At 36.1% G+C, this 132,378-nt stretch overlaps 4 protein-coding genes and 1 pseudogene across 8 annotated transcripts; 4 read left to right on the forward strand and 1 right to left on the reverse strand.

Moving 5' to 3' along the window:
• The first annotated feature begins 48,256 nt into the window (after positions 1 to 48,256).
• Positions 48,257 to 50,596, forward strand: LOC105647919 (ribonuclease H2 subunit C-like protein). Its single transcript, XM_012234134.4, has 4 exons — positions 48,257 to 48,532; positions 48,618 to 48,710; positions 49,145 to 49,326; positions 50,228 to 50,596. The coding sequence occupies exons 1-4, from the start codon at positions 48,364 to 48,366 to the stop codon at positions 50,291 to 50,293; spliced, it is 510 nt and encodes a 169-aa protein (XP_012089524.1). The 5' UTR covers positions 48,257 to 48,363; the 3' UTR covers positions 50,294 to 50,596.
• A 4,460-nt stretch (positions 50,597 to 55,056) lies between these two features.
• On the forward strand, positions 55,057 to 56,773 carry LOC105647920 (protein PHLOEM PROTEIN 2-LIKE A9). Its single transcript, XM_012234135.4, has 3 exons — positions 55,057 to 55,208; positions 55,509 to 55,579; positions 56,169 to 56,773. Exons 1-3 carry the CDS (start codon positions 55,155 to 55,157, stop codon positions 56,554 to 56,556), a joined length of 513 nt encoding a protein of 170 aa, XP_012089525.1. The 5' UTR covers positions 55,057 to 55,154; the 3' UTR covers positions 56,557 to 56,773.
• A 6,860-nt stretch (positions 56,774 to 63,633) lies between these two features.
• Positions 63,634 to 65,159, forward strand: LOC105647923 (dihydroorotase, mitochondrial-like; annotated as a pseudogene).
• Positions 65,160 to 78,475: 13,316 nt separating this feature from the next.
• On the forward strand, positions 78,476 to 80,449 carry LOC105647922 (lectin). Its single transcript, XM_012234140.3, has 3 exons — positions 78,476 to 78,761; positions 78,844 to 78,962; positions 79,958 to 80,449. Exons 1-3 carry the CDS (start codon positions 78,480 to 78,482, stop codon positions 80,325 to 80,327), a joined length of 771 nt encoding a protein of 256 aa, XP_012089530.1. The 5' UTR covers positions 78,476 to 78,479; the 3' UTR covers positions 80,328 to 80,449.
• Positions 80,450 to 80,736: 287 nt separating this feature from the next.
• On the reverse strand, positions 80,737 to 108,458 carry IMPL1 (myo-inositol monophosphatase like 1). 5 transcript variants are annotated; one of them, XM_012234137.4, is made up of 12 exons: positions 107,998 to 108,458; positions 107,192 to 107,259; positions 99,788 to 99,921; positions 97,657 to 97,745; positions 95,975 to 96,032; positions 95,830 to 95,882; positions 95,232 to 95,330; positions 94,985 to 95,098; positions 84,514 to 84,615; positions 81,997 to 82,145; positions 81,415 to 81,466; positions 80,737 to 81,065 (listed from the first exon to the last, which is right to left on the reverse strand). In XM_012234137.4, exons 1-10 carry the CDS (start codon positions 108,298 to 108,300, stop codon positions 82,047 to 82,049), a joined length of 1,119 nt encoding a protein of 372 aa, XP_012089527.1. In that variant the 5' UTR covers positions 108,301 to 108,458; the 3' UTR covers positions 80,737 to 81,065; positions 81,415 to 81,466; positions 81,997 to 82,046. The 5 variants fall into 5 exon arrangements, with proteins under 5 accessions (XP_012089527.1, XP_020540495.1, XP_012089529.1 ...); XM_020684836.3 differs by having other exon boundaries at positions 80,737 to 81,078; XM_012234139.4 differs by lacking the exon at positions 81,415 to 81,466 and having other exon boundaries at positions 80,737 to 81,078.
• Positions 108,459 to 132,378: the final 23,920 nt, after the last annotated feature.

Raw genomic sequence — 132,378 nt, forward strand, 5'->3', positions numbered from 1 at the left:
ATAGTATTATTGGGAGGAGCCCTTTTTGTTCAAATATTGTAATGATCAGCTATTCCGGCGATGCATACCGAAAACAGAGATGGAAAGTGTTCTTAAATTTTGCCATTCAATGGAATGTGGAGGACACTTTGGAGCAAACAAGACGGCAACGCGTATATTGGAAAGCGGTTTGTATTGGCCTAATCTATTTAAAGATGCTTTTAACTATGTTCGTCTTTGTGATCGTTGTCAAAGGTTAGGTAACATTTCAAAGCGACATGAGATGCCTTTGAATAGCATCCTTGAAGTCGAAATCTTCGATGTTTGGGGTCTGGACTTCATGGGACCTTTTCCACCATCATACTCCAACCAATATATTCTAGTGGCAGTGGACTATGTGTCAAAGTGGGCAGAGGCTGTTGCTCTTCCAAATAATGATGCCAAAAGTGTAGTGAATTTTATCAAGAAGTATATTTTCACACGTCATGGCACTCCTAGGGCAATAATCACGGATGGAGGTAAGCACTTTTGCAACAAATATTTAGATTCCCTTCTTGCAAAATATGGTGTTACTCATCGTGTAGGCACTCCATATTGTTGACGCGTGATTTTATGCCTCCACCTGACCCGATGATGATATGAGGACAAAGGATAAGGTTTCACAATAAACCGGAAGTGTTTGAACCAAAAATTGAATCAAACCGCCCAAAGGAGCCTGATCCGTGTTAGGGTTGCGTCACGCAGCTAGTACCTACGTGACGGCACTCTTAGCTGCGTCACGCAGCTCTAACAGGACTGACACCTCTGGCGCTGCCCATGCAACGGTCTGCACTGTTTGTATGGATACGCGGCAACTGTACAAAAGTAAGTCGCGTACGCAGGTTTACGGGTGCGTCACGCAGCTTATACCCGCGTGACGCGACTGCTCTGTTGCCCTAGCCATATAAATACAACATTTTACAGCAAAAACGGGACTTTTGGCACTTTTGACACTTTGCTCTCATTTTCCTCTAAGAAATACGACTTTCTAAGTTTAGGTATCTAAAAAACGACTAAAGCTCTTTCTCAAGAACTCCACTGAGCAAACTTGAGGTAGATCAAGTCATAAATATTTAGATTTAAGATCAAAGAAAGATAATACAAAAAGATAACAAAAGAGGAAAAGAGAGGAAAACAATTTTATTTTCGTGAAAGAACTTGGTGATTGCGCTCCTGGGATTGTGAAACATTATCTCTAAAATCAATATCAGCGTATGCAATCCTCGAATCTGAGGGCTAGGTAACGATTCTAACTTTTCTTTTTCCTTTTTTTTTAGTATTCTATCTCTTAAAATCTCATTTTCACATTGTTTGGTTGAATTGTTATTGATAAAACGCAAGTTTGCCCATTGTTGAACTATTTTGGGTTGATTTTAATCACTTTAAACAAAAAGAACACGTAAAAAAGGGAAGGTTTGAAAGGTAGTTGCGGACCAGAGCAGCCGCGTCACGCAGCTACTACCTGCGTGACGCGACTGTTCGTGTCCAAAATCCTTTATTTTGGGTTAGACCACCTGCGTGACGCAGCTGTTCGCGCATTCAGTTCTTATTTTGTTTTTATACTCTGTTTAGTGTTTCATTGTAAATAAATAATCAATATGTCTGAATGTTTTAAATAAACTATGAACAGCTCCGCCACGTAGCTAGAAGTTCCGTCATGCGACTGTTCTTCATAGAACAGCTGCGTGACGCGACTGTTCTAGTCTACAGGATCATAACTAGAGTTCCGTCACGTGACTGTTCTTCATAGAACAGCTGCGTGACACAACTGTTATAAGTTCCAGAATAAGAGACAAGAGTTGAGTCACGCGCCTATTCTTGGTAGGACAGCTGCGTGACGCAACTGTCTCCCAGTTTTAATTTACTTTGGTTATTTTGTTTTAACTCCACATCATTAAGTAGATTTTAATCCTAATCCAGGAAATGATCAATTATGGGCAAATTAAGTTTTAATCAAACAAAGTCAATTAATTATTGATGATTATGAGATTTTTAAGATTTTATTTCTTATCGTTTATTATTAATTACATTACTAAACTCGGTTTGTGGCCCGCCTTTAACCATAAGGCAAGAGCGGGTCTTTTACTTTATTTGATATGTATTATGGATGGATGATGGATGATATGATTTATCTGTGATGAATGCAATGAATGAATCTAATTGGGACGACTAATTAATTTTCCACATAGGAACTCGGTTCGATTTATTCGGGTTGGGTTTAAACAAATCGGTTTTGTTCTAAAATAAAATCAAATTAGAAATCGTAGGTTAAAAGAGGCCGATTTTCCGGCCGTCGGCTTCCAATGGACCGACGTACCCAATTCCCTTACCTAGAACCTCATTGGTTCGCCTGACCAGTTTTTCTAAATAAAAGGCCTTGAATAAAATGGGTTAAAAGGGAGTCACTTTTACGAAATAAAAAAAATGGAAATGGTCCCATTGCCGAAAAAATGGGTGGCGACTAAAAATGATTTATAAGACCGATTTATCGGCATCGCATATCCAAAGAGTCTTTTATCACCATGTTCCAAAATAAACACACAGCAATAGACCCATGATTTTCTCCGGGGGGGAAACAGTTTTGGCTACTCCGCTGGGGATTTTGCACCCACTAATCCCCGGTTGTTTTTAATAAATAATTTAGTGGTTGCAATTAGGAGTTGACTCTAAAAAGCCTACTATTTCTAAATAAAATTGGATAGAAAAGCCGATGGAAAATTATTAATCGTCTGTATATGTTTAATTGCTTTCAGTTTCTTTCTAGGATTTTGGCATTCATTCGCATTTCTCTCTTCTCACCTCATTCTACCCGTATCACCCTTCGGTACTGGTGTTAAGTTTGACGGTGGATCTAGCCTAGACCATGCGATTTAGGTGCATCCATCCGAGAATTAACATTACTACCAACCGCAAGCCTAGTACCTTAAAGGTGCGTCAAAAGGAGTAGGCCCAACAAAGCCCGAATCTTGTTTGCGGAACCCAGACTTTGTTAAGCCCAATAAAGACTAAAGCCAATGCACATAGTTAAAAACCTTAGTTACTTCCCCTAAGGTGCACCTGATTCTGTTTGCTGTTGATATGCCACATTCATTTCTGAGAGTTTATATCGTCAATCTCAAAACCCCTGTTGGTTGTCGAGATTAGACCAATTCCTAGGAAACAGATGTCGAAATTTATACCAACGGAATCCGTGTGTGGGAGGAATAAGGTTGGAAGGCATGCATTTCCCAACTCCCGTTCCCCTGTTTGATATAAACTGTACATATGTTGTGACATTCATGCACCATGTAACATTTTTCTTTTTCAGCCATGCATTAATAAGAGCTAATGTCCGGCATGGACATTTGACTTTGACTTTGAGACTGGATTTCAAATTCGTTTTGAATAATATTATGCAATCGCTTATTGTGAATTACTGCCCGAAAGAAAAGGGAGTTATAAGGGGGTTATAAGGGGGTTACAATTCCTTTGTATTTTAACATTTCTCGCATTATCTAAAAATAAGTGAGAGATTACGACAGTTGTAATAAAATAAAAATGAAATCCTGCTTGGGACCATATGTTCCAAGGCAAAAAGTAAGGATACAAAAAATACGCAATAACAAGAATAATCAAATCCCGCTCGAAAATTCTTCCATTCCGAGGCAAAAGTTAGGGATTTGAGAGAAAATAGTCAATCGTAAATCCAAAAGGAACGATCGACGACAGATAATGCCCGAAAGGTTTAAGTACAAAATAAGTTATTGATGTATTATTCATACCGAATTTTTAGTCCAGTCGTCGAAATCGAGATCTTATTTCCATATTGGTTTTAGCACATTAGAAATGCATTTCTCATCCTATGTGTTTTCATTCTCGCATGTATACATGCAGAGCCCTCTTTAACTCAGAATTTTTTTTATCAGAATTGATCCTTCCCGAGAAATTGCTTCGAGAGCTTGGAACCGACATCCTGGTCAGCGTCTCGTCAGAACCTCCCCAATCCCCGAGTTTACTCTAATTAGTTCAGTGAATCATTCAAGTTCATCAGATTCAGAGCCTGACTCAGATTCAATAGAAATGGTGGATAACACAGAAAATGAGACCGGATTTTCTGAGACTCAGATAAGAACCATTGCTCAGATTGTGGCTGCGGCTCTTGCCCAAGATAGGGCCCAAAATCAAACTACTCCCCCTTCTAGCAGTCAGCCTGTGGTGGAAGAAAGGCCAATTCCAGAACCTGTATCAGAAAACCAAGCTTCTGTGGGAAACACTGTCCAAGTCGAGAATGATGTGCTCAAACAACTTGCCGATCTGAAAGAAAGATTCGACAAAATGGCGGCAGTGAAACAGAAAGATCCAGTCACTAATTTTCACATCACTGAGTACGTTTTGCACCCGACCAGTTCGGCTTCATTTAAAACATTCAAGCATACCATATTTGAAGGAGACAATGATCCTCGCTCTCACTTGTCTGAATTCCTCTGAGTATCACAGATGAACCGGTATAACGAGGAAGATGTCTTGCGTGCATTTCCGCAAACACTGCATAAAGACTATCGGAGGTGGTACGATGGTCTAGATGAGTAGGTTCAGAAGAATTGGATCAAGCTACAGACCGCTTTTCTTAAGCACTTCAAGACCGACGAGAGTGATGAATTCAGCTTGCGCGATCTGGAGAGTTTAAGACAGGGGAAGGACGAGAGCTTTTCTGATTACTACAGGAGATGGAGAACTAAGTTGTATAGAGTTCAGACAAGGCCAGAAGATAAAGAATTGATCCGCATCTTCAGTAGGAGTCTGTTGCCCTTTTTCAAGGAAAGAATGTTGACCCAACCTCTCACAGACTTTTCTTTAGTTCAAAGCACTGGATTGAACATTGAGGAGCTATATAAGGAAGAAAAGAAGAAGAATAGAGGGTTTGGTAACTACCAGACTTCTTATGGTGACAAAGGTGCCGGAAGCAGTAATCAGAATCAGTCGGGGAATAACAATGCTATAGTGGGATCAGTTAATGAAAGGCGTAGGAGAGAGTTCACTGATTTGGGGAGACCCTTGAGCACAGTACTGAGATCTTGTATCAAGAATGGGGTGTTGTTGAAGCTATCGGTCGACCCGACTAAACCAGTTCGAGGGAGATATATAGACAGAAATTGCGATTATCATCAGTGCAAGGGACATTCAACTGATGAATGTTTCAAATTAAGGCACGATATTCAAGATTTGATCAACAGTGGGAAGATTACTAAGCCTTCGGACAAGAGCAAACCAAGCACCAAGAACAATCTGCTTCCCCAATATCAGTACAATTATCCGCCTCATAAGTCTCAGTCGGGCGGATCGGTCAATGCGATTGGGAGCGGATTACCAGAAGAGGTAGTATTAGCTAAAGCAGAATGGGAAGAGCAGATGTGCGCTATGTTAAACATATGGGATGACTGTAGTAGTGATGAGGAAGAAAAGGTGCCAGTGAAGATTGAAATCGAGAAAAGTATCACTGTGAAAGTAGGTGATGTACCAGAGGATGAAGATGAACAGCTCCAACTGGCCATTCAAAAGAGCTTAGCCGACCAAGAGGAACAATGGTACTACAGCAGTGAAGAAGAAGTGAATGAAGTAGGTGTTCAGAGCTTGACCCGCAGTGGGCGAGTGTACAATCCCGAGAGCAGTATGCAGGCTAAGGGAAAAGAGATTGCTGTCGATGGAGCAAAGAAGAGAATGACAGAGAAAGGCGAAGAGGAGTCGAAAGAAAAGAAGAATGAGGAAGAGGTAGTGAAAGGGCAAAAGAAGGCTATCGAAGTTGGAGAAAGCAATCAGAACAAGACACCTAGTGGGATGACCGCCAGTTCGGTGCTGAGTCAATTACAGAGAACCAGAGCAGACATTTCAATATGGGATTTGCTGATAGCATCTAAAGAACATAGAGAGGCCTTGCTTGAAGCCATGACCTTTGTCAGAGTGCCGGCTCGGATCCAGAGTGTTGATATGATCAACGTGCTACAGCGTAGAATCGGTGAAGTTACCTTCTTTGACTTAGACCTTCCACCAAAAGGAAGAAACCACTGTAAGCCGTTGTACATTTAGGTCACCGTTAATGGAAGAGATACTCGGAATGTAATGATTGATAACGGATCGGCACTGTTTGTATGTCTGCTAAAGATGCTGTCCAAATTTAAAATTGAAGAATCAGAGCTTGAGCCATCAAACATGGTGGTCAAGGCTTATGATAACACTATGCAGAATGCAAAAGGGACTTTCAAAGCGAAGATATCCACAGGGGCAGTGGAAAGTTGGGTAGACGTAGTTGTGCTAGACATCTTAGCCAACTATGCTCTTTTGTTAGGAAGACCATGGCTCCATCCCTTAGGCGCAGTCCCGTCCACTTTGCACAGAAAAGTGAAAATTCTGTGGGGTACAGATGTGGTGACAGTCAATGCACAGGAAGATCTGAGTGTGGCTACAGTGGAAGGACTAGAGCTGGCAGTGCCCTTATCAGGATTTCAGGTGGCAGTAATTGATGCGCCCACCACCGAGAGCAAGAGTGCAGTGAATCAGATGAGTCCTTTCTCGAGGAAGATGATGAAGAGAATGCAATGGCAGTATGGTCGAGGTTTGGGCCGGGAGCTACAAGGAAGGTTTGAGCCTCTCTCATCGGCATTTGGACAACAAGACAAGCGTGGATTGGGCTATTCCGAAGATAGAAAGAAGGAGAAGTATGAGATCCGGTCTCCAGTTAGAGGGTCAAATTTGAATCACATCTTCTTTGTTCCACAAGCCGAGGGAGAATTTCGAAGTAGGGGGAAGACCTATCCCGGTTTGGAGATATTTATGACTTGATTATAAGGAGAAGCTGATCAAGTCGTCCTGAACCTTCCTTGGAACAGCTGATGGATGGAACTGAGTTTATGGTGGGTATGACTAGAAGCAAACACTGGATCTGATTGGTTGAAGAAGATATCCGAGTTTGAAGACTTTTCGGGGATTAGGGATGAAGCTTCCAAGTTAGTACAAGAGCAAAAAGCCAAGGCGAGGATCCTCCTAGTCTGTTCTAGCTGCTGAAGATGCCGAAGAGGCAGAGAGGAAGGCGGAGAAGATGATAGAGCATGGAGAGTCTGAGAAAGAAGCTACCCCGGAAGATGAAGGAGATGCAGATCCAGATGAAGTAATCTCGGCAATAAAAGATACTTGTAATGAATGTATTGAACAGGCAATTAATCCTGTGTTTTGCTTTTCTGATGCTTGTTTTAAGAACTAATATGGATGGTTTCCCTCTTTTATTTCAATCAATGGAAGTGAACTTTGACTATTTGTTTTCTTGTTTTCCTGATTGTCATGTTCATGGCATTGATTATACCACTCGCATATTTGACATAAATGCATTGCATCATTTTGCATTTAATTTAAGCACCACTGAAGATCCTAAAATAATTGAAATCGGATCAGACTTCAAACCTGAGCTCAGACAGAATCTTCAAGAATGCATTAAAAGAAATTCGGAGGTATTTGCTTGGAGTTATGCGGACATGCCAGGGATCGACAGATCAATAGCAGAGCACTTCATCCCTACTGATCCGAATATCAAGCCAGTGAAACAGAAAAGGAGAAGGGTCAGACCAGAATGGCAGGACAAGATCAAAGCTGAAGTCCAGAAGCAGTTGGATGCAGGATTCTTAGAAGTAGTACATTATCCGGAATGGTTGGCAAATATAGTCCCGGTGCTCAAAAAGGATGGAAGGATAAGGACTGTGTCGACTACAGGGACCTGAACAAAGCCTCGCCTAAGGACGACTTTCCACTTCCACACATAGATGTTTTGATAGACAGTGCCGCTGGAATGGGATGTTATTCTATCATGGACGGATTCTCAGGGTATAATCAGATATTGATGGCCTTAGTGGATAAGCATAAGACCGCCTTCACCACAGACTTTGGAACATTTTGCTATAGAGTGATGCCATTCGGACTGAAGAATGCCGGGGCAACATATCAGAGGATGGCTACTACGTTATTTCATGATATGATCCATAAGGGACTGGAAGTGTATGTAGATGACATGGTGATCATGACAAAAACACAGGAGGAACACGCAGAGATGCTGGAGATGTTCTTTGCACAGGGTCAAGCAGTACAACTTAAGACTCAATCCCAAGAAGTGTGTATTTGGAGTGACGAAAGGAAAATTGTTAGGTTTTGTGGTAGGACCTAACGGGATTGAGGTTGACCCAGACAAAATAAAAGCCATTCAAGATATGGAACCGCCAAGAACAGAACGTCAGGTGAGAAGCTTCCTGGGTAAAATTCAGTATATCAGCAGATTTATTTTAAGGTTATCCATCACTTGTGCTCCAATTTTCAAGCTACTGAAAAAGAATCAGCCAGTCAAGTGGAATGAGGACTGCCAGAAGGCCTTTGACCACATAAAGAAATATCTGATGAATCCACCGGTGCTCAGTTCACCAAGACCAGGAGAACCTCTAATCTTGTATCTATCTATAGAAGATGCAGGAGTTGGAGCAATGTTGGTACAGCCGGACTCCGCTGGAGTAGAAAAAGCTATCTACTACATCAGCAAGAAACTACTGCCCATCGAAGAGAAATACAATCTGATAGAGAAAACGTGCATGGCAGTAGTATGGTCGATAAAGAAGTTGAGGCCGTATTTTGATTCCTTCAGGGTCACTTTCGTCTCCAAAATTGATCCGTTGAAGTATTTGCAGAAAACACCTACTCTAGAGGGACAGCTGTCTAAGTGGTTGATTCAGATGTCTAGTGTGGATGCGGAGTTCGTAACGAAGAAGACAGTCAAAGGCCGAGCCGTGGCAGAATTCTTAGCAGAAAACCCTGTGACAGACGACGAATCATGGGAATTAGAGTTTCCTGATGAACACTTGCTGTGCGTTGAAACAAGAGCTTGGAAGTTATACTTTGATGGATCAGCTAACAGAAACGGAGCTGGGGCTGGTATTGTTATAGAAGCACCTAACGGCGAAGTCACAACCATGTGCAAGAGACTACTGTTCCCGGTCACTAACAACATGGCAGAATATGAAGCGTGCATCATGGGAATGGAAGCCCTTCTTGCATCCGGTGCTAAGGAAGTTGAGGTGATAGGAGATTCTTTATTGGTTATTGAGCACGCCAACGAGAGATGGAAGGTAGAAGAAGACCGATTGAAGCCTTATGTCGAGTATTTGTTGAAGAAAGCAGCACTATTTGACAAGATCACTTTCACTCACATAGGAAGAACCTATAACAGGATTCCAGACGCCTTGGCAAACTTAGCATCGGCTTGGCAGGATTTGACTAAAGTTTCGAAGAAGCCATTTATCATTACCGCAGCCAATATCCCGTGTTATAAAGATCATTTTGTGAACCAAATAGAATCGGAGGAAGAACCATGGTTCACGGATATTCTGAGGTATATGAAAGATGGTACTTTTTCTGAAGATGCTACGAAGGAAGACCGTGCAGTCCTCAGGAAAATGGCTCTGAATTATGTTATAGTCGATGATGAACTTTACAGGAGAGCTTGGGATGGGGTGTTGCTACGATGTGTGAGTAAGAAAGAAGGAGAGGACATTATAAGAAAAGTTCATGAAGGAGTTTGCGATACTCATCTTAGCGGCATGAGCTTAGCAAGGAAAATCATGAGGCAAGGTCATTTTTGGATGCAGATGGAAGGCGACTGTGTTCAGTATGTGCGTCGTTGCAAAGCTTGCCAATACCATGATAATAAAAACCACTTACCTGCAGTTGAACTCCATCCGACAACTCCTTCGTGGCCTTTTCCTGCATGGGGCATAGACATTATCGGCAAAATCTCACCTGCAGCATCCAACAGCCATCAGTATATATTGGTTGCAGTTGACTACTTCTCTAGATGGATCGAGGCTCAATCTTATAGAATCTTAACTGCCAAGCACGTGGCAAGATTTATTGAACAGAACATTTTCTGTCGCTATGGTGTTCCCCATCACATAGTCACAGATAATGGTTCTCATTTTCAAGCAGAGGTTGGCCAATTGCTTTATAAATATAAGGTTGAGCATCACCATTCCTCTCCTTATCGCCCTCAGGCTAATGTGGCAGTAGAAGCAGCAAATAAGGAGATAAAAAGAATCCTGTCAAAGATGTGCGAAAGGTATAGAAGCTGGGCTGAGAAACTTCCTTTCGCGCTCTGGGGGCATCGCACTACCTTCAAGGCAGTAAATGGAGCTTCTCCCTTCGAATTGGTATACGGGATGGAGGCAGTGTTACCGGTAGAGCTCGAAAAGAAGTCTCTCAGAGTGATAGTAGAAGCTGGTCTGACCGAAGAAGAATGGGTCAAGAAAAGGTATGAAGATCTGGCACTCTTAGACGGAAGGAGACTGAATGCTTGATTCCAGGATCAGATGAGAAAAAGGAGGATTGCTCGTTTCTACAACATGCGGGTACATCCAAGGGCTTTAAAGAATGGAGATTTAGTGTTGATCAGGTTATTGGATCATGAAGCCCAACATCATCCTGGTGGGAAATTCAAACCCAACTGGCATGCGCCGTTCAGAATTCAGAAGCTGCTACCTAAAGGCGTCGTCGAATTAGTCACTATGGAAGGAGAGCCTGTCAATCGGATTGTCAATAGGATCAAATGAAAGGTTCTATGTCTGAAATGATGATTTCAAAAAAAAAAAAAAGAGCTAAGTTGAAAACCCGAAAGGGCGGCTTAGGCAAGAAATGAGCTCGCTAGGTTGAAAACCCGCAAGGGCGGCCTAGGCAAAAGTTAGAGCACGTAAAAAAAATGCAAAATAATGACAATAAAATAAAATCTTGGGATTAACGCGTGGTGCTTAGCTTAAATGCAGAATTCATGCCATGCATTCGTGACAGATTAGTGATCGGTTGCTCAACGCCATCAACTTGACTCAAAGGAGAATAGGAAATCAAGTAGTTAGAACGAATGACCATTGTACTAGAATAAACTTTCTTTACCTCTGTATAGTGTTGAAAAGAAGTAAGATTAATAAAAGATTTGAATTTCAAAATTTGGTTTCTTGTTTTGGGGTTGTGGTCGAAGAATGCAAAACCTTCCTCTCTGCTTATTTAAACAAAGATCGACTCATTCGGTGTGAAATGTCTTGGCTGTTGGCCCCTGCCTAAACAAGGAATTCTTGTAAGACGTTGATCAAAGGAACGAACGCCATTTTCTCAGTGATTTCCCGGGAAGGATCAATAAAACCATGAATAAACCTTGACACTTGCATAAGTTCATGCATACATAAAAGGAGTTACATTTGTTATTTTTATTTGATTTGTGCAGGTAATAAAACAGTCACTCCATTCTTTGTTGTTTCCAAGCATAAGCTTTTGTTTTTATAGAATAATTTTTACTTTATGAGTTTTTATTTATTGACCCAAGGACAGGAGGCCCAAATAACTAACAAATAATTTCGAAAGAAAAGTTTTGTTGTCTCTCGTTGTTCATATGTGCAGGAATTAACAAAGACAGAATCATCAAGGTCATTGATTAAAAGGAAAGCAGATACATGTAGATAAAAGCTCATGGCTTGAGTGCAAAAGAAAAGCAACAAACAACAGTTTATTCCGATGAGGCCTACCAGCAAAGGTCAACCTCCACAGAACGTGACATCATTGTGGGGTAAAGAACCAGTTGGCATATGCAGGTGTCACAGAATCTTGCATTGCTCCTTCATCTAAATACATGGTGTTTCGATTTTGCCAACGATCGGCCAAATTAGTCAACAGATGGGGTGTTATGAGACCACTTTCAAAGTTGTGGGCTCGGGGAACATGCTGTATCATCCCATACTGACGACTGATCCTATCTGGGAAATAGGCCATGGAACGGTCTAGACTGGCATACAACACATAGTTGAGATTCATACTTCCAGTCGTGACCAGTCTAATCCTCCACCAAGGACAAGTCTACCGAATAGTAGGGTTACCACCAAAATCGAAGCGTCTCCGAGACCGAGATTGAAAAACGGCAGGTCCATAAGTTGGAATCAAGCGAGCCGGAACCGGAGGAATCAGGCTTAATTTGTCCAGAGCCTAGGCTTGCAATAGCAATGGACAACCACGATGATGAACATTGAAGTCAGTGATGTGAAGGGCAATATCCCTGACCCAACACATCGTTTCTCCCATGATCATCATGAAGACAGTACGATGGTACAATTGCATGTCACGAACAACGGTCAGAAGTCGGAAATCTCCAATTCCGGGTTGACGATTCTTCACGGCATACACATTCAACAGCAAGAAGCAGCAAGCTCGGATCCAAGGAAGATCTAGATCAGCGGACAAAACCTTGTTCAAGAAAGGTTCCAAGGGAAGACCTTGATCCACGTTTATGCCATCAGGAAGGTAAACTGGGCACAAGGCCACGATCTCAGTTAGATCATACCTAGGACCTGGAGGCAAGGCTGGAGTTTCATCTTGTTCAGGATGATGGTCCATTACAGCACACATTTCCTCATAAGTCGGAGTTACTTCAGAATCTTCAAACCGGAAAACCATGGTGCTAGGATTAAAATGAGCAACGAGCCAAGAAAGGAAACCATAATCAGGCTTCAAATCTTTAAAGTATTTCAACCAGGTGAGTTGGTTCATAGGAGAAATTCCCCATAGATCATCAGGAATGGACTGGACGAAAGTTGAGACTTGGTGTCGGAAAGCCAAGAAAAAGGTTATTTAAGAAACGGGTCTGCTTTGGATCCTGGATGTGAAAGAAAGGTGGAAAGAAACCCCATTTGTAGAAGGATAAAGCGACCAATGAACGAACCATTGTCAATATCCGACATAATAACCACTGTCAGAGGTAGTTGGAAGAACAGTTAAGTATGGACCGCTCGGGTTGGTAAACATTTAAACTCGCATCAATAAGAAGGACGGCCTGTACAATAAGGAAGTAGAGTCTTTATGATCGTATTAATCGAGAAAGGATGGTTGAGCCATTGCGTCCGCATTCACTGAGTGGACCGCCCTATCAGGTAGGTACTACAGTACGCTTCCTGTTTGGAAATTGATTTTTGGTCATATTCCGTATTAAGTTCATTATTTTATTCTTTATTCATTTCATTTCGTTTATTCATTTACAATAAATCGATTCACTGACTGCTAATAAGGTGAACCATTTTTATGAACAAATGGGACATCGTTATTTTGTGTTTGGTGTTGTGTTCGTGTTTTGTTTTTGCAGGAATAAGACTTCACAGTTATAAAACATAAACACTTGCGATAAAGTAATAAAAATAAAAGTTGTGAAAATATAAATAATATCATAAAAATAATGATATAACTGTACAACTGTTCAAAAATAAATAGATAAATAATAAAACACCACTAAATGTTCAAAATGTTCAAAAAATGTTCGAAAAATGGAGGAGACGTGCAGCAAGACGACCGCCGCCTACGGCTAGGACCAGCAACAGTCGGAGGGGGTGGAGATGGTGGTGCACCATCCAAAGAAGAGCCATCCTCATCCTCATCAGAAGAGTCGAGTGGGATGCCCTCGACCTCTAATCTCGTCCGAAGCCGCTCCACCTCTGCCTGAAGCCGGCTCACGGCACTAGACTGATGGGACTGATGCCTCCGCAACCTCCCGTTCTCCAGCTCCTGTAAAGGCAAGCATGTGTAAGAAAATTTACCAACATAATAAGAAGCCAAAAGGTAAATATGTGTAAAGTTCATACCAGCTCGTGCCGCTCGGAGTAAAGCCGGCCGATGTAGGATCGGGCAAACCCGAACCGCTGGCATATCTCCTGATACCTCTGGGCCGGCACCTGCAAATGAGGAATATCCGTTAAAAGATTACTCAGGTACAATACTCTTAACTTTGTAAATTCGGTTTATGACTTACGTGTGTAGCGTGCTCAAGGTCCAACTGCACCGGAGGAGGAGCCTGTCGAAGATCAGCAGGAATGGCAACGCCAGATCCCAAACCTAGACTAGGTTCCAATACCACCTCCATATCCGGTGGGAGCGGGACGTCACCCAGCACTGCACCGGCCGGTCCAACCGGAGCCGCCGCGCCACGCGCCTCAGCCGCTGCCTCAGCTCGGTAGTGAGCCGCAGTCTTGTGCGTCTTCCGCTCCTACATTAAGTTACAGAGAGTAATGGCATCAGTGGTTTGAAACAGCGAGAATAGTAATAACAGTAAATAAGCAGAAAATCAAATGAGTTACCTGGGTGTACTCGAGAACCTCGGGAAGCCGCGCCTGCATCCGAGAGGCAAAGTAAGAGGGGAAGTCGCCGGCGGACAGGAAGTCATTCGCCGAGAAGCCTCTGTACTCTACCTCCAGGTCCTCCCGGGTCAAGCCCTCCAGCAGATACATATGCCGAGGAGGGGCATGAGGTACCCTCCGCTGTGATGGAGCTATCGGAGTGTCAAAAACTCTCTCTCCAAGAAAATAGCGGTCAGCCCAGTATCCTCGCATCAGCAGCCACGACCGGGTATGCAACTCAACCACCTCCCGGCCCGGGTAGGTCCTCCAGGCCTCGCAATCCCATGGAGTCAGGGACAACTACAAAAGAATAAGAAATCAGTATTTGTTGTATATTGAAAAAGAAGATAAGCTGAAGATTCAGAGGTTCTTTCTATACTCACATCAGACAGCTCCCGGTCATTAAGGAAGCTCCGCCAGTACTCGGGATCCTCGCCACTGGCGTAAGTGTGATGGCAGTGGGCCAGATAGCGGGGAATCCTCCTGGACTCAATGGGAGAGTCACCGCTCGGACTGCCCGGATAGATGCAGTACTCGTAGGACCACACCTGTAACAGAGACAGAAAATAACATCAGTTAGTTGAACAGTTGAGAATGGCGGATGAAAGAAGAAGAGAAAAAAGTTAAGAGTGAAAGTGTGTTACCTCCAAAGGCCGGATGAACAGCCAGTTCGACTCACCGCTACCACGGGTCCAGACGTCCAGACCGTGATAGAGATGAGCCAAACCGAGTGTGGTCCAGTCGAAGGACCCAACCTGGCTCAGATCCCGAAGACATGCCAACACCGCAGGGTCTCCCTTATTCTGGGAGGTGCATAGTAGCTGGGAGGAAATGATATAGAACAAGAAGGACCGAGCAGCCTGGTCCCTCTCCTCCCTAGTATATGCAGGAGCAGCAGGTCGGGCCTCCTCCGGCAACTCCCTCGAAGCCTCCAAGCGGGTCCTGATCCTCTCGGCCCAGAACCTGAAGACCATCTCATAAGACATGCACCTCTGCACGGTGTATCGGGTTTGTGTCGTAACACCGAGTAGGGAACGGACTAGCTGAGCTCCGATAGCAGCCGTCTGATACCGAGCGTCTAGTGGAGGAACCGAGCCAGTGAAGCGAAGAACGGTGATGGCAGCATAGTCCACAGGTGTGAGGGTCATCTCTCCAAACCCGAACACGAAAGTGTGCGTGCAGTCGTTCCACCGCTCCATCAATGCATATCGCATAGCGGGCGGGAAACGAGGCTGCGTGCGGCGCAGTCCGGCGGCGTAATCTCCGAATCCTGCAGCGACGACCCGAGCTCGCATAGGAGGGTCCAATAAGTCCCAGAAGGCAGAAGCATCAGTGGCTGATCCGCCCGAACGGGCCTTGCCCAGATTCACCTGTAAGAAAATTTCAATTTCAATAAATATAAGACTAACAACTGTTCATTTTCTTTTATTGAAGGAAAAATAAAGACCAAATTTCGGTTTGGACCATAGCTGTGTCACGCAGCTACAAAGCCGCGTCACGCATCTACACAGCTGCGTCACGCGGCCCTGCCCAAGTTGCGCACCTAGAAGCATAGCTGCGTAGCGCATCTCTGCACTTGAGCCACGCTACTCCACAGCTGCGCCACGCAACTGTTTGAGATACGTTGCCCTAAGAACAGATGCGCCACGCAGCCGCGAAGTTGTGCCACGCATCTCGCTAGCAGCATCACGCAACTGTTCGAGATTCTTATTCGATTGACGAACAGTCGCGTCACGCAACTGTTCTTCCAAAGAACAGCTGCGTGACGCAACTGTCGAAGGTACGCAGTGTTTCAATTTCGATCTAATTTCACTACGTTTGTGTTGTTCTCATGCAATTTTCAGGGCAAAATCAAGTCGCTTACAAGTACTAACAAGAAAGTATCATCAAATCAAGGCCTAACACAGTTAAAAGGGGTCAATTCTAAGATTCAAGGCAAGCTAAGGTTTCTGGAGCCTCGAACAGTTGCGTCACGCAACTGTTAACACAAGAACAGATGCGTCACGCAACTGTTCATTCAAGGACAGCCGCGCCACGCAACTCCTATCTGCGTGACGCGACTGTTGACGCAGGCGCAAACACAAAAAAAGCAGTTTATCTACTACAGCTACAGATCTAAAGCAGTAAAAACAACAAAGTTAAGGAAATTTTTACTTACCTCGGATCGGAAGCCGCGCATCCGACTCATCTCATACCGGACTGGAAACTCCATACCCGGCAACGGAAGAAGCTGCAACGGCCGCGTTCCGGGGGTCAGCGGATTTCGGCTCACCGGCATCGGCTCACCGTCGAACGTAGGGATATCGGGTAAGGCCCCGAGAGTCTCCATCTCCCGAGTGTAGGCGGAGGCAGGGATTTCAGGAAGCTGAGACATCTTTTTCAGTTGAAAGTTCAGAGAATTTCCAATCGCTTAGGGTTTGTGAATAAGTGAAACTGAATCGGTTATGTAAGAAAATTACTTATAGTAAATACCTGGGCCCAAGCCCATTTCTTCAAGCAAAGGGTCCAAGCCCATTCTTCCGAGCCTAAAAGGACCGATGGACCCATCACCTTCTTTCAACGCCCAATAAGCCCGTGCGGCCCGTTACCTCTTTCCGAGACCAGCAGGTCCACACGGCCCATTTCAACGGCCTACAATGGTCCGCTTCGGCAATTTAACGTCGATGCGCGGCACGTACACTTCAGCGATTTTTATCTACTCACCACACAGGGGGCAGAAACATCAAATTGCTAGATTACCCTCAGGTAAGTTTTCTTTCGACCACTATATCATAAAAAGGTGTACTTGACAATGCAGATAACAAATCCTCTGTTAAATCATTTATGCCAAAATTTCTGCATGGGAACATGTGATGTTCCAATATGTTTCTAACAGAAGGCAAGGTCTGTTCGTACACGGACATGGCTATTTTTCTTGTGAACAAATTTTTCAGGCCAACCGGTGATGGTTTTTCGAAGCTGATAGGTCTTACTGATTAGTGATGGTGCATTGCGAAGCTAGTCAGAACAATTTCAAAATAGTGATGATGTATTGCGAAGCTATTTGAAATTTCTTCCCCAGTCAATGATGTTGAGTTGCGAAGTTGACCAGGGTAAAATCCACATCTTTTGGGCCGATCAAACCGAGCCTCGAGGATGCCTTTTCAAAACCGATTGGAGCCGATAAAGCCGACCAAACCGAGCTGAGGAGGTGGCCAGATCAAAGCCTTTCGAGCCGATCAAACCGAGCTTCGAAGACTTTGTTACCAAATCAACATCTTCGAGCCGATCAAACCGAGCTTCGAAGATGTCTCTTCAGATTCTGTGGAAACTGACTAAGCCGATCAAACCGAGCTGAGAAGGTGACCAAATCTTCAAAACCCTTCAGGCCGATTGTGAATACTCAAATTTTGAGGCTCTAAAAGCCAGTTTTCCCGGCCGCGGCGATGGTGGCTGCCCTTAAAGGCGGCGGTAGCCGCTATCGCCGGCGACAGCGGGTGCAATCGCCTGTGAATACCCAAATTTTAAGGCTCGAAGAGCCACTTTTCCCGGACTGCAAACAGTCCGACCGGACCAAAGGCCATTTTGGAAGTTCACCGAAAGTATGCCAATATGGTACTTGCAACGTCCGGGACGTCGTGAGGATCGCGGAACTGGTCCCGGAATTTTTTTCGGAGGTCCGGAGCTCCCGAAAAAGCCTCCAGAGCGAGAATTAGCAAAACCACCAGGCACGGCGGCCCAACCCGCCGGCCGCTGAACCCAGCCGCCGAACCCGGCCGCCGAAACAGTCCATTTCGCCTATAAAAAGAGGCCCCGGCACTCCGTTTTCCTCACTCAGTCTGTATTGACGGACGCTCCTTCTCCCCTACGCTCCTTGCGATTCTTTACTGCTTTTCTACATTCCCGGAAAAGCCTCCGGAGCGAGAATTAGCAAAACCACCAGGCACGGCGGCTCCGGCCGCCGAGCCCCGGCGGCCCCGCCGCCGAACCCGGCCGCCGGCAGCCCCGCCGCCGAAACAGTCCATTTCGCCTATAAAAAGAGGCCCCGGCACTCCGTTTTCCTCACTCAGTCTGTATTGACGGACGCTCCTTCTCCCCTACGCTCCTTGCGATTCTTTACTGCTTTTCTGCATTTTAGTTTAGCTTTATTGCTTTCTTATTTTGTTAATTGGTCATTAAAATTGAACTAATTAATATTCCCCTAACGAGGAGCTTAATCTGGAGTTAAGAAGTGGCCGTCGATTAAATCAGGTACATAAACTAAACTCTGCCTTTTAATTTTAGCACTTCATGCATGCTTCTCTCCTACTCCTAATAATTCTACAACTGCATAAATGCATTCATGTCATCTTTAGGCAAATAAACTGCCTCCATTAAAAGATTTTAGGCTAAATGCCCGATTAATTAATAATCGTTGTATTAAAGCCTAAATCCGGCAATATTGGCTAAAGCCTAGTTAATCAATAACTACGGTTAATTGCCTCAATTAATTAAGTTCAGGCTAAGATACCCGGTTAATTAATAATCGTGGTATTAAAGCCTAAATCCGACAATAATGGCTAAAAAGCCTAGTTAATCAATAACTATGGTTTAATCGCTTTTATTTCGAATAATCCGGCTTAAGTCCAATTAATCAATAATTGTGGCTAAAAAGCCTTAATCAATCACATTTTGGCAACAAATTGCCTACAATTGAATCAATCACATTTTCGCAATAAATTGCCTACGGTTCAATCGATTTTTGGCAAATAAATTGCTTATAAATTAGATTAACCACTTTTTAGCGACAAATCGCTTAAATCAAAAGCTTTGGCAAAATGCCTTAAAATTAAACACTCTTTTTGGCTAAAAGCCTCAAAATCAATCATTTTGGCGACAATCGCCTAAAATCAATCATTTTGGCAATCAAATTGCCTAAATCACTCTTTTTGGCTAAAAGCCTTAAAATCAATCATTTTGGCGACAATCGCCTAAAATCAATCATTTTGGCAATCAAATTGCCTAATCATTTCGGCGACAATCGCCCAATCAATCTTTTGGCTAAAAGCCTTAAATCAACATTTTTGGCAACAAACGCCTAAATCAAATCAATCAATTTTTGGCGAAATGCCTAAACAAAATGCACAAAGCATACACACACTCATGCATTAAGCATACCCATTCAAAGGCCTTCAAAGAAGGCCTATCGAACTATGTTGACTTTGATCTTCCATTCAAACGGAAGTACGTAGGCACGTTAGGGATTTAACCCCGAGCGGCAAGTCGAAATCACTATTGGTCCAATTACCTTGCAAAGCATTCATTCTTTAGTTAGTTTATCAGCATGACATAGTCTCGGGATCCACCTCGGGTTCGCAGACCATGCTTTAACCATTGGGTTAATTAATCTAATAATTAGGTTAATTAAAAATTGGAGTCACTTAGGGTTTTTTCCTAGTTTACCCTAAAATAATTAAACAAGGTGGCGACTCACACACTCACGTGCATTTCTGCCCTTAGTCACATGCATTCATATGCTATGATGTTTTGGGGAGGGGTTCACAGTTTGGCGACTCCGCTGGGGAATACTTATGTAATCTTTTTGCATAAAAGTGGACTACAATTGTTGAGTAAACTAACCTGCCCTTCTTTAGGGCATTATTTTACTATGCTTTGTTTTGCAGGATACCCCAACAAAAAAAAATCTAGTATTCTTTCTTTAAGAATACGGGATAAGGAGAATTTGGACTCAATATGTACAATTTAATTAAAACATTTTAACTTGTTGATTTATTTGCACGATTGAGATTCTTTTTCTCCATTGCATAAAAAATGAATTTCAAATGAATTTCTTCTCTCTCTGTTCAAACTTCTGAGTCTGGATAGCAAGTAGCGCTGATCGGCAGGTCTCTTTGATTATGTCGACGGACAGCCAAAGCGTCCTCCCTATTACCGCAAACCATCCCTAATCCTTTTGGGGATGGCCCATGAGTATGCATAACGTTGGACCCACGCGAAACTCTTTGTTTCACATGTGGTTAGGTATATCCATACTCAAGGTTCAAGGGTCCCTTAATAAGCCAATTCTCTATTTGTGTCATAGCCTATAGAACCTATCCTTTAGGACTGTATGCACCCAATGATGCTGAATCATTCCATTAAAAATGAATTATGTTGTGATGTTGTGCGCATTCACGCATTCATCCCATACTTCACAAAAAAAAAACATTACATTTCAAAGCTGGAAAATCACATTTTGGTACCTGAGACTTGAAAAATTACATTTTGGTCCCTGAGACCTGGAAAATTACATTTTGGCCACAAAGGCCCAAAAATTCTTAATTTGGTCCCAATGGCCCAAAAATGCCCAATTTGGCCACAGAGGCCCAAAAATTCCCAATTTGGCCCCTGAGGCCCAAAAATTCTCAATTTGGCCCCTGAGGCCCAAAAATTCCCAATTTGGCCCCTGAGGCCCAAAAAATTCCCAATTTGGCCACAGAGGCCCAAAAATTCTCAATTTGGCCCCAAAGGCCCAAAAATGCCCAATTTGGCCACAAAGGCCCAAAAATTCACATTTTGGCCCCTAAGGCCCAAAAAAAAAATCTTCTTTGAGAACTTAGGTCCTTTCGAAAGTCGAGGTGTCCAGCCCTAAGCACTCTACCTCACATATCACATCCCATTGGGTCCTATCCTAGGTGTCCTAGCATACCAACATTACCCTACCACACAGGGTCAAATCGTCCCATCTCACAGGGTCAAGTCATTCTTCCCTATACCCGTACACTACCCTGCCTCACACTATCTCACATACCTTATATAGGATAGTCTAATCGTTTTGACTATGTCCTTTCACAGGTACCCCTCCAAAGACCACCTGTACCTGAAACACCAACTGAGCTCTCACCCACAAGTCCAATAACCCTGACTGCACCAATGGCATCACTGTCTGACATTCAAAGCCTTATGGAACAACTGGAGGCCAGGATGGAGGCCAGAATGCATGAAGCCTTAGCTGCACAGAGGACTGCCCTAATAGCTGAACTAGCTGGTGGTAATGGAAATGGAGCTTCAGCCGAGGGAAGCGGACCTGCTGCCTCCAATCAGGGACCCGGTGCTGCACCGACGTCCTCAAACCCTGCCCTGGATGACATGCCCTCTGGAACTGCTTTTGAGCTGGAAGCTCAGAAAATGAGAGAGAAGCTGGAACTGTTGGAAAGGTCTATTCCTGCCCTTAAGACACACAAGGAAGTGGTGGACATGGACTCCTTGTCCTTGTTCCCCGAAGCAAGACTGCCGACCAAGTTCAAGATGCCTAATATGGACAAGTTTGACGGAACCACTTGTCCCAAAACGCACCTGAAAATGTATGTGGGTGCCCTTAACCCGTTTGGCCTGAACAGCGAGCTCCTTGCTCAGTTGTTTCAGCAATCTTTGACTGGTGCTGCATTAAGATGGTTTGTAAGCTTGGATCGTTCCAAAATGAAGAATTGGGAGGACATATGCAATGCTTTCAACACGCAGTACCATTATAATATCGAAGTGGATGTTACCCGGAGGGAGCTGGAAACCACTAAACAAAAGAACAATGAGCCCTTCTCCTCGTTCCTTTCGAGGTGGAGAGCCAAAGCTGCTCAAATGATCAACCGACCCTTTGAACAGGAACAAGTTGACATAATAATCAAGAATTTACTGCCTGTCTACCAGTCACAACTTCAAACACAGTACTTGCCTACGTTCCAATCGCTCATTGCGACTGCAACTAAGGTGGAAGACTTAATCCAGTTGGGTCAACTCAAAGAAGACTCATACAAGAAGCAGAATCATGCTGGACTTTGAAAAACTGTCTACAAGACCTGGTTGACAATGGGTCCATCATCCCCAAGAGCAAGCTGAACATCAACCAATCCCTTGCCTAACCATGGGATTAATGCAAAAAAAATTGCTGAACAAGAATCGTTCGATCCTTTCGAACTTTTCTTAGAAATGAATGAAGTTTGTGTCTGAGAAGGTTGAGATCAAACCTCCAAAAGAACAAAGGAATTGTTCAAGACCAACAACAACCTGTCTGATCGATTTAAGCATCGAGAAGAACAAAGTCACTACAGTCAATCCAATCCTAGTCCATCACAGTCCACCTAAAGTCTATCTTTTAGGGTCTAGTTTTTTTTTTCTTTTCATTTTTATTCCCATTCAAGTTCTCATTCAATTCAAATTTGTAAATCTAAGTGTCTTTTGTACACAAATTTTTGTCTTATCAATAAAAAGGGATCAGTTTACGTTCCAATCATGTTTATACTCTTTCCTTATCCTTTCCTGTGAAAGCACAAAAAAAAAATCAAAGAAAGATAATAAAAAATTAAAAAAAAAATGATGACAAAAAAGATAATAAAAATTGGCAAAGAAAAATGCATTCATCCTTTCATTTGCTCTGCATCAGTCAAAACTGGGGGCATCCTAAGAAGCACCATTAAAGGGGAAGTTTTGAAGGATAATCATGGAAAGGATCCAGCAAAGGGTGCGCAAGACTTCAAACAGTACCGAGGCAAAGCCGATTGAAGGGGTTAGGACCAGAATGGTTTCTCCGAAAACCCAGGAATGGAAGATGCTCCGACAGAGAGGTGTCTGAATTTTGAGCTTAAAAGCGACAGAATAAAGAAGTTATTGGGTTGGGTCTGCACGAAGTCGCAATGCTATCCATATACTACTCAAGTCATCTCAGAATCAAGTTGCCTCGAAATTCTTTATGGAGAGGCTGCTTTTAAGCAAGCAAAAGGAAAAATGGGACAAAAGGAACCCCTGGTCAAAAGGAAGCAAACAAAGCAAAAGAAAAAAATGGGTCAAAAGGAACTTCTGCATAAAAGAAAGAAATCAAGGACAAAGCTACAGGAAATCAAGTTGTCAAAAACGAGTCAACTGCAAGCTCTCCGTTAAATTCAAGCCCATCAAGGGTAGATGACAAATCATTTCAGCCATAAGGACAAAGACCAAGCGGCTGCTCACATTTTGGAAAAGCAAGTTAAGAGAAGCAGTCATTTCCACAAATTGGATGACAACAAACACCTTGAAAATCAAGCGCCAAGCATGGCACAAGTACAAGTGTCCTTATAAACAAGGACCATTTCTCAAAACAAGGAAAAGGAAGAGCCTCCTCAAAATTCCTTATGGAGAGGAGAACCATTGAGGAAATAAGTTTAAAATTCAGAGGAAGATAAAGTTCAAGAAAAGGAATCAAATTAATCTCAAGAATTCAAACATGGCGAAGCCACAAACTCAAAGCATAAAAGCTTCTTCAACACTCAAGCCACTCAAGTTACCACCACAATGTGGGTATTCAAAACTCTTTTTGATGAATACAAGTCATATTTCAGTCAACCAGTGGTAAAACCACTACAACAACAAAGTCAGATTCGCCTAGGGTCATCACTATCATACGAGCTCGAGTCAATAAGTTGATTCAACATCATCAAGCCAGGAAGGAATCCCGCATCAACATCAAGTCGGGAAGGAATCCCACATCAACATCAAGTCGGGAATGAATCCCTCAAAAACATCCAGCCGGGAAGGAATCCTGCGAAGAAATCAAAACAGAAATGAATTCTGCATCAACATCCAGCCGGGAAGGAATCCCGCAAAGACATCAAGCCGGGAAGGAATCCTGCGAAGAAATCAAAACAGAAATGAATTCTGCAAAGACGTCCAGCTAGGAAGGAATCCCGCAAAGACATCAAGCCGGGAAGAAATCCCGCGAAGAAATCAAGCCGGAGATGAATTTCGCACTAGTCGAGCACGAAGTTCGCATCCCGAAAGGAACTACGAAAGACTTGATTCTCCCTATCCCCCGAAGAGTTCTTGGAGATACGTAGGCAGCCACAAAGGCGCGGTCACAAACATAAGTTTGCATCATAAATAGCATTTTCTCTTTGCCAATAAAAAACAATAATAAAAAATAATAAAAAAGAGAAGAAAAGAAAAATAAAAGCTGGAGTTGAAAACCCGAAAGGGTGGCTTCAGGCAAGAATTGAGCCCGCTAGGCTGAAAACCCGAAAGGGCGGTCTAGGCAAAAGTTAGGGCCAAGAGCCTGCTAGAGTCGAAAACCCCAAAGGGCGGCTACTAGGCAAAAGTTAAGGCAAAAAGAAAAAAAAAGTGCTTTCAAAGGTCTCCTTGGGAGTATATAAATCATTTTTTCCAGGAATCACTGAGTTCCTTCGAGTCAAAATTCACTACAAGAAAAATTTGAGTCTCTAAATCGAGTCTCCAAAATCAAGTCTCCATCACCAGTGGTCATTCCACAACGGGTCACAAAGATCGAGTCATTCTCAAAAGTTCGTTTTGAAAGTGTCACTCTTTGAGTCATTCCTCGAAAAAAAAAGAGAGAGAGGAAAATGTCAATTCAATACCCGGGGTTTCCAAAACAACCCTAAAAAAAAATGTCAAACATAATCATTGAGAGCTAATTCTTTAATACCTCGTCTCCACTCGGACCATCGTTTCTTCGATCCTTTCAGACGAGCGATGTCATCCACATTGTTCGTTTCCTCGAGTCATATAAGTGGCTTTGTTCTCTTTGATTCCTCAATCGATTGGACAAGTACAACACCAATGTCTTGAAGTATTCCATGGTCAGCACCATTCTGGGGGCAAGAAGTGATAAGAACCTTCACCATTCTCCCATCACAGAAGTAATCACGGAATTTTTAGTCTTTCATTAAGAAGAAATTCTACTTCAGCTAATAAGGGCATCAATTCTCTCAAGCAGGGGGCAAAATCCTCCAAGTCTGATTCAGGGGCAAGTGTTATAAAAAAAAACATACACAACCCAGGGTGGAACCCAACCATCATCAATCTCTTTTACACAAACCCAAGGTAGAACCCGGTTAATGGTTAACCTTTTCTTTCACAATAAAACCTAGGGTAACCCTAACCAATAACCAACCATTTTTCATCCAAAACCAAGCCATTGGATCATCTCGACTTTAGGTAGACCCTTGGTTCTCAAAGAAAAAAAAAACAAAAATAAAACAAATCTCTTTTCAAGCCCTCATTAAGAGGCAAAACATCTTTTGAAGCCCTCATTAAGAGGCAAAACATCTTTTCAAGTCCTCTAAGAGGCAAAATCTCTTTTTCAAGCCCTCATTAAGAGGCAAAATCTCTTTTCAAGCCCTCATTAAGAGGCAAAACATCTTTTCAAGTCCTCTAAGAGGCAAAATCTCTTTTCAAGCCCTCATTAAGAGGCAAAACATCTTTTCAAGTCCTCTAAGAGGCAAAAACATCTTTAAGTTACAAACATAAATCCATGCATTTGATCATTTCAAAGAAAAAAAACCACGGCGGGGTTTCCTCCTCTGTCCATCCTCAAAATTTGCTCCTTCAGATAGCCACTGGCTCTCATAAATCATTTTTATGATAGCCAGTGGGGGGCAACTTTGAATACTCAAATTTTGAGGCTCTAAAAGCCAGTTTTCCCGGCCGCGGCGGTGGTGGCCGCCCTTAAAGGCGGCTGCAGCCGCTGGCGACAGCGGCTGCAGCCACTGGCGACAGCGGCTGCAGTCGCCTGTGAATACCCAAATTTTAAGGCTCGAAGAGCCACTTTTCCCGGACTGCAAACAGTCCGACCGAACCAAAGGCCATTTTGGAAGTTCACCGAAAGTATGCCAATATGGTTCTTGAAACGTCCGGGACGTCGTGACGATCGCGGAACTGGTCCCGGAATTTTTTTCGAAGGTCCGGAGCTCCCGGAAAAGCCTCCGGAGTGAGAATTAGCAAAACCACCAGGCACGACGGCTTCGGCCGCCGGCCGCGGCAGCCCTGGCCACCGACCGTCGGCGGCCCGGCCGCCGAACCCGGCCGCTGAACCCGGCCACCGAAACAGTCCATTTCGCCTATAAAAAGAGGCCCCGGCACTCCGTTTTCCTCACTCAGTCTGTATTGATGGACGCTCCTTCTCCCCTACGCTCCTTGCGATTCTTTACTGCTTTTCTACATTCCCGGAAAAGCCTCCGGAGCGAGAATTATCAAAACCACCAGGCACGGCGGCTCCGGCCGCCGGCCGCCTGCAGCTCGGCCCCCGAACCCAGCCGCCGAGCCCCGGCGGCCCCGCAGCCGAACCCAGCCGTTGAACCCGGCCGCCGAAACAGTCCATTTCGCCTATAAAAAGAGGCCCCGGCACTCCGTTTTCCTCACTCAGTCTGTATTGACGGACGCTCCTTCTCCCTTACGCTCCTTGCGATTCTTTACTGCTTTTCTGCATTTTAGTTTAGCTTTATTGCTTTCTTGTTTTGTTAATTGGTCATTAAAATTGAACTAATTAATATTCCCCTAACGAGGAGCTTAATCTGGAGTTAAGAAGTGGCCGCCGATTAAATCAGGTACATAAACTAAACTCTGCCTTTTTAATTTTAGCACTTCATGCATGCTTCTCTCCTACTCCTAATAATTCTACAACTGCATAAATGCATTCATGTCATCTTTAGGGAAATAAACTGCCTCCATTAAAAGATTTTAGGCTAAATGCCCGATTAATTAATAATCGTTGTATTAAAGTCTAAATCCGGCAATATTGGCTAAAGCCTAGTTAATTAATAACTACGGTTAATTGCCTCAATTAATTAAGTTCAGGCTAAGATACCCGGTTAATTAATAATCGTGGTATTAAAGCCTAAATCCGACAATAATGGCTAAAAAGCCTAGTTAATCAATAACTATGGTTTAATCGCTTTTATTTCGAACAATCCGGCTTAAGTCCAATTAATCAATAATTGTGGCTAAAAAGCCTTAATCAATCACATTTTGGCAACAAATTGCCTACAATTGAATCAATCACATTTTCGCAATAAATTGCCTACGGTTCAATCGATTTTTGGCAAATAAATTGCTTATAAATTAGATTAACCACTTTTTAGCGACAAATCGCTTAAATCAAAAGCTTTGGCAAAATGCCTTAAAATTAAACACTCTTTTTGGCTAAAAGCCTCAAAATCAATCATTTTGGCGACAATCGCCTAAAATCAATCATTTTGGCAATCAAATTGCCTAAATCACTCTTTTTGGCTAAAAGCCTTAAAATCAATCATTTTGGCGACAATCGCCTAAAATCAATCATTTTGGCAATCAAATTGCTTAATCATTTCGGCGACAATCGCCCAATCAATCTTTTGGCTAAAAGCCTTAAATCAACATTTTTGGCAACAAACGCCTAAATCAAATCAATCAATTTTTGGCGAAATGCCTAAACAAAATGCACAAAGCATACACACACTCATGCATTAAGCATACCCATTCAAAGCCCTTCAAAGAAGGCCTATCGAACTACGTTGACTTTGATCTTCCATTCAAACGGAAGTACGTAGGCACGTTAGGGATTTAACCCCGAGCGGCAAGTCGAAATCACTATTGGTCCAATTACCTTGCAAAGCATTCATTCTTTGGTTAGTTTATCAGCATGACATAGTCTCGGGATCCACCTCGGGTTCGCAGACCATGCTTTAACCATTGGGTTAATTAATCTAATAATTAGGTTAATTAAAAATTGGAGTCACTTAGGGTTTTTTCCTAGTTTACCCTAAAATAATTAAACAAGGTGGCGACTCACACACTCACGTGCATTTCTGCCCTTAGTCACATGCATTCATATGCTATGATGTTTTGGGGAGGGGTTCACACCGGTCAAGCCGAGCCCCGAAGGTGTCTTCCAAGCCGATCAAACCGAGCTTTGAAGTCATTCACATATTGGATGGAAACCGACGAAGCCAATCAAACCGAGCTTAGGAGGTGACCAGTTGATTGATTCAGCATCTTTCCAAGCCGATCAAACCGAGCTTCGAGAGGATTGCCTGATAGAAGGCGCGTCAATGGACCACTTTAACATTAATCGTTTATACAATTAATGATAAAATGGGGGGGCAAACTGTTGACGCGTGATTTTATGCCTCCACCTGACCCGATGATGATATGAGGACAAAGGATAAGATTTCACAATAAACCGGAAGTGTTTGAACCAAAAATTGAATCAAACCGCCCAAAGGAGCCTGACCCGTGTTAGGGCTGCGTCACGCAGCTAATACCTGCGTGACGGCACTCTTAGCTGCGTCACGCAGCTCTAACAGGACTGACACCTCTGGCCCGCCCGTGCAACGGCCTGCACTGTTTGTATGGATACGCGGCAACTGTACGAAAAGTAAGTCGCGTTACGCAGGTTTACGGGTGCGTCACGCAGCTTATACCCACGTGACGTGACTGCTCTGTTGCCCTAGCCATATAAATACAACATTTTACAGTAAAAACGGGACTTTTGGCACTTTTGACACTTTGCTCTCATTTTCCTCTAAGAAATACGACTTTCTAAGTTTAGGTATCTAAAAAAACGACTAAAGCTCTTTCTCAAGAACTCCACTGAGCAAACTTGAGGTAGATCAAGTCATAGATATTTAGATTTAAGATCAAAGAAAGATAATACAAAAAGATAAAAAAGAGGAAAAGAGAGGAAAACAATTTTATTTTCGAGAAAGAACTTGGTGATTGCGCTCCTGGGATTGTGAAACATTATCCCTAAAATCAATATCAGCGTATGCAATCCTCAAATCTGAGGGCTAGGTAACGATTCTAACTTTTCTTTTTCGTTTTTTTAGTATTCTATCTCTTAAAATCTCATTTTCACATTGTTTGGTTGAATTGTTATTGATAAAACGCAAGTTTGCCCATTGTTCAACTCTTTTGGGTTGATTTTAATCACTTTAAACAAAAAGAACACGTAAAAAAAGGGAAGGTTTTAAAGGTAGTTGCGGACCAGAGCAGCCGCGTCACGCAGCTACTACCTGCGTGACGCGACTGTTCGTGTCCAAAATCCTTTATTTTGGGTTAGACCGCCTGCGTGACGCAGCTGTTCGCGCATTCAGTTCTTATTTTATTTTTATACTCTGTTTAGTGTTTCATTGTAAATAAATAATCAATATGTCTGAACGTTTTAAATAAACTATGAACAGCTTCGCCACGTAGCTAGAAGTTCCGTCACGCGACTGTTCTTCATAGAACAGCTGCGTGACGCGACTGTTCTAGTCTACAGGATCATAACTAGAGTTCCGTCACGCGACTGTTCTTCATAGAACAGCTGCGTGACGCAACTGTTATAAGTTCCAGAATAAGAGACAAGAGTTGCGTCACGCGCCTATTCTTCGTAGGACAGCTGCGTGACGCAACTGTCTCCCAGTTTTAATTTACTTTTGTTATTTTGTTTTAACTCCACGTCATTAAGTAGATTTTAATCCTAATCCAGGAAATGATCAATTATGGGCAAATTAAGTTTTAATCAAACAAAGTCAATTAATTATTGATGATTGTGAGATTTTTAAGATTTTATTTCTTATCGTTTATTATTAATTACATTACTAAACTCGGTTTGTGGCCCGCCTTTAACCATAAGGCAAGAGCGGGTCTTTTACTTTATTTGATATGTATTATGGATGGATGATGGATGATATGATTTATCTGTGATGAATGCAATGAATGAATCTAATTGGGACGACTAATTAATTTTCCACATAGGAACTCGGTTCGATTTATTCGGGTTGGGTTTAAACAAATCGGTTTTGTTCTAAAATAAAATCAAATTAGAAATCGTAGGTTAAAAGAGGCCGGTTTTCCGGGCGTCGGCTTCCAACGGGCCGACGTACCCAATTCCCTTACCTAGAACCTTATTGGTTCGCCTGACCAGTTTTTCTAAATAAAAGGCCTTGAATAAAATGGGTTAAAATGGAGTCACTTTTACGAAATAAAAAAAAAAAATGGAAACGGTCCCATTGCCAAAAAAATGGGTGGCGACTAAAAATGATTTATAAGACCGATTTATCAGCATCGCATATCCAAAGAGACTTTTATCACCATTTTCCAAAATAAACACACAACAATAGACCCATGATTTTCTCCGGGGGGAAAACACATATCATCCTCAAACAAGTGGACAAGTAGAGGTCACCAACAGAGAAATCAAAAATATCTTGGAAACCACTGTTGGACAATTAAGGAAGGACTGGTCCAAGAAGCTAGACGATGCTCAATGGGCTTACAAAACTGCGTTCAAGACACCAATCGGTATGTCTCCATATCGCATGGTTTACGATAAGGCTTGTCATCTTCCTATTGAGTTAGAGCATAAGGCGTTTTGGGCAATTCAATTTCTTAACTTCAATGCAAAAGAAGCTGGTAAAAAACGATTGCTACAATTGCATATGATGGATGAAATGCGCCTCCATGCTTATGAGAATGTCAAAATATATAAGGATTGCACCAAACAATGGCACGATAAGCATATTATCATGAGGAATCTAAAAGTAGGCCAACAGGTATTGCTCTATAACTCTTGACTCCGCCTATTCCCTGGTAAGTTGCGCTCAAGATGTGATTCGGATCCACTACCACCAACCACCTATGAAGCTCAAGAGAACAAGGGCCACAACAATGGCAATCCATTAGCACTTCCTAGTGGACCAATTACAAGGAGCCGTGCAAAGAGGTATGGAGCAACCATGTCCTTATACATTCAAGGGCAAATCACACAAGAGCTCCATGACCTTGCTTTCAACAAGTGCTATGAAGAACTTGAAGAAACACCTAAGTTTCTCACATTAATAGAAGCACATGTTGAGTTGGTAAGCACGCCCGTGCAAGGTGGCACGCCCTAGACCGTGCAAGCTACTGCCTTTCAAGGAACAACACATGATTCGGAGCACGCCCGTGCCAATCAGCACGCCCCAGGCCGTGCACTTCTCTGCCTCTCGCAAGGGACACACATACATGCCCGCACGCCCGTGCCAGTCAGCACGCCCCAGGCCGTGCACTCTTCTGCCTCTCGCGAGGGACACACATACATGCGTGCATGCCCGTGCCAATCAGCACGCCCCAGGCCGTGCACTTCTCTGCCTCTCACGAGGGACACTCATGCATGCGCGCACGCCCGTGCGCCTTGACACGCCCTGGACCGTGCAACTGTCTGCCTCTCATTAAACTAGTTAGCTTATTTTGTGTTTTTACAATGGTAATGGGTTGGGCCTCCAATATTTCGGCCACCCTTGAATAATTAGCCTTATTTTGATTAGATTTAGTCAATCTTTAGTGGATTTGAATTAGATCTCCAAATCCTTAAGTTGTTATGATTTTGTTAGTCAACTCCTTAGTTGGTTTAGATTTGCTAAATCCTACTCCTTAGCTAACTCTAAATCCTCTAAGGATCTGGACCTCTTAGATTAGTATAAATAGCTTGTTATTTTGTAATTATTCATACATTATTCAATCAATTAAAGAGATATTTTCTTCTTCCATGCCTTTGGCGTGTTCATGTTTTTAGAGGGTGTGAGATTGCATTCTTCTAATTGCATCAAGAATCAAGGTAAACTTATCAATTCTTTGTGGCATTTATCTTATTCTTTTTCTCTATTATTGGTGTTCTTGCTTCTTTAAGCTTTGGGTGCCATAGAGAGGGGTTTAGTTTGATCATGGATCTCTTCCAAAAAAACTTATCATTGAGTTCATGAAATTTTATTTTCATTGGGTTCCGCGTCAGTTTGGTATCAGAGCCAAAGATTAAGGTAAATTCTTATTTATCTTAGCTCTAGGATTTGTGTTTATTTGTTTTCTTATTCTTCTTGCTTTTGTGTTTGTTTTCTTTTTGTTTAGTTTCAATTCGTTTTGCTTCAATTAAATTTCATAAATTTCGTGCTTGTTTCAATTCTGGAAGTTTAGATCTTAGATCTTGTTGACTAAAAAAAAAAAAAAAAAAAAGAGTATAGAAAAATTTCGTCCACCATTGAAATTTGTTTGTGTGGATCTTGATTTTGTTCCTGAATCCAAGGGATTTGATCCTAATTCAAAGGGGATTTTACCTTATTTTGTGGGATTTGACCATATTTTGTGGGATTATTCCTAATCCTTATAAGATTTGACCATATTTTGTGGGATTATTCCTAATCCTTAGAAGATTTGACCATATATTGTGGGATTGTTCCTAATCCTAAGGGATTTGACCATAGTTTATGGGATTTAGTTTATCCACTATAATCTTGTGATAAAATCCAACCTTAACTACTTGTGGATAAGATAACAAAAATTAGTTGACCATATCTTTTGAGATTAAGCAAATCTACTACAATCCTTGTCAAATCTAAGAATCCTACTCAAATTGGGTTGCATTGAAAAGGGACACAAGGCAACACGCCCGTGCTTCACCTCAAGCACAACCGTGCACTTTTCTGACTTTCACTTGTTGGACTAAGATCTTACACGCACGCCTGTGCTCCATCTAGCACGCCCGTGCACAGTTCTGAACCTATTAAACAAATTGTTTTCTTTTGTTTTTCTTTGATTGCTTACTTTGTTTTGGGTAGAATTAATTAGGTCTATATTTGGTTTGCTTTGTAGTAAGCTAAATTCATACAACATATCCTAATATTGTCTTTTAAATTCTAGTTTCTTTGTTTTTGTGTGAGCTTTCTATTGCTGCTATTACATTGTTAGGGTGTGTTTGCTTGTTTACTACACTCTAATTGATCATTAAAGTAGTGCATTGTTTATGTTCTTGTGCTACTGTCCATATCGTTTTGAGTCTTCTTTCTAGAATTTGTGCTTGCTTTTCATTGTTAAGTTTTATTCCTTGATTCTAAACGTGCATTTGAGTTGATTGGTTGAACTAAGATTCTGAAGTTCAATTGGAAGAATTGCAAGGAGTGATTAAAGAGTGTAAACACGTGAGGGAGTGAATTACCAAATTCTTTTGTGTTTTCTCTTTGAATACTAACCATGAGTTCAGGCATATCTGGAGATGAGAGTCCAATTAATGATCCTCAAATGAAAGTTTTCATGGAAGCAATTCAAGGACAGTTTAGAACCTTCAATAATCTTTTCCTAAACATGAAGGAGGAATTGCAAGAGATAAGAGCTCCACAAAATTCTAATACAACAAGAGCTCGTCCACAAACTAGATTTCAAGCTCATGATGATGAAGATACTGCAGAAACCAATTTCAATAAAATTGATGGAGACTTGGGATCAATTAAGATGAGGATTCCAGAATTCAAAGGCAACAACAATGCTGAAGAATTCCTTCAATGGGAGAGAAAGGTAGAACAAATCTTTGAATGCCATAACTATTCTCAAGAAAAGAAATCCCATCTTACTGCTGTTGAATTCAAAGGTTATGCCATGTTTTGGTGGGAACAATTGCTATTGAAAAGAAGAAGAAAGGGATTGCGACCTGTACCACCATGGGAGATCATGAAAGAATTAATGCACCAAAAATTTATCCCTACTCATTACTTTAGGGATTTACATAATAAATTAGCAAGGATGGTGCAAGGAGGAAGAAGTGTTGAAGAATACTACAAGGAGATGGAGATTTGCATGGCAAGAGCCAAGATTGAGGAGGAAGAGCAAATCACCATGTCACGATTCCTTGGGGGTCTCAATAAAGACATTGCTGATGCTTTAGAGATGTATAGGTATGAAAGCTTAGAGGAGATGGTAAATATGGCCATGAAACTTGAAAGACAGAAAAAGGGGAGATCCAACACCAATAAGTATTCCAACAACACATGGGGATCTAAATGGCCTAAAGAAGGTGAGAAGAAGGAATTTAGAGGTTCTAATTCTCAAAGGACAGATTCAACTTCAAAAGGTAAAGAAACTGTCCAAACTCCATTCAAAAGCAACAAAGGTACTTCTAACTCTACAACCCCTTCTAGAGAAATTAAATGTTTTAAATGTTTGGGGAAAGGGCATTATGCATCTCAATGTCCTAATAAAAGGGTTATGATTATTAAAGATGATGGGAATGTTAGTTCTGAATCTGAATGTAGTGATTATGATGATATGCCTAAATTACTTGATGATAATGATGATGATGATTCAGAAAATTTGATACTTCCTGAACATGGAGAAGCTTTGGTTGCTAGGCGAGCTTTGAACATGCATGTTAAAGAAGAAAGCCTTGAGCAACGTGAGAATATATTTCACACTAGATGTTTGATTAGTGAGAAAGTGTGTACTCTTATTATTGATGGGGGTAGTTGCACTAATGTTGCTAGTGTGAACATGGTAAACAAACTGAACTTGACTTGTCTCAAGCATCCTAAACCTTATAGGTTGCAATGGTTGAATGATTGTGGGGAAGTGAAAGTGACTAAACAGGTACTTGTGCCATTTTCTATTGGATGGTATGAAGATGAAATCTTGTGTGATATAGTACCTATGCAAGCTGGACATCTATTGTTGGGAAGACCATGGCAATATGATAGAAGAGCACTTCATGATGGATTCCACAATTGGTACTCATTGGTTCATAAAGGGAAAAAGGTGGTTCTTGTGCCTTTGTCACCTCAAGAGGTTTATGAGGACCAAAGAAAGATACTTGAGAGAGAGAGAGAGGTTTCGGCCTTGAGAAAACATGAGAGTGAGAATTTGAGATTGAGAGAACAAAAGAGAGAAAAGAGTAAGGATGAGGGAAAAGAGGCCATAAAAATAACAAAACAAATTAATGGCCCAATTGTGAGAGAAAAAGAAAGAGAGGAGAAAAAGAAACAGACTTTTTATGCAAGAGCTAGAGAGGTTAAGTGTGCCATTGCCTTGGAGAAGCCCATATTGCTTCTTAGGTATAAGGAAATTTTATTTGCTGAAACTAATGCTAACCTTGATAGTTTGCCTTCTATGTTTGTTTCTATGTTGCAGGAATTTGATGATGTCTTTCCTAGTGAATTACCAAATGGTTTACCACCTTTAAGAGGAATAGAACATCAAATTGATTTCATTCCTGGATCCACCATTCCTAACAGGCCTGCCTATAGAAGCAATCCAATGGAGACAAAGGAGTTGCAAAGGCAAGTTGATGAACTTATGGAGAAAGGTTTGGTGAGAGAAAGCATGAGCCCGTGTGCCGTTCCCGTGCTTCTAGTACCTAAAAAGGATGGAACATGGCGCATGTGTGTTGATTGTAGAGCGGTCAACAAAATCACTGTAAAGTATAGACACCCTATCCCTAGACTTGATGATATGTTAGATGAATTGCATGGGGCAACTTACTTTACTAAAATTGATTTAATGAGTGGTTACCATCAAATTAGAATGCAACCAGGTGATGAATGGAAAACTGCTTTTAAAACTAAGTATGGTTTGTATGAATGGTTAGTTATGCCTTTTGGACTATCTAATGCACCTAGTACTTTTATGAGGCTTATGAACCATGTATTGCGTGCCTTCTTAGGAAAATTTGTGGTTGTATACTTTGATGATATACTCATCTATAGCAAGTCTCTTAATGATCATATTAAGCATGTTAGGATAGTGTTACAAACTTTGAGGACTGAAAAGTTGTATGCTAAACTTAACAAGTGCACATTTTGTATAGATAGACTTGTATTTCTTGGTTTTATTGTGAGTGCACAGGGTATTGAAGTAGATGAAGAGAAAGTTAAAGCTATCAAAGAATGGCCAACTCCCAAATCAGTTTCTGAAGTTAGGAGTTTTCATGGTTTGGCAAGCTTCTATAGAAGGTTTGTTAAAGATTTCTCTTCAATTGCAGCACCACTAACAGAAATAATCAAAAAGGAAGTTGGGTTCAAGTGGGAAGAAGAGCAACAAAAGGCGTTTGACACGCTTAAAGGGAAGTTAACTTCTGCACCTATACTTTCTTTGCCTAATTTTGAGAATACTTTTGAGATTAAGTGTGATGCTTCTGGAGTGGGAATTGGGGCTGTCCTAATGCAAGAAAAGAAGCCAATTGCCTACTTTAGTGAGAAGTTGAATGGAGCACAACTCAACTATTCAACCTATGACAAAGAGCTTTATGCCTTGGTAAGAACTTTACATGTTTGGCAACACTACTTATTACCTAAAGAGTTTGTCATCCATACTGACCATGAGGCCCTAAAACACTTGAAGGGTCAAGGTAAGCTCAATAAAAGACATGGTAAGTGGGTTGAATTTATTGAACAATTTCCATATGTGATTAAATACAAGCATGGAAAAGACAATGTTGTTGCTGATGCATTATCAAGAAGATATACTCTAATTACTGCTCTTAGTTCTAAATTGCTTGGATTTGAGTATGTTAAAGAATTATATGTGAATGATTCTGATTTTGGCAACATATATGTAGCATGTGAGCATGGAGCATTTGATAAGTTCTATAGACATGATGGTTATTTGTTTAAGGGCAGCAAACTTTGTGTGCCTAAATGTTCTATGCGTGAATTGCTTGTGCTTGAATCTCATAGTGGGGGATTGATGGGACACTTTGGGGTACATAAGACTTATGACATGTTGAATGAACACTTTTATTGGCCTCACATGATTAAAGATGTAGAGAGGGTTTGTAACTCTTGTATTACTTGTAAACAGGCCAAATCTAAGTCTATGCCTCATGGATTATACATGCCTTTACCTGTTCCTAGTTCTCCTTGGATTGATATATCTATGGACTTTGTACTTGGATTACCTAGGACTAAACGTGGTAAAGATAGCATATTTGTTGTTGTTGATAGATTTAGCAAGATGGCTCATTTCATTCCTTGACATAAAACTGATGATGCCAACAATATTGCTGAATTATTCTTTAAAGAAGTGGTAAGATTGCATGGGGCACCAAGAACTATAGTTTCTGATAGGGATGCAAAGTTCCTTTCACACTTTTGGAGAGTTTTTTGGGGTAAGCTTGGAACTAAATTGCTTTATTCTACAACTTGTCATCCACAAACAGATGGACAAACTGAAGTTGTGAATAGAACCTTAGGAACATTGCTTCGTGCCATTGTGGGTAAGAACTTGAAAACTTGGGAAGATTGTTTACCATTTATTGAGTTTGCATATAATCGTAGCATACATTCTACCTCAGGTTTTAGTCCATTTGAACTTGTTTATGGCTTTAATCCACTAACTGTATTAGATCTTGTTCCTTTACCTTTGAATGAACTTTCTAATCTAGATGGTGAGAAAAAGGCAGAATTGGTGAAGTCTTTACATGAGAAGGCTAGAGCCAACATAGAAAAGAGGAACAAACAATATGCTGATAAAGCCAACAAGGGCAGGAAGAAATTAGTGCTTATGCCAGGTGATTGGGTTTGGGTACACTTTCGCAAGGAAAGATTTCCCAACCAAAGGAAAAGTAAGCTAGATGCACGTGGAGATGGTCCATTCCAAGTCTTAGAGCGCATCAATGACAATGCCTACAAAACAGGTGAGTATGGTGTTTCTGCAACTTTCAATATTAGTGATTTGTCTCCCTTTGACATGGATGCAGATTTGAGGACAAATCTTTTTAAAGAAGGGGGGATGATACGGATCCACTACCACCAACCACCTATGAAGCTCAAGAGAACAAGGGCCACAACAATGGCAATCCATTAGCACTTCCTAGTGGACCAATTACAAGGAGCCGTGCAAAGAAGTATGGAGCAACCATGTCCTTATACATTCAAGGGCAAATCACACAAGAGCTCCATGACCTTGCTTTCAACAAGTGCTATGAAGAACTTGAAGAAACACCTAAGTTTCTCACATTAATAGAAGCACATGTTGAGTTGGTAAGCACGCCCGTGCAAGGTGGCACGCCCCAGACCGTGCAAGCTACTGCCTTTCAAGGAACAACACATGATTCTAAGCACGCCCGTGCCAATCAGCACGCCCCAGGCCGTGCACTTCTCTGCCTCTCGCAAGGGACACACATACATGCGTGCACGCCCGTGCCAGTCAGCAAGCCCCAGGCCGTGCACTCTTTTGCCTCTTGCGAGGGACACACATACATGCGCGCATGCCCGTGCCAATCAGCACGCCCCAGGCCGTGCACTTCTCTGCCTCTCACGAGGGACACTCATGCATGCGCACACGCCCATGCGCCTTGACACGCCCTAGACCGTGCAACTGTCTGCCTCTCATTAAACTAGTTAGCTTATTTTGTGTTTTTACAATGCTAATGGGTTGGGCCTCCAATATTTCGACCACCCTTGAACAATTAGCCTTATTTTGATTAGATTTAGTCAATCTTTAGTGGATTTGAATTAGATCTCCAAATCCTTAAGTTGTTATGATTTTGTTAGTCAACTCCTTAGTTGGTTTAGATTTGATAAATCCTACTCCTTAGCTAACTCTAAATCCTCTAAGGATCTGGACCTCTTAGATTAGTATAAATAGCTTGTTATTTTGTAATTATTCATACATTATTCAATCAATTAAAGAGATATTTTCTTCTTCCATGCCTTTGGCGTGTTCATGTTTTTAGAGGGTGTGAGATTGCATTCTTCTAATTGCATCAAGAATCAAGGTAAACTTATCAATTCTTTGTGGCGTTTATCTTATTCTTTTTCTCTATTATTGGTGTTCTTGCTTCTTTAAGCTTTGGGTGCCATAGAGAGGGGTTTAGTTTGATCTTGGATCTCTTCCAAAAAAACTTATCATTGAGTTCATGAAATTTTATTTTCATTGGGTTCCGCGTCAAGATGGTCTGGCCCATTCACAATTAAAGAGATTTTTCCACATGGGGCCATCGAAATAGTAGATGATAAGTCTAATCTAAGTTCCAAAGTTAATGCTCAACGTTTGAAAGTTTATCAAAATGACAACTTTGATCCTATCAAGAGTGCCCTCAATCTCATTTAACCTGAACTAAGTTGAATGCATCGAGCTTAAACGACGTTAAACAAAAGCGCTTGTGGGAAACAACCCATGTTATCTTATTTTTATTTTTCTTCCATTTATTTCTCTTATTTCTTTTGCAAAATTTCCCAATTTTTCTCCATGATTGTTTTTTTGTTTTAGTCAAAATTTCAGGATCAAGTGAAAATCCACGGGTCAGCACGCCCAGGCCGTGCTAATAAGCACGCCCGTGCCATAATATGCAACTCAGCACGCCCAGACCATGACCCAGGACACGCCCGTGTACCTTAGAAGACAAATTTTGCTTAAGAGCCAGAGGAAAGCATGCCCGGACCGTGCATCTCAGCACGCCCGTGTGTGTTGGACAGAACTGAGTGAGAAGAAGATTTTGGGTCCAGATTTGGTTAGAGAAATAGAAGAGCAAGTGGAAATCATCAGAAAACGGCTGAAAGAAGCAAGTGATCGACAGAAGTCTTATGCTAATTTAAAGAGAAAGGATATTGAGTACTCGGTTGGTGATAAAGTATTTCTGAAAGTTTCACCATGGAAAAAGATCCTAAGGTTTGGACGAAAGGGTAAGCTTAGCCCTAGGTTCATTGGTCCATACGAGATTGTTGAACGTGTAGGACCATTAGCCTATCGCCTAGCGTTACCTTCGACCTTAGATCGAATTCATAATGTCTTTCACGTATCCATGTTAAGGAGATACAGATCAGACCCATCACACGTATTATCAGCAGAAGAGATTGAAATTCAGCCGGATCTCACTTATGAAGAAGAACCAGTTCAGATCCTAGCAAGAGAAATAAAAGAATTACGGAACAAGAAAATAGCATTGGTAAAAGTTCTTTGGAGGAATCATAAGACAGAAGAAGCAACTTGGGAATCTGAAGAAACCATGCGACAACAGTATCCACAATTGTTCACAACAGGTAAACTTCGGGACGAAGTTTTTATTTAGGAGGGGAGAATTGTGACATCCTATCGAGTCGAGTTGAGTCGAGTTGAACCAAACCCGGTTGGGGTAGAATGGGTTTATAAGTGGAGTTACTTGATTGAGAGAAAAGATCAAAGTATAAGGGTTAGGATTTAGTTGCATTAAAAGATCAAGCTTGGGTATTAAGTTGTAGCCTTTTCACAATTGAGGTACCATTTAGGAAGTTTCATATAACAATTCATCGATATTTTGATGGCCTACCCGTAATAACCATTTCACTTTCCCATTTTCATCTTTATCTTCATCTTCTTCATTTTCTTCCTTTCCTCTTTAAATCCTTCCTTTCAATTTTAATGGTAGTTAAGCCTTAACTTCAACTTCTCTTCTATCCAAGTAAGTAAACCCTCTTGAAGTTCATAATTGAATCATTTGGTGCTATTTTTTTTAGAATATTCATAAGAATTCTTATTTATAGGTGAAGTGAGTTCAAAGGTAGTAGAAAAAAGAAGCTAAAGAAGAACTCAAGCTTTTTGGAGTAAAGGTTTGATATCTCTTGTCATTTTCCATTTTCTTTGCATGAGAATTTGTGTGGTGTGTTGCTAGTGAGACAATATATTGCTTCATGTTGAGTGGGAGGACTGGTAATGGTGAGAAAACAGGGGAGGAAGTGAATAAATGAAGTAAATATTGAGTTTATGTTGAAACAGGGTTTGCTGGAAATTTTACCAGTAACTTCATCTTAATTTTGACCCCATTTAATGATGGAATTAGGAAGTGTCATAGAAGAGTTATTTGTTCCTCTATGTGTTAGCTTTACATGGGTTTTTGAATCATCCAAATCGGAGTTGTATATTGAGAGATATGATCAAAAGAGTACAGACTGTGCAGGGTGGAAGACGCGACGCGCGCGCACGAATTGCATGACGAGCTCGCGTTGCACTTCTCGCGCTCGCGACTTTCAAGTGCGCGCTCGCGACTTTCACCTGAAACTCTCTGACTCTCATTTGGCACTTCTCGCGCTCGCGACTTTGCACTGCGCGCTCGCGACTTGTGCCCGATAACTCACTGTCTCTCATTTTACACTCTACGCGCTCGCGACTTTCAAGTGCGCGCTCGCGACTTTCACCTGAAACTCACTGACTCTCATCTGGTGCTTTATGCGCTCGCGACTTGGCAAGGCGCGCTCGTGACTTGTGTTTTCCTGCACTTTTGGACTTCATTTTCAATGCAATTGTATTCCTTTGCTTCACTTATATGCCTCCAATCATTTTAACACCAAAATACAACATGAGAACATGTATCAAAACAACATTCAAGCATGCAAATGATGTGAAATCAAATAAACATTATGATTTATGAAGTTATGAACTATTAATATGATGTTGTGTTATATTATTTACAATACCAACATTATGCTCCATTGAGGTTAGGTAGAAACCATGTAGATAAGGCTATGTCGCGACATAGGATAGCAGATCTGCACCCCATACAGTTTGATACTCCGGCTATAGGCCGTTGAGTGGATATGATTATATATGGGCCATAGCAGCCAAGCATACAGTATTCATTCAGTTTCATACAGTTTTTCTTATCACTTCGGTTTCACTATAACCTTATGGAGCCATACAAACATCTTGACATAACATTGCATGAATCATACAGTATTATAAACAGTACGAAAGATAATCAAGGTATAATGAAAGGATCATGTTATATGTACTTATATGTTTGAGTATCCATATGCATTTACATGCTTATTTCTATCTATGTATGTGCTTAATTGTTTCTTTTTATGTTGAGATATCCACTGAGCTTTATTTGCTCAGCGAGTTACCTGTTTAACTCGCAGGTTTTGAGATTGGACCGTAGAGAGTCAGCTTACAACTGCTGCAGTTCATCTGTAGAAGACTCAGTCTTCAGGGTAGCTACTCATTTTAATGTGTATCTTTTGTCTAGCCTTTTCATGGCATGTACAGGGCACATAGTTGGGCCCATTTCATTTTGTCAACTAGTGACATGTCTTGTAAATATTAAGTACATTATTATTGTAAACACCATCAGCATGCTATTATATTCAATATACATTATGATTTCAGCATGTCAGGCCATACAGTCAACCAGTTTGTAGCGTCTCGGTTCGGTTTATTCGGGTTTACGGGTGGACCAGGAAGGGATGTTACATCCTGCCCTAAGGTACATTCACAAATTCTTGTCTAACACTATTTTTGAAAGGAGTGAAAGTGATGGAGATTTAGGCTTGAATGAATTATACTTTATATGGGCGATTAAACAGGGAGTTTTGCTAAATGTTGGGTATTGGCTGTGCCAAAAATTTGCAAGGGTGCCTAGAGCAGATAAAGGGGCTATCATGATGGGGTGTTTTGTGACCCGCATTGTGTTTTTCCCCCGAAAACGCGAAATCTATATTTTTGGTGTTATTATTTTGTTTTGGAAAGAGAGGTGATAAAACCTTTTTGGATACGCGATGCCGATAAATCGGTCTTATAAATCATTTTAGTCGCCACCCATTATTTCGGCAATGGGACCGTTTCCAATTTTTATTTTAAGAGTGACTCCTTTTAACTCGTTTTATTTAAGGCCGAATTATTTAAAAAGAAAACTGGTCAGGCGTACCAAGTACGATTCTAGGTAAGAGAATTAGGTACGTCAGCCCGTTGGAAGCCGACGCCTGGAAAACCGGCCTCTTTTAACCTACGATTTCTAATTGATTTTATTTTAGAAAAGCCAATTATTTAAACCCAACCCGAACGAACCGAACCGAGTTCCTATGTAGAAAATTATTTAATCGTCCCAAATAAGTTCATCCATTGCATCCATTCATAAATTAAGCATCACATCCATCATTCATCCACCATACATATCAAATGAAATTAAAAGACCCGCTCTTGCCTTATGGTTAAAGGCGGGCCACAAACCGAGTTTAATAATAACACCAATAATGAACAATAAGAAATAAATCCTAAAAAAAGAAAATCTCATAATCACCAATAATTAATTGATTTGGTTTGATTAAGACTCCATTTGCCCATTATTGATCATTTTCCGGATTGAGATTAAAAATCTACTTAATGAAACAAAATTAATAGAAAATAATAAAAATAAACTGAGACTAGGAGACAGTCGCGTCACGCAGCTGTTCTATGGAAGAACAGTTGCGTGGCGCGACTCTTGTCTTTTGTTCTGGGACTTATAACAGTTGCGTCACGCAGCTGTTCTATGAAGAACAGTCGCGTGATGGAACTCTATCATTTGCTCTGGAACTTAGAACAGTTGCGTCACGCGGGTGTTCTATAAAGAACAGTCGCTTGACGGAACTCCTACCTACGTGACGGAACTGTTTGTGACTTATTCCAAATCCTCAGGTTTATTGATTATTTATTCAAAATATCACGTTAAATACAAATATGAGAATAAAAATACATACTGAGTATATAAACAGCTGCGTCACGCAGGTGGTCCAGTCCGAATCAAGGGTTTTTGGACGTGAACAGCCGCGTCACGCAGGTAGTAGCTGCGTGACGCGACTGCTCTGGTCCGCAACTACCTTTCAAACTACCCCTTTTTTATGTTTCTTTTTTGTCCAAAGTGATTAGAACAAACCTAGAAAGGTTCAACAATAGGCAAACTTACGTTTTATCAATGGCAAATCAATTCAACAATATGAAAATGAGATTTTTAAGAGATAAAATGCTAGAAATGAAAAAGAAAAGTTAGAATCATTACCTAGCCCTCAGATTTGAGGATTGCATACACTGAGATTGATTTAGAGACGTTGTTTCACGATTCCAGAAGTGTGGTTGTCGAACTTTTCACAGAACCAAGTGTTTTCTCTCTTTTTCTCTTTTTCTTTTCTTATATTTTTATATTTCTTGATTTCAAAACTAAATGGTTAATGGTTTGATCTTCCTCAAGTTTACTCACTTAAGTTCTTGGGGAAGAAAACCTAGCCGTTTTAGTCGAAAACTTAGTTTTTTTTTAGCTTTAGGATTTTTAGAGAAAAAAAATGAGATAAAGTGCAAAAAGTCTCGTTTTTAGTGTAAAATGTTGTATTTATATGGCTAGGGCAACAGAGCAGTCGCGTCACGCGGATAGAAGCTGCGTGACGCACCCGTAAGTTGCGTGACGCGACTTACTTTTCATACAGTTGCCGCGTATCCATACAAACAGTGCAGGCCGTTGCACGGGCACGCGCCAGAGGTGTCAGTCCTGTTAGAGCTGCGTGATGCAGCTAAGAGTGCCGTCACGCAGGTATAAGCTGCGTGACGCAGCCCTAACATGGGTCAGGCTCCTTTGGGCGGTTTGGTTCAATTTTTGGTTCAAACACTTCTGGTTTATCGTGATACCTTATCCCTTGTCCTCATATCATCATCGGGTCAGGTGGAGGCATAAAATTACGCGTCAACACATTGCTAGATATTTACAAGTCTGGAACTCGGCTAAACCAATCTATGATAGCGTTGGAGGGGGAAAGGGTACCAGATTAGATTTGGATGTCATGATCCACATGAAATTGATTGAAAAGGTCGGAGATGCTTATCGGGTAGTAGGTGATCGAGAGGACAGTTCTGACCATGAGGAAGCTGAGGCCGCAGGTGGTGCTGACATGGAGGAGGATAATCCGCCTCCTTTTGGTTCTTCTTTTGATGCAGGTACTTTCGGTGCTGGACCATCCTTTCAACGAGCGTCAAACATGTCCAATGACGAAGTCCTTGCAAGGATGATGTCTCGAATGGACATATTTGACCCACGCCTTAACGGGATGGAATCTATGATTGCAGACCGATTCCAATCCATCGAGATTATGCACGGGAGCCTCGATTCTCACATGGAGACACTGCAGGGCCAACTCCAAACTGTTATCCAGCTTTTACAGCCGCATCCACCTCCACCACCGAAGCCCTGATGGATTTTTGACTTTGTATTTGTTTTCTTATTTTGATTTTGTTCTCATACACTGATCATTTTGTGTTGAATTTTTATTTTTCTCTTTTATTTGACTATTATATCTTTTAGTAGTTTCTTTTCTCTTAATGTTTATTTTGGTCTTTTAGCTATGACATGTTCCAGCACCCAGCTCTATTGTATTTTTCAATACAATTTTGGTAATGTTTACCCCCACTTTCTTAATGCTTTTCTTCTGTTAATGCAATAATTTTGGGGAAATCAGTTTATTTTATATACATTGGGGACAATGTGTTTGATTAAATTGGGGGAAGGAAATTTTAGCTAAAATTTTATTTTTGCTTAACATGGTTGGAATGATTATAAGCAAGCTTGAAGTTTGTCACGATTTAGTAATATGTGATGAATTTAGTTGATTCTCTATTCTAGTGTACTTAAGCTCTGAATTTGAAATTTTTGACTTAACATAATTCATTGATTTAACTATTTATTTCTAAGATTATAAATACTAATTTTTGTGAAATTTATGATATATAGACATATTTTAATCTAAAGTTATTTAAACCTTGGCATTCCTAGAATAAATTAGAAATCCCTTTGAGGCAAAATTTTAAATGCTTACATTTAAGAAGAAATGATTTAGGCATTCTTTGTTGAACTTCATATTTAGTATAGGCCACCTAAGTTAAAAATATGACTTTTACAACTAATTTTGAAGCCTATAAACCATAAAATTTTCTTGTTCACCCTCATTAAACCTAGCCATTAAACCAATTTCAAATTCCTACCCTAAGTATAAAAATGTATGATTGAAAGATTCGACTTTTAATTAAAACATAGCAACAAGAATGGAGAATTTTTCATTGATACTAGCAAGTGTACCAAATAAGAAAAATCAAAAGAGACACACAAAAAAGCAATCAATCAAAAGAATTCAAGTTTGGGGAATTCAAAAGGTAAGGAAGAAATTATCAAAATATTATGGAAAGACCTTGCCAAAATGTCTCTAGCTAGTGAAGAATTTCAAGACAGAAACTCCCTTCAAACAATTAAGTTTTGATTACAATGGAAGTCTGGATATTATACATTCTTTTGTACTCTTTGTCTACCTTTTATCCTTTTTCTTTGACTAAGCTAAATTTATACCCCCAAAACCCCATTACAACCCAAAATAAAGACCTTTTGATCTTTTAAAAATCGTATGCATTTCAATTGTGGAGAAGGGATGACTAATTTTGCATATGAGAATGCTGAATTTGTACTATCAATTATCTTATTTTGAAAGGTTGAAAATTTCTTTGGATGATTCATACCCTATTTATCGTAAGTTGAATAATTATTAGTGTTGAAAATCTCTTTAACTTATATTTAATTCATTGAATGTGCTTTATTCAAAAATTGAATTCTAGCTTAAATATGAGTAGCATGGAAAACAATTGATTTATTCACATATTTACTGATTGTGATATCTTATGAGTTTATGATTAATTATCTCCAACCATGGTAAGCTAGTTTGTCAAATTATTTTTCTCATTTTTAGTTTTGTTGCTTGAGGACAAGCAATGGTTTAAGTTTGGGGAATTTTGATAGGTGTCAGTTTTATAGTATTTTTAGTATAGTTTTTAATTAGAATTTTAGTAAATTTTATCACTTTGATTTGTTTTTAATTCATTTTAAGTATAATTTTGTTCAAAGCTTCCTTGAATCATAACCCACTTGATCTGAAAGAAATTTGCAAGGTTTTGGCACAGAAAAGAGCATTACAAAGCAAAATACTCAGTCTCAAGCACGCCCAGCCCGTGCTAAAAGGCACTCCCGTGCTAAAAACTAAGGAAAATCAAGTGGAGAGTCAGGAGCGAGCACGGCTATCCCGTGCTAAATGGCACGTCCGTGCCCAAAAGAAACTCATGGCATGCTTGCCTAGCACGCCCATGACAAAAATCTATCTTGGAAGGACAGAGACAAGCACGCCTTACCCGTGCTAATGCGCACGCCCGTGCCACAAAGACTCACCTGAGTGTATTGCATAGCACGACCCGTGCTCAATCATCCAGAGTTCTAGACTTGAGCACGCCCAAGCCGTGCTATATGGCACGCCCATGCTATAAAGGCAGAGCTGACTTGAGCTAAAAAAGCAAGCAAATCTTTTTCTTACATGGGCCCGCCTCGGATATTTTCCCAAACGTGCTAAACAAGATCTAAACCTATTTAGGAAGAGAAAAGAGTCCTAACTAAGAAGAAATCCAAAGCCTAAACAGTCATGATCTCCTAAAGAAGATTTTGTATCTAAATAGGATTCTGTTTCCTAAATAGAGTCAGATTCTACTGCAGGAAGTCTATATAAAGAGAGGAGCTATTCATTGTGAGGTATCTCGAAATTTAGTATTCTTTCTACATAATTCTCTCTCTCTCAAGGATTTCAAGCATCCAAGATCTGTGCCAAGATTCAAGGAAGCCATTCCACATAGCTGTTACCTAGTTTTTATCTCTAAACTCTTAATCTTGTTTTTCTCTTTATTGTTCATCACTGATTATGAAGATTTATTCAAGTATTACTGAGTTTTATTTAATTACTATGTCTAGCTAAACTCTTATACTAGGGATTTGATGTAACTTAATTCGATTCCAATTTATAATATTATATCTGTTTTTCATTGTTCTTGTTATAATTTGTTATTGAACTTAAAGCTTCCAGGCAGAGTTTCTCCCCTGGATTGAATTATTTCATTAATCACTATCGGGAGAAGGATTTTTGATATGAAAAAGGTAATGAATTACTTGAGAATAATAATTTGATGCGGAAGCTATATGGTTTGACTCAAGGGGGGTTTTCATAAGTTAATGACCTTAGGTTATGAATTCACAAAACAACCATAAAATTTAGTGATTTAATTTATGTTTGATTGCACTATTGGAAGATAGGTAATTAGACTAGATTAGAATAGCTAACAATACATCGGGAGAGCTTGTTAGTGATTTTAGGGTTGTTTCTCCTACTTGAATAATTAAAATCGATTAACAGACAAATAAAATAAATTGGATAGAATTAAGTGAAATCAAATTCCCTAGTAGTTTAAATCATTGATTTCTTTTCGAATTTACTTTCCTTATAACAAATCTCTCTTATTGTCGTTTAAATAATAATAACAAATCTCTCTTATTGTCGTTTAAATAATAATAGGTTAACATAATTTTTCGTACAATTGCGAAAATCACTGTCAAGTTTTTGGCGCCGTTGCCAGGGATCGAACCCGGGTCGCCCGCGTGACAGGCGGGAATACTCACCACTATACTCCCAAAAACTTGATAGTGAGTTGGGTATAGTTATTTCCAATTGTATTTTGTTATTAGCCTCTATACCACTAATCAAAGTTCGTAGGATTAGAAGACACAATAATATAGGTGCTCATTGTCTAGCTAGAGCGTCCTATCGTTTTAATCGCGTCCATATTTATGACTCAGTGCCAGACTGTTTGATGAATTATTTTTCCTTGAAATAATATATAATAATTCTTCTCCTTAAAAAAAAAAAAAAAAAACCCTACCTATTGCTATTCCCGATGGTAGAGTCTAAAATGCGCGGGAAATGTAAGATACTAGAAATGGGGTTAGACGATTAGGGTTTACAGCAACTGGTTATCTAAAGAGGGGAAAATACTAGAAAGAAAGCCAAAAAAAAAAAAAAAAAAAAAAAGAAAATTAATGGATAGAGAGGGAAATTTGGAGGCAGGAACCATAGGAATGATAAGTCAAAGTAAAAACAACAATGCAGAAGTCCCAAATCTCACCGGTCAGCTCCACCACCTCCCTTGCTGTGTCAAATACGACGGCCCTTGTGCCGTTTCTCACTATTTCAAATCCAAGCTCACCGGTAATTCTTCTCTCTTCTCTTTCAATATTTTTAATGTTCTATTTATCTTAATTTTTTTTTTCCCATTAACTGGGTATTTATATAGGAATGGAGACTGAAGGATTGATGGTGGAGGAAGCCTATTTTAGAGGCAGGAAATTGCAGGGTGCTACCATTCCTATTCCACCTGGCTATTCCGGTATGTATTTGGATTTTTAAATGAATTTTGATAGAAGATAATTAGAATTATGTGTTTAATATAAATGTTTAAAATAATATAGTTCAAATGAATTCTATAATTTGGAACAGTTGATAAATGAAATGAACTTAATTTCTCTATTTTACCCTCATTTATGAAGAGACAGCTTTACTTGAAATGAGAGTATATTGAATTGAATTCTTGCAAATTTTCGGGTTTCAGGATGCCAAGATAGAGTTTTGAAAATTTTTCATAATGACTTCATAATTTTAAATTCATTTGATTTTATTTCATATTCATTATGTTTACAAATACAATTAAATTGTCTTCATTTTTTTAGGCTTGGTTTTTGGTGTAAAGGATAGTGAAGAAGATAATACATATTATGTGACTGGTTAATGTATGATGACTCTTGTTGAATTGTTGTTCTGCAGGCTTTGTCCTTGGGAAGAAGGGTATAAAGAAAAGAAAAGCTTGTGACTCCTCAGAAAAAAGTTCTGACTGTTGGGAGATGAATGCGACATTTGAAAATATAACATATTGGAATCATGACAGCCTACCTTCACATAATGATACTTTTTTGCGTTCCTTTCATTGGTTATCTGTTGCAGAAGCAGTAAGTTTTCTTCTCACACTTTCTCTGCAGTGATGATATATGGAATTTGATACCTGTGTTAACCTTTTGCAAAGTAGAAGAGCGAGTAGTAGTAATGCTTACATTGAAAGTTACAGTGGTAATCTCTTTCAAATAATTGCATGGTTCCAGATAGAGTAAGGTTACGTTCCTAGTGGCATCTATTTATATTTCTTGCATTAGCTAATCTGGAACCGGATGTAGCTGATTACCTGCTGTTTCCATGAATATGATCTCTATCTGTGTTTACTATATTATCAAAGAAGTTATTTTCTTTTTTTAATTGAACAAAAGTAAGGAGCAAAACATGCTTATGGAGGTTACATGGCAAGGGAGTGGCTGAGTCAAATTAAAAACCGGGACATAGTTGCTACATCCTTATGGAAGCTCTTCCTATGATTGTTATTCTTTCTTAAGTACGCCAACTAAATTTTTTTGGCTAGAAAACTGGCTCTATAACGTAACTAACTCCAACCCTCGCAAAAAAAAAAAAAAAAAAAAGACTATCTGAGTCGGAAGAGTTAATGTTATGGTGAGACTTTTTTTAATTAATGTATATCTAGGCATATTTTTTTGGACTTTGCATAAGTGAGTTGTTGAGTTCAAAATAATATTTGTCTTGTAATTATCTAAGTTGGAAAATGGATTGGGTGAGTGCTTGGCTCAGGTATTGATAATAGCTAAGCCATTTGGTCTCCAGAAATTAGACCAACCCCCATAGGTAATCTATTGGTATTGCTTAATTAGGACCATCAGTATCTTAAGTTATTGGTGACCTATCTATCTACTTGTCTGCTATAATTGATTTGTGGATAAATGTGCACTAACAGGATGTTCTTAGGTTTACACCGTCTTACTTTCTATCTGTGAATTGTAACTGCAGCTGCACAAGCCAGTGACAGCTGACGATATGGCTTCTGCATCTATCACTCTGGAGAAGAAGTGCTGAAGACTTAACAAGTTTGGGTAGTTTCTTGTCAGATATCTTGCTACTTCAGCCTTCCTATCCCAGTATAGGTTAATTATATTTTACTTTTAAATAGCAAAATTCTCTCTCCGGTTACACAAACATGGAGACATGTGCATATGTATTTATGTTGTCTACAGTCTATCCAAACTGGGCTGTCTGTAAGGTTAGCCTCTGAACTGAAAATGGATTGTTAATTAATGTAACTGTAGGTTTTGATGATAATGTAGCACGACAATCACTAAGCCCTCTTAGTTACCAAATTACCATCTGTTTTAGTTTTAAGAGTATTATGTTCACATTTTTGTATTCTTTTTACAAAATTTTCTTTATGCTAGTAAAGGAAATTAAATCTATTCGTATACTAAGTACAAGTTCAGACTTTTAGGTTTAGAAGCTTTTTAATTATAATGTGAAGGATATTGTGGTTGAGTACATTAATGGAGATTAGATTTATGAGTCTGGATGAATATGAATTGTTATCATCATCATCATTGTTAATATTATTATTGTTAATGAAAATAATAATAATATTATTATTATTATTTATTATTGTTAAAAGAGTCGGTGTTAATTTAGTTTTAAATGGAGACAACTAATGGGTTTGGTTTCAGTTTTATATACTGCTCAACTGAATTTATTTTACATTCAAAATAGTTAAACTAAGTTGAAATAACCAAACCAGTTCAGTTTAGATCTTATTTAGTGGGTTTTTGGTTAACTATATTCCACCTTTTTTCAGTTATCGGTTAGTGCGGTTTAGAACCGAACTGACCGATGCACAGCCCTAGTGAAAAGGGACTTTATTAAGGAAAAGTGGAAAAAAGGGAGAGTCAAATGGTTTCGTTATGTGCATCATAGACACAATGTGCTAGAATGGAAGGTTAAGAGCATTGAAATTATAGCATAAAAGGAAGTGACGGATAGATCAAGAGTGATGTAGGGAAAAGTGATGGCAAATGATTTAGCAGCTTTGAAACTTTTAAAAGATATAGTTCTAATTGAGTGGAATGGAGTCTATACTAGCATTCTTACTAGGTTGGAACGAAGACTTAGTTGAGTTGGATAGATGAGTATATCCTCAAGTATAAATGGTATACCTGCTACAATCATGCCATTTCAAATATGCCTCCTGAAATTCTGTTGAGCCGCAGCTGTAAGTTTGAATCCTTAGGTTTTATCCTTGCAATTGGGATTTCAAATGACATGTTCTGAATTTGAATGACCTTTATAATGTATAATATTTTCATTTTTCCAATTGGGTTTAGCAATTGAGAATAGATATATGATTCTAGATGAATATTTGTTTAAGGATTAATTTGACATGTTCTGAATTTGAATGACCTTTATAATGTATAATATTTTCTTTTTTCCAATTGGGTTTAGCAATTGAGAATAGATATATGATTCTAGATGAATATTTGTTTAAGGATTAATTTGACATGTTCTGAATTTGAATGACCTTTATAATGTATAATATTTTCTTTTTTCCAATTGGGTTTAGCAATTGAGAATAGATATATGATTCTAGATGAATATTTGTTTAAGGATTAATTTGACATATCTACAAGTTATTTCAAGTAAACCTCTAAAACGTTACTTTTATTATATATGAATGCTCTTATTGTGGGTGCCAATTCCTCGGGCTATAAAAGAAAAGGCGTGTATTGTTTTTGTAGGGTATCTTCAATTCTTGATGAGGGTGACTAGTCCTTAATGGTGTCTGATGATGTTGGATTCTCTTTTACTATCATTTTGTTTACTTCTGATACATTGTATTGAGAACATATGCATGGAATATTCTTATTGAATTATAATTGTTAATGGATTTCTACTGCTTACATATGAAATGAATTGATTTCCTTTTTAGTGGAAGAACTGTAGGAATTAAAATGCGGCGCACACTGGAAATTTATGAATGGGAAAGGAATGTCAAATTTCGGACTTTTGATCTCTTAGGTAAGGAGATATGTATTATTCCTGGGCTGATTGCTTTTCAATAACTGGTAGATGTCCCTTTGGAATTCATATTGTAAAAGTAGTGGTCATACTAGATTGAAGCAAGTATCTTATTCAAGTTGAGCATGGGTTGGCAGTTCCTTAAAAGTATGATACAATTTTGCTGCTCTTTCTTTTCCCTGTTCGAGTGGAGAAGATGGAATATTTCATTCTTGCATAAATAATTCGTTTCTGTCCTTTTCTTTTCACCAAATATATAAAAAGCTTCCCAATTTTACAATTTTAACCTTGTTTGTTTGCAAATTATCAATTTTGGGACACAATAGGTCCTGCAAAATTTAGTGCCACAGACATTTTATATATTTACCCTTTTTTTTTCTTAGAAAGCAATCATTTTCTTTGTAACTGTTAATGTCTTCTCTTCCACATTATTTTTGTTACTCTTTGTTACGTGTATAATTGGGTATACGTATTCCATGCTAAATTTGATTTTCTATCTATTATCTATACTATATATAAATGTGAGAATAGGGAGAATAAAGAGATTTTTGACAGCGCCCTCGATGAAATTTAGAATATCTTCAAATAGCTTTAACTATAGCCAATTCGAATATTACATTTTATGTCAATGAGTGTTTGGATAAGTGGTTCGACACTCTTCTTCCTTATGTGAGGTCAAGGGTTTTACTCATCATGGATGGAGCAAATACTTGTTATGAGCGCTTTATCCCTTCTAGGCTGACCCAATGTTTCTTTTATATAATCTTTTTTAAATAAATTAATTAAATTAATTAACTTATTTATTTATTTTAAATTTGCAACTTAAAACAATAGAGAAACAAAATATTTGAATAAATTCATTAACTGATCAGTATTGGATCCTAGCATGATTTGATTTGTAATTTTCATTCATTGACTTGATTTTGTTTGGTCCATTAAAATCAAATTTAATTAAATTATAGCATTTTCAGAGTTTTTTTTGAAATTCAAATTAGTAATCTTTTTAATATAATTTATTTCTTATTATATATTGAGTTTTTAAAAGAGTTTTATTATTAATAAAATTTGCTATTTTTTTATTTTCTTTTTCGTTATTGAATTAATTTATAACCACTGTCACTTTAATTTAATAAGAGATTTATATGTCCTTTGCAATGAATAGATGGCTTAAGCATTTTTAATTTTCTTGATATTTTTTCTTTTATATCATAAATATATTTGACTTAAAAGAAAATAATGTTTATAAAATTGAAAAAAACTAGAACTATACATTTCTGTTTTGAGCCATTTTTTGGGTTTCAAGAGTTTATGTGTATGTCTATACATTCCTTTCTTTAATTTATTATTGAACTTCTAAGAGTTAAAAACACAAGACGTATGAATAATATTTTAATTTTTAATAATTATAAATTATAATATTATTCAATTAGGAATCTTATTAAAATACCAATTTATTATAGACCACTGATATAAATATTTAATACTTATAGAAAAAATCACCATAACAATTTTGTTTTTCTTTAGCTATAGGGTTTATTATTACATGTCAAAAATTTTTCTTCTTATCATTTTACTTCTTAATTTTAAAGATATTATTTTACTTGAGTTATGATTATTTTTGCTTTCCATATCTTTTCAATCATAAAGTTTTATTTTTTCATTCAATTTTGATTCTTTTTACAATATTTATTCATTTCGTCTACATACATATTATAAATATTTATAGTAAAATATTGACTAAAAAACACCTAATTAATATACTTATTTTTTTATTCAATAATGTATTATCATTTTTATTATATTATAGAAAAATCAATAAACTATATTTAGAAAAAAAAAATAAAAAAAAAGGTAAGTATAACAAGTTTTAACGTGCTTTTGCACGTTCTTAATACTAGTTTTAGAAAAATTTGGATTATTTATTTATAGTTTTTGGACATTTTATTTTTTTATGAAATTTTTTTACTAGTTTTAGAAAAATTTAGATTATTTATTTATAATTTTTGGACATTTTATTTTTTTATGAAATTTTTTTAAGAAAAAGAAGTTAGTGAATTTCAATATCAAGTTTTTTAAGAAAAAAATATATAGTTTTTGATATGTGAACCCATAACCTTTAGAGAAAAATTTTATATCTTAACCACATACTAAATTTAGTCTATATAATAAAACTTTATTTTAAAAAAAAAAATTAAAACTGTCCGGTTTGCAGTAGAAAATCATATCAATCATTAGTTCTCGAGTTAATCGGTTTGATTAGCCGGTCAATCTCTTTTTTAAAACTCTGATAAAAATATTGCTTATAATGCTAAGCTTCTACTAATTACTAGATCTTATTTGGCAATAGCTCATGAGTTAGCTTTCCGCATTTTAATGAAATCAATACTATGTATTCACTAATTGTAATGTTTGATAACATAGCTTTTATAATAGATAAATATAGCTTTTATAATAATTTTTAAAATTTGATGAAGCTTTTTCGAATTGTCACTATGTGATAAATTCGAAGCGAATTCAAAATGAAATGGTATCGATCCTTTTCTTGGTAGTAAACTAAATAACTACTATATAGACCAAACAGGTAAAGTATATATTCTTTGGAAAAGCTTTTGATATATAGTATTCACTTTAAAGTGAAAAAGGTTGATGCTATTCTTTTTATGACCCATTTGCTTGATTCTTTCTCCGTCCAAATTTTATCCCATCTCCTTTTTTTTTTTTTTTTTTTTTTTTTTTTTTTTAAATTTTATTTTCTTTTAAATTAAATGGTACTTTTTTGAGCAAAACAGAACATATATAAAGCGCTAAGGCAATTCAATTATCATCTCATTCCTTCCTCCAAACCTATTAAACATTAAACATTTCTGTTTTTTGACCTCTCAAGATGGCATCAAAGCCACATCGCGAGGCTAACTTGAATGCAGTGGAAAAGAAAGAGGTTAGAATTAGATTTTATATACACATTTCTATATATTCATATTTATGCTTTTTATGAATAAATATACTTTTTAAAAATAATTTTACTTGAAATATCGAAGCAAGTATATTAAAAATCCATTTATATTTGAAAACAAATGTGTTCTGTGTATATTTTGGAAACTTTATTGTAATATTTTGATTATGCTTTAATATAAAAATAAATGGAAAATGATATTATATGTTTTGAAGATAAGAGATAGGAAAATAAAATGTGGTTTTGGTGAAAAATAATTGAATTAATTAATCGTCATAATTGCAGAATAAGTGGATTCTTGGACCTCCGGCGCTTAACATCGTATGGGGTAATGACGAGCGCTATTGGAAATTATCGTAAGACTATATTTTCTTACAGTTTTTTTTTTTTTTTTAATTTTATATATTCATATTTTTTTTTAATTATTTTGGTTTTTCTTTCTTTATTTTCAATGAAACACAATAATATTATTTTAAAATATTTCGTGATGAAAATTTCTTACCTACACTTGCAAATGGATTGGCACATCAAGCCAATCAAAAACCCAGTTTCTAAAAACAAGTTTCTTAAAAAAAATTACTGTTTTGTCCTTTTTTTCTGGATGTATAATTAGAAATACCCTTATTTGATTTAAAATACTGTTTGTAATTAATTTGATATACATATGAGTTCATATATTATATACATATAAGTTCATATGCCGGGTATAGATAAATCTTTATTATGCATAATAAAGAGATCTGCAATATACTTTGTCTTAATTGAATACACATTAATTAAAGGATAATTTAATCAATTATTCTCCTTTTTCTACAATGTGATTCAATATATATTTTTAATTTCTTATCAAAAAGTAAAAAATTGTCAAATTTAACTGATGGAGGGAGAAACATAAAAAATTTGACTTAGCCTGGACCTAACTAATTTTGAAAACTGGAATTACAGGCGAGACCAAGCTTCAGCAGAGTTATTACAGGTATGTTGGCTGGAAGTAACAGGTTCAACTAGTGAGAATCTACAAAAAGGGAAGTCGTACGAAATCAAGTTCAAGGTTGAAATGAAAGAAGGAGCCTTTGGATGGAACGGATGTCCTGTTTTCATAATGGCTAAGATAGGAAAGAAGGGCAAATACAAATGGGAAAAGATTGACTTAATTAATTTAGCTAAGGACAAAAAAGGTCAATTTGAAATTCCGGTAAATGGATTGACCGTTGAAGTTCCGGCAACCTACTCCGGCGAAGACACCAAGCTCTATTTTGGTTTGTATGAAGTATGGACCGGTAGATGGAAGGGTGGTTTGGTAATTCATCAAGCTGAAGTTACAATGAATTAACTTTGGTTTCAAACAATTTATAATGCTTAAATTGCAATCTAATAATGTGGGAATAAGTTTATATTTCGACTAAACAGAGAGCGAAAGGTTTCTTTTTTTTGTTTTTTTTTATTAAGGAAATGTGAGTGGGAGTTTAATATCCAATAACAACGAATCGGAATTGGTATTGTTGTACTTTTATAATTATAAATGAATGCTCAAAGCATCATTTTTGCTATTTTTCAACTCTGCTATAAGTTTATAACAACATGTACATTGAACATAATAAAAGTAAAATTATTATCGTTTTTTGAAAAGTATATAAGCAACGTTAGAGTTTCATCTAAAGGAATAAATATATATTTGATCTCTGAACTTGTTTAGTAAGATTAAAAATGTCGGATTTGATCTTTTGGACCAATTTAACCCTTGAACTTGTATAAAATCATTAAAAAGATTCATTTTCACTTTTTAATCTGATTTAACCAGTGAATTTATATAAAATGATTAAAAAAATCATGTTTAACATTTTAACTCAACTTAACCTTTAAATTCTTCGGTGTACTTACAATGAAGAATAATATATGAAGTATATCATATAGAAAAATGATATATAAAAATATACTGTATCTCTCTTTACCTTGATTGATGGTTTTAAGATTAGAAGATCAAGCTTTAAGTTTTTTTTTTTTTTTTTATCAAGCTTGAAACATGAACTCCAAATGCCTATAAAGATGTTCAGACTCCAAACACTTTTAGAAGCCTATTCCTTAGCCAAATTACAATAATTGACAGTATCAGCAATTCATCAGAAACCTTAACCAACAAGTACCCCTTTATCAAACCTTACTTCCAATAACTACTCACTCCAACTTCAATCACAATAGTTCCGGCTTATTTTCATCTGTTGTCTCTAAAATATATTTATATTTTTTAATTGTTCTTATATTTTAATTTATCACTTAAAAATATATAAACTTTTATTAGAGTAACACAAAAATTTATTTTCCGATTTTGAGGTTGACAAACGGTAAATTTGCTAACGTGAAAAAGTTTTTACCGTGATAAATGTTTTTAACATAATAAATGAAAAAAAAAAAAGTAAATGTCAAACTACGGAAAATTGAGTCATTTTTTCTCTCTCATCTCATTCGTTTGTCCTTTTGTTCTTTCTTCTTCTACTGTCCACAATGTCTTTTTCTTTTTTTTTTTTTTTTTTTTTTTTTTTTTTTTGTCATTTTCTTCTTGATATGCTTTTATCCATGATTTAACAAATAAACCTCAACTCCTCATCACTTGCCTTTGATTTTTCTTCAACCATTCTATCTTTCTTACTATCAATTTTTTCCAGAAAATAGAGATAATATTGCAAAAGTTAAAAGACTTATCAATGGCAGTGTTAGATTGTATTAGTATTTTATACATAATTTATTTGGTTAACCTTATTTAGATTAAAATAAATTTATGTGATTTTATTTAAAATCTTTATGATTTTTTGAAAAATCAATTCAAATTTAAATTAAGGTTAAAAATTAAATTAGTTTTTCTAATTTGTATAATTACTAATTAAAAATTATCATATATTTAAAGGCGTAAAAACTTTTTAATTGAGATACTTAATGGATGAAATGTCAACTTTTAACTTAAAGAGAGTACTTCATAAAAGTTTAAATTTTTAATTAAATATATATGACCTTTTTATTAGAATTATTTTAAATTTCTAATCTCTACTTAGCTATATAAAATAAAGAAATTCTTAAAAGTATTTAACTTAAGATATTTATTAAAAGCCAGCAAATCACTGCCCATCCTCTCTTTTCTTTATGATAGAATGGGCAAGAGAGACGGTGTGACCTTTTGTGGGCAGGAGAGAGAGCACATGAGAGAGACAAATTTTTCTCGTGTAATTTTTTAATTTACTCATCAAGTGATAAAGTAATGCAACATCAGTATTTAACCGGGCTGTGACCAAGAAACGGGTTAATAATCTTTTTTGTTATTCCAATAGTAATTTGTGTAATTTTATGTGACGAATTAAAGCATATGGACAATTAAGCAATAGCCCTATAATTTACGTACCACAAGCGAAAATAAATCCAATAATTCCAATTATACTAATACATATAAGCCTATTATCTAAAATCAATATCCCAATACCATTTCAAGACCAAATCAAACCTTATCAAAAACCAACATGGGTTGTTACCTATACCTAACTTGCCTAGATCGACCCAACCTTCAAAATTTCCAACAACCTTAACCAGTAAAGAAATGGACAAGAAAGAGCCAAGAAACTTTGCTTTTGGTGTGATGAGAAATTTCAATCGGGCATAGATGCAAGAAAAAGCAGCTATATGCACTGCAAATGAAAGAAGTGATTAATGCAGATGAAAGTGAATTCACATATTGTATTGAGGAGTTAGAAGATCCAATATTGGATAATAAGATAATATAAGGTCAATTATCTCTCAATGCCTTTTGGGGAACAGACAGCAACCAAACAATGATGTTGAAAGTAATATAGGAAAATGAAGCTACATACGCTCATTGACACATGAAATACACACAACTTCCTCAATGAGAAAACATCATAGAAATTATATTAGCTTATTACTAAAATTACAGGACTACGGGTGGAGGTGGCTAATGGCCAAGAGTTCCAATGCAATTCCATATGCAAGCAATTCAAAGGGAAATGCAATAACAAAGTTCTACAACAAATGTGTATGTGCTGCCTCTAGAGGGTTATGACTTAATTTTAGGAATTCAATGGTTGAAAACACTTGGAGATATCAATTGCAATTTCAATGATCTTACCATGAAGTTCAATTTACATGGGAAATCATACTTCTTACAAGGGGAACAATTTTTCAAGTCATTCTAATCCCTCAATGTACTTATAATAAAACAACCAAAGTTTGTCTTAACTCATAAAGTCCTATAGTCTGCTATGCTCTCTATATGTTAAATCTTTCATTAATCGAGGAATGGGTTGACCATCAAAAATTACTTAAAGAGTTTGAAGATATGTTTCAGGAACCTAAAGGGCTACCATCACAGAGGCTACATGACCATAAGTTCCCCCTCAAACCCGGTTCACAACCAGTTAACATTAGACCATATAGGTATGTTGTTGAACAGAAAACTGCCATTAAAGAAATAATTAAGGATATGTTAGCTAATGGATCATTAGAAATAATAGTAGCCCTTATGCGAATCTAATTGTTTTGGTTAAGAAGAAAGACAATACTTGGAGGACGTGCATTGATTATAAAGCACTCAATAACATCACCCTTAAAGATAAATTCCACATACCCTTGATTGATGAGCTTTTAGAGGATTTTTTTTAGGGGGGGTGGTGTGGTATTTTTCAAAATTGATTTGAGATCAAGTGATTGGTAAGTAAGGATGTATGAAGAAGATATACGCAAAAATGCCTTTAAAACTCATGACGGGCATTATGATTTTTTGGTTATGCCCTTTGGCTTAACCAATGCTCCAACAACTTTTCAGTCCTTAATGAATTTAGTTTTTAAAACCTTTCTAAGGAAATTTGTATTGGTTTTATTTGATGATATACTGATTTACAGTAAAAGAAAGAGCTCTACTTACAAGAGTTGCAATTGGTGTTGCATACTATACGATAACATTAGTTATGTGCTAAGCTTACCAAGTGTCAATTTGGAGAACAACAAGTGGAGTACTTAGAGCACATAATAGTTGCTGATGGTGCTCATACAAATCCAAAAAAAAGGTTAAGGTAGTGCAAAATTGGCCTTTACCTTAGAATATAAAACGTTTGAGAAGCTTTTTGGGCCTCACTTAGTACTATAGGAGATTTATGAAAAATTATGAAAAACTTGCCAAGCCTTTAACTAAGCTATTGATACAGAGATCCTTTATATGGAATTCAACTGCCGAGAGTTCCTTTCAAACTTTGAACTAAGCAATGGTTCAAGCCCTAGTGTAATCTCTTCTAGATTTCATAAAAACATTTGTTGTAGAAACTGATGCATCAGGGGAAGACATTGAACCAGTGTTTATGCAAGAAAAGGCATCCTTTAGCCTATATCAGTAAGGTTTTATCTCCTAAAAACCAAGTATTCTCTACCAATAAAAAAGAATTGTTAGCTATATTTTTGCTACAAAGCATTGGAGTCACTACTTACTTCATAGGCATTTTATGATCAAAACCAATCATAAGAGTCTAAAGTATGCATTAGAACAAAAAATTGTAACTCCAGCCTAACATACTTGGTTATTGAAGCATCAATCTTTTGATTACAAGATACAATATAAGAGGGGCCAAGAAAATCAGGTTGCAGATGCTTTATCAAGAATTCCCTTTACTAGCATTCTCGCTTTAACTACACACATGCTTTCTATTGAGATATTTACTATTATTTAGGATATTTGGACCATAAGTCCTATGCCACAAAAACTTATTTCTGAGTTACAACTTAACCTAGGTTCTCATTCTAAATATAAGTGGCAAGATGGGGTATTAAGAAGGAATGGGAAACTAGTTATGGACAATGATAATGATTTAAACCTGAAACTTTAGCACCTCTATCATGATTCAGCGATTGGGGTCATTCAGGAGTTTTTACAACTTATAGGAGGTTGGCCCTAGTTGTTTAATGGGAAGGGTTATGAAGGTTTATAAAAAATTATGTCAAAAATTGTCAAATATGTTAGCAGGTTCAGTCTGAAACAATTGTTGTGTTAGGAACCTTGCAACCTTTACCCTTACCACATGGATTCTTTGCTTATATAACCATAGATTTATAGAAGCATTAACAAAGTCTCAAGGCAAGATTTCCATTTGGTTGTAGATAGATTAAGCAAATATGCCCAGTTCATAAGACTTGTGAATTCTTTTTATGCTAAAACTGTGGCACAAACATTCTTAGACAATGTTTACAATCTACATGGCCTACCTCTCACAATAGTTACTAATAGGGATGCAATCTTCACAAGCACCTTTTAGCAAGAGTTTTCAAACTTTAGGGGGTTGGATTACACTTGTCAACAGCTTACCATCCTCAAACGGATGGGCAAATTGAAGTTATAAATATGTGTTTGGAATAGTATTTGATGTGTGTTAGGATAGCAATATTTCTATCGCAGATTTGTGAAGATTCACAATCTGATTTAAATTTTATTCAAATATTTCAAGTTCAAATGTACCTAGAGTTATAGCAGTTATAGTTTGTATTTTCTGTATAAATATACTCTGTAATTCATATATAAGCAATACAACATACAAAGATATTACAAAGAATTTACTTAGTATCCGAGCCTTCTCTTTTTCTTAATTCTTTAATTATGGCTTCTCCAAGTGATATTTCCTCTCTTTCTTCATTATCTACTTCTACCCATCTTACTTTCTCCATTAAGTTGAATATCAAAAACTACCTTGCATGGAAAATGCAATTTACCCCATTACTTAACTACCAAAAGCTTCAAGGATTTATTGATGGTAGTACCCCTTCACCACCAAAAATCATTATCAATTCTAAAACTTCCACCCCAACTACCAATTCGGAGTATGAGTCATGGTTCCAAAAGGATCAAATGTTAATGTCATGGCTTCTCTCATCCCTAATCGAAGAAATCTTTCCATACATCTCCGGTTTAACTTCTTCATATGATGTTTGGAAAGCCTTATCCCAAGCCTTTGGCTCTATGTTCCAAAACAGACAATTGCAAATTCACATTGAATTACAAGAGTTGAAAAAGAACTAACTTATTGTGGTTGAATATCTTCATTGAGCCAAATCTTTGGCTGATCAGCTACAAGCTGCTGCCTGTCCTATATCCTCCGCGTGTGATTATTTATCTCAATATTGGCACAGATTATCATCCAATCATTATAATTCTTAATATGCGGACTGAACCAGTCTCATTCTATGAATTATATGGGCAGCTTGTTGCTCATGAGATTCTTATCAAGAGTACACAAGAACCCCTGTTGCTAATAGGGCTTTACGACCTACCAATTCTTTACCATCGCTTCTACCTACACCACCTAGACCTGCCAACTGTAACTTCACCCAAAGAAGAAAATTTCTGGTGTATCCAATATTGTGTTTTATCCAAAAGGACCTTGTCAAATATATGGCCTTCAAAATCATACTGCAGACCGATGTCGCTGTAGATATAATTCTAATTTTTCTGGTCCATGTCCTATAAATTATCCAAAGCCAATTATAATTCATATGGATGTTCACCATCTTTCTCTTTAGAAAAATCCTTTGGTTCAACTTCTAATCCTTGGTTTCCAGATATTCCAGCCAACTACCACATTACACCAGATCTTTCCACCTTGAGCATTGCAGATGAATACAAAGGGATTAATCAACTCCATATAGGTAATGGCAAAGGTGTGCAAATATTGCATACTGGTATAACATCTGTCCCTTCTTCAATTGGTTCCTTAAAATTAAATGATGTTTTTTGTGTTCCTTCCATTATTAAAAATTTACTTGTTATCTAAAAATTCACTACTGATAACTCCTGCTTTTTTGAATTTCGGCCATCTTATTTTGTTGTTAACTGAGTCATTTTCTTTTCTGTACGCTTTAATAAGAGCATGATGGATTTGACAATTCTTTGCAGGTAAATTTTCCGAATTATTTGGGCTAAACCATTGTGGAATTTTTGATGAAACTATAAATTTATAATCTGAATAGTTCTTGTACTTAATAGTTTAGTAGTGGTAAATGGATTATTAAAACTTGAATAGTAAACGATGAAGTAGCAAATTGTATTGATGAATTTAGTATTTAATTATATTATTTCATTAAAAATAGTTAATGATGAAGGGCGTACGATAATGGATGTAGTGGTGATGTAGATAAATGTTAGTATTTAATTTACTATTGGCATTGTTGCTCAACAATTGAAATGCTTCATTACCTTACTCATTTTTGGAAAGAAATGCTTCATTACTTAAAAATATATTTCTAGAACCCAAAACAAATTCACTCTTAAATTTCCATTTAGCTAATAAGCCATAGGTAGCCTAACATGGTCTTTTGGTAGAATATTACTTGTTGTGTTCACCCATAACTTTCATATATACACGAAATTTTGCTACGGGTACACGGGGAGGTTACAGATCCAAATGATGACATATTTGATTGTGAGAAGGTCTTCAGTTACACTGTTTTGCAACCCTTTAATCCAAGGGCTTCCACAACTAAAGGTTGTGATGGAGTATATCACTACAATGGATGCTTTTAGGTTTATCGAGTCTTGTGATAACGGTATTGTTAATGTCTTTCAAGGAGAAGTGTTGCCATTTTCCTTCCTAGTATTAAATTCATATCTAACTTATTTTAATCTTTTAGGATCTGTGGCAGCAATTGTTACTCCTCAACACATTGTTCTGAATAGAAATGCTTTATTCCAAGGAGGACTGCGACCATATAGTTTTTGTTTTCCAGTACTTAAGAAAGAAACCCATAGTATGTCATACTACCATCTTTTAGCAAATGAGTTGCCCTTTACAATGCCAAGACCCTATAGTTAATCACTTTCTTTATCATCAAAAAATAAATCACTATGATGATTTAAAGTTGACAGTTTTGTAAATATTTAGCAATTAGCACTCAGAAAGCATGCATTCATTAACTTTTTTGAATTAAAAAACCTAAGAACGATTCTTCCTAAAAAATTATTTTTAATTTATTTTGATATAGGAGTATACACTTCATTTAATTATTGTTATTAAATAATACACTGTGGAGTCCATAAGGAGTTATTGCTATTATGTTTACTCTATATTGTGAGCTTATTTATTTGTCTTTTTTGGGACAAGCAATTGTTTCAGCTGTTACTAGTGGGAGTAGAAGGTTTTTTCTTGGGACCGATAGTGCTCCTCATGAAAGAAAGAGAAAGGAGTGCCCTTGTGGGTATGCTGGAATATATAATGTCACTGTTGCCTTGTTACTATATACCAAGGTTTTTGAAGAGGTAACTTCTTTTATTATTCATATGCTTACCAACTCCCGATTATTAATGGTACCTTCTTTCTCTCTTAGCTACATCAGCTTATGCATTGTAAGCTATTAAACCTCAACTTTTTATGGATGCATCTAATATAAAACCAACATTTGATTTCTTTTAATTCTCATTTTTGGTGAAGGAAACAATGGATGTTCTAACAGCGTTGAGAAGAATCGTCTAATATTTAGACCTAACCAGGGCATTAACTTGGCTATTGTTATTGGCGAAAAATTTTATTTTTTGTTTGGTTTGTTATTATTATATCTTGTCATGTCATGTACCAAATATTTTACTACTTCCTTGCCTTTTGTATGCCATATCACAGACATGCTACAATTATTTGCATGTCCATATCAATAAGTTTTGTCCTAAACCTTTTTCTTCACAGTACCTTATATGGTAGTTTGCTCGTTCTAGTCTGGCCCACTTGATAAGTTAGAGGCATTTACAAGATTTAATGGACCAAACTTCTACGGACTTCCAAGGAACATATCAAAGATCAAGTTGACCAAGACCCAATGGAAGTGCTAGAGTCTTTCTCATTTTTGTTCAGAGATATCGTTCCAATGTCTGTAGGAGAAACACTAGAGTTGCAACCAGAATCTATTTGATTTACATTGTTTACAGTAAGAAAACTTAGTCTTTGTTTTTGTTCCTTGTCAATCTTATTGCATAAATTGATGGATTTCATGAATGTTCCATTCAACATAAATTTTCTTTTCATATAAAATCCATCTATTTTCATTAATGTTGACTGGTGAAGTCTCGTAGCCGCACCAATTTTATTAGTTCTATGTATGACTTGAAGTTTTATAACATGTTCCAAGAATAGCATTAACGGTTTTTTGGTGAATAATGCATCTCCAGTTTCTAGTAATAGTTCATTATGGATTAACAGAAGTTCACATTTTAATAACAAAATACAATCATGTTAGACCATGACGATGATGATATGTCATTTGTATGTTTGCCGGGATTCTTTCATATTGCTTTTATTTGAGACTAATTTTATTTCGGAATTCGTTCCTCAAATCAAACCTACTGACAATTATCTATTGAATTCAATCATGTCCTATCATTTGAGCCACTCTTTACAACTAAAAGAGCAATCCTTTAGTTTTAGGTAGTAATACTAATGATGTTTGTTGGCCTGTCAAGGGCCTTGTGCTCAAGAGCAAGAATTGCCGGCTTTATGTTCATGATCATCATGGATATGTTAGGCCAAGTTGGACAGTTATTAGAGTCAATAATGTGGTATGAGTTTATTAATGGTTCCATACATAAATATATAAGAGATGTATTAGCCATTAAGCAATAGAAATAGAACAAATAAATCTTTTTCTTCTTACTTTCTCTCTATAATTCAACTCATTTTGTCTCCTTTCTCACTTAACAAACACCATGCTAGGCAAAGAGTCCTAACATAATACTTTTGGTATTCAGTTTGAATTTTTTTTTTTTTTTTAAATTGAGTAATGCATTAATCTTAGGCATATAATTGTGGAAGAAAAAAAATGAAAAATCAATATTATCTTATAAATTAATAAGAATTAATACAATAAATAAACAAAGGCTAAATCATTAAAAAAATTTCAAACTTTGTGCATAGTTTTAATTGTAATTTAAATCCAACTTTCTTCCCTTAATATTTTGAACTTTAACTTTAGTTATAATAGTTGAATTAATTGTGAGCAAACTTGAAAATTATCGTAATCTAATAACTTGAGATAAATTGAGTTGTTTTTGAAAGCTATTTGCTTTTAAGTTTTGATTTTGATTTCTAAGTTAATATAATTGTTTGATTTAAGCTTTTGTTGTTAAGGTCATAAAACACCAATTTTTGAGATTTTTATGGTAAATATACATATGCTTTGATTTAACCTTGACATTCCTAAAATAAGTTAGAATTTTCTTTAAGGCAAAATTTTAAATGCTCACATTTAGGAAGAGATGATCTAGGCATTCTTTATTTTAAACACATATTTTAACTTAGGCCACCCCGAGTTAAATTATGACTTTTCCAACCCTTTGAAGCCTGTATCAAAAAATTTTCTTGTTTACCCTTTATTAAACCTAGGCACTAAACCAAATTACAAAACTTTTCCCCTAAGTGCAATAATGTGCAATAAATAATTATTAAATTATATTAAGATATAGGAAGAAAAATCAAAAGAAAGAGGGTATCTAGCAAGTGGAGTACAAAAGAAAAACACCTCATGAAGAGAAAAAAATGAAAATAATGAAAAATTCAAGTTTGGGGAATTCAAGCAAGGAAGAAAAAGTTGTCAAAGTGCTACTATAAAGAAACCTTGCCAAAGTATCTCCAATATTAGGCTAGTCAAAAAATTTTCAAAGTTAAGACTCTCTTCACAATAAGAATATATGTTTTAGTATAATTAAATCTTGTTATTATATATTATTTGTACTCTTTGTTTCTCCTTCTTATCCCTTTTCTTTGTTAAACCAATTTATACTCCTAAACCCCATTACAACCTTGATGCAAGACTTTTTTATCTTTGTAATTGTGTGCATTTTAATTGCAGAGAATGCATAACTAACTTTGCCTATGTGAATGATAAGATTTTATCATTTTGTTTAAAGGTTAATATTTTTGTGAAAATTTATATTTTATTTTTCATAGTTTGATCAAATGTTGGTGTTGTAGACCTTAATAACTCATGTTTAGATCGAAGAATGCATTTTCTTGAAATTAAATCTTTGCAAAGAAATAAGCATTTAGTTTATACTCAAGTTAGGAGATTATTGATATTTTTAAGATTGTGAATAATTATTTTCAACCATATTAAGCTAGCTGTATTAGAGTATTTAGTTTATATTTATGTTCTTGCTTTGTTTTTACTTTTATTGCTTGAGGACAAGCAATGGTTTAAGTTTGGAAAATTTTGATAGGTCTTATTTTTATAATATTTTTAGTTTAGTTTTTATTAGGATTTTTAGTACTTTTAATTATTTTGATTAATTTTTTGTTTAGATTTATTCATGTTTTTAATTAAGTTTCTTTGATCCTAGCTAAGCTTGATATGAAGGGTTTTTAGCAGAAAAATAACTAAAATTTGCATCAAAAAAGGTTGGAGCTGAAAAATGAAGATAAAAGCTTAACCAGGCCAAGTCAGTAAAGTTCAAAACCTGACTATGTCAGACGCCACGGTCGTTTCTCCAAGAAAATTGAAAATTCAAGTTGATCGAATTTAATTATTTAGCCTGTGTAGATTTGAAGACTGGGCATATCTTGTGCATGGAGCTGTATGAGAACAATAGAAGACTTACATTGTTTGAGTTCCAGCCCTATTTGGTCAAAGAAGACTCCTAAGTAGGAAGAAATATAATATTAAATCAGTTTCCTATTCAAATAATATTTCTTTCTACTTAGGCTAGCTAGTTTCCTACTCGGATTCAAAGACGCTCTACGAAAGTCTATATAAATACATCAATTAGATCTCTGGGATCTTGGATCTTAGATCTTTATTCTATTCTTTTTTTAGTTTTCTTTCTTTTAAGACTTCAAGCATTTAAGTTTGTGTAAAGAATCAAGAAAGTCGCTCACGCTACTCGTTTACTAGTTTTTATCTCTAAAGTCTTAATCTTGTTTCTATTTTTCATTATTCATATTGACTATGTAATTAGTTTTAAATTTAATTGAGTTTTATTTAATTATTATGTCGAACTAAATTCTTATACTAGAGATTTGATGTAACTTAATTTCTATTTCAATTTATAATATTAGATTTGCTTTTTTTTTTTTTTTTGTTAAAGGTATAATTTATTATTGAACTTAATGCTTTCAGACAGAGTTTCTCTCCTAGATTGATTTATTTCATTAATCACAATCGGGAGAAGAATTTTTAATATGAAAAATGTAATAAATTACATGGGAATAATAACTTGATGCGGAGCTATATAGTTTGACTCATGGAGGTTTTCAAAAGTTAACGAGCTTAGGTATGAATTTATAAACAAACTATAAAACTTAATGATTAATTCATGTTTGATTTTGCTATATTGGAAGATAGGTAATTAGATCGGGTTAAAATAACTAATAATACACCGGGAGAGAGCTTGTTAGCGATTTTAAGATTGTTTTCCATACTTGAACAATTAAAATTGATTATTAAACTAATAAAATAAATTTGATAGAATTAAGTGAAGTTAAAAAATCCCTTGTAACTTTTAATCCTTGATTTTTTTCCTCAAATTATCTTGTTTGCTTTCTTATTGCTTTCATTTATTTCTTTTATTTTTTTAATCTATTCTTCTTACCGTCGTTTAAATAATAGTAAATTAACACAATTTTGTCATTAAAATTTGTAAAATTTAATATCCGTTATAAAATTCATCTTTGACGTACGTATTTTATATTACAAATCTAAATTTAAGTATGTCGATGGATAGTCGTACACTTTCACCATATATATAATTAATTGGTTGCAAATTAAGTTTTCCAATTAAAATTGAACTTAGGTATTTGATAAATAATAATTCAAGAATTCAATAATTGAAATAAAAGTTAAAGTGAGTACATGTTTTTATTTTTTGATCTGTTTTTCACTTTTTCTAGTATAATAATATGAGTAAAAATTGTAGTCCAACACTTTCTGATGTAAAAGAAGAAGAGAGAGGGAGCGATTGGTGGCAAAAAACAAATCAACTTCTTTTTTCTTTCCATTTTTGGGATTTAACCAAAAGAAAAAGAAAGAATATAATCTTTTAAAAGCTTGCATGGAAAGAAAAGAAAAATAAAAATAATGTGTTCTTCCTTATGCTATATAATATTTATATATTTCAGGTTTGAGTACTGCATTACAAGTTTAAATTCAGTAAATTATAATCCTCATTGGATAAGTGTAAGTGAATTTTTATTTTTAATTTGATAATTTATTTATTAAATTAATTAAATTAATATGTTATGCAGGCAGACCCAGATGGAGCATACATCGTGCCTGTGAAGGCTCTAAATATCATATGGGGAAACGGATCATACTTTCAGAGGAGGAGATTAGGTAATCATGGATTTTACATATATTTATTAGATGTATAGTTAATTTATTACTCCCTTCTCTCGGTTGCAAAATATAAACCGTTTTTCGATGATTATTTTGAACCAAAAAATATAATTCATTTTGCGTATTTTAAGAAATAATAAAAGATGTTTTTCCAATGTTACTGTTATTTACATTAGATACAATCACTACCTCATTAGATACAATAAATACCTCACTAGATACTCATTTTGAGATAAAGAATAATTTAGTCAAATTACCCTTGATTTTATTATAATTTAGGAAAATTAATTATTTTCTTAATCTTCATGCAAAAACCTTAAACGAGTTATATTTTGGGACATAAGGGTAGTTAACTGTTTGCTGAAAAATAAAATCTACGTGATTGAATGATATTTTTAAAATAAAATTAAGTAATATAAATTTTACCATTAGGTAAAATATATTGTACTTGAATCATACAAAGAGAAAAATCAAGATTGGCATGAGATTAGCGATGGCGAATTTACCGTTCTGGTTAAGGACTCGGCCGGAGTTGTGGAGTTCGGTATGTCTGAAGTTGAAAGTGACTGGTGGAATGGTTCTTGCTGGTATCAAAATTAAGCCTAAATAACTAATACCAGTAGCTAGGGTCAATTAGTTGAAAGAGTTTCTATTCAAGGAAAAAAAAGATTAGTTAAAGGAGTTGAAGATGTTAATTGAGCAATTTAGCTATATAATTCTTTTTTGTGTGCGCAAAAAAAGCAGTTTATAACAATAAATATAATAAAGTCGTTTGTTTTTGTAATTTGAATTATCATTTATGAAATCATAATTTAAATACAACCAAATTTAATTTAAAGTTTTGGTAAAGTTTTAGATATGTCTAATCAGTAAGTATTTTAAGTAATTTAATTTGTCTCGTTGACTAAAATGTAAACAACAAATTTGTATCTTAGACGAAAGATAAAATTATAAAGAATAGCTTTATGAAGAGAATCATGAAATTCTATAATTATATAGTACTCCATAAATATATATATATATATATATATATAGTTGTGTCTATCAATATGTAATATGTAATATGCAAGCCTTTTGAGAATTTTCTTATTTGAATTTTCATGTTATAAGGGGTTAAAACTATTAAAATACTCTTACAGTCCGTTTAGAACAAATGAATAATAGTTGTAGAATTCATTTGCAAACGAATTTGTCATGTTTGATATACTACAATTTAAAATAAGGAATTCAATTGAATTCTACAAAATTATATTTAGAATAAATTCTTAAATGAAAATTTATTTGTCTTTATTTTTTTTAACACCCTTGACATGATAATTTAATAAAAATAGTAAACACCAATTATATTTATTATGTACAATATAATAACTTGTCATTTTTTATTAAAATATAAATAATAAATTTCATATAAATAAATACACTAATATCCACGCTAATTAATTAATTATATAGACAATAAAATTCATCATAATAATTATTTTTAATTAATGTAAAAAATTTTGTTGATTTAAGTAATTAATTTGGAAACTAAAAAAAATATTAAGAATGTTATTATTTTTTTTAATTGCATTTGAAAACAATTGTTGATACTTACTTTTCATAGTAATAATAACTAATGTTATTACTAGACTTTAAAAGAAAAAAAAAAAACCGATATTACCAGTTTGAAACTTTCCAAAAAAAAATAAAAAGGAAAAAAAATAAACATATAAACTAATGTTATTATTAGATTAAAAAAATAATTATGTTATAGTCTGGAATTTTTCAAAGAAAATAAACAAGAAGGAAAAAAAAGTAAAAATAGTTGAGTTTATAGTGGAGGGTAATTTTGTCAATAAACATTTCAATTGTCAATTTTATAGAATTCATTTATAAATTCCATCAATTTTAGTAGAATTTGAATTTGTTATATCCAATTCCATGGAATTCAATTCATACAATTCAAATCTATATATATATATTTTTTTTTCATTCCCAAACGGGCTCTTAACTTTAACTTTTATTATAATTTTACTCAATCTTGGCATTTAGTCGAGTGACATCTAATTTTGACTTTTTATTATAATATAATGAGGATCCACTAGCCACACCTAAACCTCCATACACTAAATGCATCAATATTTTTAGAAAAAAATACAGTACGATCCCTATAGTTTGTGAAATAAAATTAGTCTGTTCTTTTTTTTTTTTAAATACACTAAAACATCTTTATAGTTTACTGTTAGACTATAAGGTCATTCTGTCCAATTTTTGCATTTTTTCTTATTAAGTACTTTATGAAATGATAAAAATATCCCTTCTATTTGTAAAAACACAAGGCCAAACTAGCTATATTTTTCAAACTATATCGACCGTACTAATTTTTTTGGTATAATATTTTTTGTATCTCTCATTTGACCTCTGTGTTTTCTTATTGACTTAACAAAAAATATACAAAAATTAGACAAAAGGACTTAATAGTAAAATGGAAGCAAAACATAGAAAAAATTAGTATATTTTAAAAAAGACAAAGATAGATTAGTTGTATTTCACAAACCACATAGATCGTACCATATTTTTCTCTTTTTTATTCATTTGAAGGCTGGATGAGCCGAAATAATACTGCGGGCTACACAATAAGAGTTTGTGCTCTCTTGGACTCATCAAATTGGTGAAAACATTTATGGTTTTTGAGGACTTGAACTATTCACATATGTGAAAAGACCAAATTATTCCATACCTAATTGGCTAAGACCAAATGCAGCATCTTGATGAAAAGGAAAAGAAGCCTAAAATCAATTACCCTAAATGCGCTTGCGCTCTCTTATCCTGTCTTCCTCTTCAAGCCATTTCTCTCATGTCTCTCAAGTACCATGTAATAATATCTTTACAATCTTGGTAATTTTAATAATATTATTATTAATCAAGGATAGTGATGATCATGTATAATTTGAGTCACATTTGCTTAAAGCAAATCATTCTAAAAAATTTTTTAGAAAAGACAACCATTGAGTTCCTTTTCTCGGAAGAGATATGAAGAATATGGTCGAGGCCATTTCCAAACACCACACAAAGCTCTTCATGCTCTCCATTAGCATGATATCGGGGTCAATAATTAAAAAAGGGAAAATAATTATATTTGTCCTTGAGATTTTACAAAATTAACTAACTCATCTTCATATTTTTGTATATTAAGTATCTACTCTCTAAGATTTGATTCCGTCTCATCAAAGGATTCTTCCGTCCAAAATTAGAGATTTCTTTCGTTAAATGGTAATGAAAATACTAAAATGCCCTTTAATAAAATAAATATTCACCAATAATGCCTTTTTGTCTCTGCCTTTATCCCTCTCCCATCTTATGTTGCCTACTGTCAGCAGATATCAACAATAGAAAGGAAGACACCAATCTAGGCACAATAATTTTCTTAGCCCAATCAGTTACTTAATTATATTCAATGTCAAATTGACACTCAGAGGATTCGTAGCCATGGCAGTCAAGAACATGGAAAATACTGGTGTTTGGAAACAAGTTAACATTAACCCTTCCTCTGATGAACTTTTTAACGATGGTGTCCTTCCTCTCCACTTACTCCATCTCCATAACCACCGCTCTCATCCACCGGATCTCCAACTGGGCAATTCTCTACCTAACTTTGAATCCGAACCCAAATCTTAATCCAAACACAATTCAAACCCCAAATATTATATAAATAACATCATAGCAGCAGAGTTAAAGAAAAGTAGTTCGACAACGACGATAGGAAGAGAGAGAAAATAAATTTAAAACGGACCAACCTCAAGAGCCAAGTTGAAAATCGATATATGGCCACGCCAACGCAGTAGATTGCACGGAACAGGTGTAACCCGACTATGATATTCCCGAAACTCTAACACAGAGAGTAACCCGGATGGTCACTTTGCAGCTTGGGCAATGAGATTAAGGCGTTCTGCCAGCTATAATGGAAGAGAACAAGACTGGTGGTATGGAGCTGATAAGGAATCGCGTGAAAGAGAGGAATGAAGGTTTCCTCTAGTTTGACTCAGTTACATCTCATTAAGGGCGGTAGTTTATCATTTTAAAATATTTCTCTCTCCTCTCTCTTGGTTTTTAGTTTATTTAACGGAAAAAACCTTTGATTTTGCACGGAATAATCATTTGATGTGACGAAACCAAACTTCAGGGATTAGATACTTAATATACAAAAATGCGAGAATGAGTTAATTAATTTTATAAAATTTTAAGGATGAAATAATTATTTTCTCTATTATTAATTTAATTAATTATCAAGAAAAAGTTAAAGAATATATGACCAATATTATTCGTGATATTAATTTCAACTCAATTAATATTTAATTTCCAAAAATAAAAAAAATCAAATAATTATAAAGAAATATGATGTCACAACAGCATTTTGTAAAAGGCTTAATTATAAATTTAGTGTCTCAACTTCCGAAAATTTTCTATTTCAGTGTCTCAATAGAAAACGTTTACAATCAAGTACCGAAATTGATTAATTTTTTTCAATTAGGTGTCTCTGTCTTACGTGGCTTGCCGAAAATATGAATAGAACGCGTGAGACCCACTAATTGTTAAAAATAAAGCTGAGTAGGACTCCAAATAGCTTGACACGTCGGATTTGACGTGTCAAGCAGTAAAGTGTAAAGATCAAGCGACAAAATTGCCCTTAACCTTACTCAGAACCCAACTTTCAATCGATCAATTGAAAAATCAACGTTGTCCCAAAATAGAGAGAAACAAACCCTAGCGCAGTCGCACTCTAACACCAAACGAATCGAAGCCTTGTCTTTATAGAACCAAAGCACAATACTAAACGATTCGCAGAGAAGAAGGACGAATCATATTTGCTCTACAGCCAATCTTTCTCTGCTATTTGGCGCTATTGTTGCTTCTATAGAGTCGAATATTGCTATGTAGTAATCTAAAGCTTCCAAAAATATCTGGAAAAAGCATGGATGGTTATGGTTAGGTTCTCTTTCTGCTACTGTAATCACTTTAGGGTTTAAAGCTTTGATTTTATGCAAAAATATTTGAAGATTTCTTGAATCTTCTTTTAGAAACATGTCAAGGTAAAAGACGCAGTTTACTACTAAAGCTTCGTTTGGAAGGATAGTAATGGCAGCTGGTTTTTCATTTCTATCAATAATTTACTTGAAGCAGTGAATTTGAATTTTGAAGAGTTGAAATATAGATGGCAATATTATCCATCTTGTTTGATGCCCGCATCTTTAATTGAAAAGGTAAATATATTATCTTCTCTAATAAATATATTTGCCAACTAAGTTTTGAACTTTTAATGGTGATGATGGATAAGTGATTATTTTATTTATATAATATTATCACAAAAATAATTAGTACATGTATTAAATTTATCTATTTAAGACTAATGAAATTGAAAAACTACATATCTAAAGTATTTTGAAATCTTTTTAATGGGAGGGTTGAAGCATATATAATATGTTTTTTTGTTTGTTATGGCTAAATCTTATAAATGGAGTGATTTGGTTTAGAGATAAATAACAAGATTGAAGAGATTCTTCATATTCTCTGCTGGTAGTATGGCTACTGCTTTCAGCTTCACCTCTACCGCGGTGGCTGAGATGGAAAGATAGGGCTTTAACGAACTGGTAAAGCAATCTTTCTCCAGAATCACCATAGGGAGAAGAGTAGGGGTGGCCAGGGTTCCAGAACCGAACCAGAAATTAACTGTTCCAGTTACGATTCCGGCTTCGGTTCTTTAACAGTTTAAAAACCGACGGTTCCAGACGATTTTCTGACCGGTTCTCCGGCGAATCGCATAATTATAAAATAAAAAATTAGAGAATATTTTTTCTTGAAAATTTAAAATTTAAAAATTTGTTAAATATTTCTAAAAAAAGCTTTTAAGAAAAAAATTAAAAAATGGTTGAACTTCATTTACTTTTTTTTAAAAAAAGGCTTGAACTTAATTTTTTTTTTTAAAAAAAAAAAGTCTTCAACTTAATTTATTTCTTTTTAAAAAAAAGCTGAAACTTATTATTATTTAAAAAAAAAAAGGTTTGAACTTAATTTTTTTTTTTCAAAAATTAAGTTCCCTACGTATCCTCTTGGGGTTTAGAGGAATCAAAGCTCACGTAGTTCTTACTTACCTTAGACCAATTGCGCCCATTTTACCTTACTTAGTCGCTATTTTCACCGGTTGATGTTCCCATTGAGGACCCATTGTAAAGATTATATAAATCTTCATTTTCTTTGATATTCTCTTGTGCTCTTAGTTCGGTCTTACTCCAATCATCCATGTATGATTGTGCTTCTAGTAAATCAGGTGTCATCCTAGATCGTGTTTCATTAAGTATGTTTCTTCATTGACTAAAAGTTTATTCAACCGCAACAGTCGAGATCGGAGCTACTAAAACTTATTTTGCAATTAGTGTAAGGGTTGGAAATGCATTGACGTGACGACTCCACTAATCTAGAATTGAGAAATTGTTATCTGCAAAACTATCACCAAACTCGAAAACAGTGGTAAAGATAATTATCAAGTTCGGAAAAAGAACCGGATCCCCTAGGTCTTTTTTGTCTTTGTAATAATATACATTCAGCAACACCAACACTTACCTTTTCAGTTGGGAATGATTAACTATCAAATTGAGAACAATTAGAAGAAGTAGATGAACTAGAATATTCAACAAATTCAGTATATAATTCTATAATATTTTTTTCTAACTTCATGCAATACTATATTTATATTAATACTATCTTCTACATCAAGATTTAATATTTCATAATAAAAAGTCAAATATTCAGATAAAATTTTAAATTTACGTCTAGGACCAAATACACAAGTAACAAGAAAAAGAAGTGATATATTTTTAAAGTAAGATAACCATTTTTTTTCATTGTAAAACACAATTTTGTAATAAAGTATCATTTTCAAATTCTTAAAGCGCACTAACAATATTAATGCATACAGGCAAAAATAAATGAGATGTGGGATAATAAATCCCACTAAATTTATATGTAGCATCATTAAATATTTTTAAAACATCCAAAATTTTTGCACAAATCTCCAAGTAGAGGGAATAAAGATAATTTTGTGTGAGGAGGTTGTAAATGGAAAGAGGTATTTATAATAAATCAAAAAAATCAATTTTCCAAAATACATTTAAAATTAGCCGTTATATAGCCATTTATAGTTGTTAGGAGGGTTAATTTGGAGATTTCACAAAATTATTTTGAAAAATAAAACAAAGCTGCTGGAACCGGATGGAACCGCTTGTTCTAGCCGTTTGACAGAAAATTCAAGTTTTCTTATAACCACCAGTTCTAACCGGCTGAAAAAGCCGTCGGTTCCGAACCGTTACGATCGGTTCTTTGAACTACCGGTTCATGGTTCCAAAAATGGCGAAACCAAAATCGGACCGTAGGCTACCGATTCTAGTTCTGGTTTCGGTTCCCATTGTTTTGAACCGACGGCCCTGGTTCCGAAAACTGAAAAATGGCTATCCCTAAAGAAGAGACAAAAGATAAGACTAAGAGAAGGCAATGAGCGGTAGAGAAGTCGAACTGAGAAATAAGCTCGACGCAACTTATAAGTAATTGATGCATATGTGTAGATGAAGACAGCAGCGGCAGTGGCAGTAACGGTGGTAGCGGCAGCGGCGGTGGTGCATTTGAAGGTGATCGATTGAAAGTTGGGTTCTGAGTAGGGTTAAGGGCAATTTTATCCTTTGATCTTTACACTTTACTACTCAGCTTTACACTTTACTACTTTACCAAGCTCCATGCCAACACTTTAATTTTGTAAAAGAAACAAAGCCCAAGTAGTTCACAAGCTCCTTAAATGGTGTAAAGTAACTCCAAAGAATCAAAACTGCTACCTATCTCCTCCTAAAGCTGAAACAGCAATTGCTCTAAGGAATAAATAGCTTTCATAGATGCTTTATTATCAAAGAATAAATGCTCTAAGGAATATATACGTGTGTGTGGAATATAGTATACATATTTTTTGTCCCTTAGCGAGTCTCCAAATCCAACCGTGATTATGTTATTTTTAACCCAAAAAAAAAAAAAAAAAAAAAAAAAAAAAAAAAAAACATCAAATGAGGATAATTTTTCTTCATATAGTTGCACAAGGTATTCAAGTCCGTGTCCGTTTTAATAGTGCAAAATAAACCTGACTAATCCCTACCCTTGGAGGCAAAAGGGGTTGGCTCGAGAGTGTTTGCATTGCGGAGGATCAAATCCATGATCTAAATCATAGTGATCAACCGGCAAATGTTCTTTGCCACTAAGCTATTCTGTTCAAGTTAAAATGAGAATAACTTTGAAAATACTCAAAATTGTTTATAAATTTCCAAATCTGACAGTCAATGCTAAATACCTTATCTTGATCGAAAACCAGAAATGAGCATAATATAATGTACAAAAACTAACCGGTTTTTACTAGCACATAGCACATTTGGAGAAAAATGAATTAAACAGAATCAAACCGGTTCAGTTTGATATTTTTCGTAATTTGTTCTATTTCGATTTTTATAGAGACAACTGAAAATTTTTTTGGTTCAATTCGAGTTTTGTTAAACCCAAAAGATAAACTCAAATATGCTTAAAACAATTAAAATCAAATAAACTGAATTGTACTCAACCTATCAATTCAGTTTGATTTTGTGCAATTTTTGATTCTGGTTCGATTTACATTTTTTTTTAAAAATTATTCTATTCAGTTTGCAGTAATTTGGTTTGATTTGATTTCAACGGATCGAATTCAGACCTTCAATTATTATAATTTACTTTTATAGCAAAAAGAAAAAAAAAACAAATAAGGATAAATTTGAAAAGACAATAAAAAATGGTTTATTCTTATAATTATGCGACATTAATATTATTATTATATTCACCTTTTAATGATGATATAAAAACATTACTGGTATGTGTAGAGGAGAAAACAATGATCATAAGAGGATGGGGACAGGGTGGTCACGAGATGAGTCACAAACAAGTGAAGAAGCAAACCAGAAACAGCCAACTGAGTCCAGAACAGAGGAGAAAGCACCACAACAACAAGTGAAGCCCCAACCAGAACCAGAACTAAAGCTTCCTTATAACTATGAATCTATACTAAGAGAAGCTGACTCAGTAATTGACAAGTCTTCAGCAGATAAGCTTTATGATCAACTCTGCAATGGAGTTTTCTTGAACCAAAAGAAGAAGGCAAATAATAGCCATTTTCCAATTTCATCTGTTTAATGATTTATGCATTTTTATGATATTTAATAATTTATTTTCACTGCAGAAATATTGGGTTGAAAAGAAGTCCAACGGGAACTGCTTCTTCTTATTTGCTAGGGCTTTATCAATCACCTGGGCTGAAGATAATCGTTTCTGGCACTGGCCTTGCCACTACGAGACAAGGTAGCAATATTACTCTTCCTCTCTATAAGTTTTTTATTTTTTATTTTTTATTTTCACCGTATCATTTGTTGAACTCAAGTCGTGCTTTTTATGTATTTATTTATTTTCTGGACGTGCGAGACCAGTAATAGTTTCTTCTATTTTTCAAAAATATAAGGATTCATATTTTTAGTCATTTATTATCGTAATAATAAATTACTAAAAATATTTTTATTTTTAACATTTATTATCGTAGTAGTAATAATAATAATAATAATAATAACCAATTGCAAGTTGCTCTATCTATTTCAAAAATATATAAAAACTCAAAAACAAACATTAAAGGGTAAAAAAGATAATAATAATAATAAATTAAATTAAAATTTTAATTTTGGTACGATTTTTAATACCTAATATCATTATAATAATTTGAGGATTATTCTTTAATTTCTAATAGAGTTAAATTAGTTAATGTTCCAAATCAAATTAATACTTGTCCTTTGTTGTTATAATAATTAACTTACCATCATATTTTTATCCATTCAACTATTCTCTACTCCCACTTTCATATTTATATATAAATTATAGATAATAATGAGAGACAATTACTATTTAGCCCTGATTATACTCAAAACAGGACTTTCAATTTTAAAATTTAATTATGATCATTCAGTTTTATGTCAGTTACACTTAATTCTTCTATTAAATTGATCGTTACTCGGATTAAGTAGTATAATGAGAACAAAATTGAGGACCCCACAATTGAATTCTAATGTAATTGAATATAAACGGGGGACTAAATAGTAAATACACTTTTTGTCACTTTTATATGCAATGAAACTATTACAACATTTTACTAGCAATTAACAAAATATATATATATATATATATATATAAAAGGATCAAATAGTGCAACAAAGAGAAAATAAAGGAATTGTATAATTAAATTCTGGAAAAGTAAGTCTTAAACAGTGTATTTGGATATAATCAGAGGACTAAAGTTGTCTTTTTGACAGTGATGCGTTTGTGGAAGTGGCTGAACTATTAAACGTTTGTTGGCTGGAAATACATGGAAAATTTGACACAACAAAGCTCTCCTCAATATTCCTCTATGAAGTTGCATTTGTGATAATGCTAAAGGACTGTGCTTATGGATGGGAAGTTCCTGTTAACACCAGGATTACTCTTCCAAATGGAATCAAGCAAGAACACAAACAAAACTTAGCCACAAAGCCTAGAGGACGATGGATTGAAATCCCCGTCGGTGAGTTCATCACTTCACCGGAAAATGTCGGGGAGATTGAAGTTTCTTTGTATGAATATGAGGGTGGGAAATGGAAGAAAGGGCTTGTGGTTAAAGGTATCATCATTCGACCAAAAACTTAGAAGTCGTTCTCTGTCGTTTTTGTTTTCTGGTTTTTATTTTCCGTTTTTCTATAATAAGAGCTTGTCTCCTGAAAAGGGGTTGATGAAATAAACAAATTGCCAATAGATACTTGCTATTGAAATGATTTGTTTGCCGTAGTTATTAAATCCGGCCCGACCCAGTAAATCAATCTGAAAAATCGACCTCACAACCAGGCCAATTTCACTCACAACCGGGCCAATTTTACTTTTTAACCATTTAAAGGAAACTGAATTGAATCTGCTGATTCACAATTGAAACAATTGATCCGTACAAACCGATTGATCCAGAACAGTTTTTTTAATATTTTACTTATTTTTCATTATATTATAATTAAGCATCACCTACAATCCGAAGAGGCTCGATTCCACAAACAGCACAGAGGACAAATGAAATGAATAGCTTTTCGAATTAATCATAATTTTATCGGTATTTTAAATTATAATTATTTCATCAATATTTATTATTAATATTTTGATTATCCATTAATTGGACCATTGATCCACCGGATAAACTAATAGCTCATCTATCCAGTTCTTTAGCCGGGTCAATGTCCGGACTGAGTTTAATAACACTGAATTAAACACATTGTTACATGATTATTCAAAGGTAATGAAACTAATACAAGCATTAAATTTTATGCTTCCTGTCATCATCATCAGCATTTCATTATTCTGACCCTCTTCAATTCCTTGTCTTCGCTTCCCGGTTCTTCAGCACTGTAGAAGAGGACTTCTTGTATCAATGACACAAAATAAAAAATTTAGTTTTAAATACATATTTTCTAGCTTTAAAAAAGGATTTTTTTTTCCCCCTATTTTCACCTGACTTATACAATTTGTATTTTTATTTTTCCGATCTGGTAAATTTATTTTCGACATATCAATTCAACAGCAAAAATCAATAAAATCGATATTGCCAAATAATGTGCATCAAATATAGAGTAAAAACCATTGAAAATAAAGAAGGAACCCCAATCAATGAGTAATATGTTGAGGCAAGGGATCATATAAGTAGAGGGAAAAGAAACACAATGTACATTTATAATGCCAGTTAATTTAATTTTACCTGCAAAGGAAATCTACAAGGTAGCCTGCTCTGGTGGTAACCAAACCATTACCTAGATCCATATGTAGTAAAAAACTTAAATTTGCCTCAACGAAACCGGTTTAAATTTTTACTTAGCTTCATACAGGTAATTCCATGAGAATTTTTAAGAACCATTTTGAAGCTTGTTTCCAATGATCACTAGTTTTAGATGAGCTTTGTTTGTGTTATCAAAGCCTACCAGATGAAACCAAGTAATACAAGGTTTTGTATGTATTATCATAATACATGAAACCCACATAGAACACTCAAGGAAACTTAGGTTTTTGTCTAAAGAGAAAACTACTCTTGTCATGATGTATTGCTTGTTTATTGTTTTGTCTAAGAGGATATCTAATCCTCAGACAGTCATCTCTGTACTACACTCTTATTTCTGCTTAACCAAAATATTTTTCTTTAAAAAGAAAAAGAAAGGACATAGTATAAGATTCTAACATATCAGATTGAGGATTTCAGACAAGAGATTTAGCCTATGTAAAAAATATTAAACGCACAAATGGTAAAAATGCAAGACAACACAAATAAGGGTATGACATGAAGCACCTGTTTGTTGCTGTAAAAGCTTTGAATGAGAAGAGAACTCTGGGCATATTTCAAAAATCTGTGCGATAATTTTCTGGCTTATACCACAGTGAGAAATCGATTCCTTTAGATTTTAATTTCTCAGTTGCAGGTCCAATCTTCTCTAAGAGCTGCATTTGAAAGAACATTAATAAATTACTTAGTTGAGGTAAGACTCAAAAGCAAGTAAAGCAACATCTTGCATTCCATGTGATGGGGACAACTTCAAATATCAATCTTAATGAGATGCAAAGAAAGTGACATCATTCTACACATGTACTACACATAATAATTTCACTTCCACATGATATCCTTGAGAGAGACAACCATGTTTCATATAGATAATATTTAAGCTTAGTTACACATAAAGATATATATAGATATAACTATAATTGTCTTTCCACATGATTCTATTGTATATATAATGAACTTCAAAATGAAATTAGGCAAAGATTCTTTATAAAATATCAAGACACTAGTAATGGAAAGTGATGGAAGATTAAGCAACAGTTTAAGATTTGATTACGTCAATATTCAAGATTTTAGTTTCTTAATGAGCATATACTTATTTTATTTGCTTGCAATTTTGAAACCACACCGTACCTGCTGTCTTATCTGTATAGCCTAATTTTGTTAAGCTTTCTAAACCCCAACCCTTTTTTCAAATCCTTGGACATTTTATCCCTTCATGTACTAAGACCTGAATGATTCAAAGACTCGGTACCAATAATATGCTTAAATTTCTTCTTTGGCCACAACATATCATCACTATACACAAGATCGTGCAATTTGCATACTACAACGGTGGCCAAGAACAAAATCTATCTTGATTAACATGAAAGGCCTGGCGATCCTATGAACAAGATACCACAAGCCCCAAAAAATTTGCATGCTACAGGGGTGATCAAGAACAAAAACTTTCTTGATTAACATGAAAGGTCTGATGATCCTAGGAACAGGATACCACAAGCCCAACTAAAGCTACCTAAAGATAATGTTTAATGCAAAACAGCAACTCAGTTTATTTATAAGACATAAATCCACTCGTAAGCCACAGCAATCAGAAAAAGTTATTTTTTCAGAACAAAAGGCAGGCTTTTCCTTTGAATAACTGAAGAAAAATTATATCCACATAAAAGAAAAACTTGATTTCAAGAAGGAAGAAAAGGCATCCCCCTGAAACCTATAGAAACAATCACCACACCCTCTGTGCAGAAACTAACAGTGAAAGCAATGTAGACATTAGAGTAATGATGAAGGAAAAAATTTAGAAATAAAGCATTGCTCTCACAATTGTTGCCGAAGAAATAAACCATCACCAATCTAAGTGATAGATAAAGAACAGGAAATTACATTCGAGATGAATTTCTAAGGGCTCGCATGGCTGACAATAACTCCAACCTTTTGCATCCTACTTATTTCGCTATAACTCAAACATATTCTAAATTCCCTTAAAGGCATGCATATATCCTCCAAAGGAATGTTTCTCGTACCACAGCTTTAAAGACCTGCTATTTTGCATATCAACACAATCATAACGGTGAATCATAGCAACCTGGACACACTGACATGGATAATAGGTTTTTTTTTTCTTTAAAATTCACAAACCATGACTGTTACACCTGGACTGCAAAACACCTACAGATCCCCACATCTGCAGCCGCAATTTAAAACCTTGTTCTTTATTCTCAAAGAAATTCCCCCCCATCCCCTCAATTCTCTATGCTACCCAGTATGAAGTATAAACACACAAGGAAAAGTGTCACAAGATGCCTTGAAGCCTTCCAAATTGTGGAGAAGTTGGGCCAAGATTGCCTATAAGAGTGCCTTGCATAATGGGCAGCTTGCTTGAAGAACTCAAGCATCTAGAATGCTCCAAACTAATCCATAAGCTTATGTATAAGATGGAAATGTAATATATTTTAGAGACTCAATTTTCCACCACAACTTAAAAGATGGAAGGGAGCCATAGTAGCCATAGTATCAAATGCTGATAAATAATCTTTATTGATAGAACTTAGGAGCATACAAGCAAACATGAGCATTGTACATCCTAAGCCTTGTACGTAAGATTTCTGTTTGGAAGAACATAAACCCTCCTCCCCCCACCCCCACAGAAAAAAAAAGACCACCAAAAAAAAAAAAAAAAAAAAAAAAAAAAAAAGATTGCTGTGTTATATATGATGGAAAAGAGAATTAAGTTTCAAAACTTCCGTTGACCATGTCCATGGCAGAAAAGTTAATGATTCATGCCCAACCATGTAATCGTACAAGAAGGACTACAAGCAGGTAATAGCCATTAATAGCCATGTAATCGGCACATTACGGTCACAACAGTTAACCATTGCTAGCAATGTTCTGTAAAAATGTGTTAATGAATAGCCAATAACCTTATAAATGTGAAGTTTTTCTTGCTTGTTGTCTACAATGAAGAGAAAGAAATACAGAAGATGATTAAAAAGATTTTTGTTGTCACAAAAAGGAGCAGCAAGTTTTAACCTTTGCATGCAGCACGCCGTTGGATACCAAAACAGATCTATCAAAAAGACAAAATTTTTCACCATCCATGCGAGTAACTGTCCCACCAGCTTCTTCAACCATCTGCTTGGAAAGAGGAAGAAAAAGTGGCATTGATAAATAAAAAAAAGAAAAATTGGAACTGAAACATCACTAAGAACTTCCCGTAACTGCAAATTTCCTGTCCAGTTTCTACACTATAATGTCCCTTCACCCATCTAGGATGGTCAGTTCTATGATTTTTTTCCTTTATTTGTATTAATTAGTTTGATTGCATATATTTTTTTATCAATAACTTGAAAGGATGAATCAAAATAAAAAGTATTGGATACTTTTCTAATAGTAATATGACATCCATGCAGACAAGCTGAGGGAAAATAATCATTTCTTTTATTTAGTCCATTATCCACGTCAACTTTCCATAGAGTACAAACTAACAAAGTATACAGCTCTTGATCGGCAAAGAAAATCTTGTCCCTCAAATATTGAAGTACTAAAATTTTTCTTTTAAGCTTTTACCAGAAAGAAATTGTGCACATCACTAACATGATGCCTTGTGGCTAACCACCTCACCCACTCACAAAACTAACAAATTTAATGATAGTACCAAAATGATAATAAAGGAAACCTTGAACATTAAGGCAATAATAAAAGAAATTCATGACCCAACATAAAAAAATTATTAAACCATAAGCTTTATTTTTAAGTGGACTTATATAATCTAGAATATCTTTGTATAGCCTATTTAGGAGAAAATATTGTTCCTTCTTTTTATTTTCCTATTTAGAGTTAGACTCTTGTGTATAAATAGGTTAGATGCAATCAAATTATTCAATACAGAAATAAAGAAAATCTTTCTCCTGTATCTTTCTCCCAACTGATTGTCTATGTTGAATATATTGTTGTAATTGGAAATGATTAAGAGGAGATCGCTAGCTTAAAGAAATTTTTAGTTAGGAGTTTGAGATTAAGGATTTAAGGGGTCTGGCGATGCTTTTTGGGTATAGAAATCGCTAGATCAAATAAAGGGATCTTTATCTCTCAATAGGATATATATTTTGGATCTCGTGGAAGAAACTGGTATGTCGGATTGTAAACCAGCTGACTCTCCCATTGAAGTTAACTACAAATTACAAGCAGGGTGGGAGAATCGATTGACCCAAGTCAATATCAGAAATTGGTTAGCAAATTGATTTATCTCTCACATACAAGATCAAATATAGCATGATTCTCGTAGTTCTCATCTTGAAGCTATCTTTCACATTTTAAGATATCTATAGTCTGCACCTGAAAGAGCTTTACTCTTCTCTAAGCATGGTCACCTTGTTGACGCGTGTCTTTATGCCCCCACCTAACCCAATGATGATACGAGGACGCAGAATGAAGGGTCACGGCCGTTCGGAAGTCTTTTAACCCAAGGATTTAATTTAAACCAATTTAAGGGTGTCTGATTTGCATTAGAGTTGCGTCACGCAGCTATTAGGTGCGTGACGGCACTGGCAGTTGCGTCACGCAACTCCAATTAAGACGACGTCACCCTAAAGGCTGACATAACTGTTTTTCATTCTGTTTGGGTACGTGGCAACGGTCCAAAAAGTGAGCTGCGTCACGCAGCTATCGGGTCCGTCACGCGGCCGTCAGTTGCATCACGCAGCTGTGTCCTGACCTACCTCTATAAATACAGCGTTTTTTATCTTATTCTGGACAAGAATTTTAGGGCACAAAAATACACACTTGCGGCTGGTTTTTTCTGCAGAAACTTTTTTGAGTTCTCTTGAAGAAAAACAACCATTAGAGATTAATCAAGTTAAAACGAAAATCATAAAAAGAAAAAAAAAAAGAAAAGAAAAAGAAGTGAGTGTTGAATCCTTGGAGATAAAAGCTTCTGGAACCCTGAAATCTCATTCTTTAAGGTGTTCAGATTGTTTACAATCCTCAATCTGAGGGTTAGGTAATTCTTTAAGACTTTTTTTGGTACTTTTGGTTGTTTATCCATTATTATTTATTTCATGGGTGCTTTAGTAGTGTGATCTTAGTTAAACGGTATTCTGCCCACTCTTGGATGTTTTTAGACTGTATTAAAGCATGTTTAAATAAAAAGAAAACGTAAAAAGGGTTGTTTGGAAAATAAATACGGACCAGAGCAGTTGCATCACACAGCCAGTAGTTCCGTCATGGATCTGGCAGTTGCGTGACGGAACTGTTCATGTCCAAAATACGGTTGCTTTACCCAGATCAGTTGCGTCCCGCAGCTATTAGATCCGTAACGGATCTAGTGGTTGCGTGACGGAACTGTTTGCGTTCATAATTTTATTTTGTTTTATTTAGTTTTATTTACTGTTTAATATTATATTTTAAATTATGGATTTGAAATAAACGGTTGACGAATCTGGAAGTTTTCCTAATTATGAACAGCTGCGTCACGCAGCCATTGATCCGTCACGCAACTGTTCTTCCATAGGACAGCTGCGTGACGCGACTGTTCTAGGGTTCCAGAAACGATTTTTGTTCTTTAAAAAAAAATAATTTCGTACAATTAAATAAATATTTAATTCTTTTAATAAGTCAAGAGACAACCAATTGTGGGCAGATTGCAGTTTAATCAAGTTTAGTATATTAATATATTATTATGCATGATTTCGGGTTTTTAGGGTTTCTTGGATTCAAATTGGGTAGAATGTATTTTTAGGTTCGGTTTGTGGCCCGCCTTTAACCATAAGGCAAGAGCGGGTCTTTTGTTTACTTTGACTTAACTGCTTTGGGTTGAATGGTTTGAATTGTTTTAATGATTATGAATGCAATGATTGAACTTGTTTGGGACGATTAAATAATTTTCCATATAGAAACTCGGTTCGATTTATTCGGGTTGGGTTTAAACAAATAATTTGGCTTTTCTGAATTAAAATTAGACATTGTAGGTTAAAAGAGGCCGGCTTTTCCGGGCGTCGGCTTCCAACGAGCCGACGTACCCAATTCCCTTACCCAGAATCGCACTTGGTGCGCCTGACCAGTTCTCTAAATTGGCCTTAAATAAAATTGGGTTTTAAATGAAGTCACTTTTAAAATTGGAAACGGTCTCATTGCCGTAAAAATAGGTGGACTCAAAATGTTTTATAAGACCGATTTATCGGCATCGTATCCAAAAGTGTTTTGTCACCACTGTCCTTAACAAAAATCACTCTTTTCCAAAACCAAACTAAAATCAAACGTTCTTCGGATCGCTCGGGGGCGGTGCGAAAACACACCTCAAAACTGAAGTCTCTATTGATGCTGATTGGGCTGGACCTCCTCATAGGAGATCAACTTCTAGTCATTGTACGTTTGTTGGAGGAAATTTAATTACTTGGAGAAGTAAAAATGAAGAAATTAAAAGAATATGTCGTATTTCTTTTTATTGTGTTCTATTTTTCAATCTCTACTCCACTATATATATACAAAAGATTGTTCCAATATAGGAAGTAATCTAAATAGGAATAAACCTAAACTAGGAAAGACAATATTTACTTTAATTACAAAGATTTCAACACTCCCCCTCAAGTTGGTGCATAGATATGACTCATGCCCAACTTGCAAACTAAAGGGTGAAACAATTTGCTATTCAAAACCTTTGTGAAAACATCGACTAGCTGCTCTTTTGAAGCTATATAGGAGACATTTATAAGACTCTCAACTATCTTCTCTTTTATAAAGTGACGATCAATCTCTATGTGCTTAGTTCGATCATGCTGGACTAGATTATTCATAATACTGATGGCTGCTTTACTATCACAAAACAAGGATATATTTGTTGTTTCAACCAACTTTAACTCTTCCATTAATCTGTGCAACCATAGGAGTTCACGTATTCCCTGTGCCATAGCTCTATATTCTGCTTCTGCACTGGACCTTGCAACAATAGCCTGCTTCTTGCTTCTCCATGTGACAAGGTTTTCTCCAACAAAAACACAATAACCTGAGGTTGATCTCCTGTCATCAAGGGAACCAGCCCAATCCGCATCTGTATAGCCTGTTAATGTCAAATGGCTATGTTTAGAAAATAAAAGTCCTCTACCTGAAGCTAATTTTAAATATCTTAGAATCCGATGCACAAGTTCTAAGTGAGCCTCCTGAGGGTCATGCATGTATTTACTCACTAAACTTACAGCATACGCAATATCTGGTCTAGTATGGGCAAGGAAAATCAACCTCCCGACCAATCTCTGATACCTGTCAACATCAACTGAACTTTCCACTCCAGCTTGAAGCTTATGATTGGCTTCAATAAGTGATTCTGCAGGTTTACATCCCAATATACCAATTTCTTTAAGGAGATCAAGGATGTACCTGCTTTGAAAAATAAAAATCCCTTTTTCTGATCTAACAACTTCTATCCCAAGGAAATATCTCAACTTTCCCAAATCCTTAATCTCAAACTCCCTAGCTAACAAATTTCTCAAGCGAGTCATTTCTTCTTCATTATTTCCAGTCATCACTATATCATCAACATAAACAATAAGCAATGTGATCTTACCTTTATGATGTTTAATGAACAAAGTATGATCAGCATCGCTCTAAATGTACCCAAAAGAAAGCATAGCTTTACTAAACCTTTCAAACCATGCTCTTGGTAATTGCTTCAGCCCATATAATGATTTCTTCAGTTTGCAATCTTTTTTTCTAGTCTTGTCATCACCAAATCGAGGAGGAATCTCCATATACACCTCTTCTTTCAAATCACCATGTAGAAAAACGTTTCTAACATCAAATTGACGTAATTCCTAGTCAAGATTGACTGCACAAGACACCAAAATTCTGATTGTATTCATCTTGGCTACAGGGGCAAAAGTTTCCTGGTAATCAACTCCATAGGTCTGACTGAACCCTCTGGCTACCAATCTAGCCTTATACCTCTCAATTGAACCATCTGCCTTATGTTTAACTGTCAACACCCATTTACATCCAACTGGCTTCTTTCCTGATGGAGGAGTTACAAGATCCCATGTCTCGTTTTTTGCCAAAGCTCTCATCTCCTCAACCATTGCAACCTTCCGTTTTGAGTCCTATAATGCCTCTTGCCAATCCTGCGGTATAGAAACAGAAGAAATAGACAAAACAAAGGCTCTATAGGAAGGGGACAGAGCATTATAAGAGATAAAATGGGAGATGGGATGTTTAGTGCATGTTCTAACTCCTTTTCTAAGAGCAATAGGAATATCAAGGTCATTGTTAGAAGGGCTGGAATCAAGATTAGGATCAAAATCAACAGGGATTAAAGAAGACTCATTAAGTTCTTGTTCAACTGTATTTTCAGGGCCTGAAATTGGAGATGACGGTTGATCAGAGGTCTCATGCTCCATGGTTGTATTTTTATTAGTTCGTCATGTGTAGGTTTTCAAATCAATTCTATCCAATCTTCCTAGAGGTTTGGGTGGTTGTTCTCTCTTCCTATCTATGTCTATAGGAATCTCCCCCTGGAAAGGAATGTCATTCATCACCTCTTCCATCTGATATTTCTCCCCCTGAAGAGGTGATTGGGAAGAAAAATAAGACTCAAATTCCCGAAAGGTAACATCCATACTCACAAAGTATTTTTTAGAAGGAGGATGATAACACTTGTATCCTTTTTGAGAGTAGTAGAGTAACCAACAAACACACACTTCAAGGCTCTAGGATCTAATTTGCTTAGACCATTCTGATGAACAAAAAAAACACAACCAAAGACTTTAGGAGGTACAATAAAAGAGTTTTTTCCTTGAAGAACCTCTAATGGAGTTTTGAAATTTAAAATACGAAGAGGCATACGATTGATAAGGTACGCAGCAGTCAAAATAGCATCCCCCCAATAGTGAACATAAGAGACCTAGCTACTTCCAATAAATGCCTATTTTTCCTTTCCGCTACTCCATTTTGAGCACTAGTATTGACACAACTAGTTTGATGTATAATACCATTAGAATCTAAATAGGCACGAAAATCTACATTCATGTATTCAGTATCATTATCAGTTCTTAGGATTTTAACATGCACATCAAACTGAGTACAAATCATTTTATGGAAGTTCTGAAAACACGAAAAAAACTTCATTTTTTGTTTTCATCAAATAAATCCAAGTCAATCTAGTGCAACAATCAATAAAGGTCACAAACCACTTATAACCAGAAAGAGAGACAGTTTTAGTGGGACCCCATACATCAGAATAATAGTAGCAAAAGGAATCAAATTTTTATTATTAATTGGAGAGTACGAATGCATGGTGTGTTTGGCAACTTCACAAGCATCACATACTAATGAATCAAAATCACACTTAGCAAATAAAGTGGGAAATAAACGTCCTTAAACAGAAAAAGAGGGATGTCCTAATCTCCTATGCCATTGAATAACTTCATGGGAAGGATTTCTAGAAGTTCCTAACAAAACTTGACCAGTACCCGAATTTGAAAAACGACAAATGTCATCCAACAGATACAGTCCATCGCGCAAGCTACCACTGCCAATCGTTCTCTCCCTGTTCAGTTCCTGAAATATACAATAAGTAGGGTAAAAAGTTACTTTGCAATTAAGTGCTTTTGTGATTAAGCTAACAGATAATAGATTAATAGGGAATCTAGGAACATGAAGAACAAAGGAGAGTTTAATATTGGAAGTACAGTCAATAGGACTTGTGCAGCAATCGGTACTAAGGAGCCATCCGCAATGCAAATTTTTTCTGTGCCTTGATACTTAGAATATGTGAGGAAATGTTTTATAGAGCCTGTTGTATGTTTATTTGCTCTTGAACCTATAACCCAAGAGGGTTTTGCAATTTTTGCAAGAAAGGTAAGAAAAGCATTATCTGAATTAACAAAATTAGAGGCTGCAATCTGAGTTGAGGAAGAATCAAGCTGTGACAACAATCGTTTCAGGGACTGAATTTCCTTATCAGAAAAGCTACCAACAATAGATGTTTCCTCAGATAAAGCTCCACCATCAGATATGTGTGCCTGCGGTCTAGAAGAACTGACCCGCTTCCCTCCACGCCCTTTAGTTGGGTGTCCATGTAATTTCCAACAGAACTCCTTAGTGTGTCTGTTCTTACCGCAATAGTCACAAAATAATTGATCTTTGTCTGAAGAACCGTTCTTTGCAGCCTGTATATGTTCTCTTGCAGAATTAGCAATCAACCCTGCTTTATCAATTGTAGATCTGTGAACAATAGCAATCCTCCGAGTCTCCTCTTGCTGTACAAATGAATATGCTTGACGTAAGGATGGAAAAGGATCTTGTCCAAGAAGTTGGACTCGAATCTGATCATACTCGTTATTTAGGCTAGCTAGAAAATCATACACATGTTCTACTTCAATCAACTTCTGAACTCGAGTCACATCATCAGCACATTTTGCTTGAAAGTCTTGGTAATAATCCAGTTCCTGCTATAACCCACTAAGTTCAGCAAAATACTGAGCGATAGTCAGATCTCCCTGCTTGGTTTCATGAACTTTCTATCGCAATTCATACCTCTGAGCATAGTTTCCAATTTGCGAATATGTCTGTGAAGCGGCATCCCATATCTTCTTAGTTGTATCAAGAAGCAAATAGCCTCGGGAAATAGTGGGCTGCATAGAATTTATTAACCAAGACATAATAAGAGAGTTCTCAGATTTCCATTTGTTAAAGCTCGGATCTATTGAAACTGGTTTAGTCGGTCCACCATCAAGGTATCCCTGCAAACCTCTTACTTCAATGAATAATAAACAAGATCGAGACCAAGCCAGGTAGTTTGTTCCATCTAACTTCACCGGACTACTCTGAAGTGAGGGGCTCTCTTGAGTGAAAACCCATATCTACCTTCTTTCCATCACTCATATTGTCAGACTAAAAACAATATTCAAGCGGCAGCGGCGAAGAACCAGCAGTGGTAGAAATAAACCAAAAAGGGAAAAAAATTCCAAAAAAGCAAAATTGGTGCTGAAGAACCAGTAAGGGAAAGTCGCCACAACAAGTCGAGGCCGCCGAAACAAGAAACGTCGACGGAGCTCGCCGGAAACAGCAGCACGCGCCGGCGCGTGAAGAACGGCCAGAATCTTCTAGAGGCCCGTGTGCACATGCGCATGGTCAGACGGCGACACGGTTTGGACGGAGGGTCGATCGGCGGTCGCTCTTCCTTCTGAGCCAGGCGGTGATGACCAACTCCTACTCCCGGCGGTACTGTGTGTATGTCAGCCCACTCTCAAACCGAAACCGTTGCCGAAAAATTCACGGCAATGGCTCTGATACCATGAAGAAATTAAAAGAATATGTCGTATTTCTTTTTATTGTGTTATATTTTTCAATCTCTACTCCACTATATATATATATACAAAAGATTGTTCCAATATAGGAAGTAATCTAAATAGGAATAAACTTAAACTAGGAAAGACAATATTTACTTTAATTACAAAGAAAAGTAGAATGTGGTGGCACAATCGAGGGTGGAAGCAAAATATAGAGTTATGGCTCAAAGGGCTTGTGAATTGTTATGGCTGGAAGATAAATGGAAAAGTTGCAAATGCTGTAAAGAGAGGATTCAACATTTTTCTGTGATAACAAGGCAGCCATTAGCATTGCAAATTGAGCATGTGCAATATCTGTGCACCAACTTGAGGGACAGTGTTGACTTATGTAATCTAAAATATCTTTGTATAGCCTATTCAGGAGAAAGCATTGATCCTTCCTTCTGTATATTTTCCTATTTTAGAGTTAGATTCTTGTGCATAAATAGATTAGATGTAATCACGTTATTCAATAAAAAAATAAAGAAAATCTTTCTTCCATACCTGTCTCTAATATTTCAACATAAAGTTTTCTCTAAGAATTGTCAACTAATTTGGGATTAAGGCTTAGTTGTTGCTCTTGTTCTTGTTCTTGTTGACGTTCCCTAAGCATTGCCAATCTACATTATTTCTTAAGTAGTTACAAACTACAAAAGAAAAGAAAACAATTTTACATCCCAAACAATCAGCAACTAAATCACCTTGAATCCAAGACATAATGCATGTTCTTGGTTCAGTCCATGCAATTATAACATCCTACATTTTCTTTACCTAGTCTCTTGTTATTGCAGATACTAGTTAGTTTCCCAATTGTAACAGCTTGATAACTTCAGTTGGAAGAGTGGTTAATGAATTATAATTTTTGAACATTAAATTTACCCTTCTATTTAATTGTTTTTCTTAAAGAAATCTGTTTAAGATATGGAACTTGTAATGCAGAATACTGGGTAAATTATACTAATGGTCACCTAATTTTACACTTAATTTTGTTTAGGTCACATAATTTCAATTTGTCATTCTTTAGTCACTCAACTTTAATTTTTGTTTCAATGGGAGGTCACTTATTGAAATCCAGTAATCAAAACAGTAATATGACATTAAAAATTATATATATCACAAAAATAAAATCATGATTACGAAGGAATATAAAAAATAAAAATAAATAAAAAAGAAAAGATAATACTACACAATATAAAAAATAGGGTGAAAATTTTTTTCTCTTTTATTTTTTTTAAACTTGTTTCATGTAAATGATATTATTTGTTAATTAAATTAATAGATAGATTCCAAATTAATGTATTGGGACAAAATAATTATTTTGAAAATAAAATGTTTATTTTTATTACAATATTAGTATTTTCAATGATGGTATTCTGGTGAGTGACCTCTCGTTGAAACAATTATCAAAATTTAGTGACTAAAAAATGACAAATTAAACTCATGTGACCTTATGAAATTAAATGTAAAGTTAAGTGACCGTTGGTATAATTTACCCACAGAATACTAATAAAAATATTCAGCAAAGCAATAAAACTTCCTAGTCTCCTATGCTAGGAGCAGGGATAAGGAGAATAGCGTGAAACAGAAGCTAGAATCCAAATCAGGTTTTTGCCATTATAGATTCCCAAAAAGTGTGTCATTATTACTAAATGGTTACATTTAAAAAGGACGTACTACTAAGCCAAAGTGAAATCGCCACTTCATATGTTTGGAATCATTTATTTCATACCGAGGAAAACTAGTAATACGATGAAATTTAATGGTTTCTTGATAATGGAACAGAGTTTTGCAGGAGGAAAGATGTTCAAAGATTATGGTACTACGTAGTTTTTGCTCTAATTTTAAGTATGTTCGAAAGAAAGGCCCAGATCTTCAAGAATAAAAAATAATAATATTCCTGGAATTTTACTTGTTCTTACTACACAGTGTTTGAAAGGAGTATTTTCAGCCCATCAATGAGATTGGTCCGATGTTACTCTGTCAATTTTCTTTTGTTGGTACATTTTATGAAGATTATCCTCCAATTTGGAATTCTCTTCCTTCTTTATGATATCTTATTCATCTTCTAAATGAAATTCAAGCAACATGCTTGAAGGCTAAAATCCCACCAAATAATAATTCAACCCTCAAATTAGGAAATAGGCAATTTCATAAGCAAATGCATCTAACAAGATAAAGAACTTTACCAGGACACCAGCAGCCATATCCCATGGTTTTAGGCGGTATTCCCAATATGCTTCAACAATGCCAAGAGCTACATGGCACATGTCAACTGCAGCAGCACCAAGCCTTCTCACACCCTACTTGATATATATTGGGAGATAGAGCAAGCGCAAGAAAGAAAATAAAAAGATCATGTGTTTTTTACACTAGGTTAAAAAATTACCGAATCAGACACACGGGCAAATTGGAAAAGGAAAATGGCAATAATACCCTGCTGATATCAGTATACTCCTTGAATAATTCAATGTTGGTAGCCCACGCATCATCGTGGTCATAACCAAATCCAGTCACAAGAAGGGACCGCTCCACCTAGAAAGGAATAATGCAAACAAAAGCAGAATAAGAAGGTGCGGTTTTTAAAAATTATCAAGCATCTTTATTGTTATAATCTGATTTTTCATTTCTCCTCCCCCTTTTCCATGATTGGTAAAGAAGAGAACATTTAAAATATGCGAAATCAAAAGGGACAAAAAAATTACAGCAGCAAAACATTGATTAAGATCAGCATACTGATTTGTTTTATTATTTACGTGTCCATTTAGCTTTTCACTTATTAGCAATTCTAGAAGAGAGAGAGAGAGAGAGAGAGGGGGGGAGAGAGAGAGACACACACAGAGATGATACTTGGCCCGTTTTTTTGTGTGTGCGTTCATAAGTGTAACGTCACAACTCTGAGAGAATAAGTTTCCTTCTAAGGACTACATAATGAAAATTTTCGTTTAAGCACAACAACATTCGGCTGATATATTAGACTTATTTGGTAATATATCTGAGCTCATGGATCTTCAATTAAGATCTGATCCCTCACCTTATCCGTTTGACTCACATAGATTTTTTGGCCATTACAAAATGCTCCTCCACCTAAGACAATCAGAATTAGTTCCATCATGTATCAACTTTAGCATAGGAAGTAGATAAATAAAAATTAAAAACATTAAACTTGGATTTCTTACCAGCAGTAGCTGAGAATAAACGAGTATTCCAGGCCATATGGCCCCCAACAAACTCTACCTGAACAAAGACAGCCACATCATCAATTTACACATTTTTCCTGTCTGATGGTAGGTACCATTTTCTATAAGTGCATCTAAAATCTTTTGTTTCTTTCCTAATACTGAAAAAAGAAGCAAACACGATTTCGCTATCTTTTAAATGAAAAAGAACGAAAACAAACACCACCACTACTAGGATGTTACTTATCACAAAATAGCTTCTTAGCTATGGCTTCCTATTTTTACATTAAAGGATCACTAGTACAACCTCAAATGACAGACAATGTGGGCTAAATTGAGAGAAGCTGGAAGCACTCTTCAATTTAAAAATACTCATCACATTCAATCTCCAATCACTAGGTCAAAGCTATAAACGCTCATTGAAGAAGACTGCAGCCATTTAAAATATTCATGATGCCTTTCCCCAAAAGATTCAAGCAATAAATGCTGCCATTTCTAAAACTTGAATGAATCTCATTTTTAATTGCCCTTAAGAAGTGCAAACCGAATGAACAATCATGCCAGCAGCCACAAATGCAGCTCAAGCACTCCTTAGTGAATAGCATGAAGCCATAAATTCTCCTCAACTTTCAAAAGAGATAGACATACATAGGTACAAGATGAAAGGAACATGAAATAATCACAAATATGACAATCAAATTTTAAACAAGAACAAGAGAAATATCTTGTTATGAGCACACAGTTCTATTAATTGCTATTAATTGAATACTGGGATAATGGAAACAAAGAATTCATATAGCCAGACCCCAACTAGTTTGGGATTAAGGCTTAGTTGTTGTTGTTGTCTGCACAGCACTAATATACAGCTTCTTCAATTCAAAACATTCAAGTCAAATCAATAGTGGAATCTGCACAATGCATCTGAACGCATGCAAGATGTTATGGAGCTGCTGTACTTGGGTAGTTTTATTGCTGTATATAAGGTAGTTTTATTTAGTTATTCGGTTTTTATCATATGTTATTATCAGTTTCTTTTGTTAGTAAGTATTAGTGGGGTGCTTAAGCAAGTTACTTATTGTAATAGGTAGTTATTAGTGGGTAGTTATTGTAGTTGGTTTAGCTTTGCATTTAGTTGTTTAAAAGACTGTGGTATCAGAAAAAAAATGTAAGCAGAATTTTTAGCTTTTGTTTTATAATTGAAACATGTCTAATAGAAAGTTGATATAGGCTTTACATAGCATATGCCTAGCTCTGTTCCTACTTTCCTTTTCAGTAAAAAGAATCATTATAGGTCAGAATTTTTCATAGTATTAGAAGAAAGAATTTACTAGGTTAGAGAAAAAATTTTCAATTTAAAACTACATCCTAAACTTATACTTTTTCTTCAATATCAATCTAAACTCTATAGTAACTTCATATGAACTTACTGGGTTATAGAAATGCAACACCTGCTCTGTCTCTCCTTTTTCTTTCATTTTTTGTTTCATCTTGGCTCATGCTGCTGACCGTTGCTTTCTTTCTTCTCATAAATTTATAATGAAGGGTATCCACCTACTGTTTGTTGTACTAGGTCAATAAAATGAGATGGAATGGCATAGCTAATCATTTTGGACACAACCATACAAACTTTTACATAAAAGTGAGAGAGAGAGAGAGAGAGATTAAAGTTCTGTGACCAGTACCACAGCAGCGGCAGTAGGATGTCCTCGATACAGAACTCCCACACTGACAGCAAAGCTGGGATAACCATGAGCAAAGTTTGTTGTTCCATCTATGCAAATAGCAATCTCATGATAAGCGCATAACTCACACAGAAACGTGGAAAAATGGATAAAAAAAAAAAGGCTCATGAACTCAGATTCATGTGCACCCACAGAAACACAAACAAATTAACGCAAGATAGCATCTATCTGCCACATTACATGCAGGCTGTTTGGCTTAGTAGTAGATAGTTGAGCCCCAGCAATTGATTGAAGATGCTTGCTAATAAAAATTTATTGTCCAGCATTTAATATTTCAACTCTACCTCTTGAAATTTGCTAAGAAATTTTTAGGCAACAAGAAGTTTACTGACTTCATTCAGACCATTGAAGCAACCAAGAACAGGTGGAGTAGAAGATAATCATGGTCAAGCAAAGTCAAGATCAACAGCCATTGACTTCCCCTAGCACTTGGCTATTATTCAATTGAACTTACAACTCCAAGAATTGTTGCTGCTGGTATCTTACAAGTTAAAATTGTGTATCACCCACATAAAACAGCATAAAATCTGGAATTCAGGATTAGGATGCAAAGTTTGACTATGATTCCATCCTCAGAAAAACAAGGTTTTTTTCTTTTCTCTCCAAAGTTGCAAATTTGAATATAATCATCTAAAATTGCTAGACCATAAAATTTATAGGCCATAATATCTCCAAAGTTCTCTTAAACTTCATGCTACAAATCATTAAAGATGTTTATAGGCCATAAAATTTATTTCAAATACTCTTTTCCTAACTGATTTAATTTAAGGAGCTTTCTTATAAAATGGAAAGACACTAACACTCTATATTTACCCTTTTCTCGAAAAAAAGAAAAAAAGAAACAAACTTAAACTTTAAAGACATTTATAGTGATTAAATTAATATACGTAATCAAGCAGCTTAAATAGTATGCATGTGAGTTTTTGTTCACATGTGAAAAAGTATTGATTTCATTACGTAAGTAGTAAACTCATACAAAATATGTTCTTTATTGATTGAAATTTGAATTTACTAATATTTTTCATACTATTTCATCTGGAACCCCTTGGAAATTTTTTGCCTCTATCACTGGGTGCATGAAAAGCATTGATACAGCTCAAAGTATTTGAATATTTTTCAAATCAAAGAGCATATAAACCATTTGAGTTTTACAGGTTCTGATAATCAATAATACACTTAGCAAAAAGTTTTAGTGGACAGTTCTAAGCAAATCATTTCTCTGTCTCTTAAATTTTAATAGCCCTTGACCCTTATGCTTTGTTCGGATGGATGGCTCTTTGGAGTGCAAGGTAAGGTAAGGTTAAGTTATTGGGTTATTTTAGAAGAGGGTTTCAATGAGTGGAAGGTTTTTTATCATTATTTGAAGGGTTAAAAACCTAATATTTTTCAACCCACCAAATTGGGTGTTGGGGAGGGCTAAAAGTTCTAGATTTCATATTCTCCATGTTTACTTATCAAAAACCCCAAGTTGCATTATCTACATTTATTCTCAATAAAAATTTTATTTTAATGTACCTGAAGATTTAATTTAGAAAGAACTAGTTTAACATTTTGTAAATTAATATTTCATTAAAATAATAGTTCTAACAAATTATATATACGAAATAACAATTGTCATAAGGAGATTTCTGTAATCTAATATTTAACCTTACTTTCTAATTCTTTCAAACCAAACAATATAATATTACTAAACCTTGTTTACCTTACTTTCGTTCCAAGCATAAAAAGATACCTTCACCTACCCTATTATTCCTTATCTTACCTTCCCTTACTTTAATAAACCTTCCTTCACTCCATCCAAACAAAGCCTTAAACTTGAAGGCTTTCAATAAAATCCATAGTAAACAAAGCGACTGGAAAGTCTTTGCATATCACATACTACTAAACATACAGCCAAATCTACAAATAATAATAAAATTCATGACCAGAAATATAGTCAACACAAAGATTGAAGAAAAAACCTTTATATTCCATATAACTATAATTCCAAAATCCAGTAACAGAGAACTCCGTCAAGGAAAGGCAAAAAGAACAAAAGAAAAAAAGGAATAAATAGTGAGAATAGGCAAACCTAGAGGGTCAATGCACCAGAGATAATCAGATAATGTATCTCCTACGACTCCTCCCTCCTCACCAAGAATAAGATGATCCCCGAAATTCTTTCTGACAACTTCTAATATAGCAGCCTCACTCATTTTATCTGTCCTGCAAGAAATTTGCATTAATGAAGAAAATCTAGTCTGGAGCTAGATCCAGAAACAGTCTTATTAAGAATGCAAGCAATGACAGATTAAGTTACTTCACAATTTTAAAGTGAAAAGTTTCTTATTGTTCATACCAGTATATCTCAGCTGTTCAAACACATCTAATAATGCAGCAGAGTTGTCTAGGTAAACTAAAACAATATATATTGTGACCATAGTGATGCTAGAAATAAAGAAAAACATGTTATTTGATCAGATGAGCAGAGAAGCTTCAATGTGATTACTTTTGGTTTTTAAGTTCCATCTTGCAATGATGATATTTAAGAAGATATCATCCACAAGTCAAAGCAAAATTGTTGAAATGGAGAAAATGAATGCATTGCTCTCTGTCCATACACCGTATCTTAAATTAAAGGTAAATCCGAAAAAATAGTGATCAGCTACATTCATGTTTGTTAATAAAAAAGAAGTCCATGAAACAAAATAATTGACGTTAAGGACTAATTGTAAATAGAGTTCTGTTAGGAGTTAGATTCCTAATAGGTTTATAGTATCCTGTATATGTATATATATGTGACCCTATTGGTGAAAAAACATACAACAATAATTTTCCACATTCTTCTACATGGTATCAGAGCCACTGGGCTCGTTATTTTTTTTTCTCTGCTCTTTTTTTTTGTGTTGAAACTACAGGCAGAGGTAGTTTTTGGTGACTGCCAGTCTAGGTCACCCACATAGGCTGGTGTTTTTGTCTCACCGCCACCCTAGGAAGAAGGACAGGCCGCTGATCGGCTCTCCCTCCGAATCCGGTCACCGGAATCCCCGCGAGTGGGCTTCATGCGCCACTCGAAAGTTTCTGCCCTTCTTCACGCGCTGGCGCGTGAGGGCGCGTCCGGCCATCTCCGTTCACCGGCTCTCAGTTTCCGGCGTCGATTCTACCAGTACAGTGCAACCCAGTGTGTTGCGTCGGCTCTCTTTGACTTTTGTGGTGTTTTTTGTGCTGCACCTTTGCTGTCGCCTTGCCGGGTACAGTCTGAATTTGTGAATTTATATTGTGCTGCTGCCTATTTGCTATTCTGCTATCAAGTTACCAAGAATTGTGGTTTTCCTTTGCTATGTTACATTTGTTTTTGAGCGTTTCATCACAAATCATGGAGACTTCAGAATCGAAACCTGTCATCACTGATGTGATGCCATTACTGAATAAAATAACGGAACACAAACTTACTGGCTCCAATTTTCTAACATGGAGTAAAACAGTTCGTATATATTTTCGTAGTTTGGATAAGGATGACCACTTGACCAATGATCCACCTGAAGGAGCTACTAGGCAAATCTGGCTTAGAGAGGATGCTCGATTATTTTTACAGCTTCGGAATTCGATTGACAGTGAGGTAATTGGTTTAATTAATCATTGTGAGTTTGTTAAGGAACTGATGGATTATCTTGAATTTTTGTACTCGGGAAAAGGTAATCTATCCCGTATGTATGAGGTCTGCAAAGGATTTTATCGAGCCGACCAGCAAGATAAACCCCTCACAGCTTATTTCATGGAATTTAAGAAGATTTACGAGGAGCTTAATGTTTTATTGCCATTTAGCCCCGATATTAAGGTTCAACAGACTCAGCGAGAACAAATGGCTGTAATGAGTTTTCTTGCAGGTCTTGCTCCGACTTTTGAAACTGCCAAATCACAGGTTCTTTCAGACAGTGACGTAACCTCTCTTCAGGAGACTTTTGCCAGATTACTACGTACTGACGGTTCTCATACCCCTTCCCCTTATGATAATAGTGCCCTTGTGAGTCGTAATCACATAGTTAGACAGCCAGGAAACAGAGGAAGAGGAGGACATAACCGTAGTAATGGACCAATTAATCAGGAGGCAAGCATTCTTATCTGCCGTTATTGCCATGAACCTGGTCACACTAAACGGTATTGTAAGAAACTGCTAAATAAGCCCCCAAGGGCAAATATGGCCACTCAAGATTCTGCAGTTACTTCTTCTGAGAACACTGTAACAATTTCTGCTGCGGAGTATGCTGAGCTCTCTAAATACCGCTCTTCTAAGTCTACTGATTCCTCAATTGTTGCTGCTGCCAATTCAGGTACTCCTACTAAATGTCTTATGTCTACCTCATCAGAGTGGGTCATTGATTCTGGTTGCACAGATCATATGACAGGTAACCCTAGTCTCTTATCCTTAGTTAAAGAACCTGAACAATTTAATCGTCATGTTACTCTTGCTGATGGGTCCACATCTTCTATTAAGTGTGTTGGCACCGCCAATCCCATCCCATCTCTTCCGTTGTCTTCTGTTTTTTGTTTGCCTCGTTTTTCGTTCAATCGATTATCTGTTAGCAAAATTACTCGTCTACTGAATTGTTGTGTTAAATTTTATCCTACCTATTGTGTGTTTTAGGATCTTTTGACGAAGCGGATTATTGGTAGAGGACGTGAGTCTGGTGGCCTTTATCTTCTGGATGAACAAGTTTCGTCATCTCTGGCTTGTGTTGGTGCTCTCTCTCCTCTTGAGGTTCATTGTGGTTTAGGTCATCCTTCATTGACTACTTTAAAGAAGTTGTGTCCGCAGTTTCAGTCTTTATCAATTTTAGAATGTGAATCTTGTCAATTTGCCAAACATCATCGTTTACCTTTAGTTCCTCGAGTCAATAAACGGGCTTCATCCCCTTTTGAGTTAGTTCATTCTGATGTTTGGGGTTCATGTCCTGTTATTTCTAAAACTGGCTTTCGATATTTCGTAACTTTTGTGGATGATTATTCTCGTGTTACTTGGTTATTTTTAATGAAAAATCGTTCTGAGATATTCTCTATTTTCTGTTCCTTTTGTGCTGAGATTAAAAATCAATTTAATACCTCTGTTCGCACATTGCAAAGTGACAATGCTAAAGAATATCTATTTACTTCCTTCCAATCTTATATGTCACAAAATGTATTCTTCATCAAACATCTTGTGTTGATACTCCTCAAAATGGGGTTGCAGAAAGAAAAAATCGACATCTTCTTGAGGTTGCTAGGGCACTCCTATTTCAAATGAAGGTCCCTAAACATTTTTGGGCGGATGCCGTCTCTACTGCATGTTTTTTGATTAATCGCATGCCTTCTTCTGTGCTTAATGGTGCCATTACTTATAGTGTCTTGTTTCCTTCTAAACTTTTATTCCCTATTGAACCTCGTATTTTTGGTTGTACTTGTTTTGTTCGTGATGTTCGTCCACAGGTTTCTAAATTAGATCCAAAATCCCTTCGTTGTATTTTCCTTGGATATTCTCGGCATCAAAAGGGATATCGTTGTTTCTCTCCCGATCTTGACCGTTATCTTATTTCTGTCGATGTCACATTTTTTGAGAATACTCCATTTTTTCCTTCTCCTATATATAAGAGTGAGGGGGAGGATGATGAGTTTTTAGTCTACACTATCCAACAATTTCCTAGCTCTCCTGCTCCTGCTCTTGTTCCTGTTCCTGAATTTGCACCTGCTCCTGCTCCTGCTACAGCGTCTGCTCCTCCTATCCCCCCTCCTGCACCAGCATCTATCCGCCCTCATTTTGAACAGGTTTATTCCAGGAGACCAGGAACTCTTGACTCACTTCCCCTATCTACCGCTTCAACAGAAGATCCGATTCCCTCCACTCAACCTGAGCCTGTGCCATCCACTGCTCCGTCAGACCTTGACCTTCCCATTGCTCTTCGAAAAGGTAAACGCACGTGTACCTATCCTATTTCTTCTTTTGTTAGTTATGATCATCTTTCTCCTTCATCTCGTTGTTTTGCAAGTAACCTAGACTGTCTCTATCCCTAAAACTGTTGTCCAAGCTTTGTCCCATCCTGGTTGGTGTGCAGCAATGAAAGAGGAGATGGCTGCCTTAGATGCTAATGGTACTTGGGATCTTGTGCCTCTCCCGGCAGATAAGAAAGCTATTGGTTGTAAATGGGTTTTCACAGTTAAAATGAATCCTAATGGATCTGTTGCCCGTCTCAAGGCTCGATTAGTTGCTAAAGGCCATTCTCAGATTTATGGCCTTGATTACTCTGATACTTTTTCTCCTGTGGCCAAATTGTCTTCTGTTCGTTTGTTTATTTCTTTAGCAGCTACTTTTGACTGGCCTTTACATCAGCTGGATGTTAAGAATGCCTTTCTTCATGGGGATCTTCAGGAGGAAGTTTACATGGAACAACCACCAGGCTTTGTTGCTCAGGGGGAGTTGGGTAAAGTGTGTAAACTTTGAAAATCTCTTTATGGCCTAAAACAGAGTCCTCGAGCTTGGTTTGGTAGATTTTGCAATGTGGTTCACCAATTTGGCATGCAGAAGAGTACTTCTGATCATTCTGTATTTTTCAGAAGTACTAACACTGGTTTGATTCTACTTGTGGTTTATGTTGATGACATTGTTATTACAGGGAGTGATTCTGCAGGCATTACATCACTCAAGTCATTCCTCCAGACTCAGTTCCAGACAAAAGACTTAGGATTGTTGAAGTATTTTTTGGGCATAGAAGTATCTAGGTGTAAGAGAGGCATCTTCTTATCTCAAAGGAAGTATGTCCTTGACTTACTAAAGGAAACTGGAAAGTTGGGTGCCAAGCCATGCAGTACTCCAATGACTCCTAATTTGCAACTTTCTATTAATGGTAAGCTATTTGATGATCCTGATATGTATAGAAGATTGGTGGGCAAACTGAATTATCTTATGGTAACACGTCCAGATATTGCTTACTCTGTGAGCGTCTTAAGCCAGTTTATGTCTTCTCCTACTGTTATTCATTGGGAAGCTTTATGACAAATTTTGTGCTACTTGAAAGGTAATCCAGGTGATGGCCTCCTTTACAGTAATCATGGGCATTTGGACATTAAGTGTTTTTCGGATGTGGATTGGGCAGGTTCGAAGGTTGATAGAAGATCAACTTCAGGATATTCTGTCTTTGTGGGTGGAAACTTGATATCGTGGAGGAGCAAGAAACAAAATATAGTCTCACGATCGAGTGCTGAATCAGAATATCGAGCTATGGCGCGATCTACTTGTGAGACAATTTGGATTCGTCAATTGTTAGAGGAAATTGGCTTCAAGTCATCCTTGCCTGCAAAGTTATGGTGTGATAATCAAGTTGTTCTTCACATTGCATCAAATCCAGTATTCCATGAACGAACAAAACATATCGAAATTGATTGTCATTTCATTCGTGAAAAGATACAACAGGGTGTTATCTCTACAGGGCATGTTAAAACAAGTGAACAGTTAGGAGATATCTTTACAAAAGCTCTAAATGGACCTCGGGTTAACTATCTTTGTAACAAGTTGGGCATGATTAACATCTATGCTCCAACTTGAGGGGGAGTGTTAAGGACTAATTGTAAATAGAGTTCTGTTAGGAGTTAGATTCCTAATAGGTTTATAGTATCCTGTATATGTATATATATGTGACCCTATTGATGAAAAAACATACAACAATAATTTTCCACATTCTTCTACAGACATGAAAATGTTAAAGGTACAAATGTGAAAACATAAGAAACAGAATATGCAATGGTAATGTGAAGGTGAGGATAAGCTGAAGGAGACGCATCAAAACAATATGACCATATCCAACAAAGACTTGATTATGCAGAAATGTGGCTGAATAAGTTGGCAAACAGGAAATATTAGGGGCAGCAGTTTTAGACATAACAGAAAATCACAAAGAGAAACCAAAACTATGTGATGAGACCCTGTCCAAATCAAACATCACCTGATATATCCTGTTTGGAATACAAATTAGGTCATTACTATTTTGAATCAATTGTAGCAAACTGAGATATAAACACAAACTTGACACAACTATCAACATGAACATTATCTCCAACACAAGTTGCTGACCACAGGAAAAAGCGAGAGAGAAATGACATGGTCTAAAAGTGAATGAAAAACTAAAATATTAGTACCGCAGATCTTTATAAACAAAAAAAAAAAAAAAAAAAAAAAAAAAAAAAAAAAACGAAGCATAAAAGGAACCGGATAGCTAACTAATAAGAGTTCACAGTTAAGGATTAGAAAAGATTAGTTGAGCATATTGAGAATAGTTAAACTGGATAAAAGTGAAATAGAATTTAAAAAGGTTTTTATAGAGATGTCAGTTTGGCATGTTGTTTAAAATTTTAAGCAAAAGTAAGCTCTTAGATGATTTGGTCAAAATTTATCAGAAACTACTTCTAAGGGGGTTTCTAGAATGCCTTGACCATAAACATCCCAAAAGTCCTCATGAGTAGCCAACAGATGATTTTGTTAAAAGGAAATTATAACGACAAACCCAAATAAAATATTGAGATACTATAAGCCTCCCACATATAGGGAATTCTCATGCCAGTCATTCTTGATAATTTAACTATGAAAAAACGAAAGTAAAACATGTTAGAATAGCGTTAGTGCATAAGTGTTGACGTAGGCTAAAAAATTCTCTAATTTTTTCCAGTAGAATGTCAGAATAGCTGCTGGAACCAGATAAGAAACCAATGCTTTGCAGTATAAATATTTCATCTTCAGAAAATAGACAAATAAACTTATTTTTTAGCAATAATTGAGGTTTGAAATTCTTGTTAATCTAGCTGATGCCAAATAAGGGGAGGTAGAATTCACCCTGAAAAACCTGCTTAACAAGGGAGGGTGCCCACTCAATTATGAGGCCAACTCTGCAAGACTGGCTCACCACCAAGGGTTATTTAATCCTCAAGCCAAAAGAGCAGCTGGAGAGTGAGTGTGACACCAATTTGATACTTAATAAAGGGAGGTAGAAGCCATCTTGAAAACAAAGTTGCCAAGGGAGGGTGCTACCCACTTATAAGACCCAGAATACCTCTCTAACAACCCAATGTGGGATTTTTCCCACATCATGGGCACTCATTTTATTGAAATGTCTAACCTATATAATTAATCAATTTCAGAAATAGGAACATTGTTTAGTACATAGAAAAACATTCAGCACTGTAATTATGGTTACTGAACAAATTTATATAGGTACATTTACAATGTCCAAAGCAGAAAAAACCATGATCATTCTAATTATGGTTACTATTCTAAAACAACTCAATCAACAAGTTTGTTAAGGGTGCATCTACAATATCCAAAGCAGAAAACTATGATTTATAATAACATTGAAAAATAAAGTGAGAATCTTACTATTCCTACATCATGAAAGTGACACATTTTTCACTTTAAGATCATAACTTTGTTTGATGGCATATTATTAGTGAGATATAAAAAATATTGATAAGTTCTTACTCTGTCACCAAGTCAGTAAGTCCTTTATACGAGATATTTCGAGGCTTATTCACCGCGTCCATCACTACCTGGATGGAAATAGAGAATGCTTCAGTAACCACAAGGAGATACTGAAAATCTAGAAATATTACATCTCGTTCTAAGAATTATTTTAAGGTTTCTTTAAAATAACAATGACTAAACAAGCCATAAAAGTGAAACAATTAATGTTCCAAGAATTAGTAACAGAATCATACAAGAATTTACTCTTAGTCCAAACAACAGTTGTATCTAATTCTTCTAATTGTATCAATTGGAACCACAGTCAAACTTTTATCCAAAATTACTGCTAATTCGTTAATAAGGACAATTAACCATGAGATATGGACCTACAATGTGCCAAGAACAATCTGATGTGACATAAACTCCAATTTCTAGAGCATATATGGCTCCAACATCAAATGTAAAATCATATATTTCCAGGTCCTCCAGGAACAGACTTCATGCTTAGTTTCCTACTTCTAGTACAGTGTCAGTGTAACTTATTATTCGTATTAACAAATAAACAACAATTTTAAATCAACTGAGCAGAATAAGATTCCAACAATTAAAGTTTGTGACTTCAAAATAAGAAATTTTGAAAGATTCAAAATAATCATAAGAAGAGCCAAAGTTCCAAATTTTATTATCATTAAGCCTAAAAATTAAAATTTCTATAAAACTGAAACAAACAAATGAAAATAGCATACTAAAGAAAGGAAACGCAAACAAACAGCTATAATTAGAGTCTATCTCATAATTCAAAAAACAGAAACAGAAAAACAGACCTCAGCACCGGTCTTTGCAGCAGTCTCAACTACTTGAATGAGCTGGCTAGTTGGTATAGGTCCAGTTGATTGGGCACCCACTTTGGGATATTGCTTTTGATTAGGAAACTCTGACACTACAGCCTTCGTACATAAATTTCTTTTAGGTTTTAGCTTCAAGTGAATACTGCCATACCCACACTGGGAATTTTCACTATATCTTTGTGGAAAACATTGGTTTAGGTAATTGGAAGGGGGAAATGATCTGGGTATGTGAGAAAATCTAAGAGGCATGTTTGTGGAAAAGACTAGCGATCTGCCCATTTCAATGCTAATAGAGGCTTCAAAGTTCAAATGCTGTGATTGATACTTTCAGTTGCAGAGAAGACTTGTTTTTCCGTTTTCTCTTTAGAGGATCTGATGAGGCATGAAAGTGTTGTGCATCAACCAAATATTTTCTTGTCTGTATTCAAATGGGAAAATATTAAAATAAGTGCTATAGAGACCCAATTTTCTACATTGCACAGCTGAACAGTTGGACAGGGGGCGGCATAATTTTAAAATCTAAAAATTAGATAACATTTTTAGTTCAAAATTTAAAATTTAAAAATTTATAAAATAATTTTAAAAATATTACAAAACAAAAGCTTGAACTTAATTTTTTTAAAACAAAAATTAAATTGACTGCATATCATGTTGACATTTAGATAAATCAAAACTCAGGTAATTCTAATTTACCTTGTATATATTTAGTCATGTTACCTTATTGAGATGTTCTATCTTCCCTTATATAAATTTCATCTTGTTACCTTACTTAGACATTATTGGCACCGGTGGATTTTCCTCTTGAGAAACCATCGAAAAGATTATATAAATTTCAGGTTCCTTTTTTGGCATTCTCTTTTACTCTTAGTTCGACCTTGGTCCAATCATCTAAGTATATTTGTGCTTTTATTAGTTCAAGTATCATCTTATGTCGTATTTCATCTGGTATATTTTTCTCCACACTAAAAGTCTGTTCAACCACAATAGTCGAGATCAATTCTGTTAAATTTTATTTTGCTATTAGTGCTAGGATTGAGAATGTATTGACATGACAAACCCACCAATGTAGAATTGAAAAGTTTTTACCTGCAAAACTATTATTAAACTCGAAGATAGCGGTAATTGTCAAATATCGAAGTAGAATCGAAACCGAATTCTCTAGATCTTTTTGTTTTTCCTTTGTAATAATAATCATTCAGCAATATTTACCCTTCCAGCCGTCAATTATTGATTATGAATTTGAGACAAATAAAAAACAGATGAATCAGAAAATTGAATAAATTCAATATATAAATCAACAATATTTTTCTTAACTTCATTCATTATTACATTTACATAAACATTATCTTCTACGTCTAGATTTAATATTTCATAATAAAGAATGAAAAAATCATATAAAATGTCAAATTTACATATAAGATAAAAACTCTAGTAACAAGAAAAGGGATGAAATATTTTAAAAATAATTTAACCATTTTTTTCATTGAAAAATGCAATCTTTTAATAATTTGTTATTTTCAAATTCTTGAAGTGCACCAATAATATTAATACATATAGGCAAAAATAAATGAGATGTGAGATAATAAACATCACTAAAAGTATATACGGCATCATTAAAAAATTTTAAAATATCCATGTTTTTGTACAAAATTTTCAATTTTATGGATATAAATTAACTTATGTCACATTTTTAGTAAAAATGTGCCACAATAATTCTCTATATTCAAAAGACTAGTTTAATAATGCATATGTTGAATTTCAATGAGTTAGGACTTTCCTTGAAAAACGTTTTGGTCTTTTTATTGTTTTCTTTATAAAATTTAGCCCATTTTTTCATTATTTGAGTATCCCCATAAAAATAAAATAGTTTTTTAATTGGACAAATAAATGAATCAAGAACTCTGAAACCATTTTATACACATAAATTTAAAACATGACAATCACATTTAATATGAAAAATTTTCCACCGAGATTGGGTTCACAAGTTTTTTGAAGATTCACAATTGATGTAATGTTGGCAAGGCGTTATCAAATGAAATTGAAAAAAATATTTTTAATTAATTTATATTTATCTAAAATTGAATTAAGCATCCTATACGATGAGGAGCCAGAAACTTTTGCTAATGGAGCCAATTTCATCTCAACATTAATATAATATATAATCTTAAAAAAATTACAATTGTCCTCAGCGAATTTTCATATTTTGAAATGGTTGAATAATCATTTCATTATCCATACAATTAAATACATCATTTTCAATGTAAGTTACTAAACAATTATTCATCAATTTGTCATCCATTCAATTACTTAACCGATTCTTCACAATCTTCATTGAGGAAAATGTTCTTTACACACTTTACACACTTGCAATTGTAATTGATAAAGTCAATGCTAATTTGATAAGTAGATTAAAGGATAAACAAGATGTTATTTTGTCTCAATCAACTTCTTAGCAAGATCACCAATTCCTTTAATATCTACAAAATCATCACTAGTTCGCACATCTATGACATAAGTTTCAAGTTGACTATCAAGAGTCATAAGTTCTACAATAAAAAATTTCAATGGATAAAAATGAGCAAGGCAGTCAATTTCTCCTTATTGAAAATTGAAAATGCATCAGTAGAACTCAAGCATGCAACACATAAAAGTAACTCTGTATTACATTTTATAAAATGACTATTGAGTTCTTGAAATTGTAAGTCTAATACTGAATAAAATAATTTAACTTGATAATGATGCATGTGTGTAACTTTTGGAGCCCCGTGTAATGATCTTCTTGGAACTATAAAAAAGTCTTCTATCCTTAGAATGATAATAGTTTGTTTTTCACAAGAAGAAGAAACTTCAAAATAACATCTTGTTTATCCTAATAAAATAATATTGAAGCGTTATTTCTAGAAATAAAAAAATTCGATGGAAATAATATTGAATCAGATAAGGAAAATTATAGTGAGCATATTTAGGAGGACTTGGGTCTTAACACTCCTTTTGTGCCAGGCCCATCATGAATAAACTTGATTTGATAGTGGATTTGTCAAATTTTAATTTGTTAAGTGACTTGAACCAAGCTCCAAATGAAGATCACCAACCCCAACTATCTTTTATCACAATTCGATCAATCTTTAGAAGAAATCAGTTGGCTCGTTTGCGCTCTGAAGAGGCTCATTCAAAATCGGTGAAGCAAAGTGTAGAAACTTAGCAGCAAATTAGTTCGTTTGATAAATTAGTAGAAGTATTAGCCTTAAATAATTTTGACAAGGAGGAAGACGAAATTGAAGCGAAAAGAGCTTGTAAAATAGGAAAGGTTTTAGGGCTCAGCTATAATGGATGAGAGAGAGATATGATTGAGGGGTTGAGGAAGTTGAACAATTAACTCCTCTCAGTTCTGATTAGGCTTTAGTTGTATCATTTTGTTATTCATGGTTGTGACAAGAATCATGTCTCTGAATGTAAGAGGTTTAGGTAGAAAAGGAAAAGTCAGAAGCATCAGAAATCTGGTTAAATTAGAAAATGTGAATTTCCTTTTCTACAAGAGTCTAAAAAGGTTGGTTTAACTAAGAAATTTGTGGAAAAATTATGGGTAGATGCTAATTTAGATTGGGCACAAGTTGATTCAATTAGAGCTTCAGGTGGGATTGTTTCGGCTTGGAGTAATTCCTTTTTTGTCAAGACAGATGTAGTGATAGGCTGTTGTTTCCTTATGGCCTCAGGCAATTTATAGACATGAATGTGAAGTGTAATTTAATCAATGAGTACGCTCCTTCTGACTTAAGCGAAAGAAAGCTTCTCTAGGAGTAACTTCAAAACTTAATTATGAATAATTCAAGCCTCTTCTATGTTGCTGGTCACTTTAATGTGGTGAGAGGGATGCAGAGATGACTCCTTAAGCAGTAATGATTTTAATTCCTTTTTCTTAGCTTGTGGTCTAATTGATTTCCCTTTACTTCGCAGAAAAGTCACTTGGATTAACAGCTCCGGTAGTAAAATGAGTAGATTGGACAGGTTCCTTGTGAGTAATGAATGGTTGATCAATTGGCCTAGGCTTGAAATTGTTGGGTTGAAAAGGATTTATTCAGATCATTGTCCTATTCTTGTTGGTGAGAAAACTATTGACTGGGGACCTAAACCATTTTGATTTTTCAATTGTTGGTGTGATTGTAGAGACTTTTTGAAACTGGTTAGAGACAACTGGAACAAAGACAATATCTATGCGAGGGGTGGATTTGTCTTTGTAAGCAAACTTAAAAGGCTCAAATTGGAATTAAAAGAGTGGAATCGTTCTACTTTTGGTATTATCCAAGAACAGATGCTGTTGTGTCAAAAATCCATCCATGAGTTAGATATGAAGGCTGAAAATCGAGCTTTATCAGAAATTGAAAGTGATCTCAGGAAAGATTTATCTCAAAAGTTATGGTCTCTTCAATGCTACAATGACAGCATTTTGCGACAAATATCTAGAGTTCAATGGCTAAAGGAGGGAGATGTGAACTACAAGTTTTTTTCATTCTATTGTGAACCGTAAATATGTCAAGAATTATATTAGCGGTCTATATGTAGATGGATGTTGGATATCAAATTGCAAACAATTGAGAGCTGCTATAAAATCCTTCTTCTCAAATATTTATGCCGAGCCGGGTAATCCAAGACCTGTTCTTAAGTCTAATTCCTGTAAGCACCTCTCTTCTGATCAAAGTGCTTCTTTGGAATTGTCATTTACTGAAGAAGAGATCAGAGCTACTGTGTGGAGTTATGAATCTTCCAAGGCACTAGGACCTGATGGGTGTACAATAGAGTTTTATAAGCAAAGTTAGGGTATTATAAAAGAGTATCTATGTAGAATTTTTCAAGAATTCTTTGAGATAGGCAAACTATCAAAAGGAATTAACTCCAATTTTATAACTTTGATATCGAAGAAAGATTCTCCATAGAATTTGCATGAATTTAGACCTATTTCCTTAATAGGTAGTGTATATAAGGAGAGGAAATTGGCGTTGAAGAGAAGAAGAAGAAGAGAAAAAGTGGTTGCTCAATTATTGGAGTTGATCTTTATAAAGCAACTAAGGGTGTTTTGGTATTTTCCCACAATTGGATGGCTAAAATTAAGTCAAAAGTAATCTCATCTAATGGCTAAAAATATTCTCCAATGCAATTCCTTCAAAATATTATTTATCTCCATAAATTTCTCAAATTACTCCATAAAAATAATTCCTCAAATTTCCTTAATTAAAGCATCATAATTCACTATTCACTAATTATCTAAATTCTCCAAAAATATTCATTACTTACTTTCTACCCATAAAAATCATGCATACATACTCCAAAAATATTAAAGAAAATATAAAACATATATAGTAATTTTTCCGGACCAAAATAATACCAACTCCCGGACCGGTAGTACTATTGACAGACCGATCGTACTATTGACAGATCGGTGGTACTATTCATAGACTGGTAAATCACTATTCATTCATAGTTAATTATACTCAATATCTTCCTTGGATCTAAATAAAATATTATCCTCATCTCTGTAGCACCATTCATGACCCGATAAAATAATATCATTTTAAGATTCGAAAATTTTGGGGCGTTACACACTTAATGAATCCACTAGCTTTTTTGTGGATTCACTGACAGACAAAGTTGGACCGGGTAATCAACTCAGTGGGTCAATTTCTGTTTTACTCTCCCCCAGACCACTGTGTTGGGTGTGGTAAAAATATCCAGTTTCAAGAAAGTCGCAGTCCATTGTGGTGTACATATGACGGGTTTTGGGGTTATAGCAGCGGTAGCCTTTTTGGTTAATCCCATATCCCACAAAGACACATTTGACTGCGCAGGGATCAAATTTTGAACGTTCAGTCTTTGGAATATGAACAAAGACTGAGTATCCAAAAATTTGAGGTGATAGTGTCGAGGTTGGGGGCATTTGGGTGTGTTTAGAGAGAGATTGTAGAGGGGTTTTTAGGTTAAGTATCTTAGTGGGTAAACAGTTAAGAAGATACATTGCAGTGGCTACGGCTTTAGGCCAAAAAGACTGAGGAACTTGAGATTCAAGCAGTAAGGCTCGGGTGATTTCAAGAAGGATTCTATTTTTTCGTTCAGCTACGACATTCTGTTGTGGGGTGTTCGGACAAGTGGTTTTGTGTAATAACCCATTTTCCAGGAAGAAGGTTTGCATGGCAAGATTGACAAATTCCCCCCCCCCCCATTATCAGATTTGAGTATTCTAATTTGTTTTTGAAATTGGGTACGGATGAGATTGTAAAAATGCATAAATTTCTGTGGAACCTCAGATTTTTGTTTTAAATAATATACTCACGTCATACGAGTACAATCATCAATAAATAACACAAAATACTTAAAACCATTATTTTCAGAGTTCGGAGCAGGACCCCATACATCAGAGTGTACTAAATCAAATGCATGTTCAACCCTATTGTTACTAGAAAAAAAAGGCTTCCTATGGGCTTTTGCCAAAACACAAGTATCACAAGGAGTATTATTATGAAACTGAGGAAAAAGGATTTTGAGGTAACCATGTGACGGGTGTCCCAATCGTCGGTGCCACAACCAACTCTGTCGACCAGTCATCCCATGAGCTAGTAGTGTAGACCCTTTCTGAGCCACTTCGTCGACTTAGTACAAACCATCGTATTCAGTGCCATGCCCAATGATCTCATGTGTCTAGATGTCCTGTAAAAGGCAAAAATTCAGATGCATTAGAAGCGTATAATTCAGTTCTTTTGTCACTTGACTAACGGATCGCAATTTACAAGACAATGATGGAACATAAAGACATTTGGACAATTTCAGGGTTGGGGATAACTCTATGGACCCTGCCCCTTTAACAGGTACAAAATCTCCACTGGCGGTCTGAATTTTAAATTTTTCTAGAGCTGATGGGATAATAATATCAGAGGGATCATAGGTCATGGTATCAGTTGCCGCACAGTCAAATAACCATTGAGTATTTTTTTCCACCCTCCGGTTCTTAGCCAATATAGGCTGAGGGGTATTTATTTATTTTCGACCTACTCGAATTTTTTCTCATACCCAGGGAATGATTTCTATTTTTTTTTTTTGGTTTTTTGTCAAAACCTCCGGGGTCAATCTGAATTATTTTAAAGGAATCAGGACTTAATTGCACATAATCAGAACTTCAGTACTTAATTCAGGTAGATTAAAACAATTAGGTGCAAAATAAATAGGATTAAGAATTGAAGGGTTTGGAGGTGATTTTCCCTTCCCAAACCCTATACCTATCCCATCTCTTTCTCATCTCCCACTTGCTTCGGCTGCCCCTCTTCCTATTCCAATGGCAGCAAATCCTCCATCTTCACCGCTACTATGGACGCTGGCGACCTCCTGGTTTCTAGTCATGGTGGCGCTCGGCCACTTTTTTCTCGGTCGCGATTTCTCCTCTTCAGGTTGTCCTTCCACCATTCAGGAAAACCAATGAGATGAAAGCATTCATCCTTGATGTGTCTGGTCCGGTAGCAATAAGAACACTTGAGGTCGCTCCGATCACTTTTTCCTTGAAATAATGAACTTGCTGCTCCGTTTGCCAAGTTTGATCGGGGCTGTGATTCACTGTGCACCTAGTTTTTTTTCTTCACCATCGCCCTAGACCTCTTCCCCTATCCTCTTGCCGCTAACCTGCTACCAATGCTTGGAGTTTCACCGTTATCCATGGCTGCCGATGGACTGAGTATGTTCATCCGGGCAGCCTCTCTCCGGACAGTAGCATACGCTGCTTCAATGGATGGTAAGGGAATTTCTTTCAGTAAATCACGCTTGACCAAATCAAATCGATCATTCATTCCGGTGAGAAATTGGTACAATCAACTTTCTTGCTTTAATATGTTAAATGTAGAAATATCTACTGGGCTTGTCATTGGATTGGGTTGTCTTCTGTCTATTTCTCGCCAAATTGCTTGAAAAATACTGTAATATTTTTCCAGTGTTAATTGCCCTTATTGCTTTTGTCATCAGGTTAAAGATTTGCAACACATCTTCCCTACTCCGGTACGTAGCTGCCAGACCATCCCATAGGTCGTTAGCCGTCTGATATTTGATGTACTGGCTAACTATGTTCGGTTCAATGGCTTGAATGATCCATGAAAAAACTTGGAGATCCTTTTGTTCCCATATGGCAAACACTGGGCCTTCTGTGGTTGGAGGTGGGGAATTTCCAGTGATATGGTCCAATCTTCCCCTTACACCGATGGCCAATCGCATCAGTCTTGACCACAGGGAGTAGCTGTGATCATTTAGTTTAATATCGACTGAGGATGTTTGGTTATTATTTGGTTGAATTGTGGCATGTTGTTTTAACAACTAGGCAATCTATGTTGACAAGGCTTCTGTGGCTTTAGTCAGTGCCGGATTGAACTACTGTTGGCTTTGTCACTCATGTCACTGGACAGGTAAGTTGCTGGTAAATGATGAACAAGTAATTGAACCCTAGGATCAATACTGCTCTGATACCATCTTAGATTTAGAGTTTTAGGTTTGAAGAAGAGGTTTCAATTCTCATTATAATTTTTTCTGTGTACAACTCTTGTCTTATAGACAATTTATAGATAATTTAACATAATTCTAGGGATCCTATATCGTTTAATTTAGGAAATGATTAATCCTACCATTAAGGTGGTCAATCCTTTCCTTTTACTGTACAAGGATTGAACCTAGGGATCCTGTATCGTCTAATTTAGGAAATGATTGATCCTACCATTAAGGTGGTCAATCCTTTCCTTTTATTGTACAAGGATGGATCCTAGGGATCCTGTATCGTCTAATTTAGGAAATGATTGATCCTACCATTAAGGTGGTCAATCCTTTCCTTTTACTGTACAAGGATTGATCCTATCGTTAAGGTGGTCAATCCTTTCCTTGTATAATTTATTCTTCTAACAGGAGCTGGGTCTGTTTAGCTGGGTTTTCAACGTCTTAAGGAAGTCTTTAAGGCTGAGCAAGTGGAATTGTTGTTTATGGTAGCATGGGCAATTGGAGGGCTCGGAATGTGTTTATATTTCGACAATAGAGATTTTTTGAGTGGCAGGTTGTTCATACTGCATTAGCAACACTTCATGATTTTAGGAATTCTGTAAGACAATCGGCAGGGGGTCCTTCTCAATTCTCTGTAGTTGATCCGAGTACTTGCAGGGCACGTCTTTGGTAGGCTCCAGATGATCATCTTATCAAAGCTAACTGTGATGGAGCTGTGGCTGCAAATGGAGTTCGTGGTTTGGGAATGATGGCGAGAAGCAGCAGGGGTGAGGTTATGGCAGCGGGTTTTAAAAGAATTCTCAGAGAGTTTTCACCCAAGGAAACGGAAATGGGAGCGGCTTTGTTTGCAGTAGCACGATCACGGGAGCTCGATTTTTTCAGTATTATTTTAGTGCTGGACTGCTTGTCCTTAGTTAACCAGATGCAGCAACATGGTGTCCCTTTCTCGGAGCTTGGCAATAGCCTGTTGATTCTTCAAGAGTTGTTGATGCCTTTTCACTTTCATTCTATCTCACATGTACATAGAGTAGGCAATAAAGTAGATGACTATTTAGCAAAGGAAGCTCTCTCTTCTAGTTTTGAGGAGCTCATTTGGGTTGAGGATATTCCCTCATCTTTTAACTCTTATATTCAAACTGATTTAACCTCTTCAAATTTATTATAAGTTCTATGTTTATTCTCAAAAAAAAAAAAAAAAAAAACATATTTAATGAAATAGATGTTAAACCCTAATTGAACAAAGAATAAAAGAATTAAGTAAAATCAAGCAAAACATAGATTAAATTCCAAGAAAAGAAAAAGAAATTGATAGAGTAGAGAGATAATATTTGAACTTATCTAGACGAGTCTTCTGTTACTCTATAGTCCAACCAAAAAGAAAGAAAAAGTTTCCTAGAGAGGGATAAATAATAGGAACTGGGAAAGGAATTTGTAGTAACTTCTCTTGTTCTCTTGTGATAACTTCTCTTGTACTCTTCTCTTTTTCTCTTTATAATGTGAGGCTTTAAAATAATTATTATTGGTCAATTAAATTATGAATGTGGTGTGGGGTCAAAATATATTATTATTTTATAATATATCAAAATCTTTTTTTAGTGGAGTTACCTCACTATCAATAACCTGGCCCTGCCCCTAATTCTATATATATTATTATTTACAGTATGCCTATCATTAAAAACACGAAATGCAATAACTCATTTTTTGAATATTCCAATCATCATCATTCAAATGATATGTTATGCCATAGAAGAATGCATTTGCTAAAGATCACTCTAAATATCACTGCAAAATGAAACACGTCCTTTCATTTTGTGAAAATAAAAGTTCTAACTCTTTTTTTCCTATTTTATATAAAAAAATAATGATTTATTTATATAAATATATAAAAACTGAAATAAAGAGAAAGTTCAAGGCTTTGTCTTTGGATGTTTTAGTTTTTTCTTATTTTTCTATATTTTGAATAGGTACTTTTAAGTTTAAAAAATTAAAAATTAATAATAAATATTTTGATGTGTTATATTCATATTAGAATTCTATTTTTTTTAAAAAAAGAAAACCTGATAATTCATTAACTTGAATGATAAAAGCCTAACAAATTCAATTAGATGATTATCGTTTAGTCATATCTATTTAAAACTGTTTACCAGTATACGTTTCTTCCGTTAAATAATTCTCATCTATTTAAGGTTTCGTATTTTTATATTTTTTCACTCAGCTTCCTTCTTCACGTAAGTTTTTCATTTTCAACAAGTAGATTTAGAAGTTAAATTCAAAACATCAGGCAGGTATGTGCGAATTTGTGCTTTTATATGAAAAAATTGTCTCCTTCTTTTTCCTGACTTTCATAGTGCGATTTTATGCAGCCAAATTTACGAATAAAGATCACAGGTATTGCAGGCTATCAAGACTACTCAGCAGTTACACTTCTAAATATTCTTCAAGGAAGTTTTGGAGTCTGCTTAAAGACCCCATTCAATATTTTTGGAAGTTTCCCCTTTCCATTTTGTATGTAATTCCTTTATATAGTGGCGGTATTTAGAATTAATTCAGGATTCTAATAATAAACTGGGAAAATTAGTTGTAGAAGAATTTTATTTGTAGGGTATTTGGTCTCCGTTTGGGGGTAAAGTATGGAGGTTGATGAGTTTGGAGCATTACAGGACTAAAAGATGAGGAAGGTTGTTGTTATGTATATGAATTACATATACTAAGACATTGTAAAGCATTACTGGTAAATGGAATATGTTTAAAAATGTATTGCTATCCATCTATTGGTTCGATGGCCCACTTGATAAAAACAAGCACTTGAATATATATGATTATTTGTTTTTGCTATTTGCTGCATTATTATGGCTTTGTGCTGCTAGTATTTTCTGCTATTGGGTTATTTGGCCTCACTTTAATCACGAGTAACTTTTACTTCTTCTATTTATACTTTTATAGAGTTATTGTCATATTTGAAATCCACTTCTCCGTAACAATTCATGATTTTACTCTTCTTTAATTTTATGTTTCAAGTAATCGAACTATAATAATAGTTTTAATTCATTAATTTGTTTACTTGCTTGAATTGGTGTAACAGTCATATTTTCTATTTAGATGGTGTTGGTGTTTATATTTTAACTAGTCGTGGCCCGCATTTCGCACGCGATTATTTACACGATATATATATATATATATATATATATATATATATATATATATATATATATATATATATATATATATATATATATATATATATATATATATATATATATATATATATATATATATATAATATAATTTTTATGGAATTATGTAAATTTATTTTTTAGAAAAAAACTATATAAATTAATTTGATTTGTTTACATTTAGATGCTCATGTTTAGTACTTAGCTATTCATACTCCATAATGGCACTAGTTAGGTTCTTAAATGAAATAAATAACACTAACTTCTAACAATTCATGTGATTTCTTGCATTTTATGATTAAACATTGACGAATTCTAACATAACGGCATTAGGATTAAACATTGACGAATTCACCAATCTTTATAATTTTCAAAAACTAAATATTTCATCAAATTATATATATAATATTCATGGATCAAAAAATATAATTACACCAGTTGTGTACCAAATAGGAAAACACATAGGGTCCAGTTTTATATAGATTAGAGATTAAACAATTAATATAGAATTTTCTAAATTATCTAATTAAGAGTTTTAAATATTTTAAATTTATCCAAATCTAAATTGAAGAATATTATTTAGAAAACAAATCTAAATAGCAAATGATTTGGCATTTGATCAACTTTTGACATTAAAAATAAGAAAACTTCTATAAAATTTATAAATAAAAAAAATAAATATAAAGATGATCCGAGCTTAGTCAAACAACAGAAATCATGTACCATGCATTTTTTAGCAAACCACAAAACAACTAAAGATACATTATTATAAATATTTAAAAATTTTATTTAAAAAAAAAATTTACTATTTATGATTACTAAATCTCCATTGCATAGTGAACCTTGCAACGAAGCGGAAGTTAATATCGAAAGAAAACAAAGTAAATCTTTAGCTTCTGGTGTTGATCTTCTCTTATTTTTGCATTTTTCTTTTTCTGTTTTTTTTTTTTCCTTTGTCCTCTCCAAGAACTTGTAAGGCTAAGCACGAATGAAGCCAAATAATACAAAATACAAATAATAAAAAAGAATGAATATAGAGAGAGAATTGAAAGCAAAATAATTAAAAGAAGCAATAAAAAATAAGATAAATCATTGGGAAAGAAAAATGCTAGAGAGAATTGAGATTAAATGGAAGGAGAATATATAACCAAATAGTTTTAGATAGATAAAGATTCAAAAGTTTTGGTTATTATCATAAAATATTCATTTTTAAATTTTTATTAGTTGGATTAGGTTTTAAAAATTTATCAATATCCATATTAAATACTAAATATTAAATTGAAAAACTATTTGAATTGACCAATCAAAATACAGAAAAATAAGAAAAAACTTCAAAATATAATGCTGAACAAATAGAACAATTCCAACTTTTGTTATCCGGATCTTTCAGCTCCAAAGATCAAATCAATAACTATTATTAAATTAATTTTCTAACATCGGGAAAAAAATCAAAATTTTCTAACATCAAAAAAAAAAAAAATCAAATCTAACAAATATATTTATCCATTATATCTCGACTTTAAAGGAAATTCCAGTAAAGAGAAATTATACAGATCATTATAGATCATGAACTCCAGTTTATTCAACTTTTCATGGTCATGAATGCTAGACAATAGCAGCAGCAAGTCAAACGACCATCTCGTCATTAAAAATTCAACTCTGTTGTAAAGCTAAAAGCATTACAAAGGGAATTAGCATGTATGTTTAAGTATGATTATTGAATGTGTGAACCAAGAAAATCTTCATACAATGAATGATTTGCAAAAGCAACTAATCCCGTCCCAGAAGAATGAGGTGCATCAGTTAAAAAAATCACAGTGCTAGCAAGACATCCTTGAATTCGAAATCACGTGTTTCTTTACTGTGGTGATTATTTTGCAATCCAATATCTGAAAATAAACAAATAATATCTCTATCAAATAAAGAAGAAAAATAGAGAAATAAAGAAAAACAAAAATACTAATATTGTCCTCGCTATTCTCAATCTTGATGTAATGATGGGTAAATACATGGGTTGATTTTTTAGAAAGAGACAGTGAGTTGAATTGTAGAGGCGTAATAAAAAAGGAGACAATTCAAATACCATATTTTAGGATAAAATAGTTATATATATATATAGGTAAAATTTAACTATTTAAATAATCAAGATGGATAATTTATAGTAAAATATTAAAATTATCCAATCACAACATAGAAAAATAAAATAAACTCAAAAATTTCTAAAAAAAGAAAAATAGTATACTAAACAAAGGAAGAGCTTGAAATTTTGTCTTTGTTTCTACTTTCATAGATATATATAGATATGTATATATAGCTATAATAAAATTTCAAATAATTAATTCTTTATGAGTAAAGGGAAATTTTAATTATTATTATTCGTAGCATTTTATCAAAAACACTTTCAATTAAATTTTAATTTAAAGCTACAAAGAAGAAGCTTTCTAATAGTAATATAATAAAAAATAATTCAAGCAATTTATAAATACCTGCACGAAGCGCGGCATCACGACTAGTTTTAGATTATTTCTAGGCACTCATTTAGCACAAGGATTTAAAGTATTTTAACAATATTGATTAAAACCTCTTTTTTTCACCAAAAAATGAAAATATTCCATAGAAATAATTTTAGCTAATTATTATTTTTTTTTCAAAATATTGAAATAAGGAAGAGTTAGAATATATGTGGAAATTTGTATCTGAGATTAGTCTACTTTTATTTTTGTTGGATATTTTGCCCCCAAGTGCTTTCAAAATTATCCATAGCCCGCACTACTTATTTTTATTTATAGGACACTCCACATTGCAAATTGCATCATATAATTTGTTGCTTTTAAATTTCTTCTTGAAATGAATTGTAAATATATCGAAATTTTGTCTTGGTCGTCGAACAAATTGTGGAGCATGATCTTATGAGTCGTCTACGTCATTAAAAATTCGGACTTTTGAGTTGGAATATCCATATTTTTATTTGGATTTCCCTCCAAATTGAATTGGTCAAGAATGAAGCCAAACGTGTCGTTCATATGCATAGATGGATTGATTTTGTGTTTCTCCAACTTTTCTTTTACCCTTCGTGGAACTTGAATTTCCTTCACTTGCCATTATAGAATAATAATATGCAAACTTTAAAAATTGAACATATATAAAAAAATTAGATATTGGAGAGATTATTTGAGAATAATTTGGACAATATTAAAGAGAATAATTAGATATTGGAGAGATTATTTAAGAATAATTTGGACAATAATTTTAAATTGGAGAGCTTGGAGATATTGAAGAGTACAGAGAAATAATCGATGTGAGGATGAATTAAAATAATGGGTATTTATAGTAAATTTAAAAATCTAACTTCCACAAATACCATTAAAACTAATTGTTTTATAACCTTTTGTAGTTGTTCAGACGCTTAATTTGGGGGTTTTAACAATTTTTTTTAAATATTTATTGGAACTGGTTGAATCTACTGGTTCTAGTCGTTTATAAAAACATTTAAAATTCTTGGAATCACTGTTTCTAATCGGTTCAATAAGGCTTTTGAACTCTTCATCAAATTGCCCATTCACAATTCCAAAAAAGTTGGAATCAAAACCAGATCACAAGCTCCCAATTTTGGCTTCGATTCAGATTTCAAATAGTTCTAGTTTCGATTCCCATCGATTTCAAACCAACAATTTTTATTCCAAGAACCGAAAAATGTTCATGTTTAGTTGGACTTGGAAGATGCCTTTTTTTTTTTTTTTTATGGATCCTACTACTAAGTATCTTGGAGATTTTTTTTTTCTTTGTTTTTCTTTTTAGAAAAGTAATTATTTGGTCAATTTTCCATAATTATCTAAGTAGTCCCTATATTTTATACAAATATTTATCACCTCCCTAACGTTTGCCTTCGTCCATATTCAAGCCATTTTGTCATTGAAATTGGGTTGAGGTGAGAGTTTTTTGATAATGACATTATATCCTTAATGAATCCTTAGAAGAGAGAAATAAAGGACAATCTAAAAGTAAAAACTATAGTAAAAAACACAAAATTGAAAAAAAAAAGAGATTTCTCTGCTAGGGTTTATTAATCTTTTAGAATTCAGTTGATTATTGACATGTGTCTCAACCAATCATAAAAAAATTAGGAATTAAAATACAAAATTCCCCAGAATATTTTTACATTTGATACTCAACAAGTGATTTTTGGTAATTGATCTCTTATTACTTTTGATTGTGATTTCTTTTTAAGTTTTCAATTTTAATTCTCTTATAACAACATACTTGGTTAAAATGTTTAGGTTCATTTTTAGTTTCACTATTTTAAACAGTTTAATTATTTTAATAGGGATAATTATTATTACGTCTCTAAATAATGCCATAATTCATTAGTCGGTCCTTATTTTTTTTTAAGTACATTAAAACATCCCTACATATCATTTACGTTACACTAGTTAGTACTTCCGTCAAATTTTTATGTTGTTTTCTATTTATTAAGGTACAAAATGCAATTAAGAGTTGAGAGAAATAAATTTAATTACACAACTACCCTTGGTATACCTATTCTCAATCTATCTCTCATTCTCCTTATCTCACCTCTTTCAAGATTCAAGATCAGTTTCCTTAAAGAGAAAAACAAATAAATCAAACATTTTACCTGAAAATTGACAGAAACAAATTAATTTCCTTGAAGAAGAGAATTTCCTTTTGGTTGCTACCACCATCACCTCGTCAAACGGGTCACCTAAAAATTGAGGGTCGAGAGCCAAATTGGATTTGGCTTTAGGCTTTAAAGTGTGGGTTTTGTAGATGCTCAAATTTTGACGCTAAAGGCCTAATGTTGACAAACAATTTTCACATAAGTTTGGGTTAGGATTTCTGATCATCCCGATTTTTGTACCAATGGTCCGTGGCTAAGGTTATACTCATGTTTAACCACTTTTGCTTTTTCAGGATACTAGGCATTTCGCGATGAAATCAGACTTCAGAAGTGCGTAAGGCCCATTCGGAGCGCTTCCCGATGCACCATCTCATTTTGCGTGCCACCCGGTCCGATTTGGTAAAAATGGGCTCGACCCTATTAGGGCCCACTAGTGGCATTTTGCCACGTAAGCCTTAAAATGGGGCCACAATAACCCATTTGCCTATAAATAGGCATTGGGATTATTACTTAAGGGAGGATTTTTGGAAACCTTGAAGAAACTATTGCATTTTCAAAACTCAACTCAAAGATCAAAGAAAACTTGTGTTTCTCGTTGATTTTAGTGGTGATTCATTCATTTTTAATCTCCAAAAACTTTAAGGTTTCATTGAAAATCCCACCTCAAACTGTTTTCGTCCCAAAAGGAGATCCCAAAAACCCCGGAAGGATCTCGAAAAACATCTTTTTTATTATTGTATTATTGTTTTGGAAAAAGGTGATAAAAAAATCTTTTTGGATATGCGATGCCGATAAATCGGTCTTATAAAATATTTTGAGTCGCCACCCATTTTTTCGGCAATGGGACCGTTTTTATTTTATTAAATGACTCCATTTAACCCATTTTTATTCAAGGCCAAATTATTTAGAAAAACTGGTCAGGCGAACCAATGAGGTTCTGGGTAAGGGAATTGGGTACGTCGGCCCGTTGGAAGTCGACGCCCGGAAAACTGGCCTCTTTTAACCTACGATTTCTAATTGATTTTATTTTAGAAAAACCCAATTTATTTATACAAACCCAACCCGAATAAATCAAATCGAGTTCCTATATGGAAAATTAATTAACCGTCCCAAATAGGTTCATTCATTGCATTCATCATAAATTAATCATCACATCCACCATTCATCAACAATATATAGTAAGAATAATTAAAAGACCCGCTCTTGCCTTATGGTTAAAGGCGGGCCACAAACCGAGTTTAATAATATAATCAATAGTAAACAATAAATAACAAATCCCAAAATCTTGTAATCACAATGAATTAATCGATTTGGTTTGATTAAGACTTAATTTGCCCATTATTGATCATTTTCCGGATTAAGATTAAAAATCTACTTAATGACATGAAATTAAGACAAAATAAGAAAAGTGTTCTGGAACTTGAAGACAGTCGCGTCACGCAGCTGTTTTATGAAGAACAGTCGCATGACGGAGCTCTTGTCCTTTATTCTGGAACTTAGAACAGTTGCGTCACGCAATTGTTCTATGAAGAACAGTCGCGTGACGGAACTTTGGTTATTTTCCTGGAAATTGGAACAGTTGCGTCACGCAGTTGTTCTAGGAAGAACAGTCGCGTGACGGAACTCCTAGCTACGTGACGGAACTGTTCATGACTTTATTAAAATCCTCAGGTATATTGATCATTTATTCAAAGCAAAATATTAGACACAAATATAAAAATAAAATGGAAACTGAGTACACGAACAGCTGCGTCACGCGGGTGGTCCACTCCAGGTTAAGGGCTTTTGGACATGAACAGTCGCGTCACGCAGGTAGTAGCTGCGTGACGCGACTGCTCTGGTCCGCAACTACCTTTCAAACTACTCTTTTTACGTGTTATTTTTGTCAAAAATGATTAAACTCAACTTAGAAAAGTCCAACAATAGGGCAAAATTATGTCTAACCAATAATAGATCAACTAAACACTATGAAAATAAGATTTTTAAGAAATAAAAGACTAGAAATGAAAAAGAAAAGTTAAAATGGTTACCTAGCCCTCAGATTTGAGGATTGCATACACTTTGATTAGCTCAGGAACACAGTCTCACAATCCCAGAAGTGTGGTTATCACTTTTTTCATAGAACGAAATGTTTCTCTCTTTCTTTCCTTTCTCTCTTTTTCTCTTCTTATATTTTTTATGCTTTTTGATTTCAAAACTAAATTGTTAATGGCTTGATCTTCCTCAAGTTTACTCACTTGAGTTCTTGGGGAAGAAAACCCTAGCCGTTTAATGAAAACTTAGCTTAAAACCTTAGAATTTTTAGAGAAAAACGAGAGAAAAGTCAAAAGTCCCGTTTTTAGCACAAAATGTCGTATTTATATGGGTAGGGCAACAGAACATAGTCGCGTCACGTAGGTTATACCCGCGTAACGCAACCGTAAGCTGCGTGACGCAGCTTACTTTTCGTACAGTTGCCACGTATCCATACAAACAGTGCAGGCCGTTGCACGGGCGCGCGCCAGAGGTGTCAGCCTCGTTAGAGTTGCGTGACGCAACTAAGAGTGCAATCACGCAGGTAATAGCTGCGTGACGCAACCCTAACTCGGGTCAGACTCCTTTGGGCCGGTTCGATTCAAATTTTGGTTCAAACACTTCTGGTTGATCGTGATATCTTATCCCTTATCCTCTTATCATCACCGGGTCAGGTGGGGGCACAAAATTACGCGTCAACAGTTTGCCCCCCACTTTATCATTAATTGTGTAAACAATTAATGTAAAAGTGGTCTATTGACGCGCCTTCTATCTGGCAATCACTCCCGAAGCTCGGTTTGATCGGCTTGGAAAGATGCTGAATTAATCATCTGGACACCTTCTCAGCTCGGTTTGATCGGCTTTGTCGGCTTCCAGTCAGATTAATAACAAAATTGATTTGACGAAGATACCTTCGAAGCTCGATTTGATCGGCTTGAAGGGCTTTGATCTGGCCACCTGCTCAGCTCGGTTTGATCGGCTTTGTCGGCTCCAGTCGGTTTAGAAAAGGCATCCTCGAGGCTCGGTTTGATCGGCCCGAAAGATGTTGGTTTGATGAAAAAGTCTTCAAAGCTCGGTTTGATCGGCTTGAAGGGCTTTGATCTAGCCACCTACTCAGCTCGGTTTGATCGGCTTTGTCGACTCCAGCCGGTTTAGAAAAGGCATCCTCTAGGCTTGGTTTGATCGGCCCGAAAGATGTCGGTTTTACCCTGGTCAACTTCGCAATTCATCATCATTGACTGGGGGAGAGATTTCAAACAGCTTCGCAATACATCATCACTGTTTTGAAATTGTTCTGACTATCTTCGCAATGCACCATCACTAATCAGTAAGACCTATCGGCTTCGAAAAACCATCACCTGTTGGCCTGAAAAATTGTTCACAAGAAAAAGAGCAATATCCGTGTGCAAACGAAGCTTGCCTTTTGTTAGAAAAATATTGGAACATCACGTGTTCCCATGCATTGATTATGAAAAAAGATTCACATTAAGGCAAAAGGTTATACTTTTGCCCCCAGTCCGGAATTCCAGCCTAGGACAAAAAATATCCCCTTTTGTAGGCATATTTTAATCATTTTGCAAAAATTTTAGCAAAAATTTCGGCATAAAAGATAAAAATTTGTTATCTGCATTTTCAAGTATGCCCTTTATGATATAGTGGTTGAAAGAAAACTGACCTAAAGGTAATCTGGGCAATTTGGTGTTTCTGCCCCCTGTGCGGTGAGTAGACAAAAATTGCTGAAATGTACGAGCCGCACATCGACGTCAAATTGCCGAAGTGGATTGTCGTGGGCTTTTAAATGGGCCGCACGGGCTTTTTGGGCTTGAAAGAAGATAATGGGCTCGTTGCTTTTTGGGCTTGGAGAAGTGGGCTTGGGCCCAGCCGCTTACTATAAGTAACTGCTTTCTTAACCGATTCATTTGCACTTATTCACAAACCCTAAGCACTTGAAAACTCTCTGAATTTTTCAACTGAAAACGATGTCTCAGATCTCAGAAATCCCCGCTTCCGCTTACACTCCAGAGATGGAGACCCTCGGGGCACTACCGGACGTTCCGACCTTCGACGGCGAGCCGGTACCGGTGAGCCGGAACCCACTGACCCCCGGGACGCGACCGTTGTAGCTCCTTCCACTGCCGGGCACTGAGTTCCCGATGAGATACGAGACGAGCTGGATGTGCAGCTTTCAGGCTGAGGTAAGTAAAAATTTTCTTCGATTTTACCACTTTTGATCCGTAGCTGTAGCGATATGACTGATTTTATAGTTTGTGCGTGCGTCAACAGTCGCGTCACGCAGGTAGGAGTTGCGTGGCGCGGCTGTTCCTGCGTGAACAGTTGCGTGACGTAGCTGTTCTTGTGTGAACAGTTGCGTGATGCAACTGTTCGAGGTGCCAGAAAACCCTAGCTTGCCTTGAACTTAGGATTTTATCCCATTTTATTGTGTTAGAACTTGATTTATTGATGCTTGCTTGTTGGTATCTTTAGGCGACTTGATTTTGCCCTGAAAATTGCATGAGAACAACACAAATATAGTGAAATTAGGCATAAATTAAAGCACTGCGTACCTTCGACAGTTGCGTCACGCAGCTGTTCTTTGGAAGAATAGTTGCGTGACGCGACTGTTCGTCAACGAGGCAGAGCCTTGAGCAGTTGCGTGACGCAACTGTCGAGATGCGTGGTGCAGCTGCGTAGTTGCGTGGCGCATCTGTTCTTAGGGCAACAAACTTCAAACAGTTGCATGACGCAGCTGTAGAGTGGCGTGGCGCAGGTGCTGAGGTGCGCGATGCAGCTGTGCTTCAAGGTGCGCAACTTGGGCAAAGTTGCGTGACGTAACTGTGTAGACGCGTGACGCGGCTGTGTAGTTGCGTGACGCAGCTACGGTTCAAACCGAGATTTGGATTTTTATTTTTCTTGCCATAGAAGAAAATGAATAACTGTTAGTACCATGTTTTTTGAAATTGGAAATTTTTCTTACAGGTTGATCTGGGCAAGGCCCGCTCGGGTGGATCAGCCACTGATGCCTCCGCTTTCTGGGATTTGCTGGACCCGCCCATGTGAGCTCGGGTCGTCGCTGTAGGCTTCGGGGATTATGCTGCAGGATTACGCCGCACACCTTCTCGTTTTCCACCCGCTATGCGATATGCATTGATGGAGCGGTGGAACGGCTGTACGCACACATTCGTCTTCGGGTTTGGCGAGATGACCCTGACGCCCGTAGACTACGCTGCCATCACCGGTCTTCGCTTCACCGGTCCAGTTCCCCCGCTGGATGCTCGGTACCAGACGGCTGCTCTGGGAGCTCAGCTAGTCCGCTCTCTGCTCGGTGTGACCACATAGACTAGGTACACCGCGCAGGGATGCGTGTCTTATGAGGTGGTCTTCCGGTTCTGGGCCGAGAGGATTAGGACTAGGCTGGCGGCTTGGAGGGAGTTGCCGGTGGAGGCCCGACCTGCTGCTCCTGCCTACACTCGGGAGGAGAGGGACCAGGCTGCTCGGTCCTTCCTCTTCTACATTATATCATCCCAGCTGCTATGCACCTCCCAGAATAAGGGAGACCCGGCGGTGCTAGCATGTCTGAGGGATTTGAGCCAGGTCGGGTCTTTCGACTGGGCCACGCTAGCTTTGGCTCATCTCTATCACGGTCTGGATGTCTGGACCTGTGGTAGCGGTGAGTCAAACTGGCTGTTCATCCGGCCTCTGGAGGTAACATTCTTTCACTCTTCAGTTTCTTCTTTGCCATTCTCAACCGTTCAACCAACTGATACCATTTCTTTCTCTGTTGCAGGTATGGTCATATGAGTACCGTATCTATCCGGGTGGTCCGAGCGGTGACTCTCCTGCCGAGTCTAGGAGGATCCCTCGTTATCTGGCCCACTATCATCATACTTATGCCAGTGGCGAGGATCCTGAGTACTGGAGGAGCTTCCTTAACGACCGGGAGCTGTCCGATGTAAGTACAAAAAGAACCTCTGAACATTTAGCTTAGCTTTTTCCCTCCCTTTCTTTTTTTTTTTTTTATGCATGACAATCACTGATTTCTTATTCTTTTGCAGCTGTTCCTGACTCCATGGGACTGCGAGGCTTGGAGTACCTACCCAGGCTGGGAGGTGGCTGAGTTGCACACCCGATCGAGGCTGCTGATGCGGGGGTATTGGGCTGATCGGTACTTCCTCAGAGAGAGGGTTTACGACACCCCGGTAGCTCCAGCACAGCGGAGGGTGCCTCATGCCCCTCCTCGTCACATGTGTCTCCTAGAGGGCTTGACTCGGGAGGATCTGGAGGCGGAGTACAGGGGCTTCTCGACAAACGATTTTCTATCCGTCGGTGATTTCTCTACCTACTTCTCCTCTCGGATGCAGGCGCGGCTTCCCGAGATTCTCGAGTACACTCAGGTGACTTTTCTGATCTTCGGTCTTATTTACTTTCATTATTATTTTCACTGTTTCAGATCATTGATACCATTACTTCCTCTGTAACTTAATGCAGGAGCGGAAGACGCATAAGACTGCGGCTCACTACAGGGCGGAGGCAGCGGCTGGGGCGGGTGCTGCGGCTGCTCCGGCTGGACCGGCCGGTGTAGTATTGGGTGACGTCTCAGTTCCCATCGGGCATGGAGGTGGTGCTGGACCCTGGTCTAGGCTTGGGATCGGGCATCATCATTCCTGCTGATCTTCGGCAGGCTCCTCCCCCGGTGCAGCTGGACCATGAGCATACTACACATGTAAGTTATAAACTGAATTTACAAAGTTAAGAGCACTTTACCTGAATAGCCTTTTAATGGATTTTTCTTATTTGCAGGTGTTGGCCCAGAGGTACCAGGAGATTTGCCAGCGGTTCGGGTTTGTCCAATCCTACATCGGTCGGCTCTACTCCGAGCGGCATGAGCGAGTAAGTATAGCCTTCTTGTGTCTTATGCTTCTTCCTTATTATTATTTTTTTTATCTTTCCTTACACGTCTTTGTTCTACAGGACTTGGAGATCGGTAGGCTGCGAAGGCATCAGTCTCGTCAGTCTAGTGCCGTGAGCCGACTCCAGGCGGAGGTAGACCGGCTTTGGATGAGGCTGGAGGTTGAGGGCATCCCGCTCAACTCCTCCGAGGAGGATGAGGACGGCTCTTCTTCCGATCATGCTCCACCGTCTCCACCCCCTCAGGCGGCTGCTGGTCCGAGCCGTAGGCAGCGGTAGTCCTGCTCCGCATCTCAGCCATTTTGGAATATTTTGAATATTTTGAACCTTTAGTAGTTTTATATTATTTTATTATTTTTAGGATGACTGTACAGTTATATCATTATTTTTCATGATATTATTTATATTTCTATAATATTTTGCTTTTATTACATTGTCGTATGTGTTTATGTTTTATAACTGTGAAGTCTTATTCTTGCAAAAATAAAATACAAACACACAAAAGTACAAAATAGCGGTGTCCCATTTATTCACAAAAATGGTTCACCTTGTTAGCAGTGCATGGACCGATTTATTGTAAATGAATAAATGAAATAAAATGAAATAAATAAAGAATAAAATAATGGATTTAAAACGAAATACTACAAAAGTCAATTACTAAATAACAGTGGATCGTAGTACTTACCTGACAGGGCGATTAACGCGGTCATAAAGATTCAACCTCCTTATTGTACAAACCGTCCTTCTTATTGATTAATGCGGGTTCAAGTGCTCACCCACCCAAGCAGTCCATACATGAATACCTTTCCAACTACCCTTGACAACGGACATCAAGTCGAATAATGACAATGCTTCGCTCATCGATCCCTTTACCCTTCTATAAATGGGGGTTTCACTTCACATCTCCTTCACATCCAGCATTCAAAGCAGATCAGTTTCTTAGATAATCCTTTTTCATGGCCTTCAGAAACCAAGTCTCATCTTTCGTCCAATCCATTCCTGACGACTTATGGCAAGTCCCTCTTATGAACCAACTCGTTTGGCTGAAATATTTCAAAGATTTAAAACCTGACTATGGTTTCTTGTCTTGGCTCGTTACTCATTTTAATCCTAACACCA

This window comes from Jatropha curcas, chromosome 10 (genome assembly GCF_041381405.1).
Source record: "Jatropha curcas cultivar XTBG-Jc1 chromosome 10, XTBG_Jcur_1.0, whole genome shotgun sequence".
Taxonomy (NCBI): domain Eukaryota; kingdom Viridiplantae; phylum Streptophyta; class Magnoliopsida; order Malpighiales; family Euphorbiaceae; genus Jatropha; species Jatropha curcas.

Excerpts from the sequence above, each read along its gene's own strand:
- LOC105647919 (XM_012234134.4), top strand. The coding sequence starts at position 48,364 with ATGGATAGAGAGGGAAATTTGGAGGCAGGAACCATAGGAATGATAAGT. Across the intron at positions 48,711-49,144 it reads TATTCCACCTGGCTATTCCG|GCTTTGTCCTTGGGAAGAAG; the intron begins GTATGTATTTGG and ends GTTGTTCTGCAG. Across the intron at positions 49,327-50,227 it reads GGTTATCTGTTGCAGAAGCA|CTGCACAAGCCAGTGACAGC; the intron begins GTAAGTTTTCTT and ends TTGTAACTGCAG.
- LOC105647920 (XM_012234135.4), top strand. The coding sequence starts at position 55,155 with ATGGCATCAAAGCCACATCGCGAGGCTAACTTGAATGCAGTGGAAAAG. Across the intron at positions 55,209-55,508 it reads ATGCAGTGGAAAAGAAAGAG|AATAAGTGGATTCTTGGACC; the intron begins GTTAGAATTAGA and ends TCATAATTGCAG. Across the intron at positions 55,580-56,168 it reads GAGCGCTATTGGAAATTATC|GCGAGACCAAGCTTCAGCAG; the intron begins GTAAGACTATAT and ends CTGGAATTACAG.
- LOC105647922 (XM_012234140.3), top strand. The coding sequence starts at position 78,480 with ATGTGTAGAGGAGAAAACAATGATCATAAGAGGATGGGGACAGGGTGG. Across the intron at positions 78,762-78,843 it reads TCTTGAACCAAAAGAAGAAG|AAATATTGGGTTGAAAAGAA; the intron begins GCAAATAATAGC and ends TTTTCACTGCAG. Across the intron at positions 78,963-79,957 it reads CCTTGCCACTACGAGACAAG|TGATGCGTTTGTGGAAGTGG; the intron begins GTAGCAATATTA and ends TCTTTTTGACAG.
- IMPL1 (XM_012234139.4), bottom strand. The coding sequence starts at position 108,300 with ATGGGCAGATCGCTAGTCTTTTCCACAAACATGCCTCTTAGATTTTCT. Across the intron at positions 95,331-95,829 it reads ATGTGAGTCAAACGGATAAG|GTGGAGCGGTCCCTTCTTGT; the intron begins GTGAGGGATCAG and ends ATTCCTTTCTAG. Across the intron at positions 95,099-95,231 it reads AGTATACTGATATCAGCAGG|GGTGTGAGAAGGCTTGGTGC; the intron begins GTATTATTGCCA and ends TATATCAAGTAG.